A 110,453-nucleotide genomic window follows, 5' to 3' on the forward strand; every position below is an offset into this window, starting at 1 on the left:
TGTCGGAAATATTCTTGGATTAATTAAAAATCTGTAGGAAAATAAAAAATTAGTGACGGATTACCAACTGTTTTTACTGACAGATTACCGACAGAAGCTTTTCCAACTGATATTTTTGACGGCTGAAAAAAAGATTTTCTTTTTTTTCCATATTTCCAGTTCACCGTATATACATATATATAAATATCCAATATACATTTATATATTGTATTTATTTGTATTAACACATGTATTTATAGAAAAAATACAATAAAAATTAGTAATATTATAATTCACAAATTTCATACAAAATATATCAAAACTAAAAAATATACCTATAAATTCAATAAAATTCAACAAATAACAAAATTTACATTAGAAAAAAAAAATAAAAATCAGACAATTATCGTAAAATTCCAAATGTAAATCAAATCAAAAATCTATAAACCTACATATAGGTCTTCGATATTCATTTTTTGTTTTTTCCTTTTCCATCCTTCACATGCTTTATTCTTTTAAATTTGAAAATAACAAGATATGAAACCAAATAACCACTAAATATACCTAATTTATATAAACAAAATGCAAAAACAAGATCTAAACATAATCTTGTTTCTATCTTAGCAAACAAGCCGCATAACAAATGTTTTCCATTTAATCTAGAAAAATAACATCTTTTAATCCCAAGTTAAAATTTCCGGATCTAAGAAAAAAATCAATTAGATACGTAAAGAAAACTTTTATCTAGATCAGAAACGCAAGAAACACCCATATGAACCCTAGATCTATCCGAAAAAACAATCATTTCAAAAACACATATATTTTGTTTTTCGTAAAGATTTAAGTTAAAAACCATTTATTTATAGATATATACAAATATTACATCTAAGTTATGAACACCCAACCACACCTGATTGAGATTCGGCCAGAAGAAAGAAGAGAAGAAAGATTTTCGAGCAAATCCAGTGATATATGACCCAATGATACAAAAACCGAACGGATCTTACCATTTACACGCGCGATCTAGTGATTTTACATATACATGTTTCGGTTTCTTCTCAGATTCGTGAAAAGCATCTTGGGTTTCATATGTTTCGACAGATCTGTGTACATACATACACATATATTGTGTTTTTTTTAAAAAAACTTTGTTTAAAAATCGTTTATTTGTATAGATCTTGAAGAAATTGAAGAGAGAGAGAGAGTAAAGAGAGGAAGGGAGGGAGGCCGGTTCTAGAGAGAGAGGGGAGAGAAAGTGTGAGTTGAGGAAGTGATGGGGAAATAGTAGTAGGCTAGGGTTTTGTATAACTTATTTAGGGAAAATTTCATATATGTCATTGATAAGTCACATAATATCGTATTTGCCCAATTTAATTTTGAAATATCACATATGCCACTCTAATACACTTAAATATCATATATGTCATTTTTAAGTAAAAGAATAATATGTGCCCAAATACATTATTAAATATTATATATGTCATCATTACTTCGAAATATAGCTAACATGTCATTGAAATTATATCAAATGCTTTAAGTTTATCATTAAAATTTAAATTTGAAGTTTTCCTCTCTTTTGTTAATTCATGAGTTTTTATTGCATCAAATGTCGTGAAGACTAATTACTAAGCAAAAATAAAAGTATCACATATAGTTGAGTCACTTACAAACCATGATCGCAACACTTATTATATACTATGAATTGAATTGAATCGAATAACGGATTTAAAAATATCAATCAAATTAATATTTACAAACTATGGATTGAACTATAAAAACAAGAGAAAAAACGTGTGTAACTATTAATTTCAAATTTTTCATTGATGATTTTTTAAAAAAGTATTATGTTTTATTTTGACTAAACTAATTTAATAGCGCAAATTTGATATATTTCATTGACATATTTGATGTATTTCAAATTTAACGATAAAATATATGATATTTAAAACTTTATTTGGATGATATTTAATATTTTTGTTTAACAATGACACATTTGATAATTGGTAGATTGGGAATAACATGTATGATACTTTGTTATTCAACAATGACATATTCGATATATTGATAAGTTAAAAATGGCATATATGATATTTTAAAAATTAATTGGGCAAATATGATATTTTGTAACTTAATAGTGGCATATATAAAATTTTTCCACTTATGGGATTTAACCTTAACTAATCTAACCCTAAGTGCCTTTGACTGTGTTTGACCGCCCAAAAACGAGAGACCCGAGATTAATTAAAATGTTTCGTCAACACATTTGATTGTATTTATTAATACCTTTCAAACGACTATAAATATGACAATGTTAGTTAATTAATAAATCATTTTGTCAAATTTTAAGGATTTTACAGTTTCGTTTGCATTTCTATCGAACACTCATTACTTTTCGTTCTTGAATCATCATTGCTTTCTCATTAACCGACAACCTCTCATAATCATTAAAACACGCTCGGATACTTAAACTCGAATCTCATTCTCATAATATAACACTTGTTACACGTTTATAACTGCTAATTACAAGATAAACAGTAGGGCCTAATAAGCCCAATATCTTAATTGCACATTCTCAATTTCATTTTATAGTGTTCGTCTAATATACGCCCTAACTTAAAAATTGACCTAAGCACACATTGAGATATAAATCGATACTCCTACTAATATTGAGTGTTTCTTACTAATCTATCTTTTATAAATCGATACTCCTACTAATATTGAGAAATAAACACATTGTAGCATAAGAATGATATAGTCTTATTTGTGTAAGTAAATTTTGTTATATAAGAGAAAAGATTTTGGTTTAAGGCCCAATAGGCCCATTAGAATGAAATTCAAATACACACCACCCAATAGGTCCAAATAGGCGAGTTATATGCATAAGTGTCCCGTTAGGCCTAGACCAATGATAGAAGAACATATTGGGTCCATTATGAAAGTTAGAAGAGACATACATACATACATACATACATACATACATACATACATACATACATACACACATGAGATAACAATGATGCTTAAGGCCCAACAGACCCATTCGAGTAAAAGACAAACACACGGCCCAATAGGTCCAAATACGCGAATTATATGCATACTAGTCACGTTAGGCCCAGACGAAAGAAAGAAAAACATATTGGGCCCAGTAGGCCCAATGATGAGACAAACACTAGAAATGAAGCTAACGAAGATTAAAGAGACATACACAGATACATATATACACATGAGACAAAAATAGAGATAAACATAAAGATTAAAATAAGATTGTTACACGTTGTAATTAAAAATAAAATTAAACATAAAAACGTGGAAAAAAAAAGGGTTGTAGAGTTTTAAATGGACTGGATTTTTAATTTTGGTATAAAGAAAGAAAAGCTTGAACTACCCAATTATATGCATTTGTTGCTTCAATAATAACATGATTGTGAAACGTGTATAAAAAACAATAAACGTGATGGAAATTTAAATTTATGATAACATTTATAATATGATTTTTAATATGAGAATTCTAATTATGTTAGAAATTTAAATCAAATATATATATATATATATTTATATTAAATTAAAAATTAAATATATATTATTTATAAGATTTCTAGCTATATTAGGAATTTATATCAATAGGCCGTTCTCATTTTGATCTTATAGCTTTTCAAGTTTATATCATGAAACTTGTCGAACATAATTGAAAGCGAACTATCCTATATAAATAGAAACGTTATGATTAAGTTGAAAATCTATGATAGCAAAACATGGTAAATGTGCAAATTTGATGAAAAATGTCCAAGGATAATGATAAAATTTAAAATTTTAAAAACTATAATATTTCCGACGGAGTATAAGAATTCTGTCGGTATTACCGACAGATTCCCGACGGATTAAACAATAAAACATTATTTTGTAGAATAATAATATTTCCGACGGATTTCTGATGGAGTATCAAAGTTCGTCGGTATTCCGTAGGTAATTTCCGACAGAAGTAATAATTAAACTTAATTTTTAAATATTTATTATTTTACCGACGGATTTCCGACATAACTTTAGGCGTCCGTCGGTATTCTGTCGCTAAATTGCGACAGATTTCCGACGGATATGCTTTGCCGTCGGTAATCTGTCGGAACTCTGTCGTAACTTTTTCAATAAGTAAATTAATTGCCGTTCTGTGGGAAGTTCGTGGGTAATCCGTCGGAAACTTCCGACAGATATTTTCCGTCGGTATTCTGCAATTTTGTAGTATTTTATCATCTAAATAGAATTTACTAAAAGGGTTTTAACAGCAATCTCCACTACTAGAAAAAATGTCTTTAATGACACCGATTGCGTGTCATAAAAGAGGTTAGATGATCGACACGCTTTTTGGTGTCATAAATTGACCCGTCATAAAGCTTTATGACACGCATTTCGCACGTCATGAATTTATGACACGCTTTTATGACACCCTTTTATGACACTATTTTATGACACATTTTTTGCGTGTCATGGTTCAAATTTTTAAAAAAAAAATATTTTTTATAAAATTACTAATATCCACACATTAAATAACAGTTAATCTCATAATACAAATAAATACAAAAATAGCAAAAGAGCGAATTTCATATATATCAACACAATGTGTTTTTTACAACCACAAGTTAGTAACAGGTAACCTAATTGTATCTAGCTTGACATTGTTTCAGTAAGTTAGATGCACATCACAGGCTTCCCTTGAGTTTCTTGGTGACGGTAGCAATGTGTTTACCCTGATGGAAAGCTTGTTGCAACTCGAGCTCAGATGGTTGTCTTGACCCATCCCCTGCATACGTACACAATTGCCTTCCTTTAAAAATAAATAATAATACGTATAATAAAATATATAGATATAGCTATAAATTGTGTATATGTATAGGTAGTGGCGGTAATGAACACAAGTGAGGAAACGAAACCCTAATTTTATTGATCTGATAAAAAACAAATCAATAAAACATAGATGATTATCAATACACACCTCCTAACCCTAATTTTTATTAACTCAAATTGTTTATGTAGAAAACTATTTGTGAGGTTTGTGTGGGGATGATGGGGGGATGTGATTAGGGTCAGAAGAATATGGGGATGGTGATATTGGGGATGAATGGAGGTAAAGGAAGGATAGGATGGTTTTGGGGGAAAGAGTTAAATTTTTGGAGATTTGATTTGAAATTTTTGGGAGCAAAGCTTGCCGCTGAATATTCTAGAGATGAAAGTGTCGTCTGTTTTAGGGATGACACTCAAATGTAAGTGTAGTCCGCGTTAGAGGACGTTTTTTTATGACACTAAAAATTGCCTGTGATCTAGTCTTTAGATTGTACAATATAAGTTTTTTTATGACACACTTTTTTGCGTGTCATTATTATGCGTGTGTCATAATTTATGTGTCATTAAAGGCTATTTTTTTAGTAGTGTTCATTCACAAGTACGTAACTAGATTTCATATATAACTTTTGAAACCCATTTTTAAACATGCAGAGTAACGAGATTTATCCTAGCATGGCAACGATAGATATATAAGATGGTAAATGAATTAATGAAATAGGTCGCTCAATATACCTCTAACGGATGATTAGAGACTTTGGTTACGAACTCGAAACTAGACTCGTAATTTATCTTAAAGCAACTCTCGAACAAACCCGATACAATTTAGGTAAGATCTTAGAATTAACTCGAAACAAACTCAGACAAACTAACGACCCTTATGTTGTCATTCTTCCCTTGAAACGTGTTTGTTATTATTAATGCTGGTGTGTTGAGAATGAGAGGTAGAATTGATGTTGGTGTGATTTGGAAATGAGTTTATAAGTCCCTATTTATAGTACAATAAAAGAAGGTGATTTGATTTAAAGCTGTTAGCAAGAAGGAAGGGAAAAAGATGTATCACAATCTTATTTGTCTTACTTGTGAAGAAAGTTGCAGTGATGAAGTAGGAAGCTATAGAATGGCAAGTCTATGAGTATGAAGATAATTCTTTTAGAACTAAACATAGAGTGATGATTGAGCAGCTTTCTTTCTTTCCCTCTTGTTTTGTACGGGAACAATGAAACCAAAATGAGGGCCACCTTTGACTTTTTATTTTAATAGTTTGTCATGCTTATTTTGAGGTTTCAAATATTACAGCATATAATATTATGGTACATACAAGCTTTTAGATGTAACAATTCCTCCATATCTAATTTAACTAAATAGTTATAGTAACTATTAAATTCTTAGTTTTCTTGTTGTGTTAAATACGCAAGGGAGATTGGATCATGTATATTTTTACCACAATATTACAATTAAGATTTATTTAAGTTTATTATGGCAAGACATAATACTAAATACAAAAGAATATTTGACCATTTAATTACATTATTAGTTTAACTAAGCTAAAAATAAAAATTTGCACATAGCATACATTGATTTGGTTAATATTTAAGCAAATTAATAAGAGTATCTTTGAGGGTTATTATAGTTATCGTTTCTATTATCATTAATCACCGTCCCCTTGTTCATCCCCAAATATGTATACATTATATCAATTACAAAAATGGACCACCAATAAAATACGATCCATAATAATGCATACCTACAATACATGTACAACGTGATTAATTAAGTCTATGCCAGCTATAACACCCAGTTTCTTGGAGCTTTTTGTCAGTCATCTTAGCGTCACAATCAACTAGAACCCCCGTTGCCAATATGAAAAGCTTCTTGAAACTTCTTCGTTACATCATTAAATATTTAATTATTTCATATTATCTAAAAACAAAATTAAATAAAACTTTTCTTGATATAAAAATCATTACATTAAAAATTATATGCATTACCATAGTTATATATAAAAAAAACATTAAATCCTAATTATATATAAAAAAAACATTACGATCTATTTAAAATTAACATTATAATACTAACTAAAAAAATACGTCCTTGATGCGTGAAGTTGTAAAGATTTATAAATTTACAAGGATGGTTACTTTCTCTACTAAAAAACTCACTTACGAGCACTAGACTCGTCCATTTATAGAATATAGGTAAGTTCAGGATCATTCATAGGGACATGTGCTAGTAATAATAGTAGCTAATGTAGTTTAAAGACGATTAGAGGTTGTCATGATTTTTAATTTTACTAAAGAACATAATGAATAATTAATTAAAAGCCTAAGACATTGGTCTCTAGAAGTTCCGCCTAGTAATCAGTTTAATTAAAACGGAATTTACGAAAACAATAATAATAATAAAAACATACTGGCATGGATATGTGATCGACGTATCTTCAAGGAAACCATATGTAGTTAATCAAACAAGGTTACAAATCAATTTTGATGAAGTCACACAAATATCATTACGAAAGTAATCTATGTTTCAACATCAACGGTGCATAGAAGAATAAAAAAAGATGAACTTCGACCACACATGAATGTTATTAAAACGAGTTTGACAAACAAGAATAAAAAAGCAAGGTTAGAATTTTGTTTATCTATGACTGTTTCATCTTTGTCAACTCCTTTTTATGATATGTTTAATGTTGTTCACATTGATGAAAAATGGTTTTACATCTCAAAACCATCAAAACGTTACTACCTTGTACCTGGTAAAGACGAGCCATTAAGAACATGCAAATCCAAAAACTTTATCACAAAGGTCATGTTTCTAGTTACCGTTGCACGACCAAGGTTTGATACATTGGGTAGTGAAATTTTTTTGGGAAAGATTGGTATCTTTCCTTTCACGAAATTAGAACCCGCATAACGTTCAAGCAAGAATCGTGTAACTTCAGAGACTAAGCCTATCTTATCGATGACTAAAGAAGTAACGAGGTCATGGTTAATTGATAAAGTACTACCGGCTATCAGGGGAAAATGGCCACAAGATCATACGGGTCCAATTTTTATTCAACAAGACAATGCGAAACCACATTTATGATAAACAATTTATGCAAGAAGCTGTTGGTATGTGATCCCGTTATAATAAATGCATGTCCGGTAATAATTTAAGCCTACGGGGTTACACGAAATGACACGGTAACTCTATATTATTAATTAATATATTAAAGTAATATATTAATTAATATAATCATGAAATAATTAATTAAACTAAATTAAGGGTTTAATAGTGTTTAATTAATTAAAGAGGAGGTGTTGGAGTGAAATTAGGAATTAGGGTTGTTTCCTAATTCAACTCCATAGGGCCGAAAATCTCATGCCATGAGATTACTTGGTCACCAAGTTTAAAACCTTATAATTAAGCCTATAAATAGAGGGCTTAGGTTTAAGGGTTTTACACACATTCACAATACATCTAACTGTGAAAAACTCTCTCCTTTCCTCTCTCTTGTTTCGACTTTCGATCGGCCAAAGGAAGAAAAAGGGTTTTCGGGTTTTGGATCCAAGGGTATTAGACAAAGGGTTGTTGGTTCGTGATTGGATACTAGCATACGGTATAGGGATATCTAGTGTGCAATCGTAGAGGGGTTTTACTTTAAACCCTAAATAATAATAATATCATTATTATTAATATTATTGGAAGCTTTGCGCAAAGGTACACGTTTCAATCCTTTACTTTGTTAATTAATGTGATTGCATATATGTTCTTATTCGTTGCGTGCTCGTGATTTGTTATATGTTTATGTGTTTATATTTTAACAATGGTATCACGAGCCACATATGTGATCTATTAGTTACAAAGATCAAAACTTGAAGGGGGTTTAGGGTTGGTTAAATTTTAATTAATTGTTAAATATTAAAATTGTTTTATATATTTATTTTTAATTATAATTTTTTGTAATTAATTAAATAAAATTAGGGTTTTGTTTAATTAAATAAAACCTAAATTTAATGGTTAATTGAAACCCTCTAAGCAAGTTTTGATAATATGGATTGACATGTTTATTAGATATAAATTGCATGTTGTGTACTTTATTTATTTAAAGTTATTAAATAAAGGGCAAAATCCATAAAAAGGTATTATATTTCCTCAAAGTTCCTAATTAAGGGAACCTATTTAGTTTTCATTTATTAAAATGATTTCATTTCTAAAAATTTATCAATAAAGGTAATATTGTTAAAAACTAACGTTAGACCTTCGTTAAATGTTTTGTCAACTTGCCATGTCGTTAAAAAAGCATAAGGGTACATTTGATCTGGCTTTACGTAACAAAAACAACCCTGTTTATTTCTCTTCCTGGTTCGGTTGGCCACTACTGCACCTCCTAACCACCACCGTCCGGCCACCAGAAAAATAACCAAACGCCCCTACAGTCGTTTACAACACCATATACAACCACCCAACACCTTCTTTCACCTCCAACCCAGCTCGACACCACTCCACCAGACCACCACCACTACACCGCCTCGCCGTAGCTGTTAGTACACCACCGACGAGCCACCACCGCCACTGCTACTTTTCCTTTGTCTTTTTTCTGTCATGTAGGGCTTTTTAAAGCGAGATCTATGTTGTACCATACATCTATTTAACATAAATTGAATATTGTTACTTTTCGTTTCATGAAGTCATCGAAAACTTCATCTGTAGTTCCTCACGTGGTTAAGGCGGCGATTGATCTAGAGTTCTGGTGGCTGCAGATTTGCAAGAAAGAAGAAGTAGGTGATGTTCGCCGGAAGAAAAAAGCAAGGATAGAGAAGAGGAAGAAGGTAGTGCTCGCCGACAAGGAGATCGACGGTTATTCCTGTTAGATTTCGGCTAATCTAGCCGCCCTTTTTATATCTCTGTCAATCACCTGATTTGCTTTTTCTTTTTAGTGAATTAGATGATGAATCTGGTCAATCTAATGCATCCATGGAACAATCGAGTTCTGATTTATGAAATAATTTTGTAAAAATCATAATAGAAGATATGGATGGTATTGGTTGGTAATGGAAATGGATGGTATTGGTTGATATGAATTCAGACAGGATATGTCAACTGTTCTACGTCAGTTTCTTTTTAATGACATAAGAAGCCGATCTAGCATTTAACGAGGTCTATTGTTAAAAATTAACGATATTACCTTAATTGATAAATTTTTAAAAATGAAATCCTTCTAATAGGCGAAAACTAAATAGATTCCCCTTATTAGGAATTTTGAATAAATATGTTATCTTTTTATGTATTTTTCCCTTAAAGAAAAGTAAAAATCATCAAGAATTCATGCAAAATTCTTTGTAATTATTACTAAGATATAGAGATATATATAGCTTAGCATAATGATCCAATAATTAGGGTTAATTATTTGATAATTGTGTGACTATGTGAATTTTTTGTGTGATTTTTCTGCTTTGCTACAGTTCATTAAAAAATTCATATAAAATCAACCGTAATGAGTTAGGACTTGTGCTTCCGACTGTATATGTTTAACACATAGGGCTAAAACTTTGTAGTTCTGGTCGAAATCTGAATCAAACCAGAAACAGGTCTAAATAGGTCGTGAAGCTGCTAGAAATTTCCAGTGAACATGTTTATGTGAATTACATGCTAATTAAGTTGTTTAAAGGTTTACGCAATCAAGGTAACTTGATGTATGTGGTCCTCTTCTTTGAAGGGGGAGCCGACTTAGACATATACATGACCATATTGACCATGTTTAGGTGGCCCACTTTAACTTGTTGCATAATTAATAGTTAATAAGTTAGTAAGTTTATTATTTTGCACATTTATTGAGGTATAAATGGTGATGCAAAATTGTTTCTTGGAAAAAATTAACTTGACTAAAAATTATCGAAATAGAGATTTTTTAATAAAATTGGAGTCTTACAACCTTGAGATACACCGGCTCACCCATTTGAACAAACTCTAAGAGGGGTATAAGCCGGAGTGCGCTAGCCTTCTAAAAGGGCGGGTTTTTAATTGTGTCTATCGCAAACCTTTGCCCTTGCACTTCTTTGTGCATTCAAATGGAGCTACCGAGCTCTCTTGTGTTGTTAAGGCTATACAAATGATTTTATTAAACATTATGTTATGAAGATTTGCATGAGTCTTCATACATAAACTTTTGATTCACATCAAATGCATTACCCATTCAAAGTTAAGTCATTGCCACCCACTTTGCTAAGAACACTTGCCAGTGCTTTTCGCTCCTACGTGAGACCGTAGGCGAATTGTATCTCTTCAAGGTAGATTACCACTCCACTATGAGACCGGTGGTGGACTATTTACATGTTCTTAATTAGGCGACTTAAAGCGAGTTAAGAGGTGAGATCATTTACCTGTGGCATAAGATGGAACAAAACATGTTTACAAAACACTTAACACCCCTTTAAAGTGTTGTTGTAAGTTCCATAACTCTAGGAGTTGCATTAGATATGCAATTACTAATCGTTACTTACCTTATGAATGCATCATTTCTAGCTGATCAACAGATGAAATGATGGTATGTCAAGTATGAGCCTTAAAGAAATTAATTGTTAAATAAATTTAACATGGGTAAATTACATTTCTTAAGGATTATTATCAAAGATACCGATAATTGAAGTTTTGTCTGTTTTGTAGATGGCAACAACAAATCCTTCTCAAGACATACACCAATCGGCTTTCAGGTCGATGCTAGAAAGATAAAGACTTTCTGGACCTAACTTCAATGACTGGTTTCGTCAGCTGAGAATAGTTCTAAGAGCTGAGAAGAAATATGAAGTCCTTGATGAGCAGACACCCGTTGTTCTGGGAGCCAATGATACAACTGAAGAGTTGGCTGCATACAATGTTGCATATAATAGACATAATGAGGTTGCTTGTTTGATGTTAGATAGTATGGTTCCCGAACTTCAAAAGTAATTTGAGAATTATTTCCCATGTGATATGATCAAAGAACTCAAGTCTTTGTACGAAAAGCAAGCTGGAGTGGAATTGTTTGAACTAGTTGATTCACTTCATGACTTGAGACACGAGCAAGGAACACTAGTTAGCCCTCATGTGCTTAAAATGAAGAGGTATTTTGAGCAATTGGAAATGTTGAACTATGGTTATCCTCAGCCTTTTGCTATTGGCATGATTCTCAAGTCTTTGTCAAAGGACTTTGAGGAATTCATGCGCAATTACAATATGCATAGCATGAGTAAAACCATTGCTGAACTTCATGCCATGGTAAATAAGTATGAGAAGAAGTTTCCAAAGAAGTCTGCTACACCCCAAGTTCTCACGATCAAGGGGGGAAGGATCCAGAAAGGGAAACAACCGAAAGCTAAGGGCAAGAACGAGGGCAAGGGAAAGCAAAGTGCTTCAGTTTCGAAACCTAAGAAGACCCCTCCAGTGAGACAGGAACATCCGACTAAGGACCAGGCTTGTTATCACTGCAATGAAGTGGGACACTGTAAGAGGAATTGTCCTAAATATCTAGCTGAGTTGAATGCGAAGAAGAAGCAAACTGGTTCGGCCAGTACTTCAGGTATCTTCACAATTTAATTATATTCCTTTTCTAAACGAAATTCGTGGGTTTATGACACCGGGTGTGGAACTCATATCTGTAATTCTTTACAGGGGCTTAGAAGGAAAAAGAAACTTAAGTCAGGATTTTTACAACTCTTCATGGACAATGGTCTACCAGCGACTGTAGAAGAAATAGATGACTATCATTTAGTTTTACAAACTGGTTTAGTTATTGTTTTAGACAATTGTCATTATGCACCATCTATTACTAGAGGTGTCATTTTAATGCTATTGCTTGTGATGATATTTATGAAATTGATATGCATGGTTGTGATTCAAATGATAATTCAATGTATAATGTTAGCAAAATAGTCAAGCCTAATTTGGACTCGACTTATCTTTGGCATTGTTGTCTTGCTCATGTAGGCAATAAACGCATTGCAAAGCTTCAAAGTCAAGGGATCTTACAACCAAATGATGAATCATTTGACAAATGCGTATCTTGAGTTTCCGGCAAAATGACAAGAAAACCTTTTCCAAATAAACCGGAAAGGGCTAAAGAACTACTTGGACTAATATATACCGATGTATGTGGCCTATTTAGGCATGTGTCAAGGAAAGGTGCTAGCTACTTTGTCACTTTTATGGATGATTTCAATCGTTATGGTTATGTTTACTTGCTTAAGCATAAACATGAAGTCTTCGAAACATTCAAGGTGTTTAAAAGTGAAGTAGAGAATCAACTAGGTAGAACCATCAAGATTCTTCATTCGGATCGAGGTGGTGAATACTTAATGTAACACCCCACCGTTGACAGAAACATGAGGTGTCATTAAAAGTACAGCACGACATGGAATTACATAGATACTGCTAAAGATAAATAAATATACTCTCAAAAATATGAGTTCAAAGTCATCACAATGCTAGAACAACTTATTACCAAAGGTCCATAAATTGAAATTCTTAAAGTCTAATAAAAGAAAGAGGAGCATAAATCTCCGATGTCCAGTTCTAGCATGCAAGTCATTATCCCTGATTTGCTTGAGTACCTGAAAAGTATGCTAAAATGTGTCAACACAAAGGTTGGTGAGTTCGTAGGTTTTAGTCAAAAAACACAGTAATGAAATAGATTTTATGTCGATTCTTTAAGTACAAAAGAAGTAGTTGTTCAATATATACAGAGCAGAGTTACGCCATAAGTTAAGGTACACAAGTCTCAAAGCACGTAAAGTCCAAAGTACTCAAAGTGTGGCCTTATGGTTCAACAACCAGCCTTTAGTAATGATATGTGGACTTACGGTTAAACAACCTGCCTTAAGTCTCAAAGTCTGGTCTTACGGTTCCCTCTTTTGGTCTATATCGGCGGCTGGGGCCGGTGCTCTGCCTTCTATCTAGGTTCCGGTACCTGCCTTATTACAAGCACATAATAAGCACGACAAAGTCTCAAAGTCTGGTCTTACGGTACCTGCCTCAGTCCAAGTCTCCAATGCATACAAAAAGCACGTCAATAAGTACAATCATCAAGCACATTATCACACACATACAATCAAGAACAAGCACGTAAAATGGCACAAGCAACTCTATATACACAGGCTCAATATTGAATATAAAACAGAAATCGACAAATCTGTTTGAAAAATAAGTATACTTTCCACCCCAAAACTTGTAAAAAAAGGGGGCTACGAAACTCACCTGAAAGCAGCACAAGTATAAGTATCCTAGATCAATGTCAAGAACACGAGCAGTCAGATACACCTGAAATAAGCTCACTATCTGTCCAACAGTCCTACATTGTCCACAAGTCATCCAATAAGTACTTACTTAATAGCACACGTCCAAATCCTATACGAGTGTCTTAGGAAATGCCATTATGTCTTGTGTAATGTCGTATTATATATGTAATAACTTAACTGTACTTGAAACACTTTGAAATATTGATGACTTAAAGTTTAGTCTTCGACCATTGAAATAAAGGACTTGTACATATTTTTATATACATTGGAGAGTTAAACTTCAAAGGAGTTTAATCAAAAAGTTTATGTAACACCCCAAGCTAGGCTCGAAATGCACCGAAAAGCATGACACAAGGTGGAATTACCGTAGAACGAAACTATATGAAATTAAAAGGATTCCGTGAACCCAACAATTTAGTTATAATGTCACAAAAGCATAAGGAGCATTCAACCATCAAAGTTTACAAAATAACATTCAAAAGATGGCTCATGATCCTTAGCAAATCCCATCAACGGATAATGAATCACGGATCCATGGTCAAGTCCAACTTCTAGCACTGAAATCAAGCTTTTGGATTCTCTTGGTTACCTGAAAAGTGTACTAAACAATGTCAACACTAGGCTGGTGAGTTCGTAGGGAAGAATGAACAAGAACACATACCAATGTAATCCAATACATAATTAACATCAAAACATGATCTAAGATTTGCACACTTGTACCCAATGTCCTTCAATGTCCACCTATCATTAGCAATTGTCATCAAGTACTAAAAGTACCCGTAAAATGTCATCAATTACATATCGTACCCGTATAATGTCATCAAGTACTAAAAGTACCCGTTTGTAATGTCATCATGCACCCCATTATGCTCATTGCAGGTAACTTGATCGTCACTGTCTACACAAAATCAAACACCTTGTGTATATACTTTGTACAATACTACTTTTGAAAGGCCTTTGATGTTTATATATAGGGTCACCCTCAGCCTTCCCACCACATCTCCAACCTTTCAAAGGCATTAACGTCTTCCATATATACACAACTATTCTAAAAACATCTCAACTTACACATACAATATCCATACAATGAAACACATACTTGCACGTCTACACAATCATCACACAACATGTAAATCACAAATGTCATCAATGCACGAAGTACACTTTTCAGCCCGACTCTTAAAAGAGTAAGGGAAACTACGAAAAACTCACCTTGATTGGCAAAAGGAGTGAATATCTAGTTAAAGTTGTCCAACAATCGTCAAATGCTCACAACCTAACAATATGTGTCACGATACAACTCATGGTCAACACTAGTTATAGAATACCACAACCCCCTCCAAGGTGTTTTAGAAGTGAGTTTGGAACATTTGGATAACAAAGGAAGAGTTTTGGTCAAATACGTTTTAATGACTTAACACCAAAATCGACATGAAAAATCAATTTTGTTGACCTTAGAATGATGTTATAAGACTTCCCTTGAAGTTACAAGTTCATTCAATGTAGCACGAAGCGGGAAGTGAAAAAGTACCGACGAGGTCAGTGGAGCACGGCTCTTGTGCAGAGCAAAGGCCGTGCTCAGCCTCTCAGAGGCCGTGCTCCCACTGACGGACATAAACCCCATTTTTCAACCAAAACCTCATTTTAACCTCAAAATCGACTAGGAGGAGCTTCAAGACTTGAACTTAAGCATAAATGGACATAACCCACATCATAAACTTCAGTCATAATATCAAATCTTGTCCAAAATCATTTTGACCAAATCAAAACCCTTAATGAAACCCTAATTGACCCAAATCGGTTTTTGGCACTTAAATTGACCATGCACACTTAGATTTAATTATGAAATACCCTTAACAACATAAAATGATGAATTTGAGTTGAATTTGACTTACCAAAACTCTCACAATGCGATGAAATCCGAATTTGAACTAGATGGAGAGATTTCTTGCACTTTGAAGTTCCAATCTTTGATATGTTGCTAGAATGATAATTAAGAGGATGATTTTGTTATTATTCCACTTGAAACAACATTTAATGAACTAGAGTTTAGAGAGGGGGAGAACTAAATGTTCTTGCATTTGGTAGATAGAGAGAGTGAATGAGAGAATTGAATGAATGGATGAAGAATGAGTGAAAGAGAGAAGGATAGGGTTGGGTTGACTTGAATGGGTCATGGGTTGGGCTGAACCCATGGGTAGGATCCACATTCCTTTCCACTAGAAATTCTTAAATGTCATCTAACGAAAGTCTATTTGCACTAACTAATGACCTCAACTAGCACATAATTTCAAGTTAAATCAAAAAATTGACCCATATCAACACATTGAAATTTAATAGCTAACTAAATTGTTAGTCAAATTGTACACGTAGTCAAAAAGGTCAAAATGCACGATTGTTACAGTTTAAGTTTAAGAGAATTTAGTCTTTCAGAGAGTTTAATGAACTTCAAAGAGTTTAATTTAGGGAACTTAATTTTAGAGAACTTAATTCCATTGAACTTACTTCAGAGAACTTGTCCAAAGAACTTAATCCAGAGAACTTATCCAGAGAACTTGTTTAAAGAGTTTATTTAAAGAACTTGTTTAGAGAGTTTATTTGAAGAACTTAGACAAAGAACTTATTTTGAAGAGTTTAGGTAGAGAAATTATCTGGAGAGTTTATTTAGAGAGTTTAATTTGAGAAGAGTTTATCCAGAGAGTTTACTTCACAGACTAGAATTTAAGTACAAAAGTTAAGTAGAGAATTTAGCCAAAAACCCTAGCATGAACGATTCAAGAAGGAAAAAAAATCAAGAAAGAGACTTTGTTTGGAGAACTTATCCATAGAATTAAGAAACCCTAACCCCAATCTGGACGAATTCAAAGAAGAACGTGACAATTTGTTTTTAAGATTCATAACACAACACCACTTGGATCTAGTTAAGATCATTATCATTTTCCTAAAAATCAATATATATGTATACATATATATAGATCGATATGTATATATATTTTAGATATTATTTTCGAAAAGCATATATATATAACGTAAGATTTATATGCATATAAGATGAAATTTATGTACGATAAACAATTTAGAATCAAAACCCTTTGATTACCTTAACAACAATTGAGAAAGATGTGTTGATTATTGATGTTAATGATGATCACATATTTCAAAGAAAAATAGGAGGAACGAGGCGGTAGCATGGAGGAAGAAAAAGAGGAGAAAATTTGTGAGTAAAGAGTTTATTTTGGAGAACTTGGGGCTTTTATAGTCCCCTCGAGGCCTTGACCCAAATTTTGACTTCTATGACATTTAAGAAAACTCATTTGACCCGAAAATTAACGAAAACCCGAGACTCATTAATTTACTTTGACAACATAGTTATTTGTACCCTTTAAATAGCTTTCAAACGACTATAAACACAACCATACTTGATAATAAAATCTTTAACAATTTTATATTTAAGTGTTTCACTTAACTTGGCATTTCCACAAGACAACTAGTATTTCTTTGGTTCACAAGTCCACACACATTCTTTCCAAAGTCTAAATGCTCATGAAGCCCGAATATAACATACGTTCACTAATTCCATTAGTATAGCCTTAAAGACTAACGACGTTCACTCCCTTAATGTACATATTCTAGTTATAAAGTCGCATACATGAACGGAATGAACTAAATAAAATCGGAAAAGTACGTCTAAAAAATACGCTAAGATGATGGTTGTTACACTTAAGCCAAGAGTTTAAAGATTATCTAAAAGCTTGTGGAATTATTCAACAACTTACTCCTCCATATACTTCACAACACTCCTCCATATACTTCACAGCATAATGGTGTATCGGAAAAGAGGAATCGAACATTGCTTGAAATGGTTCGATCCATGATGAATCTTACAACTCTTCCAGTTTCATTTTGGGATGATGCCCTAGAGACTGTTGTTCGCATTCTCAATATGGTTCCAACAAAGAAGGTTGACAAGACACCACATGAATTGTGGCATGGGAGTGTTCCCAATTTATCTTACTTACAGGTCTAGGGATGTGAGGCTCTTGTGAAGAGGGATACGCCTGACAAACTTGAATCTAGATCTATTAAGTGCATCTTTGTAGGATACCCAAAGGAAACAATGGGTTACTACTTCTACTTTCCTGCTGACAACACTGTTAAAGTATATCGATATGTTGAGTTCCTTGAAAGGAAACTCATATCTCAAGAAGACAGTGGGAGGATTGTAGAGCTTGATGAAACTAAAGAAGAAGATGTGTCAACTTCTGAAAATACTAGCAATCATCAACTTGGGGGGGGGGGGTGTTCAAAGAGATGAATCTCATGAACTACAAGTTGAAGATGATGCGATTCCACTTCGTAGGTCCTCAAGGACAATACGTGCTCATGAAAGATTAAATCTTATGGTTGAGTCTGAAGAACACGTATTAGGAGACTTAAATGAACCTCCAAATTTCAAAGCTGCATTATCAGATCCAGAATATGAAAAATGGCCTGAAGCTGCGAATGTGGAAATGAAATCCATGAAAGATAATCAAGTCTAGAGCTTGGTTGATCTTCCACCAAATGGTAGAACCGTTGGGTGTAAATGGATCTTCAAGAAGAAGACCGACATGGATGGAAAATGTACACACCTATAAAGATCATCTTGTGGCAAAAGGTTATACTCAACTTTATGGAGTTGACTATGAGGAAACCTTTTCTCCCGTTGTAGACATTAGAGCTATTAGGATCATCTTAGCCATAGCAGCATACTATGACTATGAGATATGGCAAATGGATGTCAAAACCGCGTTCTTAAATGGTTTTCTAGACGAGGAAGTCTATATGGTACAACCAGAAGGTATGATCCCAAACATCCTGACAAAGTGTGCAAACTTCAAAGGTCCATTTATGGATTGAAGCAAACATCAAGAAGTTGGAATAAAAGGTTTGATGAGGAGATCAAAAAGTGCTCAAAATCCTGATGAGCCATGTGTATATCGCAAAGCTAGTGAGAGTAATGTTACTTTCCTTGTCTTATATGTAGATAACATATTGATAATAGGAAATCACATTCCAATGTTGAAAGACGTTAAATCTTATCTTGGAAATGTTTCGCTATGAAAGACTTGGGAGAAGCGGCATTTATTCTTGGAATCAAGATCTATAGAGATAGAAGTAAACGGTTGATTGGATTAAGTCAAAGTGCTTATATAGATAAGATCTTGAAGCGATTCAAGATGGAGAGTTCTAAGCGTGGTTTTATACCGATGCAAGAATGACTTAATTTATCTAGCAAGAATGGTGCTTCTACACCTGAAGAGGTGGAGCGTATGCAAAGAATTCCTTATACTTCGGCTGTGAGATCTATCATGTATGCGGTGAGATTCACTAGACCTGACATTGCGTTTACGCAAAATATCAGCAAAATCCTGGAGAAGATCATTGAACTGTTGTGAAGAATATTCTTAAGTAAATGTGTGCTACTAAAGGTTTGTTCTTGGTGTATGGAGGAAATCCAGATACAGAACTCAAAGTGACTGGATACTGTGATGCTGGATTTCAGACTGATAAAGATGATACAAAATCTCAGTCGGGATATGTCTTCGTTCTAAATGGAGGCGCGGTGGATTGGAAGAGCAAGAAATAATCTACAGTTGCTATGTCTGCTACAGAGTTTGAGTATATTGCCGCCTCAAGAAGCCGCCATGAAACTTGTCTGGATTACAAAGTTTATTTTTGGATTCTAACATGATGATCCTCAAATAACACACCTTTAGATACGTTTTGCGAAAACACTTGTGCAATCTTTATTGCCAATGAACCCGGAGTTCAGAAAGGTGCTAGACATTATCCTAGACAATATCACTTTGTGATCGACGTCGAAGTACCAATCAAAAATAAAACATAAATACCTTATACTAGATAGGGTAAGTGGGTATCGTTCCCACGAGGAGCGTCTGTGGTTATAGTCAAGTTTTAACAATTTTCATTTGATGTTAAAAATAAAAATAAAAAATAATTTTAATTAACTAAGTTACTAGACTTAAAGATAATAAAACAAGACAAAATTAAAAATAGAAGTTGTAAACAATAATGAAAAGTGCATCCTCCCGAATCCCAAAAGTTTCGTTAATTTACTTAATAACTTTACCGAGTATTTGTTCTAAATTACATAGCATAATTTTATTACTTGACAAGAACAATTTTGGGCACAACCTATGTTAATTATATGACCTATCTTAATCCCTAAACTAGGTGGACTCCGCACAAATCATTAACTCGCAATAAGTTGTCTTACGAAAATTCAAATCAAATAATAGTGAATAAAAATACTCAATTAGTCATATGAATTATAATATAAAAAGAACAATGTTTACGCGAGTGAAAGTAAAAGTTCATCAAATAAATTAACTAACAATTGTTCATCGGGAGAGATTGTAGAAACCTTAGTCGGACATCGGTATCTTTAAATCACCAACTATTGATAAATAAAATCTTTGTTGTATCGTTCGAATGTTGGTGATGTTGCTCGTCGTCCTTCTGTTCGTACAGAGCCTCCAAAGAATGTGTCAAATTATTAATGATGAGAGGCTGCCGAATAATATTGTTGTTGAACTTTAAAACCCCTCTGGGAATTAATTCCCATCGGCCCCCCCAAAAAATATTGCATCCATAAAATATATATATAATCTGTCTTTCTTGATTGATCCCCAAGTAATGAGTTTTAGCCGACATACTCATTGATGGGCTTTTCTCAATTCCATCCTTTTTCTGATGTAGTCCATTCCAAATAAAAGCAAATCAAGGTGTTGGGCTGGTGGAGTATTACGGCCCAAATAAAAGAAAAGACCACTTGAATTCTTTGTTGTCTACTCCCACCACGTGCACAAATAAATAAAAATTTTCCTCACACGATATAACTAGTAGAAGATGTTACTGTGAGGTAAAACTACCAAAACTAACTTCGTTCCATGTATTTTATTTGGAACAATGTAACTTCATTCAATCATCATTTTAAACCATAATTTATCTTTTTAGCTCAAACCTGAAATTCATAGAACATATATTAAAGTAGGCTTATTTAAATAGAAAGTTAAATTAATACAAACATTTAGACCATTTAATATATATCAAAATATGACTTATCAAACCTCCCCAACTTAAACTTTGTTTGCCCTCAAGCAAATTCATCTTTTAAAATCAATTATCCTTTAGGTACACAAGTACGAAAAACATGACAATTAACAAAAAGAAGTTAAACCATTAAGTTGAAAAATATTTTTGAATGGTTAGGCAGTTTTAGTTTTAAATGAAAACTGAAATGTTTGTCAATACTCAAATGATTCTTAAGCCTTGATAGAACACGACTAAGCACCGCTCAAATGAAACGAAACATATCTCACTATCACACTCCAACTAACAAACTATTGGTTGTAATTTGTATAATCACTCAACGCCTAGTCGTGATGCATACTATTTTACCATAGGCTTGTTCTAGAATCAAATCTCCCCCGACGTGGCGTAAGCACCGGGTGTAACCATCAGAAGAGGACTTTTAAAGGGTTGTAATGCTGTGAAAGGGTCATTAAAAATAAAAGGTATGGAATATTTGGGAAAATTGTTGTAAAATGTAAAATAAAATAGAAATCAAAACTTAAAAACATAGTCTAGTCCAACACAACCCGTGTCATTAGTTGCCATCTTCCCAACTAACCCAATAAGACGTTATCCTGACAATACAACTCAATAAACCAATAAAAACCGACACCATTATGGTGTATTACATTCAAGATGACTTAAACAACTATAACATACCATTGTTGGCTTTAACTAACATACCAACTTACAATAATTTGACTTAAATGTAAGAAATACCAATTGACAATCCAAGTTCATTTTTTCTCATTTTTTTACTTTTTTTTCTTCTGTTTTTCTGTTTTATTCCTCTTTTTTTTTCTTGTGAACTATTTTTACCCTGTCTAATTGGTATTTCATTTGAACTTTACAATGCATTAACAAATCATACTTCTACTAGTTTGATTAATCTAGACTTCACAAAACCTTATGACAACTCAAATTATTCTCAAAAACGAGAATATATCAAACTAACACAACTTAACAAACCCAAACTGCGGTCTCGAAATGATCAACTAGGACAAGTTCTAGAATCAATGCGATCACCGGCACACTCATATCAAAGAAGAAAGCCGGAAAATGGAAAAACCAACCTCAAACTTGCACATCATAGTTCAAAGTTCTAAGTAGAACCCTTACTCTTAAATAAATTCAAAAGCCTATGAGAGGGACAAATTTACAAGGCCAATCAATCTAAATCCGTAAACACCTAGCATATCTATAATCGATCAAGAATCTCACATAATTGGTGTTTTGGGATATAAGTGTGCTAGTCATGTTATCAATCCAGAAGGGATCGCCCTATCAATCATTTGAGATTTACATTTCCCGATTAAAAATTTTGTACCAAAAGGAATTAGCTCAATTACTTGCTAGATATTATTTAACCTATGTTGCAAAAAGTAATTAAACTATGAGGACAAACATTACAAAAGTTCAAAATTACCCCGGTTTTTCCTATTTACTTCCCCCCGACAACCAAGTTGTGTAACACCCCACCGTTGGCGGAAACATGAGGTGTCATGAAAAGTACAGCACGACATGGAATTACATAGATACTGCTAAATGAAATAGAATATGATAAATATATTCCCAAAAGTATGAGTTTAAGTCATGACAGTGCTAAAATAGTTTATTACAACCAAGCTCAAAAAGAAATAATCTAAGGCATGTAGCCTTAAAGTCTGACAATTAATAAGGAGCACTAATCTCCGAAGTCCAGCCTAGTATAGCAGTCTTTATCCCTGATTAGCCTGAGCACCTGAAAAGTATACTAAAACGTGTCAACACAAAGGTTGGTGAGTTCGTAGGTTTTAGTCAAAAAGTCTAGTCATAGATAAAAGTTATTTTTTGATTCTTGTAAGTCTAAACAAGCATTTGTTCAATATAAACGAGCAGAGTTACGCCATATTATGTCCCAAGTCTCAATGACTCATGTCTCAATGCATCAAAGTCTCAATGTCTCAAAGTCTTAAGACTTAAAGTCTCAAAGTCCGGCCTTACGGTACCTGCCTTAGTCCAAGTCTCCAACACACACAATAAGCACATCCAATAAACACGTCATAAAGCATGGCAAATAAACACATTATCACACACATATAAGCAAGATTCAAGAACGTCAAATGACACATGTAACTCTATACGCATAGGCTCAATATTGAACATAAACAGAAATCGACAAAACTGTTTGAAAATAAGTATACTTTCCACCCCAAAACTTGTAAAAAGAGGGGCTACGAAACTCACCTGAAAAGTGTTATGAAAGTATAACGGACGAGCACGACAAGCACAATCAAAGTCCACGACAATCAACACCTAACAATAATACATGACAAGTCACAATGACAGTCTTTGGTCTTAAGTCTTAGCCTGTTAGAAATGCCTTTGAGTGCACATGTCTTTATTTAACTTCTAAAACGATGTTTGACAAATTTCGAATAAACCGAACAAGAGTCTGGATTTGACAACAAAGTCCTTTATTAAGTTCAAACACATTATTATATCAATACAACCTCATTTGAAATCATTTTATAGTTCAAAATAAGTTTTACTCGAATTTACTGAAAACTAGACAAAACCGGAGATTTTAACCGAAAAGCTTACGAAACCGAAACGAGTTGAGGTTGAGCTCAACCTAATGGTTGAACTCAACCAACTAAAGCCCAAATATGTTATTTTAAAATCTTTTATTCATATGTTAGCCAATTGGACCAAAACTACACCTTTTGAGAAAACTAGTCAAGTTTAAGAACCGAATAAGCGCGTATGGACACGAAAGGCCAAAGAAATCGATTATATGAGTAGGGAAGTGGTTGAACTCGACCATGGCAGGTCTAGTTCGATCTGGACAGAGGTCAAAATGATTCTTGTCCAAGTCTTAAAGGTCCGAGAGTTAAAACAAGTCATTTCGGGTCAAACTAGGAACCTTACGAGCCGTTTAAGCGACAAAAGTCAACAGAGGGTCAACCTAGACCACCAGAGGTCGAGCTAGACCAGGTAGAGGTCGAGCTTGACCTGCCTAGGTCGAGCTAGACCTGGCCGGGGTCGGATTCATACGCGATTGAGCAAAAATGAACGATTTTGACACAATTTTGTTAAAATAACGAGATCTAAGGCTAGCCAATTCATACCCATGAGTCTTGATTGCACAAAAGTGTCACAAATCAGTACCAAAAAGGGTGAAGTTCGACCGATTTCATACATCATGTGATCGACAATTGCACAACCTTAATATTGGATACGGAATCGACTAGTTTTATAGTCTTTTAGCCAAGTAAAGGATATATTCAATTCTTGTAGTTGCACAAAATCCAAATTACTTGAGTGCATAATGTATCAAATCAAAGCCTTAATCAAGGTTCAATTCGTTTCTTACACACAATTGTAACCGAAATTGCACAATCAACAATCAAAGACATGATTCGCTTAGCTTTTGATAAGGACCGAAAGAGTAAACATATATATACATATAAAAACGAATTGGAGAGATTAAGAACAAAACTTACACAAGTTTTTGATGAAGAGCATGATAACAAACACTAGTTTCTTGATCGAAGATTGAAGCCTTGATTGATTTGCAAGCGTTTAGAGCCGAAATCGAGAGAATGATTTAAGAGAAGATTTGAAAGACAAACTCTTTTCTCTTCTTGTCTATGAAATCTGAATTTTTGTGTGAAGAAAGGGTGTTTTTCAAAGAAAACTTAGAGAGAAATCTTATGTGTGTAAACCCTTTTGATGGAATGAAAGATCAAGTTTATATAGGCATGTATATGGTTGAATTCAACCATGGTCGAACTCAACCAGGTCGACCTCGACCAAGTCGACCTCAACCAGGTCAAGCTCGACCAACATCTGGAAAATAGACTCTTTTACGAAAACGTGGCCGCTTGAATCGTCAAAAACGGAGTTACGGTTTGAAAGTTATGACCAAAACAAAATCAATACGTTTTTCTGTTGTCGACTCGTTTAATTAATTAAAACGACGCCATATACGGCAAGGGTAAATGATATCCGTTGATTCGCTTAACGTTTTGAAAGTTCATTTTAACTTTATTTAGCATTTCTATGAGGCAACTAGTCTTCCTCAATCATTTGCTCCAAGTCTTAAAAAGTTAAAGGCACTAGTACTCAATAAACATGTCTTGTCTTATTCATACTCTAATCCATATAGCCACACGTCTAAAGACTTAAATTGATAGTTAATGACCTTCTACAAATGGAAAAGTATAGTCAGACGAACGCTCAGGTGATGGTTGTCACAAGTTGTATAGTGAACTAAATTAAAACTATGGGAAAATAGGGAAAAAAAAGTAAAAAGTATAAGAAAAACGAAACTTCCCGGGTTTAGATGATGCGCTCTGATGCTTGGTTAACTTAGAAATCTTCAAAATGCATAGCAACCATCATTGTGTTTCTTCTATTGCACCATCCTTCTTCTCTTCTTGAACCTACTAACAAACAAGTAAACTAACAACAAAACAATAAGTTTGACTCCCCTCCCCAACTTTGAGCCGAGCATTGCCCTCAATGCTCAAAACTAGAGATCAGTCCATTAGTCCAAAAATTCACATCTTTCACTCTCCCGGGGTTGACACAAAAAACAAATTAATACAAACCCCTCCCCAACTTTGACCCTTTCAAAGTTGGTCAAAGTTGATGAACAATTGTATTATTGGTGACATAACTAAAAAAACAATTAAAATAAAAAGACTCAAAATTAACTAAATTAATGGGTTGCCTCCTATTCAGCGCTTAGTTTAACGTCCTCAACCTGACTCAAACCCAAGAGATAGATCATGAAAAGGTTGCTAACGACCCTACACCTAAATGGTTGGGTGGTCTACACCAATAAGATGAAAAATAGATGAATTTAATTTTAATCATTACCCAATCAGTAAATTTCTTCTTTTCAAATTTTCCTTTCATCAAACAAAAATCATTTATCTTCTCTTTAAAACTCATGGAGAAAATCCATCCTTTCATCCGAACAAATAAAATTTTAAAAACTCCGTTGTGACGCGGAATCTTCAAATGATTAATTTTAAAGCTTATGTTCATGAGTTTGAAAGGATTGGGAGCAAAGGGATCCGGTGCTAGTTTTAGGAATAAGAAATATGGCATAAAAGTATTACTAGCCCGTGGATTGACTAATTCATCAAATTGGAAATTAACTAAAGTACAAGGAATTAGAGAGCTCCCTTGATAACAAGACTTGGTTAGAAAATGTTCTTCCCATGTATCTGCATATTCAGCCTTTGTAAAAGCTACAATCTCCTTGTGTGGCTCTTTCTTCTTTTCCATCAACATTAAGTTCTTGAAAGATTTGTCAAGTTTTAGCATACCTGAAAACAAAACAAAAAACGGCACAGTAATTTTAGAAAAATTGATCATGTTCGGATACTTACCAATCTTTCCTTGAGTCTTTTCTTCTTCCGTATGTTCTGGGACAGTGATTAGAGCTTGATCGGCATTAAATTCAGAAACTTTAACTGACTTCAATGGATCAATGTCAGCCTGATAGACACAGTGTGGCGCACCATCAAGAATAGGTTCGACGCTGTGAGCAATGTTTGGCTCCTCAAAATCTCCTTGATCACAATGCGATGTACCATTGGAAATTGGTAGCTCATCTTCTTGAAATCCCATCCAGTACGGTGCATGAATAGGATCTGGTGTGGCACACTTGGTTGATAGATCATATTCCAAGCTTTCTTCCTCGATCTCAATTTCCCCATGTTCGACCTCTGGTATCTGCACGTATTTTTGTATTAAATGGGAAATCATAAACTAAGTCAGAAGACTCACTCGAATCAATGAATCCGTCGTTCACTGTTACGTTCCTCGTTGATTCATACACATCTATGTAGCTTGAAAATGCCTCATCTTCCCTCCTTAATCGCTCGGTATGTTCCTTATTTGACTCTCTCAACTCTTCCAGAATCCTGTCCAGCTTTGACTCAAAGCTAGATGACTGATTATAATCTTGATTCTGATTTTGGCATTGGAAAGATCCTTGACTTTGGCTCTCATACTGATATTGATTTTGATACTGATTTTGAAATGATCCTTGGTATTAGTTCTCATATTGGTTCCCATACTGATACTGGCATTGGTATGTATCTTGTTGGTACCCATAATCTTGACATTCCATGTAATAGTTGCCTTGACTTTGATAATTCTGTTGAGGCCACTGTTGGTAAGATCTTTGTGGGTGGTTGAACCGTTGGTATGCTTGATTTCGATTCAGTGTATTACCACAATTCCATCCAAAGTTTGGTTGATTCATCCATCTTGAGTTACAAGTATTTGCATATTGATTATATCTCCTACCTTGCACTTCATTCCTCTACAAAACATTGGCACTACCATTCCCGAATTTTTGGAGTAAAAGATCACATTTCTTATGAAGTGCATTCATATCAGCTCGAATTGTATTTTCAAAATTTCCTGATTTAGAGACAGCATTTGAATTGTAGTAATCCATCGCACTATAACTAACTGAAAAAAAAAAACAACAAACACAAAAACACACGTGTAAAATAGAAAAAAAAAAAATAAATGCAGAAAATAAACTAAAATAAAAAGGGGAAATCTTTTTGTATTTTTGGGTTTTATAAATTTTTTTGGTTTTTTCAAATTTAAAGAGTAAAGAAAAATAACTAACTAGAAAAGATAAATATAGAAAAATAAAACTTGAACTACAAGCGCACTCGCTCCCCGGCAGCGGCGCCAAAATTTGATCGACGTCGAAGTATCAATCAAAAATAAAACCTAAATACCTTATACTAGATAGGGTAAGTGGGTATCGTTCCCACGAAGAGCGTCTGTGGTTATAGTCAAGTTTTAACAATTTTCGTTTGGTGTTAAAAATAAAAATAAAAACTAATTTTAATTAACTAAGTTACTAGACTTAAAGATAATAAAACAAGACAAAACTAAAAATAGAAGTTGTAAACAATAATGAAAAGTGCATCCTCCCGAATCCCAAAAGTTTCGTTAATTTACTTAATAAACTTTACCAAGTATTTGTTCTAAATTACATAGACATAATTTTATTACTTGACAAGAACAGTTTTGGGCACAACCTATGTTAATTATATGACCTATCTTAATCCCTATACTAGGTGGACTCGGCACAAATCATTAACTCGCAATAAGTTGTCTTACGAAAATTCAAATCAAATAATAGTGAATAAAAATACTCAATCAGTCATATAAATTATAAAATAAAAAGAACAATGTTTACGCGACTGAAAGTAAAAGTTCATCAAATAAATTAACTAACAATTGTTCATCGGGAGAGATTGTAAAATCCTTAGCCGGACATCGGTATCTTCAATTCACCAACTATTGATAAATAAAATCTTTGTTGCATCGTTCGAATATTTGTGATGTTGCTCGCCGTCCTTCTGTTCGTACAGAGCCTCCAAAGAATGTGTCAAATTATTAATGATGAGAGGCTGCCGAATAATATTGTTGTCGAACTTTAAAACCCCTCTGGGAATTAATTCTCATCGCCCCCTCCCCCCACACCCAAAAAAAATATTGCATCCATAAAATATATATAATCTGCCTTTCTTGATTGATCCCCACGTAATGAGTTTTAGCCGACATACTCATTGATGAGCTTTTCTCAATTCCTTCCTTTTTCTGATATAGTCCATTCCAAATAAAAGCAAATCAAGGTGTTGGGCTGGTGGAGTATTACGGCCCAAATAAAAGAAAAGACCACTTGAATTCTTTGTTGTGTGCTCCCACCACGTGCACAAATAAATAAAAATTTTCCTCACACAATATAACTAGTAGAAGATGTTACTGTGAGGTAAAACTGCCAAAACTAACTTCGTTCCATGTATTTTATTTGGAACAATGTAACTTCATTCGATCATCATTTTAAACCATAATTTATCTTTTTAGCTCAAACCTGAAATTCATAGAACATATATTAAAGTAGGCTTATTTAAATAGAAAATTAAATTAATACAAACATTTAGACCATTTAATATATATCCAAATATGACTTATCACTTTGCACGTGAACAAATCGAACTAGGAGAAATTAAGATACTCAAAATTCACACAGATTATAACTTAGCTGATCTTTTTACAAAGGCATTGTTAAAAGGAAAGCTCAATAAGCATGTCGAGGGCATAGGTCTTAAATTAGCTAATTACATCATGTAAATCTATTGATTGGTATTTAGATAAAGGGATGTTAAACAATTGTTATTTCAATAAATGGATTATATACTTGGTACGAGTATTTTCATTTCATAATGATTGTATCCTATATTTGCATGTTTAAATCCATGAATATTTTTAAATATTCTAAATGTTCATTGTCGATTAACTATATGGGAATATAGTTAAACTAAGACAGATTTAAGATATTGGTAAATATTAAGGGAATATTTGAAGATGGTCTTGCCAAACTCACATGGTATCCATAGAGTTGCATATGGGACTACCCTACTTAACGAATTGTCATTTTATGGATCGACGTCATTAAGTGAAATTCGTGAAATGGTTACTTTATTTATCCTTAGACTTGAGATACAAGTAGGTTATGCATGTGTGGATCGCATTTTCTTGATATAGTTCTAACTGTCCCGAACAAGGTAGTAATAAAGGGCTATTTTCAGAAATGTTAAAAAACGACATGACTAGACACTTGTAGTCAATATAGGATTTGTTCCTTCATTTTGCAACTGAAGTATGATACCATTTGGGCCCCTCATTGATTAATTAAGATGTTTGTATGCGCATACCCAAATAAACTCCAGAGGTTGTCTGGATTAATTTGGTAATCTTAATTAGTCGCAGAAATGAGAAACAGAATCGTTAAATTATGAAATGACATTGATCCATATTCATAATTAACAAGGTTATCCGAAACAAAGGGATAATAAAGATTAAATCATTTCAAATGATACTTTAAGAAACTATACTTAAATATTTCCCGGAGCATTGGCGTGTTGCTAGACGCTAACCAATGTTATTACCTTTTTATAACATGTTCAACTGGGAGTTATTGGTATGTGATCACGTTATAATAAACGCATGTCCGGTAATAATTTAAGCCTACGGGGTCACACGAAATGACACCGTAACTCTATATTATTAAGTAGTATATTAAAGTAATATATTAATTAATATAATCATGAAATAATTAATTAAACTAAATTAAGGGTTTAATAGTGTTTAATTAATTAAAGAGGAGGTGTTGGAGTGAAATTAGGAATTAGAGTTGTTTCCTAATTCTACTCCATAGGGCCGAAAATCTCATGCCATGAGATTACTTGGTCACCAAGTTTAAAACCCTTACAATTAAGCTTATAAATAGAGGGCTTAAGCTTAAGGGTTTTACACACATTCACAATACATCTAATTGTGAAAGACTCTCTCCTTTCCTCTCTCTTGTTTCGATCGGCCAAAGGAAGAAAAAGGGTTTTCGGGTTTAAGGGTTTTCGATCCAAGGGTATTAGACAAAGGGTTGTTGGTTCGTGATTGGGTCTTAACATACGGTATAGGGGTGTCTAGTGTCCAATCGTAAAGGGTTTTTCCTTTAAACCCTACTAAATAATATCATTATTATTAATATTATTGGAAGCTTTGCGCAAAGGTACACGTTTCAATCCTTTACTTTGTTAATTAATGTGATTGCATATACGTTCTTATCCGCTGCGTACTCCTGATTTATTATTTGTTTATGTGCTTATATTTTAACAGAAGCATCTCAAGATGGGTTTGATATTCGACTTCGTTTACAACCTCCAAATAGCCTGATTTTAAATGTGTTAGATCTCGGATTTTTTCACGCGATTCAGTCACTTAAAGAACAAGAGGTTTTGGGATCAGTAGATAAATTAGTCGATGCGATCCAAAGTTCTTTAAAAAGATGTCATTACGTGAGCTTAACGATGTCTTTTTGGCTCTACAAACATGCATGAAAGAAATCATGAAAGTTCATGATAGTAACCACTATCAAACACCACATATCGGTAAAGGTAATTTGGAATGTCAAGGACAATTATCGTTGCAAATCGACTGTGATAGCAGTTACACTTATAATAGGACGGGGGGAGTATTACAAAATGACTCATTATAAAAATATGGGCGACATATCAAGAGCACATGTACAAGAGACAACTTGTAATATAACTATAAAACGGTACAAGTTTCTACTTTTCTAAAAACTTTACTTCTTCAACTGAAATCCTTGTATATGTACCTTTCAAATATAAAAAGAAAAATAAACAACTAACGAGTAACCGAAACGCTTAGTGATTACAATCATCATACATTTATAACATCATACCATATGCTACACAAAGGTTTGAACGTGCTTTTCCAACCCTTTGAAACCTTTCATTAATTTATTCATCCATTCATTCATCCATTGTTCATTCATTCATTATTCATTCGTTCATCATTTATGCATTCATATATTTATATATTGATTCATTCATCATTTATATATTCGTTCACTCGTTCGCTCATCATTCATTCATCGTAAAGAGTATAGACATGTGTAAATTATACTAACCTTGTTGACAACAAAGTTGTTTCATCTCCACTAAGCCTCTTGCAATCTAAAACATTAAACGCACAATATGATCATTACGTCTTTAATATAGAAGTATATCTAGAACTGCTGCTACTCCTAGATTGCTCCAAATCACCCCAAACCGGCAATGACAATGTGGGATTGGGTTCACTTTTGACGCGTTGCTTCGCATTCACTTCGATCTGGCAATCAAGATTCCAACATTAATGAACCCGACAATATCAATGCCGGATTGGCTGTGCGTATTATTTATTATATATTTGTTACCAAGATTAATAATAACATGAGTGAAAACACAAAGTTTAGTATGCTCTCGAAACATGCCCTCTATTTCAAATGACTATTTAGTTCCATCCTGATTATATAATCAAAACAAGAATAATATTAAATTTTAACTAGTTCGTATTTATCGTGTGTTGCTTACTTACAGAAATACTGTTACACCTATAGTACTATGGAAATACTGTTGGTACATAAGTTGATGAGTAATAAAGAGCCTCATGGTCACTCTCACCGGTTAAGCCTAATAATTCAAGTCTAACCGCATAAGAGTGCATTCTCGAGTTTTTTTTTTAAAGAATAGAAAAAGAAAGGATTGAAAAACTTCTCTATTTTGCATTCTTGAGTTTTTTTTTTAAAAGAAAGGAAAGGGGAAAAAAAGAAAACATGGATGTTTTTGAAGTAAAAACTTTCCTCCCATTTTTGGGAGGATTTAGATAGAAAACTTTTAAGTTATGTGTATAATTACTAATTTACCTCTATTAATTAATAAAAACTTTATAGAAAAAAGGACATAATTGTAAAATTATAACTTTTTTCCCTTTCTTTTCTTTTCTTTCTATCTCAAGAACACTATTAATTTTGTGTTTTCTTTTCTTTTCTTTAGTTTTTCATGTAACTCGAGAATGCCTTTTTGATATATAAATTTTTTTCTTTTCTTTCCTTATCCAATCTTTTCCTTTCCTATCATTTAAAAAAAAACACGAGAATACAGTGTAAGTGTCCTGGTTGTCTTGAAAGTTTAATAAGAATCATGCCGGTGTAAAAATCGACAAGATATATTTGAACTTTACAATCTAAATCTGAGTTTGAGAACTCACTCTTTCACTTGTGTACATTTAGCTAGCATGAAATCCCAACCCAATATGACATTGGCATTGCAGGTTTCGGGTAATATCGACCAATTCGGCACTAGCAGTGCCAACAATACTTGATTTTGACCAATCCAACACTTAGCAGTACCAACAATACTTGGTTTCATAAAAAAAAGTATCTTATGGAAAAAGAAATTAAAAAAACCAAATGTAGGGGGAGTTTTTGAATAAATATGTACATCAAGTTGCAATTATCCATCCCATAACATGACCTCCTCTCTCCCTTCCACTCTTGACCGGCTATCAAATCCCATCCCAGCTACTAAATAATTCCACACACTCTTTTCTTTCTTTCTCATGTATTAATTAATTAATATTTATAAAAAAAAAATAAAAAAACCTCTGAAAATCAAGGCTTTTGAATTGGGGCTGAGTTGAATGACGATAATGGGTTGTTGCGTTCCCTCACGTGACACATCAGATCGTTTTTCCGACCGATGTTTTGCCATCTTTCCTTGCCTCTCCGATCCGGGTAATACAATATACTCATTTTTATATCTATTTTATTATCTGTATTTATTTATTTATTTCTATATCTATATCTGTACTCATCTTCATCTCATTACTTTTAAATGTCAACCATTTATATAACACACCTATGTTATTCCTTATATATATATATGTGTGTCTGTATCTAGTAGCACCTAACTTAGGTGTTAGTAACTCAAATTTATAATCGCTTATTTATTTTTGGAAGCACGGCTGCCACCCATCATTTTCCCTATAATTATTCATTTGAACAAATATATCTATAAGTTTAATCTTTTAACGAAAACAAGTTAGCAACCGTAGCAAGATGTTTCATGATCGTAAAATGCTAAAATGTTTGATCCCACTGCATTGTGCGGGTCATTGCTAGTTTATATATATAGAAGAGTATCCATTGATGTGGCGGCGGCGGCGGCGAGGGGTGTTGGTGGTGGTGGCAGCGGCAGTGGCGATTGGTGGTGGCGGCGGCGGCGAGTAGTGTAGGTTATTGATGCAAAATGGAGTGTAGTTATTTTATGAGTTAAGGGTAGATGTTCTAATATAATTTCATTAAGGGTGTTATCGGTATTTCAAGTAGATATTCTAGGTATTTCAAGTGGAAATGTTTAAAATCGTGAATAGAAGGGAGGGATATTTTGGGGTTATCAACTATTTAGTTGAAAAAGATAGAGGGAACAAATGCTTTATAATGTAGTATAGATATGGATAGATATAGATATAGATATATTGTGTGTGTGTGTGTGTATATGAATTTGATATATTAATTGGATTTGCAGTTAGAAGATCTACGTTGTGTTTAAGGTTGGCTTTGGTGATGTTGCATATAGTCTTTGTTGGCTTCTTAGTTATTTTTGATGACGAACTCATATCAAAATCAAAGCAACAACCTTGGTAAGCTCATACACTCTTATTAACTGATATATGCTTGTATAATATAACCTAGTTAGAACCATCTGGGCCGTATGAAATTAGAATGTTTTGTATAGCTTATATTAATGGTAGAGCTGTTAATGAACCCAACGGGGCTTGCTGAAGTGCTGAACAATTGACTGAACACTTAAACAAACAGACATTCGCGTTCTTGTTCTTTCGTATACGTCTAATGAACGGACAAGAACATTATACAAATAAATAATATTGTATTGTGAAGAAAGAATACTTCCTTATCTTGGGATGACTACTTTACTGCTCATTTCAATGGAAATATGGAAATTTTGCTAAATTCAAAGAGTTTCATGTTTCCTGTTCATTTCAGTTCTCTACTTGTGTTACGATTTTGCATTTACCATTTAGTTAGTTACGCTAGGCATGTTTTTTACAGGCACTCATTGATTTATATGCTGTTGGTTGTTGCTACATTGGTGCAGTATTTTTATACTTCAGGTTCTTCCCCAGGGTATGTGATGCTGCTGCTTATGCTATTTGTTAAAAGTTATATAATATATAATGTATAATTTGTCATCTTGTGAGAATGGACTAGTGTTCTGTTTATAAGTTGTATACCTGGTTAGGTACGTGCTTGATGCAATGAGAGAATTTGCCAAGACAGAAGCCTCGTTAAGGGCATCCGTAGTCTCAAAGTAAGCACTTCTTCCGATCTTTACTTTTGTCTCTATCTTTTACAAAAGGGTGTTTTGGATTGCTTATTTAAGAGCTTATTTGCTTATTCTTATTTTATAGCTGATAAGCCATCCCTACCACTTTTCCGATAACTGCTTATCTTCTTATTTAGAAGTAATAAGCGCTTAAAAATGAGGAGATTATTACCCGCTTATTTTTTTAAGCAGATAAGTCTTTTTAGATAAGGACTTTTAACCACCACCTACAGTTAAATAGTTTCATATAAGCCACAACAAAAGTTAATATATAGGGTAGAGTAAGTTTCTTATTTAGAACATTTTCTTATCTAGCTAAGTTCTGTTGCAATTTCACAAAGTTTATCTCTTTCGATATGCCTAAAAAGTGTCAACATAGTCATTGTATTTATTAACTTCTTAAATAATCAGAATTTGGTAAGCACACAAACATTCGTTTGTTACAAATTTAAGACGAAGCAACAAGTTTCAGTCTTTTTATTCCATCAATTTAGCTAAAGCTTAGAAAAATATTAATTCAGTTTAGCTTAAAATTTCAATTTTTTTATGATCCAGAAAATTTATTCATCAAATTAGCTCGAATTTAGTGAATTTGCAATTGTTTTGTGTTAATATTATCTTGATTAATTTCATTATATAGTTTAGTTTTTTTTCTTTTCTTTTGAGATTATTAAATTTTAAACTTTAAGTTGTAGTTAAGACTTAAGAAATGAATATAAGTAATGACGCTGCAGTTGATCGGTTTTCAATCGGGCGTTTCAAGTGGTATCCAAACACTATCTTCTACCTCCTGTTGTTTATCTGATTTTAATTATTTTATATCACATTGTCACTTTCATAATGACCGTCCTAAGACCGCATGCTATTCTATGTATCTAAGTACCAAGGAGATACACTCGATGTTTGTGTTCCGCAATGCATTATAATATCTAATTGTGGTGTTTCTTTTTGTTTATTGATGTGAATGATCAAGCAAAGACAACCTGCTTCAAGCAAAAATGGGAGTGTAGTTGTGACTTTAGACAAAAACCAGTTAGGAGAAAATCTTTTAGGTAATAACCCAATGAACTGGACGAAGCTGGTTATGGAGATGTACCCACCTGGAACATCTGTGAGGTATAATAACTTGTTATCTTGATTCATTTTGTCATCCATTTACTTTTATGCATTTGTTATATATAGGTATTTTTGTTCCATTACTATGTAGCCTCTGAAATCCAGAGGTTATCTAGATTTAGATAATTGATATTGGCAGCATGAAATGTTTTGTATATGTATTGTTTTCTAGAACTTACATTAATTTAATAATACTCAATCCCGCCAGGTGCGAATTATTAGGGAGGTGGGATATAAGTCATACCTCTACCCGAGGGTAGAGAGTCTGTGTCTAGAAAGACCTCCGACAAGAGTGTGTAGCATTATATGTGTCTAATACCGGGGGTGTAGACAGTCGCTATCTGTGGGTAGGGAGACTGCTAACAGAAAGACTCCCAACATAGTAATGGAAGTGTTAGTGCACAAGTTTATATTAATTTAGTTATTTTTATTGGTCTTTACTTGTATTATTTTGGTCCTATAGATTACCTTTCGTTTTTTGTGATGTTCTCCATATTGTCATAATTGGAATAAATTCACTTTGTTCTTCCTAAGCCCCCCAACCCCACCCACCCACCCACCCACCTACACACACACACACCACAACCAATATAAGACATAATGAATAATACCTGGAAATTGGTCTAAAAATTCTATCTAGTGCTTCAACAAAAGAGTGCTTTAAAGTAATAATGAATCAAGTTGGATTTTGGTTGAATATGACTGATATTTCTATACACATTGAGTTGAAGAACTAAATTTGATATTTAAAGAAATTGTTTTTTTTTTTTACATCTTTAACTCCTTAATTGTTTATGCAATTTGTGTTTAAGATTTATTTTACATATGTTCCATAAACTTGTTATAATTGATACTATCATCAAATGATTCAGCTGGCAAGACATGTAGCGATAACAATGCTCACACTCCATCGCCAGGGATGTCAGACAATATGACATACTCTAGCATTTGTTAAATGTTATGGATCTTATGCTGTACACTTATGGCAAATACTTCACTGACAATTTCTTATTGTTTCAGGACTTATACCTGCTCTTACTGTAATGTAGTGCAGGTAGTGATTCAAATTTTCTGTTGGTTTAAAAGGTTACCAAGCAATGTCCTATATTGGTACCAAGCAATGTCCTATACTGATCCAATTCATTCTGTTTTTGAAAATTTTATCGCAGCCTCCGAGAACGAAGCATTGCCATGATTGTGACAGATGTGTTCTTCAGTTTGATCACCACTGTGTCTGGCTAGGAACATGCATAGGCCAGGGCAACCACTGTCGATTTTGGTCTGTACATCTTTAATCTTTTCAATTTGCAATTCACATTTCAGCAAACAACATCAGCATGTCATTTCTAGTTTCATTACTTTTTCTAAGTTAAGATATGTTTTTCTTTGGTCAAATGATTGACAGGTGGTACATTCTTGAGGAAACAGCCTTAAGTATTTGGACTGGTATTTTGTATATTAACTACCTGCAAACTTCTTTTGGAAAGGCATGGTATGTTATCTCCTCAATGTCCTCGTAACTCGAAAGAAGTAACAATAAACTTCTAGAAATTATATAGCTTTTTGTTTGCTAGTGTTTTGTATTCGTGTTCCAATTGCTTTTGAGCTTTTCCAAATTCCAATCATATTCAAATTCAAAGAAAGATCATGAGATATGCTCATTTCATTCAGGTTGGTGGATGCAATCATGATTATTCTTCTATCTATTTTAGCAATTGGATTGATATTTCTTCTCCTCCTGCTCTTATTCCATAGGTAAGTTTTTAATTATAAAACGTTTCACATGTATCATTTGTTTTATGTGTAGACAATTATTGTTCCTCAGAAGTGGTCACGGGATCTCCGTTTAGGCCCGCTAACATCTGAGTCAAGGAGACTTGCCTTCCTTGGGTAATCGAACAGGGAAAACCTTGTCTGTTTTGCCGTTTTACAATTGTTGTTGTAGCCATGAAGTCTATATGTATGCTAAATCTCTAAGCTATCAAGTTTAAAATTTCTGTATTGTAATTTAGTTTTATAATACTTGCAGCCCATCATGCAATGAAGACAATAACAATTATATAATAATGTTCTGTGACCATGTTAGGGTTAGAAAGTTACTAATCTTTCAGAAATTTATCATTAGCGAAGCTGTCAGTTATTGTGACATGAGGATACTATAAGTTGTTAGTGTTTGGATACAGTGTTTCTGCTTATGATTATTTAATTAGTAAAGGAAAAATAATGGATAAGTAATTTCATATTAGCCGCCACAACTATTTATTTTTTATACAAGAGATAATGTCATGTAATAGCAGGGTACTATAAACGTGCCTGGTAATTGAACTTGTAAAATGTGTTCTTTTGTAGAAACTAAGTTTGCCTTTTTGCACGCCCCATGTCAATGGTATATTCATATATTTGATATTACATGGTTATTCACTTATTCACCCCCCCCCCCCCCCCCCCCCCTTCTTTATTTTAAAAGGAAACTAAAATTTACTCATCTCCCTTTCTTTTTTATACTAATCTAGAGTAGTTTTCACCTATTTGTTATTGATTCTGTTATGAAATATGATTTTTGGAGTTATAGATTCAAAGTAAGTACAAATAGGGTATTTAATAAATGATTAAATGTTATCCTAGCTGATGAAAAATATATAAGCCATATTTTAAGTTTAGTTACTCCAATAATATGTCGTGTCTTTTTTGTCATTTTATCGGTTACTTTCTGAATTAGTAAAAATTTGGCAAACGCTCAAGCCGCTGGTTATATTATATGATTAGTACAACTTCAAACATAAGATGCACATTCAAACATCATCTCATGCAGCAAGTTTTATTAGACTGATGATCTGATTATGATTATTCAATATTGCATAATTAATTCAAGACATGTTGAAACACCTTCGGTAGTTCACCTGAATTTGCTATTTTATATTTTCCAGTTATCTGATTCTGACAAATCAAACCACCTATGAGCTGGTGAGACGACGCCGTATCCCTTATCTGAGGTTAGCTGACTTATCATATACTTTCTTTGCATAGTATCATCTATATTTCGTAGCATCCAGTGGTTAGGTAAAAGAGTATGGTATTAGAGATATAGCGGCTTACTTGTATGCAATACATAAAAGTATTACGGAAAATGACTATCCTACTATCTCCATTATAGTCGTGATCACTAAATAGAATACACATACACTAACCAAATAATTATACATTTGTTGATATTTACCTGAAAATGATCTATTTGCTCTGTGGCAATTCCCTTTAAGGAGTTCACATTTAATTTTCGAGTGACAAGTGATTGACTTTAATTTGGAAACTGTATACGAGTGACAAATGATTTAACATTTATAAAACAATTACGTTTTAAGTTGGTCAGTTATAGGTAAATGGGTGGAGATTGCACCTTCATAACTTATGTATAGATAGTGTGTATGGACCAATAACTGAAATACAACATGAAATAGAAAGTCTACTTACCTGTACGACAGATATAGCTACTGTATATACACAACGTACCACTAATAGAGCAAAGAGTACAAAATTATAACTAGTCTTTCATTTTGAGTTTAGATCATTACGATCCCACCTAGATGGTCCCTGCAAATATTTTAGGGTTACAAAATAACACCCGAAATAAATATGCAGAGCGATCCCAGAAAGAGTGTATCCATTCAGTAAAGGTGCATGTAGGAACTTGTACAACTTTTGCTTTGCGAGGACAAGCATATATGCAATGGAACCACTGCCTAGTGCAGCTGAGCTAGAACAGATGTCGGTACCGTATACATGTTTTGATGTAATATCGTGTAGATGTTGCTGCTGAACTTTTTGTTTATGTGCATATAGTTTGATTTTTTTTTTCCAAACAAAAGTTTGTTGTGCTAATATTAGCTTCTGACCATATTATTGTTTGTGTCAGACTTTGTTTTCTGTTTGCTATTTCATTGAGAAAAAAGTGCAATTTATCGGCATTTTAATAGTGTTTGATCATATTTCTGTAAACATGATATATTAATTGTTATAAATGATCTGAATTTATTCTTCCAAGCTTGAAATAGCATACCAGGTTTGTGGATCATTCACCTTAGTATGGATTGCAAATAATTAGTTAAATGATCCTCCTGGATATTGAATATCACAAATATCTTCGAGGGCACCATATATGTCAAATGCTAAATTTGAAGACTGTGTAGCTCTAGCAATTTCTTTATTTTCTAGAACAGAGGTCTAGCATATTTTGACTATGCATGTACTTTTAAACAACTCAACAGTGGAACAAGAATTTCATGGAAGATGATTTAGCATCTAAGATACGAATAAGGCTCAATATGTAAATGATTCATTAGATTGACAATTTGACATGGGTGATGCACTAAAACTTTATTAGCTATCTTTTATGTGGCTCTCCAGAATCTTGTATTTTGATTAATTGAGAATAATGATGCGAATGCAATTGAAGATAGTTTTGTCTTGGACAAGATGTGCTATATTGGTCTTGGGGGTTTGGATCTTGAAAGGGATGTCATACACATGGCCTGCCATGGGACGCTTTGAGAAGTTCATGAACATGAAGTGAACCGAGATATTGAATTAGACACTCCATCTCTTCGTTTTAGCCTTCAAAAGGAGGTGTGCTTAACCATACTGGCCGGCCAACTATGTCATGTGAAACAGTAAATACTAATCAAACATCACACAAGTCTCATCCAAAAGATACGTTTCGGCATATTTAACTATTATTATGAACAGTAACTTGAGTGATGATGGATTACATGCAATTAAACAAATTACACTTGGTTATAGGGATCATAATTTAAGGAATATCTTGCAACTTCACTCTGAGTCTCTTGTTCATAATGAAAGTGGGGGTGTGACACTTAGATTGGGTTCGTGCAACTAAAGAATGAATAACTTGACTCTGCCTCCTTGGCACTTCCAAGAGGGTAATGGTTCATAATAGATTTTACGTGGTTGAAGGTGCACCAAAACTGAATTGATCTTACCAACGAGCCCCAAGAACCTAGAAACGACATTGATAAGGAACAACTTGAGGAGCTAAGTGACTTCCTCTCTACCATAGGCCCTTTAATTGGGATAGCCGGATATACCCTTGGAGCTTCATTGATGGCCCTTCTAAACATTTTATCCTAAATAAGTCAATGTCATTAGAAACACACCATTGAAAACAGCCTTGGTATCACCTTGACAATCTCATTCCTGAAAAAGTCAACTTTCCCTTTTGTGTGTGCTTCTTCAAAGGCTCTCAACTAAACATAACTTGGGCACAAGATATGTTGATCCCACGCCATATTATGTTTGGTTTGTGACAATGATCTTATAACCGAATTATCATCTATTTAATTATGGCAAATAGTTAAATGTCTTTGGAACCTTGTCTTAAATTGGTACGATTTTTTGCACCAACTCTCACTTGCCTGTCGAATTTATATTGTGCCCAAATTTACATTGATGTCCAAAAGTTCTTCAATACTCAAAGTCATCCATGTGGGTGGGTAAAATAATAGTTAAGTACTTAATCATTTATTTAAATTTCATGTTTTTTATTTTTACTTAATAAACAAAAATAACTGTCAATTACTTATATTTTTTACTTCATACATACAAACATTGTTAATTCATTCAGTCACTTAATACACTCAACACTTAGTAAGTAAAAAAAATTCAGGTCCTAAGTTTTGTTTTTCAAATCAATAGATGATATGGATTTTTTATTGAAGGATTTAGACTAAGGATCAAGCTATCTAACACGGTTCAATAGAAACAATGTATATTAGAACTTCTATCATTCACAAGTTTTTCACACACATTAGGTTGAATAAGGAAAAAGAGGTATCTAACAGTTAGAGTAATGATCAACCTAACAAAGTTACGTTTTCTTGCGTACACATACACCCATCATGAGATTGTATTGAGGGAATCAATTTGAAAGAATGAATGACTTGTTTAAGTTTTTTGTTTTTTTTTTTTATTTTGGAAAGGCAAAGACTTGTTGAGTTATTAGCCAAAAACCCAACTTCCTAAACCGCCCAAATCAAATGTTACTAGGAATTGGGACCAAGATCAAACACTTTTCTTCCTTGATCCGCACTTTGTCCACCCACAACCACCATAAACCGCCGCCAGCACCACCACAAGACCCACATGCTCTTCTAAAACAAGACCCATTTGAAATCCTTTCTGATTTATGGGTCAAAACCTTTTCAACCCGAACCCATTTCTCAAACCTAACCGGCTTTCTTTCCAAACTTGACTTATGGGTCTTAGCCTATCAACGCACCTGTGCCCATTTCACTGGTTCTTTTCCTGCCAAACAATCCATTCAAACCCATGTCTTAAATGACCTTTTATCCCTCAAAAACGCTGTCGTTTTGGGTCAGTTTCAGTGGAATGTTAAAACCCTTAAACCCTATGTGAAAAACCCTAATGAAAAAAATGAGCTTTCGGGTCGAAAGATTCGAGCTTTTTCGAGTTCTGATGAAACCCCATTTCAAGATTCTGTGGTTCAAGAATTGTTGTTGATGATTCTTGAACCGGTTTTTGAACCGAGGTTTTCGTGTAAGTCACATGGGTTTCGGCCTAAACGGAATGCGCATACGGTTGTCAGGACTATTAGGAGTAACTTTGCTGGGTATGTTTGGTTTTTGAAAGGCGATTTGACCCGAGTTTTTGATGGGTTAGATGTTGATTTGATGATTAAGTTTGTTGAAAAAGGGGTCAAGGATGAGAAAGTATTGTGTTTGATTAAATCGGGACTAAAAGGAGTATCGAAATCGGGACATGGTTTGAATGAAAAGGTGTTTAGAAGAAAGAAAAAGAAAAAGGGTTTGAAGAGTAAGAAAGTTCTTGATAAAAATGAGGCGAAACCGGATCCTTATTGGTTAAGGATATTTTATGATTTTGCACCTTTGGAAGCTGCTAAGGTACCTAATTATGGTTATTGTGGAATTTTAAGTCCTTTATTTTCTAATATATGTCTTAATGAATTAGACCATATGATGGAAGAGAAAATCCTTGAATTTTCTCGTACGTTAGATGATAATTTGGTCATGAATGACGTTAATGGTATGAGTACTCCTTCGTGGCCTGAGTTTGTTCGTGGGGGTGGGAAGGATAAAACTAAAAAAATGGATTATATTCGGTATGGTGGTCATTTTTTAATTGGAGTTAGAGGGTCAAGAAAGGATGTAGTTGAGATTAGGAATTTGATTAAAGAGTTTTGCTTAGACAAATACGGAATTGATTTAGACGACTCAAAGATGGAGATTGAACATGTAAGTAGAGGGATTCAATTTTTGGATCATGTAATTTCTCAAAGAGTAATTTATCCGACTATTCGTTTTGCATCAAATGGTGGTCATATTGTAACTCAAAAGAGTGTTGGGATTTTGCTTTCTATTACTGCAAGTTTACAACAATGCATACGACAGTTTCGAAAGCTTAAGCTTGTTAGAGGTGATAAAGACCCTGACCCGTTACCATGTACACCTATGCTTTATTGTGGTCAAGCACAAACAAACGCACAAATGAATAAGTTTTTAGAAACAATGGCTGATTGGTATCAGTATGCAGATAATAGAAAGAAAATTGTTGGTTTCTGTGCATATGTGATTCGAAGCTCTGTGGCTAAATTATATGCTGCAAGGTATAAAATGAAATCACGGGCAAAGGTTTTCAAGAAGGCATCGCGTGATCTCAGCCGTCCACTTAGGCAGAGTATGGACAATAGGACTCCAGAATATGCAGATCTGCTAAGATTAGGACTTGCTGATGCCATTGAAGGAGTTAGATTTTCTCATATGTCTATGATTCCATCTTGTGATTATAGCCCATTTCCACGGAACTGGATCCCTGATCATGAGCGGGTGTTGCTTGATTATATCAAATTGCAGGATTTGAGGTTCTTTAGCGAGTTACAGAGATCGGTGAAAGATCGAAGGCTATGTTTGCCTCAAGATATGCTTGGTGTGATTGTGTGGGACTACAAAACTCTTGGGGCACGAAAGCTGGGGTTTCACAGAGGGACAAGAGTTTCTTCTGAATCTGGGTCTTAAGTTTGGTATGCTGGAAATAGAGAGAGTAGTGAATATTTGGATAGAAATTGAGAGAACCTAATATTTTTTGTTCTCGTGATTTTGTAGTATTGAAGCAAAATTCTGGGTATACTGTTTGCTAGAACTTTACTTCTATAGTTCTATGTATGAGAAAGCTTTGGAGATAAAGAATCTGGGAGGTTTCATATTAAGTTATTAATGATATGAAACTACCCTTGACAAAGATTAAATTATTTAGGGGAAGATCGTAACAAATATTGTATAGTTGTAAAACTGACAGAACTTTTAAACCTCTCTTTTCAACTTGAAAACATGTAAAATCATTGTTTTCGAGAATAAAGCATGAAGGATAGGCGGGGATGGTTCATGGTTGACTAAATATGAGTTCGAAAGTTACAAGCATAAATTATCCCTATATAAGGTATGATCTTATGAAGCATCTCTTTTTTTTTTTAATATAAACTTGTCAGTATTCACAAATAACGATATTAAGCTGTTAGTTTCGTATTCTTTATAATTCATGGTTAAACAGTCTTATTATTTACATTCAACACAACACGTGTGATCATGCTTATGCGAGTTGAGTTATTTATACCTATAAACTTCATTTTGGATATAATTGTGTATACTTTTTCAAAATTTTGAAATACCCTTTTAATTAAATGATAAAAAAACGATTACTTTTACTGATATACTTGATTTTCAACTAGTTGTGAACATGTTTTTGACCTGGCTTTGGAGATGACAAAAGTACTTCCACAGAAGTTAGGCAAAAAGTGTTATTGATGAGGCTGTGACATTTGCGTATGGCGTTGGTGACCAATCTGTAAAACCATCCCTCTAGAAAAACAATGGAACTTGACAAGACCTTGTAGGAAAACCATGTCTTTCTTTCTTACAATGTTGTGGACTATAATAAAGTACAACATATATTGTAGGCGCTTTTTCTCAACATCTATTAAGTTCAATTTCTAGATCAATAACTGCCATGTTTTATCATTTTATATGCCGTAATTAATCTATAATAATTACTTCTACTGTTCATCTCAGTGGTGTAAAAGTGTAACATGCTAAAAGTTTTTCATGTTGCAGAAATATGGTGAAACTGAAGCACATTAGAGTCTGGCGATGTTGCTACAGGGACATATTAGCCTAAGCTACCTGGTACATGGTGATAAGTGAACTTTATTTGAGTAGTTAGTCTGAGTAAATGAAAATATCCCATATTGATTACGTTATATAAAAGCGTTTTTTTAATGCTTTGTACATACAGAATAACCATATTGTACGTGTTTGTTTCAGTAAATTGGTGACTTTGACATGCCGGGAGGATTCTAATAGCCAAAAGCCTCATAAACTAAAGATAGGGGGCTCCCAGGTTCAAATTCAAAACTTGTGAAAAGAAAGTTATATCTATTTGAATTTGTGAATTGGTAGTAAGGAATACCTATTCCGTCTCTTCATTCTACTAAGTATAGATTGTATAGTATGATTATGCTTGGGGCTATACATACCTGGAAAATTTTTTTATCATGACAACACTATATTAAATCACCTTTCTGCTTGGTATGGTTACACTGATACTTCTAATAACTAAAGTAAATAGATACAATACATGCACAACCCAACATTGGTAAACATCACAGTGATTCTACTATGTTGGTCATAACGGTTAGAATGGAGTGGTAACCACTGCATTCTTCCTAGCATGCCTGTTGTAATGACCTGCCAAAATGATCCCATCTTTACATCGAGCAATGATGGAAGAGTGTATCATAACCATTAATCCAACTGGAGTTGAAGAATATATAGAATTTATCACAAGAACTAGCCTATTACCTGTGCGTTGTGGCGGGATTGTTATAAAGGAGTCATTCAGTGTCTCGGTATGTATGTTTTTTGTTGTGTAAATTTACAAACAAAAGACACGATAAAAGCAAATTGTCATAACACCAACATAATATTAAAGTTTATTGGACTTAAACAATACATACGATAGTCTTTATTTAAAACTCCTAACATTTTATAGTTGAGTATAACCAAACATCATACAAAAGGATATGATGTAAGACATTACTTATAGTAGATATTACAAAAGAATATGATGTAACACATTACTTATAGTAGATATTATCCATAACATCTTTCAAAGTACTCAAAGTAAGAATGTCTTTAATAGTATTATTGAGTTCCTTCATATGTTGTTCAACCACTCTGATTTGCTCATTCATTTCTTCCATAAGTTCTTGAAACATCCCTTCACGCCTTCTTTTAAGATCATTCACGTCGATAGTCTTAGCTGTAACAATATACACATACACTGATGATAATGTATGATACACTCAAAGAATAACATTAGGCTCCTAAACTACCACGTTCTAAAATATCAAGGGAATGTAATTGAAATTAAAATACAATAGCAAAAACACACTTCTAACTCTAAAGGTCCATATGAAAGAGTTCGAACTAAAAATTTCACTGAGATTACTCACGTACGCCTTTTTCATTGATACCCATGATCTTGACTTGCCCTTATTTGTTGTTTTTTGTTTTTCTCGTGGCCTGTGTGTACAAGATACTCACATACAGAAAAGGGTGTAAAAAAAAAAAGAAAAGAAAATTTCAACATATAAACATTTCTAATACTTACATTTTAGTTATTTTTCATCGCTACTACTTACAGATTAGTTATCTTCATCGCCACTATTATCAAGTTCATTGCGGTCTCTTTTGACATATTTCATTGCTAACTCATTCTAATGCATTAGTGTAAGATATGACCTGAATATAGCGCTTTGCCACATGTATGGTTATAAATTGAAAAAAATATATCTAATTACCCGTCTTTTTGTCTCTAAGAACCACTACACTCGGAATTCCATGTCGTTATAAAGAAGATCGGGCTAAAAAATAGGTGTAAAAATCTTCATCCTAAAGGAAACATAAATGAATTGTTGCAGCAGTGATAATTTTATGATCAACTGTTATATACATATCTTAGTCAAACAATAGGCTTTGAAATTCCTATGTTTGATTGGCTGATTTATACCTTAAGTGATAGTCAACCAAGAACGAAGAAAGAGTTGCCATGATGACATTTGGCAATGAACGAACCCAAAAGGGATCTACTAGATCCTTTTCTGATATCTAAGCTTTAAGCTTTGAGCTTTGCTGCTCCATCTTGGATACAACATTGAAATATAACCTAAACTGATGAGCCTTATGATAATAGCGTATAATGAATGTGTCTACACAAAAATCATCTAAAATGTGCTGCTAAACGCTACATAGATACTTCAAACAATTCATAGACAATTCCAGAGCTTTATAATAACGATAACGAATAATAGAAAAAGCAAGTACCTCTTCATTTCGAAGTTCATGGAAGACAAAATATTAGCAGTATCATAGCCACCTGACTTAGCGATAATTCCAAGATAACATTATCAATCATAGCAACATAATATTATCATGTTTCAACTATCTCAAGATCTGCGAAAAGCGGCATCATAATCAAACCATAAATTAAAACAAAATCGAAAGAAATTCTACTGATTATCCAATATCATATAATCACCTTCCATAGCAATTAGAGATTTACATCCGAAATCATGACTCTCTCACATATCCATATATAAGCGCTAAAAAGTAAACAATAAAATCAAACAACAATGAGATCAGTTATTATTAAATCGCAACAAAATGGAGCAAAACTGTAAGTGTAATCTAGAGGGGTGAATAGATTATACCAATTATTTAACTTCTTTTTGAAATGTTAAGATTAAAAACAATGTTTGAGACTTAATTTGTGCAAGACAAGTACTTTGTAACTAATACCATACACAAACATATAAATGTAAAAGTATAAGGAAAGAAATACTTCACTACACAAGAACACAACGATGTATAGTGGTTGGGGCGAATGTTAACGAATTCGCCTTAATCTACTCCTCGATTCACTAATCGAGATTTGTAGCACTATGAACTCCAAATCCGGTGGAGAGTCCGATTATACAACTTGACACTTCAAGATATCAACAACTCATAGTCACTAGGATGAAACCCAATTCTTGACACTTCAAGAATCACCCAACTCTAACCACTAGAGTTTGTTTACACCCAATAATCACACTCACTAGTATGATTGCACAATTACAAATTGTAGGCTCTCACTATTTCACTAAATAGTTTCCTCACTACAAATTTGCTCTCTTGCTAAGAATAGATTTGAACAATGAATAATAATATGATAAGTATGTGTATTCAGTAGTTGTGATGCCAGAGGTGAGTTCCCAAAACAACCCAAGTGTTGTTTATAAAGAGAAACTTCAAAATAGATCCGTTTGGTAATATGGACTCTGCAGAGGCCGTGCGCAGGTGAACCATCCGTGCCAAATTTCGAACTTCACAAAAGCCATGAATCACTCCATAGATATCTTCACAATATAAGGGAATAATCCCATCTTCATGTTTTCTTAAAAGTGAGACTTAGAAAGGGTAGATGATGCTTGCCAAATATGAAGGGTTTTGGGAGAATGGGAAGTCACAAGGGGGTATATGGAAATGAAAAGATAAGATCCCCACTCAAACTTAAATATGCATTTTAAAGTTATTCACACCCAAAATGTTGACTAATTTTGACTTTTGAGAAATATTGACCAACTTTGACTTTTGTACTTAGAAAAATCTTGGCCTCAAAAATTGCCGGAAAATCAAAGTGTTAGAAAATGGAATTTTTTGATTTGGATCATCATTATATGATGGTATAAGACTTCCATGAAAGTTACAAGTCGATTTGAAAAAGAACGAAGCGGGAAAAAATCGGATGTGTCGAGACCAGTGGCGCACGGCTCTTGCACAGGGCAAAAGCCGAGCTATGCTTCAGTGAGGCCGTGCTAGCTTCAGAGAGGTCGTGCTCCTGTGCTACACCAAGATGTCCTTTATTGACATTTTTGGTCCGGAAATAGCGTATGAATGCTTAAGTTTGTATTTTTGACATTTTTAAACAAGTGTGTACGTTGTTGTCATATATCAAAACAAGCGGAGACGTTAATTATAATTAATGTGCCTAAAATGCACTAACAAAAACAATAAATGGAAATCGAAAGATTACCAGGAATAAAAGTAGATCAGAGAAACATGAAGATGATTGGAAGCCAATATCGGTTGCCTTTCTGGTTGGTGCGGTGGTGGCTGGCGTCAGATGGCGGCGTTCGGAGGCATGGAGGAAACGGAACAGTAAGAGCGAGAGAGAGTGTGTGTGTTAGAGAGAGAGAGAGAAGAGGCAGCGCGAGAGGCAGTGGGTGGGGGTGGGTTAGGTTTGAGTTTGACGTGTTTTAATATGTGGTATTTTAGATATTTCCCCTTGAGTAACTTTCCACGGGGTTCTATCTTTTTTAAGGAGTATAGATAATCAATAATGTGTGACACTTGAAAAGATCACTGATTATTTCCAACATGAAAGTCTACCTAGGAACCTTTTGAGCACTCTTATTGAACTTCCATTTCTCTCCCTCTTGTGTTTTTTTTACAGCAAAAACCTATGGCTATCCAAAAGATACTCATGATTCAACTTATTCTTATTTTATACAAAGAGAAAGAAAAAAAAAAAGAGATGAGGCTGTTGGAATAATAATGATTCGTATTTAATAATATAATGAAAAATATGATAGAAAACATACCCGTTGATCCTGAGGAACCTGTAAGATGATTAAGCATACTTGCTAGTTGTGTCGGGTTCCCAAAACGATATGATTGATTAATGATGGGATTAGAAGAGAAAACACACGCACAAGAAAGGTGGAAGATTAGGTTAAAATGGTTGCAAATGGCTCTCTATTTATAGAGAGAGCATTTACAACTTTAGCCCCTGGTGTTTAGTATGTGCAATATAAGTCCCTGTAGTTCCAATCATCTAATGGGAAATCCTATAGTATGTCTTTAAGAGTAAATACGCCCATCGTATATTTACTAAACATAGGGATTTCAGTTATCGTCAATTATCATATCACGAATAATAAATGATCAGCGATGGTCACATTTAACGTGGTTCCAACATTCTCCCATTTGACCAAGCGATCATTTATCTATGAGTATTCAATAAGTCCGGCCGGGATACTACTCATTTTGTTTTAAAATGAAATCATAGTCAATAAGTACAGTGTAGAGAAGAACATCAACTCAGGACCCCTACTAGTTAAACTATGACTCAAATTTAAAATTAATAAGCAATGATCAATTGACTAAGACAAATTTTGTTATAATAATGTCTATAGACCGTTATGAGTACTTAAAGTGTAATTAATAGACAAACAAAATCTGAATATGGAGGAAAATTTTTATTAAGATAATAATAATGACCGATAAGTACAACATGCTATTATAATAGTCATTTAGTAAGCCTTATCTTCGACACGTGTTTTACGAATGTTTTAGGAGGAAGACCTTTGGTCATTGGATCTACTAGCATATTATGTGTACTTATGTACTCAATACAAAAAACATTTTCCTCAATCCGTTCGCGTACAAACAGAAACTTTGTATCGAGATACACCTCAGCGCTAATTGAACTGTTACTATTCAGGAAAGTTATGGTAGCTGAGTTATCACGGTAAAGCTTCAATGGTCTAGTAATAAAGTTGACGATTTTCGAGTCCACTTACTAGGTTCTTTAACAACATCCCATGACATGATATTATAGATGACAATGCATTCCACCATCATGATGGATATTGTAGTCAGTTTCTGTTTGTGACTCCGCCAAGAGTTAGGTCTGCCAGCTAATCATAAAATATTTAGAAGTAGATTTCTTACCGGAATCAGAACATCCTACTACTTCTAAGTTGTCACCTCTTCTACAAGTTAATGTATAGTCTTTGGTCCTTTGCAGATATCGTAGAACCTTTTTTAGCCGCTTTCCAATATGCTAATTCGGGATTAAATAGTTAACTTCCAAGCATACTGACAAAATAAGCGATATCTAGACGAATACAAACCTGAGCGTATATAATGTTCTTAACTACTTATAAGCAAGGTATCATCCTCATTTGTTCCTTTTAATCTCAATGTTTGAACTTCGGAAACAATTACATACGTCTTCTTTTACTACTAGATCTATATAGTGGGTGTGTAGTGCTGCATGTTATGGCGTTCTAAGATGTGTTCAATATAAGCCTTTTGAGAAAGACTCCGAACATCATTACGCCTATCTCGATGTATTTTGATACCTATGACATAAGAGGTATCACCGAGATCTTTCATGTCGACAGTATGTGAAAGTATACACTTCAACTCATGCAATATATCCAAGTTGTTACTTGCAAGTAGAATATCATCTACATACAATACAAGGATTATAAGTTTACTCCCACTGATCTTGAAATAGGTGCATTGATCCACTTGATTCTTTAGGAAGTCTTGTCCTTTTATGACTTCATCAAATTTAAGGTACCATTGTCATGATGCTTGCTTTAACCCATATATGGACTTATTCAACTTGTAGACCATGTGCTATTTACCTTCTGGAATGAATCCTTCAGGTTGCCGCATGTATACGTCTTAATGCAAGTTTTGATTCAGGAAAGTAGTCTTGACATCCATCTGATGTAACCCAAAATCATAATGAGCTACAAATGCCATGACGATCCTTAAGGAATCTTTATGAGAGAAAAGAGAAAAGGTCTCTTCATAATCGATTCCTTCATTTTGATTAAAGCCTTTCACAACCAGTTTTTGCCTTATAGCGTTTGACGTTTCCATTCAGGTCTAATTTGGTTTTGGAGATCATTTACAACCTACAAGTTTGGATGCTTCAGGAAATTCAATCAACTCCCAAACGTCATTATGCTACATGGAATTAAGCCCTTAAATCATGGCTTTATTCCACTAAGTGGCCTAATCGCTATTAATGGCTTCTCAATAGAGGTAGGATCAGTAAGTTTTCCAATGTTCTCAACTTCAGTGAAATAAGTTATGAAATCATCAAAGTTTGTGGCCCTGCATAACCTGGATGATCTCCTGAGTTGATTTTCAGGTTAAGGAAAATGCTTCAGTATTAATAATATCGTAATTAGGAGAATTTTGATTAGGCGATAGTGGATCAGTGATACTAGGAGCAACGTTGGGTACAAGAGGAATTATTGGAGGAGTAATTATAACCGACGAGTGGTTCCCCCCGCTTCTTGTACTTCTTGAAAATATTAAGTTATGATTTGTCGTGCTCCCACTAATCTCTTAGTTCTCGAGAAACATGACATGTTGTGCGTCAATAATGCTAATAGTGTGGAAAGGACAATAAAACTGATAACCGATAAAGAAACATATACGAGTTTTAGGATACAGTTTTTTTAAGTTAGGGTTATAGACTTATGCTTTGGCAGGACAACCTCATACTTTCATATATTTTAGACTCAGTTTCCTACTTGTCCAGATTACGGACAGATTTTGATGAAACCTATTGAGTATATGAACGGTTGTTTTTAAGGCCTCGGTCCAAAGGAAAGTAGGTAAGTTAGTGTTGGCAAGCATACTTCACACTATGTCCATTAAGGTTCTATTTCTCCTTTTAGCAACACAATTTTGTTGAGGAGAACCAGACATGGTGTATTGGATAATTATGCCATGTTCCTTTCAAAAGTTATGGAAAAGACCAGGAGCTTGACCAATATTAGTATGTCTACCATAATACTTACGTCCTAAATCTGATCTCACAACTTTTATTTTACGATCATATTGATTTTGAAGCAAAGTTTTAAAGATCAGTAAAAGTTTGTAAGGATTAAGATCATTTATAGGTGCATATAACGAGAATAAGTGTCAATGAATATAATAAATGATGTATGTCCTGTGATGGATGCAGGATATGAACCACTAAAATGAATTATTTCCAACAAGTTGGAAGTTCTTGTGGCTCCTTTAGCCATTTTGCTTTTAAGGCATTGAATATATGTTTCAAAATCACGAAAGTCAAGAGAAGGTATAGTTTCATCCTTTACGAGCAGTATCATGCACACTCGTGAAATGTAGCCAATACATTTATGCCACAACATGGAGGAATTCTCTAGTTGCTTTGATGATTTTGTCTTTGTTTTAGTTATGTCATCAATATTAGGAGACAACAAAGACTGTGAGAAATTATGACCCATAGTCACCTCACCATGTATTTATTGGAACATCAATAGTAAGGAATCAAATATTACATTAAGTAAGTTACCATTCTTAGCTAGCCATCTTTTGATATTAGGGCAATCTTTCTGACTGTGCCATTTGACACAACAAAATTTACAGTTAGGATTGCTCATCAAGAACTTAGAGCTAGAGGCAACTGCACCATGATAAGCCTTTGAACTTTATTTGCAGTCTTATTACTTTTATTACCCTTCCTCTTATTGGAATTAGCAGTGATAGTTAGGTGAACAACTTCATGGTTGGCCCAACTTCATGCAACCCTTTTCTCGCACACACACATTGAAATTAGTTCACTCATCGACGATTTGTCCCTCATAGGGTTATAGTTAATTTTGAAGGTGTCGAAACGAGTAAGCAATGAGGTCATTATAAAGTGCACAAGAAAACTGTCAGAGACTTCCATTTTTAAGACTCTTAAGCTTATGAGTCATGTCAGTCATATACTGCTATTTCCTTTTAGACGTTTACTTGAAGTGATAGCTTCTCGGATACTAAGATTAATGGAGTTCTTGACCATCGTTAGTGACAAACTATTCACCCTATCCCACTTTTAAAAAATTCGCTTTTTGAGCTGCAAAAGAGTTTGTAGTAATAGCAGTGGGTTCATTATGCGAATGGCATAGTCAAGGTCTAGAATCTACAAAGTTAGAGATAATTAATCTTTGCATGAAGCAAAGTTTGCACCGGTAAGTGACTTAATGCCTAAGTTAGGTACTATAGTGGAGATAAGGAGGATATAAATTAATGATACAATTGATAGAAGATTATTATAGTAATGCCTATAATAAGTTATAATAAGTAGGCCTAATAGTAATGTTCTTATAGTGACATAATTAGCTATCTAAGGCAGACTAAGTAATGTCTCTTTATAGTAATGGAACTAAAGTATTGCCTAAAATAAGTAGGCCTAATAGTAATGTTCCTTAGAGTAATGAGACTATGACCATTATTATAGTAATAAAGCTAGTGATAGATAAGCCTACTGTAATCACCAAAACAATAAGCTAAAATAAGGCTGTACTTATATATTATATCACCTTTGGGCAGAAATAACTAATATCTAAGTATAAATGAGTATTAAGGTCATGCAACACAATGCTTATCTTTTGACCTTTGGTTACAAAATTAAGAATCGTGTACATTCTGCATGCAAATAGTCCTTTTGGCACACAAAGTATATTAAATCACCTTTGGGCAGAATTAATATACTTGGTGTTCATTATGCAAAAGGAAAAATAAGCTCAACACGAGAATTACATTTGACCTTTGGGCACAAATGATAAGACCATGTACATTAGTGCGAAGCCCCTAAGTTACGGGGTCCGGGGTAACGCCCTTGAAAGCGGGGTCCAAGGGGCGGCAACCCATGGAGACTAAATCAAATTTCATTATTGAATTATTTATTTATTTATTTTACTTTCCCTTTATGTGTTATGGCAAAAATGTCATAGAAATAAATTATTTTTCAAAATTTGAGTGACAAATTTTGCCATAAAACTTTTAGGTGATATTGTATTCGACAATTAAGGAGAAATCAACAAGTAATGATCGATTTTGATAAGTTAAAGTCAAACTAAACAAGATTAGGTTTAACTTGACTTTGAAACATTAAGGTTGAACTCGATAAGATGTTAGGGTTGAATTCGACAATAGTTTAGGTCGAACTCAACTTAGAAAAATTAGGTTGAACTCAACCTTTAGGTTGAAATCGACATATAATGAAGAAAAATGTCATGGTTTATATGACATTTATATGTAATATTCACATAAGTGGTCGAGTAATTTAGCTCAACATCGAGTAATTTAGTTCAACGTGTTTTACATAACGACATTATATGTAATAAAGTAATGTCGAATTTAATAAAGACTAATTCAAATTCAACTTGAAATAACGTCATATTCAATCAAGACTAAATCAAAATCTTAAGATAAGGTCCAATTCAATAATGAAATAAGGTCGAATTCAATAAAGACTAAATCAAAAAATGACTTGAAATAAGGTCGAATTCAATAAAGGCTAAATCAAAATCGACTTAAAATAACGTCGAATTCAATAAAGACTAAATCAAAAAACGACTTGAAATAAGGTCGAATTCAATAAAGACTAAATCAAAATCGACTTAAACTAACGTCGAATTCAATAAAGACTAAATCAAAAACAACTTATTTCATCGAATTCAATAAAGTCTAAATCAAAATCTTAATATAAGGTCTTATACAATAATGCAATAAGGTTGAATTCAATAAAGACTAAATCAAAAAACGACTTAAAAATAAGGTCGAATTCAATAAAGACTAAATCAAAAAACAACTTATTTCGTCGAATTCAATAAAGTCTAAATCAAAATCAACAATTAAAATAAGATTAAGTTCTAAACCCGATTGAGGTCGACATAAAGTAAGGTCAGCAAAGAGTAATAAGATCACATATAGTTTGTAATAAATTTGTTGAGTATGAAATATGCCATCCGTTTGTTTTTGATTTTAAGTCTATAATAAGAGACTAAATAATAATAATATAGTTTCTTTATGTTTGTGTTGTGAGAATGGGAACATAAGAACCAAAATTGTAAGGTTCTCGTATATTCAGCCGACATACATATATCTGATTATTACTTTGTTTTTCCTTCTTTTGTTTTAGTTTTTTAAGGTGGCACAGATCTGATCCATTAATGTACAAAAATAAGGTACATATTGTTTTGGTTCGTGAGATCAGCCGCAAAAAAAAAAAAAAAAAAAAAATCATATATCATGCGTTCGATAATTATGTTCCAAATAGTTTACGAACAAAACAAAAGATACAACAACGAATCAAAATAGATCAAATGAATCAATGGTTCATGATACCACATGTTGGAATAATTATGATTCGTATTGTAAACATAATGAAAACATGATAATAATAATGTATACCTGACGATCCAGAGGACCTTGTGAGAGCAAAAATGATTGCCATTGATGTTGGGTTCCCAAAACGAGATGATTGATTAAAGATGGGATGAGAAGAGAAAACACACACACAAGAAAGGTGGAAAATTAGGTTAAAATGGTTGCAAATGGCTCTTTATTTATAAAGAGAGCATTTACAACTTTAGCCCCTGGTGTTTAGTATGTGTAATATAAGTCCCCGTAGTTCCAATCATCTAATGGGAAACCCTGTAGTATGTCTTTAAGAGTAAATACGTCCATCGTATATTTACTAGACATAGGGATTTCAGTTATCGTTATTTATCATATCATGAATAATAAATGATCAATGATGGTCACATTTAACGTAGTTCCAATAGAGGCAACAATTAATCAAATTTTACTGTGTAAAGTCATTGAGTGTGACAGTGTAAACTAGTTTATGATCTGTTTAGCTACCATCTAATAGTTAGAGGGTTCAAAGTTTAACATTGGTAGAATAAGTCGGTTAGTCTATTGGATATATACACAAGATACAGATCAAGAAGCAGTTATGTTGATGATGAAATAATCTCCTCTCCTCTGATTCTTCCAAATTCTCTGTAATCCCATTTCTATCGTATCATTGAGATTGAGAAAAAGAAACAAAAACAATAGAGCTATTTCTACAAGATTGCAAAAATCTAAAAGATTAAAAAGAAAAAAAATCCACAAATAAACGATGCTAAATTACGATCTCAAAAGTACTGTAACCTTGACGCTCAATGTACAGGACATTCAAATCAAACATCAAATTTATACAGAACTTTGCCCTAAGCTTACATGCCCTATTATAATGCTGCCCATGAGCTTCAGCTAATTGATTATGAAGAGAACTCCAAACCTAATCACACAACACAATGAATATTTAGGATTAATGGAGAAGATATGCTAATGTAGATATAGAATCTTAGATGGTTATATGTGGGAATGCCAATGACAATGCTGAAACATTTGATATGAAAATGGGTTGAATTGACATCTTGGGTAATGGTCAAATCGAGGCATGATTATATTTGGGTCATAATGGGTTGGATTGACCTGCCAATATTTCTTTGTCCATTTTTTTGAATTTATATACAATCAATGACTTAGATACACTTATTAAAACTTAGAAAACAATCATTTCTATTTAAATAAAGATCTGCACAACTTCGACCAATTTAACCCGTCTGGATCATTTGACCTGCTAGCAAGCTATGTTTTTTTACTTTATCCATTTGACCCGTCATCAGTAGATAAAAGCCCGAATTGATCGATTTTAAAACAAATGACAAATAGCTAACTTGGCTGCCTCTTGGGCCGCAGTCTCAGGTTTCTGAGTATAAAACTCTTTTTGGATACTAACCACACCAAAAGTTCCTTTACATGGAAAAACATCTTCTAAATACTCGTATGAAGCCCCAAAATTTCAAATGCTTTCTAATTGGGCTGACATTATCAAATTTGCGCCCTTCTGTTCTTTGGAAAAAATTAAAGCTAGAATGACCTAGTTGCCAGCTTTAATCATTAAAAAGAAATTACTGATGCTATTGACTCTTATCCATAGGATTCCCTCTCTTGGTCTAAGGGCATTTGAGATATCAGTAGTCAAATATTATGAAAACACTATGTATACAAGCAACAATATTTCTTTAAATCACATGTATATGTAGTGTCCAAATCGGGTAGTTGCTACATATGATAACGGGCATTTAGCATTCTGATTCAGTATTATACTATAACAAGGACTATATATGTAAAAAAATCTAATTATTCTAAATGCTCAAACAACTGGTATCTGATTATTTCAGCTTCAAACAACAAAAGCACATCCAAATGAAACAGTATCTCTTACACCCTTTTTATACAACAAAAACAAATTCCACATGCGTATTAAAGAGAAGACAAACCTATTAGATTCTCTATCCATTCCATATAAGCAGTCAAACTTAACCTTTTCCGATATTTTCATTATTCAAACCCTCGTAGAAAATCTTTTGCGTTTCCAACAAAAAGTTTTCACATTCACCTTGGTATGCATCATGAATACCGTCATATTCTCATTACACACTATTTTTTGAACTGTCTTTCACTGTTGTCTCCTTTATTTTTCTAAATTCATCGGATACAATGTCATGAAAAGTTGATTTAATCAAGTCCTGCAGTCCTGCACTAAAAATGATTATGAAGATAACCTCCAGCAACAATATCTTTCCAAAGGATATGATACCAATACGGGTAGTTGATACACATGATAACGATTCAGTATTCCGATTCAGTATACAATATAACAAGGACTATAGACTATAGTATGTAAATAATCTTAACTTTATAAGCACTCAAACATCATATTGCTAGCACAACTTCAAACAACTAAAGCACATCCAAACAAAATAGTATCTTTATACCTCCTTTTTTCTTGACCAATAAAAATAAAACTGCACACGAGTATATTAGTTTAGTGAGAGTGAGAAGACAAAGCTCGTGTACAGGAGCCTGGCCTGGCGAATCTAGATAACCTCACAACAGCTGAGTGCGTTCAGCTAGAACCCTCTTGTAACAATTCTCCCTTAGCTATAACACAAGAGTAAATAAATAGATATAGGGGATGGTAATATAAGGCTGGTAGGTTCCTAAGCTTAGGTGTGGTACACTCACATATTGTTTTTTAATCTATAAAATTCATGAGGGTCCAAACATTTATTCATTAATAAAAAAATATTTAAAAATTTATATGTGAGGGGTTGTACACTTAAGCTTACATGTCGAATAACCTTATATTCACTTTTTCCATATATATACACATATATATAATACAGCCACCTGGTAGATTCTCTATCCATTCCATATAAGAAGTCCATTTTCAAACTTTAGAATCAAATGAGTAATTGCTCTTAATAACCACATTGTTCAAAAAAGAAGCTCTTAAAAAAGAACTTGATCTACCCAAATTACCCTGCTTTTTTATCCATTAGTTTGAATACCATCTCCTAAGATATCTATAATACCCTTAAATCTTAATCACTCATTTTCCCCTCTCTCCTTAAATCTCAACCACTCATTTTTTTTTTGCACTCTCCTCCATAAATCATTTTATTCCTCTAATTCATAAAAATCTTTTATCTCAATAACCGTATATCAATAAATTATAAAAATTATATGGGTGTTCTTAAAATTTCATGCTCTTTCATTAGAGATGTCATTCGATATTCTTTCGACGAATTTTTAAATCCGAGGACGGAGACGATTTTTAAATCCGAGGTCGGAGCCCGTCCAGGTAAATCACCTCATCACCGATCATCCTATGACCTATCACCCCCTATAATCGATCACCTCCAATGACATATCACTGTTTATGACCTATCACTCCCACCATCTCACCGCCGCACCGCGCGAGCATTTGGCTAGTATACTTAATACACATACAAGTTGAATATCATTAGCTATACATCTTAACGAAAAACGCTCTTTCCGATTACTTAATTCCACACAAAGTACAAAAGTTGTCATTTCGGCTAAGTACATGAAATTGTGTCCAACTTATCGAGTATTGTTATTGTATGTAGCATTCAACTGTTACTTTATGTAAAAACATCACCACATCATCCTAACTGGTGCCATGTGATCAGTTGAGATTTGAGAAGTTATATAAGGTCAGAAACAAACACGGGTAACTTTAACATTCGATATTTGTGAAATTTTTTGATAATGTGGCAGACCTATATGCCATCATATCATCCTAACCAAGGCCTATCATCACCTTACAAGTTATTTAAAGCCAGATACATCACTAGTAATTTATCAATTTTGTAGCTATTTAATCAGTTTGCAGGTTATACGAGGTCAGCCACGGCCCTAAGCAATTGATAACTCTCTAACTTTGGTAATATTTTGTTAGCTGATAGCAGTCGTACAAGCGGTAACATCGCCCTAAGTGGCCCAAGTTACAAAAAAACAGGCTTTCAGAGACTGAAATATAGAGACTGATTTTCATATTTTATATAGGATGGTACTTTCTACGACTAAGCTGTAGTAACTGATTAATTAACAGCGACTGATTTTTCAGTATCTGAAGACATCTTTTTTTGTAGTTACATTAAACAGCAAACTTTCAATTATCGCAAATTTCTCAGACTTGGCAGTCACACACGCCGACATGTCCTCACAAGTGTCACGTCATCAGTTTACATGTTACTAAAGGTCATATATGTGAAGAAGTAACCGGTAACTTAAGAGTTGTACTCGTATTAGTTATGCTGACGTGGCAAAGGCAGGCTACGCAATCGGTTTATATGTTATAAGAGGTCAGATATAACAAAAAATAAAACCCAAAAGACCTAAAAATAATACTGAAATAAAGAAATGAGGGCTAATTAAGAGTTTAAAAAATATATACAAAGAATATGGACATGAATATTTTTGCATATATGCCATGTAACAACAAAGTAACTTTTTATTTGGGCAGTTCATGAAACATATTCTGTTCAAATTTAGGTACTCAATACTCAGATAGTCCAATGCATAAAAATTTCATTCTTCTTTTCCAGAAATTCAAATTCAATAATATAAAACAATAGCCCTATCAAATAATCAATCACCTTTGTCTTGAACATCTCTTTGTCTATTCATTATCATCATCATCATCATCTCATCTACCTGATTAATTAAAAATATAAACAAGTCAATAAAAATCAGAGATATGAGAAATGTATCAAATCTTGCACTTAGTTAATTACAGAGTAGTTATTTTTACCGAGTATTCTTTTCTGTTTTTCGAGGGGCTGACCTTTAAAAAAATCCAGTCCATGGTGCGCTTGACACAGCTTCATTTATGGCACAAGGTCCATCCAGTGTTAGACTAAAATATTCAAGATATCCTTCTTCACCCGTTGCCTGGAAACAACTTGCGTCCAATCTCTCAAGTTTGGGTGTTTCATGGATTCCAAGTCCCCATATCTCCATACTGAAACAATCATATATTCCAACTGTCACCAAAGATGGATATTTGATTCTCCAATTCCCAGCTGCGTTGAAGAACCTTTTGAATTCCCGTGATGCTTCAATTTCGATAATGGCAAGAAAAGGGAATACAATAACATTTTCAGATTCATCATCTCCACCTCCACCACCCCCGTAAATCACTTCCTTTAAATCAAAACACTCTTTAATTTCCAATTTCTTGAGATTGCCAAGGCCATGTGTTACATTCACTGGGAATACTCTTTCTAACTTGTGACAATTGTCAATGCTAAGAGTGACTAGGTTAGTAAGACTTACATATTCATAGGGGCATTTCCATAACACCTCCAAATTCCTTAGATAAGACAATGAAAGGTGTTTTAGTTCCTTGAAAAGTTTTTCCTCTGTTTTCCCTTCATCGTTATGATACCTCTTACCATTGTCGACTAACCATGACACATTATCGCAATATTTTAACTCAATATGCTCTAACTCAATGAAACCTTCATCATACAGGGCTGACATAATACTATTTGAGCTATTAATTCTAGATAAAAATATATGTGGACGACTTATCTCAATTAGTTTCTTTAACCATTTCAATAATGGAATGCTAAGATGTATTGTTGAGAGAAATAGATAACAATTTGACCTTGAGATGTTCCATTCAGAAGTATATTGAATGTATTCTCCTATTTGAATCACAAAACCTTTCAAATTCTCAGATGTGAATTGAGGAGGAATATCATCAATATTTGGAACTGCAACGTCCAAGTATGTGAGCTTTGACAAGCTCATTACCTCAACAATACAATCATAAGCTCCTTTGAACTTCAATTTGAAATGAATGCTTAACTCTTCCAATCTCCAGAGTGCTGATATAACACCCTGTGTTATGCGAGACAGATTCACACATTCTCTAACTTGAAGCACCCTTAAGTTTAGTAACTGGGAAATCACTTCAGGAATTTCAGTGATTCCAGTTTTATTTAGAATTAGAATCTCGAGGTCTTTTAACTCCCCAAGTATCGAAATATCATGGAAAGATGTATTTCCGTGAAGATCCAGCATATGAAGTTTTGTGAGGAGTAGAAATGATTGTGGCAAGGATGAGAAATCATTCCAGGAGATATCTAAAACTTTTACTTTTTTCATGCACCTAATGAATTCATCAGAAATTATTGACAGATGACAATTGCCAAATACAAGGAACAACTCAAGCTGTTGTATGTTTACGTTATAATCAGGAAGCTTGTTGATGTCATTATACATTAGTGAAATTCCTTTGTAGGTTTCTAAGCCAGTGTGTCTTGGCAGCCATTCAGTTAAACCTTGTCGAGCTTTCACAAGAAATTTGTTATTCACTTCAGATGCAATTAACAATGCCACATCACGAACAACGTCATGCATTTTGGTAAAGCCTTCTTCATTTGCTTTCAATAGCAATCCAGAAGAAGTGAGGCTATTCACGGTATTTTGAACCCTGCCTCTTGCATCCTCTATGCTATCCAAGTCATCAAACTTTTCTAATCCCACTCCATACAAAACCAATTTTTCCAATGGAATATCATAGTCTTCAGGGAACATGCTACAAAGCAAGAAGCATGACTTGGCTTCTTCACTTCTAAGATAGTCATAGCTTAGCTTCAAATGAGTAAATGCTTTACTTATCCCCTCATCGATATCCAAGGGCGCATGTTTCTGCAGTTGAGTAAGAGCCCAATTCCACGATTTGATGCTTTCATTTTTCAAGGCATTTCCTACCGCTTGAAGAAGCAATGGCAATCCACCGCATTCTTCAACAACCTTCAATGCAACTTGTTTCAAATTGGACTCTGTCTCCAATCTTTCACCGACCACGCGTTTGAAAAGAATCCATGCTTCTTTTAACAAAGAGTTTACACATATTTTACTTTGAGCATTCATTTTTTGGCACACTTTTTCACTTCTAGACGTCAATAAGATCTTACAATTCATGTAATTATTCCCACATGGAATACACAGATTTTCCAAATTTAGCTCATCCCAGACGTCGTCTAATATGATTAGAATCTTATCTCCTTTACGGATGGATATATCTACCAGTTCTTGAACCTCCCCCTCATAACTTTGAGTTTTTCAACTTCATGTCTGAACTTTTCAACATTTTCTGAGCAGTTCCACATGTAACCAATCTCTTTTTTCGCCACAACAAACAATGAGTCCACCACTTTCCCAGCCACCGCAGTACCGATCTCTGCCATTTCAGATTCTCTTTACTTTCAGTGGGTTGGATAAACAAGTGACAGATGATGATAGAAAGATGAAAAGCCACAAAATGGTGAAAAGAGGATTAAACAGAAGAGTAATGAATTGATAATTAAGCTGCAAAGATTGTGTATTGCTTATATATGATAATATAATATGCATAATGACCAGTACTGCCAGCATATAAACACATCTCAAAGTTGTTAAGAGTCGAGTGTAATATTGTTTTTTTCTTATAAACTATTGACACTAAAGTGTTTCCCCCGAGGAGAGATCTTAACTTTCGTTGATTTTGTCGGGCCATTGGATACTAAATGATTAAAAATAGATAATGGCTAAACCTCTGTACTTCTCTAAGAATACATATATCAGGGGAAGGCTTACTCTTTTTATTTGATAATATGAAAACTTTGATTAAATATTTTTGATGTAATGGTTTAATATTTTCATTTAACAAAAACTCATTCCAAAAAAAAGTTTTAAAAAATAAAAAAGAATTTAAAAATCATATGTTACGTGTTAAGAAAACCTATGGATACGGTACGGGCGTTGCGCTACATCCGTTCTAAAGGGGTTGTCACCGGACGCATATGGGAATGGTATGGATTTGATGGGCGGTGATCCAAGTGAGAACCACATATATGGTGAGAACCGTGAGAACCACATATATGGTAAGAACTGTGAAAACCATTGGAAAATCATCTCTAAGGGCTTTGCCCTTAGCATTAAGGGCTACGCCCGTACCGTAACAACCGTCACCATCTCTTGGATCTCCGACCATCAAATTCATACCATTCTCATATGCGTCCGTTGACAACCCCTTTAAAACGGATGTAGAGCAACGGCCGTACCGTATCCATACGTTTTCTTAACGCGTAACCCATATGATTTTATTAAAAAAAAAAATTTTTTTTTTTTTTTGGAATGGGTTTTTGTTAAAAAAATAAAAAACAAAAAAATTTTGAAAAAGTGAAAAACAAAAATTAAAAACCACAAAAAAAAAGGAGGGAAACTAGTGGTTCTCACGGTTCTCTCCATATATGTGGTTCTCACGTTAACCCTACCTATATATATATATATTTATATATATATTTATAACACCTTATAAAGCATATTGAATTTTCCTATTTTAGGAAATTCAGCACTTTTTTATACCTAAATTGCCCTTATTTCTTAATCTTAATTCTCTTATACATCTAATCTATACTTTTATATAAATAAAACAACTCTCTTTAAAATTATGGAAAAATTATTTAAATACTATTAATGATCGATTAAATTACAATATCAATTATTTATCCAAAATATCTCCATTAATCTTTTAATCAATTATCTTTACATCAATTATCTAGATTACTTGACGGCGCCTCCACCACCAACAGATGCCCCTACCACCATACCGTTGTCACTACAACCACCGCTACATTGTGCGGGTACCGTGCTAGTATATATATATATATATATAATGAGAGGATTAAGACTTTTAATAGAAGGAAGATGAGAGATTAAAATGAGATGCTACAAGTTTACCAATATTACATATTGAGTCAGTATGTCCGTAGCTCTCTTACTAGTGTAGGTCAAGTTAAAGACATCTCCATGTAGACCGAACAAAAAACTTTCATCCTTTACCAATTACTTTACTCCGACCAGTGATGATGAAATCGAAAATTATCAGAAGTACTGATATTGCATTGGCAAAATTGGAATTAAGATCTCCATAACCAGAGTGAACATATAAGGAGGTAGTCACCCTGCCTCAAACCCTTCTTTCCAACAAACAAACCATGTAAAGAACCATTGATACAAATGAAAAAAGAAGTTGTCGAACACTCCACAATCCAATGTATCATTTTAGCATTCTCGCATACCTACATAGCACTGCTATGTATTTTTTTTTATACGAGATATCTGGTTAAGAATGTTGAGATGAAGTTAAGTTATTTGTTAGCATTGCTATGAATTTTATTTTATTTTGTTTTGGCCATAGCTATTTTTCTTTGCGTTACACAAGATGTGATCACAAGGAATTCATGTAAAAACCTCATTGGCTTGCCACTCATAAGAGTCGAACCCAAGACGTAAAGGCAGGATGCCTAACTTTCATTTTGATATAAACATAATACAATCTCACTCTCACGATACATCATGATGGATAATTCTTAGATATTTATAATTCAAGTTTAATTAAGTTTTAAAAAACAAACTGTTTTTTTTAGAAGAGATGGATCATGTGATAATTCATATATTCCATTTATAATATTGTGCTATATTGTTAGAACCAAATAATATATCACGTCAATGTAAAGGGTGAGATAATGTAAGTATTTTAAGAGATAATGGATATATGGTGTAAATATGTAAGAAGAATAATATAGACCTTTTCAAATCTTTTATGAGTAACTATAGATAACAGGCACTACACCACTACACCGATGAATAGATTGGCAGCTACAAAATTCTGCTATTTGTTATGATCATAAGATAGCGATTTTAGATACTCAGTTAGGAAACCAAAAAGAAAAGAAACCTTTTTCGAATCAGGGCCTTCAATCTCTGTACATTGGCTGAAAATTGAGATTTCCGAATCTAATGCTCCTCATTTACTACCGCCAGTCTTCCACTTCTTGATGGGAAAGATGGTGACTTTCCGTCTGGGAGTATCTCCGGTGGGCTTCTTAGGTGGCTTCAACGGTGGTCTTTTAATTTGATCCTCATCTCTATGATCCTTAAAATCTGCCAGTGGCTTTAGCTCAAATGCACCCCTATTGAAACCTCTTGCAACCTGATATATCTATATGATTAGACAAGCCTAGTTGGTCTAATTTTTTTATAGTAAAAATTCTGTTAAAAAAACTATTTACACATTAAGTCACTTTATTCAAAACAAGACCATGACTCGAGTAATACAATCTTCAAAAATGGTCTATAAAACAGATGCACTTGGATAAAAATCTTAGGGAAACCAAACCTCACCCACACAAAATCACCTTCTATGACCTGTTAACCTGGGCAATTTTGGCGTCAGTAATGCTTTTGTTATTGATACTGTTCTGCATTCATTGAGATGTATATAACACTCAACCGTACCTTTAGCAAAATCCATACTCTAAGAGAACTACTCAGGATTGCTAGTCTTGTCCTTTTTCCAGAGGTCAAGTAACTACCCATGTATCGGTCAGCCATTAGAACAAATTTTGGCCATGTTTCGGGCCTTCCAGGATCTGGCCTTTCCATCCGTGCCTAACACAAACCAAACCGATAATAATTCATAGGTGATAAGTTATACACTGATATGAATACAGATTCTTCAATGACATAAACAAGGAAATTGATCTTTCAACTTTCTTAAAAGATATAGACAGAAATCTAGCAGTTCCAGTTAACCATTTGAAACTATGAATTTCTTTACCATGTTCTGGCACCTTTAAAGCAGCTAATAGATCAGATTGGTATTTAAAACAGTATTTGCAGAGTATTACTCACCAGCAATCGACAAATCTCACGCTCGATTTTAGAAAATGAGGTTTCCAAAGCTTCCACTCTCCCAGTTGCTTGACAACAGGAACATGGTTCACTTATCATAAATGTCACACTAGGTCGTACCTGCCAAGAATTCATAGCATTATTATGCAACAAGAAGGTTATTTCATCTCTGATAATATAACGTATTGATTTGTAATCTTTCATATTCATGAACCAAGAAAAGATCAAAAGCTACATTCAACAGTCTAGCCAAATAAATTCATACCCTTTTTCTCGTGATCTCCATTAGCCCATGCCTAGAAAGTTCAGAGACTTTGACTAAAGAGCGGTCCCTCTCAACTGCTTTTCTAACTTCTTCATAGACCAATCTCTTATTAGCTGAAGAAAGATATTGGCAAAAATAATAGGAAGAAGCGTCACTGTAAGGTAATGTTGATGAGCATATCAAACATAGACACGGTAAAGCAAATCACACACACGCGGACTTACAATCATCCGACATATCAATGAAATCGACTACGATTATTCCACCAATATCTCTCAATCGTAATTCCCTAGCAATCTGAAGTCATAGCAATTGAAGATTAAGCATTAATATTGAGACAAGAAAAACAAATTTCGGTTGATAAGCTTATTCGAAATAATTGCTAAAGCTAGTTTAAATTCTTTCATCACCAGCATTTTCAGCTGTTTTAGAGAGAAAGAAAAGACATAAAATTTGATTCAAATATTGCAATTTAGAAGCACGGGGTCTTAAAGCTGCTAATTTGTCATGGTTATTTAATTAATTATACAGAGAAATTAAAAGAAATTAAGTTCGTACGGCTCAAATCATTTTCGGGTTCCCTAAGAGGCATCCTAAAATAGCCATTTTGGGGATCACACATACTTGTTTAGCAGCTGCAAGATTGACATCAAGGATGGCTTTCTCCTGTGAAGTCCCATGACCAAGCATACACTGCCCTCCGTTAACATCAATGGAGACTAAAGCCTCGGTCTGTTCAATTACTAGATAACCACCATTGGATAATGGTACCCTACAAAACCCAATAACATGTGCTTATTTCCAACATTTTTTGCAGAAAATTAACAATGGTATTCAAATTAAGTAGATATAATAATCCTCAAAGTATATATTATAACGGCACTTTGGTTTTCCAATTTATTACTTATTCACTAATGTTATCCTTACTCCAAAAATTTTGAGCTTATAGTTACGTATTTAAGACTAACTTACAGCAATTTTCTGATAATCTTGGTTTGTCAACAAATACTATTAGATAAGCACAACATGGTGTGACCTAAACTTATGATGAGAGTCAGAGTAATAGTTACTATAAGTGCTTCTCACCTTTTACTTAGCATGTTGTTGAGTTCTTCCTCAATGTTGTACTCGTCAAAAAGAGGATTCTTTTTGTTGTATAACTCTACACGATTACAGAGATCAGGAGCTATATCCTGAAGATAATTTGTAACCTGGATGTAATACATAGAGACACGATAATTAGACTGTTAAGTAAGCGAAGGATAAAAAAAACCAAAAAAAGAGCATCATGAGGAAACTTATAAAGATAACTAGTAACCAACGAGGAGTTAGCCTAGTGGTAAGGAAAACACTTGGTGACCTTAAGGTCTCAAGTTCGATCCAGCTTGGCTCAAAAAATAATTCCTTTAACATACCCGTTACCAGTGAAGCCTAGACCCACATGTGAAGTTTAAATACGCGGGTACGATCTTTCGGGATGCCCAGATCATGTGGAGATTAGGATAGAGGTCTTGTACCGGCATCATATGACTCATACGGGGTGAGTCGATGGGTATCCAATTGTCGTACCCAGGCTAGGGTTCCCTCCATTACCCTTTTATTTTAAAGATAACTAGTAGCTACTTATTATGCAAGTAGTTCCATTGTGTTTACATGGATGTTGATAATAGGAACAGAAGAGCAGCAGACAAAGGTATTCTATAGACTTCCTTCGAGAAAGATAATAGAAGAAAACTATAAAGTTATTTTGCAGCTTCAATTTAAACAAAAAACAAAAAAACTAAGCAAATATAGGAACACTTGTTTTCCTACTTTCTGCTGGCAACTCATACCTCATGATATATCCTTGGAGAATCGACCACCATTTTCTTCACCTGAAGGCAGTCCAATGAATCATTAATGCTTAATAAATGTAATCTAAGTAATCTATATTAACCAGTTAACTTCCAGTTCTACCTTGTCATTAAAATAATCCTGGACAACACAGAGTGTTTGGCCCATTGCTCTATGTAACATAGCAGGAATGGAGCCTTCCACACCTTCATCTGCTGCAAGGGCTGCAGATGTTGCTTGTTCGGTAATACCTTTCCACATTAAAAGCAAGCCATGCAGGTCCTTTTGCAGTTCTTCCACAGTATGACCAGCAGCAACGGTCCTTACAGTAAGACCAAACCCTGGAGGCTGCAAAGTCTTTGCTATGACTCGTAACCGTGTCCTCTCCACTCCAGATATTTTCTTCGAAATTCCAATTCTGTTGCAACGAGTCATTAAAACCTACACACATATACATTCATATTTTAGATGATGAAACTAACATCTTGATCACCAGGCATGCAAATGAGCATGAGTAAAGATTCTGACGTTGGCTGGGTGGAGTAACATGTTAAAACAAGGTCAAAATGAATGGATACCTTTTGGATTTGGCTCGAGTCAGGTTGGTTGACCCTCGATATCTTTTAGTTTCTTTGTTCTTAAAGTTTATAAACTACTTACTGATTTTGGTGCACTTCAATAACTATATCATTAAGATATTACTCTAACTGTTTTACATAAAGAAATTTAGAAGGTTGTGAATTTAAATACACTTTAGGTCACCTTTAACCCATTCGCCTCATTTGACACATTCCCCCTTTAGAAAAATTAACCTATTTGACCCATCGGATATAAAATCAACTCATTATGGGTCAAAACTGCCAATTCTAAGCATGAGCATACTCATAATAGGACATTAGGACATACCCAAAATCGGCTCCTTAACTTTGGATAAGCCGTTAATGTTGGGCCTTTGGTACCCAATCCTTCTTTGACAACCTGTACAATTATCTTAGTGCCTTTCTGAACATGAGCCCACTTACTTTCATTTTTTCTATTTTCCGTATCTTGGAGTTGATAATCTGTACCGCTTGAGTTTTTCATGCCGACCATGATGTCAGCCATGGTTTGATTCTGTGAATTACAAAAACTTTCAGTTGGCTGAAAGATATTCCTTTTGCCATTAATATACAACACCGGACTAACTACACTGCCATTATCATTTCCTGTTAAATCTTCTGACACGTCAAACTCATCATCTATATCATGGTCCTCAAAATCATCATGCGTATTTTGATCTCCATCACTAGTATCAATCAATTCTTCTTCTTCTGATTTCTGCTTCTTGTCATTAATCCTTGGATTCTCTAAAAGCTCGACAAGCAAAGAGCCATTAACTGATCTTGGCTCTCTGTGATGCGAAAATGGAGGAAATATAAATGGCTGTAGATGATTCTTTATTTCCACAAGCGAAGCTCTGGGGTTCCCGATGTTCACAAATGCACCACCCATGTGGGGAACTAGTTTTGTGACAACACCTATATATACACTATCACATTGCACATTGTTCTTTATAGGTTCCAGCAATATCTCGACCAGTTTTTCATCTTCGATTACGGCAACCCTTTGCATTGTACATAAAGATGAATTTATCAATATAACCGTATCAACAGATAGCTCCTGCATACCTACCCCCACCCTAGCATCATCATCAAGAAACAAGTTTTTTGGAATTGGCTCAAGCTCGGTAAGCGTTCTCTGATTTTCCTTTTCGTCAAGAAAGAGCATGCCTGCAATCTGTGGTTGCTCATTTTTCTTGGAAACCTCAACAGAGAGCCACGGCTCCTCAACAGGATACCATCCTTCCGAAATATGTTGCGTTACGCGCTCAAAACTTAAAAAACTTACTTCATCGTCTTCACACGTTAAACCATCTAAAGAATCTATTTCATTTGCAAAAAGAGAAAGATCAGAAGATTCTACAAGCCAGGGTTCCTCTATAGGCTGGTAACTACTGCTGAATGATCCACGGGTATCCTCAGAACCAAAATCGTCTTCGAAGTCCAGATCCCCCAATAGATGTTTCGAGACTAAAAAGTCACTTCCTTCATTTTCAAAATTTTTTACTTCATCTGTCAAATTACTGGAACCATTTGAGTTTTCAGAGTCATATTAGCCACTAATTTGTATTTAATGGGAACATTTTTACATAAAATGATACCTCTAGATTGAGCAGAAACTAATGCTTGTCCAGGAAGCCATGTGTCCACAATCCACGACCCGAAAAAATTCGGTGACGGGGTTCTGCTGCAAGATCTAGTCAACGACCTCTGCAGCAATACCCTTCTGCTCTTTCTATTATTAGCTAGTAAATGTAGTGAAGCAGAAACTTCGGGCTTGAACATCCAAAAAGTTTCACATAACGCTAGCATACCTCCCTTGATAAAATAGTTACACAAAAAACATCCTTGACCATGTATCTGCTGGAAATCAAACCGGTCATCACATCATGCTTTATATTCAAAACCAATATATTCATGTGTTATGAGAGAAAGAAAAACCACATAACGACACGCAGTCTCTTAGGGTCCGTTTGGTTGTAGAAAATGTTTTATGGTTTTTCATTTTAAATTTTCTAGAAAATGAGAAGGGTTTTTATTTTCTAGAAAACAAATAAAAATTTTGAAAACGCATTCTAATTAGAAAACTAGAAAACATGTTAGGGATGTGAGAGGAAGGGAGGGGGGAAATGGAAAATTGAAAACAAGGAAAAGATGTTTTCAAGTTTTCCATTGAAAAGTGGAAAACATTGTTTTTTATTTTCTTGTAAATATTTTTAGAAAACTATGATTAGAACGCGTTTTCTGTTTTCTATGTTTTCTTGTAAAACAAAAATGTAAAACAAGGATTGTTTTCCACAACAACCCTTAGGATCTTTTATTACAGAAACATTTATTTCCATTATAAATTTAAAACTGTGCAGGCTTTCTGAATCAATCATACGGAGTAATTGAACGCGTATTCTATGCCTGCATTTTTTACCACATACTATGCCCTTATTATATCTAATAAAACCGAACCTACGAATTTAAGTGATGCGCTTATAATATGGTTTGGTTAGACAAATATTTTTACAAACAGTTGGTGCGCAATCACAATGGAATGGGATGGAATCCAATTATTCATCCTTTCTATCTACTAATATCTTATATATATATAGATGCATATAAGAAAAACATAAACATAAACAGAATAAATATTTTCATCAAATAAGAAAAAACATTTACTAATTCAAAGAAGATTGCAATTATATTATTATTATATATAGAGAGAGTAACAAAGAAAAAAAAAATTCAAACTGAGAGGGAGGGAGGGAGGGGAGAGGAGCGTACGGATATGGAAGTAGTGAAGAACGGGCTGCAAAGTAAGCTGTGTGTGCCTCCGCCCGGATAAGGAATTAAGGAAGGTGCGGGTCAAATTTTAGTCAATGTTCTTTTGTTTTGGGGATTTGGCCCTCCTTCCTTGATAATTTATTTTTTATATTTTTTTAATAACGAATAAATGGGTAACATTTCGATAAAGATGTTTCCATGTCGGTTTGACTTTTGGCAATGCTCTAAGGGGTTTGTTACTCATGTGTTAGATGGGTGTATTATTGTTAAGGTCTTTCACACATTTACATTTGTCAAGATTCAAACCTTAAACCCCAAAAAAAAACATAAAAAATCTCCTGATCACTAGACTAACGCCTCAATGGCTCCTTGATAATTTACTTGAAGCATAGTGGTGAATTTTCAAATTTAAAATTTGAAATTTTTTTTCTCACCATTTTTTTCTCGAAAATTTCATGACATTAGATGTATTGATTTTAAATTTAAATTTTGTATTATAAACTCTTTTTTTAAAATTAATATTAATGTAATTATTTATCATATTTTTTCGATTACTCAATGATTATATATCGTTATGTTAACCATAATTAAAAATGCTCTCTATAAAGTTTAAGTTTTGTTTATTTATTAATTTATCGTTTTATATTTTCAATTTGTACTATTCCATTCTAAATATCATGATACACAAGTTCGAGATATTACTTATCTACAAGCAGGGGTGGAGCTAGTAGGGGGACTAGGGGGTGCTTAGCCCCCGCCAATCATTTATGTTTTCCATTGCAAAGTTTGTTTATAGCCAACTAATACAAAGGTTTTTTTGAAGTCAGCCACCTCCAATCTATAAATATATGATTTCTAGCCATGACAGTTTAAGTAAAACATTTACATTTAATCCATAAAAGTAAACCATCGCAAAAAAATTCTATTTTACTAACATTTTATGAAATGATTATGTCTTTCACATTATATTGTATACAACGATCGGGAAAAAATACGATTGAGTCCCCCTCAACGTGAAATCATGACTCCGTCTCTGTTTACAAGCTTTAAAATAACACATGTCTACATATCAGAATGATAGTAGAATGGCTTTTATGTAGTTACTATCATACCCGAATCTGACCTGAGATGAGTTACAATATGTAATATACAAAATATAATTAAGGGTGATGATAAATGTATAACGGTTTTATCCATTTACAAAAGAATATATGTATATTAATGACTAATGTATAACTTTTAAAATAATAATTGTTATATATGGATAAAAGGTGCTAAATATGTCACTCTCTATTTTGGTAATGACTATAAAAAAAGCCTAACTATTTTCCATCAAAATTATTTTTAAAATAATTATGATACTATGTTTAACCAATTATTAATACTCCTAAACATCTCTTATATAACTAATAATAGACCGAAGGTTTTTTTTTAAAAAGTTTGTGATAAACTCACAATCTTTCTTATATATATTTTTATAAATCATGACATCATATTTAAATTTAAAATTTTAGGAAAAGAATTGATCAGAAACTCTATGAATTTTTTTATATATAGTATTATAAATTCTATTTAGGTATTATTGAAATTTTTATAAATATAAATCCATGACATCTTATATATCTATTTCCAAGTAAAATGAACATTATAAAGTTATACACAAGGTTGTAGAACTCGGGGATCGGGATCGGATCGGCAAGGTAGGGAGACGAGAGATTTTAAAAAATCGGGGAGATATCGGATTGGGTGAATAGTGAATAATAATACTCGTAATAATTTATGGAAATATATGTAATAAAAGTTTAAATATATATTAAAAACTCATAAATCTTTTTTTTTTAAATGACAAATATAAATAGATATAAATATAAATATATGATATATTCTGATTAAAAAAAAACTGTTTTTGACTTTGACCCGATATTTGACCAATATTCCGATATTTGACCCGATCCAACGAGTTTTCCAACGTTGACCAACATTGACTCGATATTTGACCGATCCTAGCCATCCCGTCTCCTGGACTGGCCGATTCCGATATTTGATCCGATTTCTTGGCTGAGATTTACAACACTGGTTATACATATTATTTCTTCATACATACAAAAGATCAAATAGAAGGTAACTTATCATAAAATATATTTATGTTTGTTGTTTGCATATCAGATACATTTGATACAAAAATTTTGAAAATAGCAATATGTAATATGTTTATCAAAACTAAATATCTTTTTAGTAAATTACCACATAGATATTTGGTAAAAAGTTCAATCCATTTCATCAAAACCTCAAGGACGAAAATACGTGTTTATCAAACTTTTATTTATATAACCGGGTTACACTCAGGTTTATTAACTAGTAAGCGTAGAATAAATTATTTTTCATTAGTTTTTGTTCGATGTCCATTTCGAAGTGGAAGGCATTAAAATCACAATAGTAAAACCATTTAAAATCAAAAAAAAAAGAAAAAAAATCATCTCTCTTTCTTCTTTAGGTTTAGTGCGCCGAAACGCAACTAACTATGACCAAAAAGTTATAGTGTGCACGAACTAACATTTTTTTTTATTGTATGTATAAACTTAATAAAAAAAGTTACACGTGGCCTGATAAAAAAGAAATTTCACGTGGCAGCTCATATGGGCTGCCACGTATACATTTTGCATGATTTGAACATTTTTGCTAAGTTTATGCATACTATAAATAAAAAAATTAATTCGTGCACACTATAACTTTTTGGGCATAGTTTGTTTAATTCTGGCACACTAAACCTTCTTCTTTCAACAACCAAACCACCCAGAGTTCTGCATATTTCATTTCTCAAGAACATTAGAACTCAAAAACACCACCCAAATTTAAGAACATTAAACTCATGAATATATATCCTGATTATCTTCTTTTCCGACATAAAAAGGAAAAAAAAAAAACCATTTTGTGATGGGAAGGGATCTACCAACAAAAAAAAACTTCCTTGTTTCATTTGTATCAAACAGCTAAAGGATTGTTTTTCTTCTTGTTTCCATTGAACAAGACAACAAAAAATGAAAACAAAAAGAGGTCGGCTCTGGTGAGCAGAGTTATGGTGGTTTGACCGGTGAAGTTCGTTCCAGTAGCCGACGGTATTGGTTGTTCCGTATGTGGTGATAAAATTAGCTGGAGGTGCGAAAATGCGAATCGCCAGAACCACGAAGGCACTAATGAAATTAACTCAAATATATATATACAAGTCGTCTAGGTTTTCATTTGCAGTTATTCGTTGATTTTCTGGATCGGTTATCCTGACTTTTTTTTTTCTCTGTAAGGGGCAAGGGTGTAGTGCCAAAAGATTGACAAATTGGCTAAATTGGCAAACTATCGACGAATCACAAGCCACCACGTATCGTTACCAAAAACTAGCCAAAAGTGGTGGTGTAGTGCCAAAAGACTTGCCAATTTAACCAATTTTATAACATAGCAAAGGTAACCGGAATAATAATCAAACTTGCAGGAAAACTAAAAAAGTGACCGTTTTTTATAAATAAAACTTGGGGTCAGAATTTAGGGGTCGGGAATTTCGGAAGTCGGAGATGCCATGGCTGCTAATCCGAAGGTTTACCCCGCCAAGATATGCCCCGGATCATTTGAGTCCCATTTTTACGAACATTTGTATCATCATCGCTCATTTAACCGGCAACCTAAAAAAGTGTTCAACGATATCATCATCGGCTAAAAACTACTTTTTCCGACTACCTATTGCTTTAATGGAACAAAATCCGGCAACGCTGCCAAGGAAAAATCCGGCAATGCTACCACTAACACTACCAAGCTAATCACAAACAAGCAATTAATGAGAATGTAAAAAGATAAATATACATAAATATACAGCAGCAGTCTCACCAGAAAACCCAAGAAAGGGCTCGCCGGGAAACCACCAGCCACATGCAGCAGCAGTTCACCTGAAAACCCAACAAAGGGCTTCGCCAGAAAACCGAATCAACCAACAAGCAATAGTGCATCAATTAAACCGGGAACCCCAAAAAAGGGGTCGTCGGAAAACCGAACCAACCAAGTACTCTATAGCCAACTACACCCTTGCACAAGCCAAAATAAGTTTTGGCCGGAATGAAAGTGAACGTTTTTGGCCGGTAACGACCGGAAACCCCAAAAAAGGGGTTTCAGATCTCACCGGAAGGGGTGATATATCACGTTAGGAGCATCGACAAGTTTTATCGGAACGTATTCTGGCAATAGAAGCCAAGAAAAACGTAGATCAAGCCTCACAATCGAAAACCCCCAAATTGATTTTTTAGGTTTCCGGCGAGTGGCACAAGAACAAAAAAAAAAACGATCACAAAGTACACGCTCCCAACGTTCACTACCATCGGCCAAAACATGCCGATATATACCAAAACTTGCCGATTGTGCTTGCCGAAATTAGCCGATACACGTGCTATAGAGTAGCCGATTAGCCGATGGTTTTTGCCGATAAAAGAAAGCCTACTACGCCCTAGCCCTAAGCTATCTTATTATTTTCCTTTATAACTATAATTCTCACTGTTTTAGTTCTTGTATGATGATTATTGGTGATTAATTGATCTGCAGGCACCTTACCCACCTTTACGAATCATCATCGTCTTCATGGCAGATGCCGAGATCAAACTAAAAAAAGATCCCGAGGTATCTATATGTGTTCAACTCCTTTTTTGATTTATTTTGCCAATAATATTAATATGATGATATATACATACATATTTCAGCATATAATTATCTATTTCGACAATTCTAAAGTGGTTCCCTATGGCTCTGCCAAATTTCGAGATCAATGTGAGGCTACTGAATTTTATTGCAAACTTAAATTTGCGGTGAGTTGCCCATTTGTAATTTTGTTCATTCATTACTAATGGGAATAATAATATGAAATAATATACAATATATGTTTTGTTTTGTTACAGGAAAATGAAAATACTCTTGTGAACTTATATACAATGAGTACACATTATTCCAGACATGTGATTCATCCTCCCACCGGCTCTATTGATGAAATCGTTGATAAGCTCAAACTTAGGGCTTCTTTTTAATTCTTTGTTAGCGATATATTACATGTATGATATTTTTTTTCTATTCAATTACTAAACAGGACCATGCTTGTTTCCGCAGATCTATATGCCTGCGGTGGCTAGGTGGACCTTATAAGCGCGCTCTCATTTGGCGCGATTCCTTTTTTAGAAAAAAATAGGAAACAACGGATGGTTGTTTTTGTTGGAGGGTATGCCATTCTTTTTATTTAATTCGTGTGCATATATATATACACATTCCAAATTCTGATAATATACTACACCTTCAAATTCTTTCAAGATAATGTCATGACACTTGAAAAAAAGGGTGACCATAGGCACACACTGAAAACCAAAACAGGTTAGGATTGAGGACCGTATATCGAACCATGATGTTTCGATTTGGTTTGACTCGAAGTCGGGCTACTTTTGGTCCGTTTTTCTGAGTTTCACTGGTTATATAAAAAAAAAAACGAGGAGCAATTTACATATGTAACTTTAATGTGTTATTAAGTGTACTAATTTGTTAAAGTTTTGGGATGAATTATTATTTTTCACTAAAAACAAATAAAAATTAAGTTTAAAACTTAATGTTGGAGACTGAGTGCAAGTTAGGTTCTATAGTAGTGCTTAACTTTTGTATACCAACTTGAATCTTTTATTGTAATCTATAGGCATAATGGCATACGAATGTAACCACCTATGACAAAATAGTTATGTAATGTAGTGATCTACTCGGGTGGCTATGTAATGTATGTACCTATGTTTTTTTGGCTATAATATGTAAAATATGTACGAACCTTACATAGCATAGCAAAAAAATAAAAAATTAAATAGGTCCTTACATTAATTGACCAAAATAAAAAGGTTCTTACATAGTATAGCCAAAAAAACATAGGTGCATACATTACACAGCCACCTGAGTAGGTTATTACATTACATAAACATTTTATCATATGTGGTTATATTCGTATGACATTATCCATAATTTATATGTCAAAGAAGGTATCTTCCCCACAGTTCATCACATATACCAACCGTAGGTTTCTCTTGTACTATAATGATTTGTTTAAAGTATATATTATAGAGTGTATTACGTGTTATCCCAAAAAAGGTTCAATAAAAAAAAAAAAATCAAATTTGGTATTTATTAAAGAAACATCTCTTTTTTGTTCCTATTTATTCATGTAATTTTATTTTAATGAATAAAGAATAATTTTTTACTAATTCTATTTTATATATGTGTATATATATAAATGTAAACTTAAATTATGTGTTTGTTTGCTCCCAGAGATACAAATATGGGTAGTTTATTCGCGATGAAAATTGGAAAGCATTATAGAGAAAAGGGTATAGCTATTGATGTTGTTGGTATATGGAGAAGGGTATAGCTATTGGTGAAGAAACCTCCATACGTAACACAGCTACATACAAATATTATGGAAGAAGCGAGCTTCAATTGCTCGTGAAATTAAGTCTGCAATGGTGATAACAATTTGAATAAGCACTTTGTAGACGTTGGACCTACACGTTCTATTCATGCTGTCCTATCCGATTTCATGAAAAAACTCTCAGAGGATGAGAATGTTGAATCAAGTGCTGCACGCCAGCACACCGCCGTTTGGAAGGTGGGGCTTGTCCTAAATTACATGCAAAAACTCTTGGAAAATATGAATGTTGATGGTATATGGAGAGTTTAGAGGAGAATATGGTCAGCACACAACCCTTTGGAGAAGGGGAAGACTGGTCAGCACACCACCCTTAGGAGAAGGGGAAGGCTGGAGAGGCCTCATACATGCTGCCTGATTGCTACCCTTTTTTTGGTTGAAATGCATTGTTAATGATGGGTACGCTGCTGAGTTGTTTATGTTTGTGTGTACGCTGCTGAGTTATTTATGTTTGTCTGTTCAACAGATCATCATGAATCAGATCATAACATGAATCAATCGCTCAGTTTTGTTTGTCATCCCAACCCTTATCGTGTCCCTCCGTGAATTTGTTAACTTGCCATAGGTGTTTTTATTACATGTTCTTGACTTCTAGTCCCTAAGCCCCATGTTGGATTCTCTGTTGTTTAGTTATTCACCAGATATCTTCAGGCAATCTTTCGGTTTCTTAACAAAGAATTTATTGGCATTATTGGATGTTTTTTTTTTTGATAAACACCAAAACAGGATTCTTCATGCATCTTTATTTTTTGTTTGGTGTTTTTTTTCTTTTACTAATCTAGTAATCTATTAGCATATGAGGCTTGCTTTTGATATTATTAGTTTTTCTGGGGATTATATCAAGCTCTGAAGTAAAAAACTTCATTGATCTTTATTGTATCAACTAATTTGACTCACAGCATGAATTAATTTGGGTTTTTTTTGTTTTTTATTTTTTTTTAGCGGCATGTTAATCTACATCTACACCTAATTACACGCATGCCTAGAAACTAAGGACTTTTAAAGAATCTCCTATTAATCGACGCTCACAAATATGGAAAGGAACACTCGAATCTAAATGTAACCTCCCAAGATCAAAGACCTTACCAATGAGTTGTTAACCTTCAACACTAATTTGGTATTTTAACTATGATGATGGTAGGTCCACCTTTTTTTCACAGCTTCTCTATCTACTACGACTTCAGCAATCCGTCTGTAAGTAATTACTTCAGCTTTTAAATTTGCATTTTAGATTACTGTTTGACACTGTCTGCATCAATGGATAATATGTTAGTTGTAATATATTCAGAAGCCTCATATAAGTCGATCCAATCTACTGTAGTAGATAAGGTTGAAAGTTTGGGTGATATTAGCTGATTTCTGTTTCCATTTTTCCTATCCTTATTTATTTTGTTTGACTATTTATTGTCATCTGATCATAGATACACGATTCCTTTAAAAACATTCACGTCACAATCATGAAGTGCCAGATCGCCAAACTTGATGGGGTCAATTCATATATATTGTAATAATATTGCTAATCTAGAAAGCTTATCTATATCTATAAATCATATCAAATAAAACAATCAAACCAAAATCAATGTCTGCCCACAACCTTCCCCCTGAAATCATTGAATCAATTCTCCGTGTGCTGCCTGCAAAATCTTTGGGCCGGTTCAAGTCGGTTTCGAAACCATGGTGCTCTTTAATCTCTACTCCCAAATTCATAAAATCCCATCTCGTCCATCAAAACCATAACACCACTAAACTGATTCTTCTAATTTCTGATTCCAATTCTCTCTACTCACTTGACATAAACAGCCACAACCTATCTGCAACTGCAAAACAACTCAATTTCGGCCCAAATACGATCGAGTTCGAAGAGATATTAGGGTCCTGCAATGGGATTGTGTTAGCCAAAGACAAAGATGACACCATTTTGTTAATAAATCCAACTACAAAAGAGATCTTTAGAATTCTGGTTTCCCCTTTCGCACTCCCTGTTAGAGAGAGTTTTGTCATGTATGGATTCGGCCACAATTCGAGCAATGATGATTATGTAGTAATATCGATTTCCTTTTGGGACACTGATAATGAGTATAACCCGGATTGTACGGATATGTATGTAAGCATGTATAGTTTACGTAACGGTTTATGGAGGAGGTTAGATTGTTCTCCATATGATCATGCAGTTGGGCATTTGGTTAGTGGGGTTTTAGTCAATGAGAAGCTTCATTGGTTAACTAGCGTGCCACGGCGTGGGTATTCGTCGATTATTGCTGCATTTAGTTTAGAAAGCGAAGAGTTTGAAGAGATCGAATTGCCTGACATGGTAGATAAAAATAAAGGTGTGTTTAATGAGCTGGTTGATCTTGGTGGGAAGCTTTGTATGTTTGGAAGTCAAGAAAGTAATGATTTTTGGGTGATGGAAGAGTATGGGGTCGGTGAATCGTGGAGGAAGATATATATCCATGGAGTAGAGATAGATCCTGTTAAGCCCGTGTGTGGTAAGAATGGGGATATTGTATTCGGTGATGAAGACGGCGTTTTAGTATATGATATAGATGAGAAAAGATGCAGCAATGTGAGGATTGAAGGCGGCCCGAATGGGTTTGTTGTTGGTGGCAGTTATTTTGAAAGCCTTGAATCACTTAAAAGAAGGCTATAAATATGCAGGTTCTTTTTTAATAATAATGTATGAGTTGTTTGTTTAATGGGATAAGAAACGGTATGAGAAGAAAACTTATGTTTTTGTATTCTTGAGTTTTTTATTAAAAGAAAGGAAAGTGATGGAAAGGAAAAGTGAGACGTTTTGGAGCTAAAAACTTTCCTTCCATATTTGACATGATTTAGAAGGATAAGTTATAAATTTATCAATATACCTTTCAACCATTATATGAACTATAATAATTATGAGGTTATAAATGTAAAATTACATATTTTTATCCTTTCTTATCCTTCTCTTTTAACTCAAGAATGCCTTTACATCATTTTATTCACTTTTTTTTCTTTTAAATGATAAAACTCAAGAATGCATTTTATAAATATAATTTTTTATCCAATCTTCTCCTATCCAATCTTCTCCTTTCTTTTTCTTTAATAAAAACTCAAAAATACAATCATCTAATATGGCAAGTAATTATAATATCTTAAGGAAGTTGTTTGTTTATTAATTTGATATTTAGTATGTTTTGGATTATGTCATCTGACCATCTGTACTACTTGATATCTTCTGCTGTATATATGTCCTACATTAGTTAAACTCTGATATTCCGACCCATTTAGTTAACGATGGATAATACGGTGTGTGCTTTATGGTAAAACGTTGAAACAACAAATTTACTTTGCTGTTGATATCCTCAGTGAACAGAGATAAATAATTGTATTTGAAATATGTTACCATCTCTTACAACAAATTTAAGATTTTATCTTTAACTTGTTAAATTAGGATAACATTCCGGTAAGAACACTATTAAAAGTCCATAATATCAACATAGTGCATAATTAATTATCATTATTTAAGTGATTAACAACACATTCATCCGTTAGAACCGAAATAATCATGTTTTTTTTGTTTTGTGCATCCATCTTGGATGCATATTCATCAAAATGATGCATCCAACAAAAAAAGTGATTTTTTCGATTTTGATGAATCAATGTGTTGTTAAACACTTAAATAATGATAATTAGTTATGCACTATCTCAGTTTTATGGACTTTTAATGCATCAAAATGATAATTTTAAGGTGTTCTCACCGTTATTATTTTAAAATTGTTCTTATTTGATTGTCCCCCGTTAAATTAAATCATAAATGTGCCGATCTTGCTGGAATTCGATTATACTACCTTTCCGTTCATTTTATTTGACTTCTATGTTATTGTGAACTTATGATATAGCTTTTGTGATCAAGTTTTTAGGCATAAAATATGTTAAGAATGGCCGGAAATTTGTTATTTGATTGTTACGATCGATCAAACATGTTTATGCTCATACCAAAAAATTTACTTGTTTGCTCATTGCTCAACCTTTTTATCCTTTTATTCTTTGGATTTTAATCCAATTGATTTAACATAAACATGATCCTTAAAAACAGCTTGATGCCATACTATCTAATAGGCCCAAGGTTGGCAAGGTTTGTTTGGGCTTTGGGGCCCACAACACCCAAACTATTTTTTTATTTTTTTTTTAATATTTGGATGGTCAGAGTCTATTCATCTCATTCTTTTTAAATGTTTAAATGGTTAGAGTCTTTTCATCTCTCTTATTGACACCTACGTCTATGTCATTCGAATTTTCACAAAAGAATTTAAAAACAAAAACTATAATATACTAAATGAGTTCATCATATAAGTAAGAAGTTTGACTAAATTAAATAGGTATTGATTAAGATATAATTTGTAGAAGTATATTGAAAGGGAACTCATATTCGTATCATCATTTTTTATGGATGTACTACAGTGTATAAATTATATAGTTGACTTTACAAACCAATAATGCATAGTTTTAATACATCAATCAAAACAAATGATACGAATATCATAATTGAAATGAGATATTTTACTTTAAGAATTTAATAACTTCTCTTGAGCACATGTACTTTTGAGAAATAGGTTAATTAAAGGTGGCACGATTCCTACTTCCCCAGTTGTTACGGTTAGGCTACCAGTAACTAGCGCGTGGTTCCTCGATTGCCTTCAGGCCTCGATGACCCAACTTCAGAGTCTTAACAGTTTTTAGTTTCTACAATGGAGTATAAATAGAAACAAAATACGAAAATGTCGTGTCACAAATTAAGTTGAAGTGTAATAAAAAGCCTATATATATGTCCCTAATCAATTAACATTTTGTATACATAATTTACTACAAAACTTTTTTTCACGAACGGCTAATTATATCTAATAGTTGGAAACAATGTTTAACAGGGAGACCCTTGTTCTAATTAATCTCCTACATATACAATCTAAATTATCCTCGATTCTTTCTATTTGAACTTCCATCCTCTCCAATCTACACGCATCATATTTAATACATTCATTTCGTGACATAATTACATCTAGACCTTCAAAATCATTTTCTGGTTGATAACAAAGATGTTCTTCACATGTCACTTTAGTCTTTCGGGACAATTTTGATACCACCATAAACCACTTACTAATCTTTGGTGTTTCTTTCAATGGCATAACAATAAACATCAATAGCCACTCGAAGAGTGAAACCGTCACTTCCATTGCCATACCAATCACCACCTCGTGTTCGTGGTGCCGATCATTTGATGATGTCACTAACTTGGATTTACTTATACATGCCATCAATTTTTTCACATCTTTCTTGACTTTTTTCCTAACACAATTGTATTTGGCAACATTGTTTTCTAAATTACTTGAATTTCCCTTTTGTCTTCGTAAAGTATATTGAAGGTCAATAACTTGTTCCTTAGTTTGTGACAAGATATCTTTCAAGATGCCACAAATATCCAAGAAACCAACCAATTTGTCCATGAACTCCACGACCCATTTCTCCGCTTGGATTGAAGATAACAACCCGATAAGCTCGTGGATGCCTTCATACATTGTGGATAACTTCATTAAACCATTGCAAATTGTGGATGGCTTACATGGTGATAGCATCCATTTCTTGATATCATTAATCTCTTTCTCGAGTATATGAGTCGACGGTGGATGCGATGTTGTTGGAAGACTAATGGATCGGACTTCATAATTGGTATTGTAAGGTTTGTAAGAAGTTGTCATTTTAAGCCTAGAAATGCAATTAGATATGTGAGGTGGATGATGAGATGGTAGCTCTTGTACTTGCTATTTATATTTACTTGTTTGTAATACGGAGGATCTATGTCATTATTGGCTTCCAAGATTGCGCCAATCTTGTATTTTAACACTATGTTTATTCCAACTAAAGTTTTTGGTATCCCAACCAAAATAGTGTGGGCCCCCATGTATGTAATGACAAATATGGTAGAGTAAAAACGGGCTCCCTGTCATTAATAATCTGGTCGGGTTATCAAAATCATGGTCGGGATAACAAGCGTCTATTTTAATGTCATCGAAGCATATAATATGTCCGCATGATTAATTGTACAAATCTGGAAAATGAACAAACTTAACATTTAGCCCTCATACTTTGCTGTAACCACCCCCAACTCTTAAACATAAATGACCAACTACATCATTAATCATTTCACAACTTTTTAGATCTCCCTCAACGGAGCATATCGGTTGCTCGACGCTTTGTGTCACAAAAGAGACACCAATGGCACTTGCTTGTCACTTTTAGCCAAGTCGATTAACCACAAAATCAGTGGCTCGTCATCTTTTAGGCAAGGTGATATATATATGCGCACGTAAAATAAAGAGATAAAGAAAGTGATAACTAAATTGTTGGTTGGAGTATGTTAGCTTCAAAGTTAGTTTAAAAGTGACGACATAAAGCTTATATACAAAACTAATAAATAGTGACGTAATGTCACCATTCAAAGGGGTCTTATATTTGTGAGTGGATGGGGAAAAACCCCATCTCACTATTACTTTTACTATCATGTCTTTCCCTGTCTCAACTATCACAAAATCTTCATTTCATCCACACTGTCGTGCATTACATCACCAATCTTCACTATGAAACATCTCTTACCATAGATACCCCATCCGCACCACACATCATCAAGTCATCCATAAAATTTGATTGGTTGATAAACATCATATTTCCCACCCAAACGCCACCACAATTTGCTCCCTTCGTTCTCCCCGAGTCTAAAACTCAATGACTCTCCCATGATGAGTTGAGAATGTGTGATTGTGATAGACCTTACTCTCTTGTGTTTGGTTTCTATTTATTATTTGAACATTTTGTCCACTTAAAAAATGTCACAATGCCTCATTCATTATTAATTCATGACTAGTCTTGTCAACGACACATCATAAAAATCGCCTCTACCACGAATCAATAATTAATCCCTTCCAATATTTAATACTGGTACATAACTAATTCGTCGCTAGTCTAATTATGATCCACCGAATAAAAATTCCTTTATCTTTACTCGTTATCAAAATAATGAATGACATCATAATGAGTCAGCACAATAACAAACAGATGATGAATGGATAATTATGGTATTATATTTTGTAAGTGCTTAATGTTTAACATAAAGGACTTCATCAAAACTGACAGGCTACAAATACGGTTAATCTATATTTATATGTATACTTTACTATAAAACAAACTATCTTTTCATCTTTTCAACTTTCTACCTTTAAAATACTAAAAATATACTTAATTTTCAACACATTTATAACTCACACACTAAATCTACCCAATATATCTCTAAAATATTTTCCAACCATATTTATGCAAACTATCTATCTCCTTTATTCATTAATTTAAATATTTTCACCTGATATCTCTATAATATTCATAATAAAATTATTATAAAAGATACATCTCTTAACCATAAAACAACTATACTACCATTTACATCAATTACTTTTAGATTAATAACCACATCGTTACCACCACCCATTGCCGTTACCACCGCTACATTACGCGAGTACCCATCTCGTTAGTACTAAAAATGTATAGTGGTTCAAGATTGCAAAATCCAAATTTATGAATGATACGAATATAGTACGGAGTAATACATTTCAATGCATGATAGAACAAATGCATGGACGTATCTGAAAATTAATAAGTGAAGGTGTGTGCTGGCTTTTTCCTCTGGAGCTCAATTATTACGGACACAAATATATCTTCGAATCTAAATCAATCTAAAAAATATTGCATTTGTTAATGTATCATGTATGCACTACATATACAAAAATACAAATGAATCACCTCTCTCGAGTGACAACTCGGTGAATTTTTTCCAAGATGCATTTCCGGAGTGATAAATTTGTAAGTTTTCTTTTTTTTTTTTAACTTTAATCAAGTATAGTTTACATCTTGTAATCTAAAATACGTGTAGAGATTCACCATTATATTGCGGGGTGTCATTTGATGTCGAGTACCAATTGCCTATTAAAAGAAAGTACATGTTGTTCAAAAAAAAATACATATAAATATAATTTAAATACTATAATAAGGTCATGGGTTCGAATCCCACAAAAGAACGGTTTTGTTATATTTATTGAGATTCTTTATGAATAGGTGTATTGACATTATTATCTAATAGATATATGACAGAGTGATACCCGAATGGTCAGCTAGTTATCCTTATTATTCAAAATAAAATATGGAATAATCTGTATTGATTGATTAAGCTAATTAACATGTAACACGTACATTTGAACGATTGGGGCGAAATATTTGAGTCTAAAGTTGAGTGGGACGACATATGTCGCCGCTTTCAATCGATCGTGACAATAGAAAAAATAAAAGTTTCAATAATAGACCATTTCATCTGGCTTTTATATAAAGAAATACTTCTACCTATAAAATATAGGAAATATCCATAAAAAAGGTAATATATTTATACAAATTTTCTATTAAAAGGTGACCTATTTTGTTTCGTTTATTTAAAGGACCCTATTTCTAAAAAGTTTCTTAATAAAAGGTATCTTGTTAGTTTATTACAGACGACGTCCGTCAAGTGTCACGTCATCAGGTTTGCTAACGTGGCAGTTGTCTTTGACTAACATATATATATATATATATATATATATATATATATATATATATATGAGAGAAGTGAGTATGAGGTTGTCCCCCATCTAAGCTTAGATGGGGAACCGATCACATTTGGTTTTTATAATCATGAAAATCATGGGGGGCCATGTATTTGTTTTAAATTCAAACAAATAATAAAATATTTATATGTGAGAGGTTCTCTATCTAAGTTTAGATGGGGAACAACCCCATACCCACTTTTCCCTATATATATATATATATATATATATATATATATATATATATATATATATATATATAGGGTAACACTCCGGTGAGAACAATTTTAAAATAAGAACGGTGAGAACACTTAAAAACATCATTTTGATGCATTAAAACTTCATAAAACTAACATAGTGCATAACTAATTATCATTATCTAAGTGTTTAACAACACATCGATCCGTCAAAATCGAAAAATCACGTTTTTTGTTGGATGCATCATTTTGATGAATATGCATCCAAGATGGATGCACAAAACAAAAAACATGATTTTCTCGATTATGATAGGCCAATATATTGTTAAACACTTAAATAATGATAATTAGTTATACATTATGTTAGTTTTATGGACTTTTAATGCATCAAAATATAGTTTTTAAGTGTTCTCACCGGATCTTATTTTAAGACTGTTCTTATTTGATTGTCCCCCTATATATATATATATATATCGGTTTTTATAAGTTAGTAAAAGTCAATTGTCACGTCAGCAAATCTGATGACGTGGCACCGGTGCTGTGGCACTTAATGGGTGTCGTCTGTGAAAAACTAACGAAATACCCTTTATTAAGAAGTTTTTAGAATTAAGGTCCTTTAAATAGATGAAATCAAAATAAGTTACGTTTAATAAAAAATTTGAGTAAAAGGATTATCTTTTTATAAATTTTTTCTTAAAATATATTGTAACTGTTTGTCATTGAATTTGGATATTGTTCAGTTATGAACGTGCATATATATGATGGTTCCTCGACCAAGTAAGCCACATTATTGGTAGACTAGTTATTAACATATATCAACCTTAATTATATTCATATAAAACATTTGTTTAACAAAGATTTACGAGATCAAATCAGATTAAAATATTCTTACTTTAGGTACAAAATTTCAGTTCATGCACCTAATAATGCACCGGCATCTTATGCTTATTAATTGAGCATTTCATAAACCAGAAAGCGACATCAAAATCAAAATGTTTATTATAATGGAGCTTTTGAGTTCACCATGCATTAATTTTGTGCAGTAAATACTGATTTACAAAATACTAGCTAATAAATCCGGGACACTTAATTAAAAATTTAAAACCAAAAAATATATAGAAATATGTATTTAATTTGTTGTCAATACATTATAATTTGATACGGAGATAGCAACATACTTGTGAAGATTAACATTAATACATAAAACCGATTAGGGTGATGAAAAATTAAAAAGTAACTGTTATAAATCAATGGTAAATATGAAACTAAAGTTAAAGAGTTATGATATTATCTTTCATATTAATTAAAAATAGTCAAGGTTAAAAAAATAATATGAAAAAAAAAATGGCATATTGCCTAATATAAAAAATAGTTTTTAAAATAAAAAAAAATTATTATATCATATATTTTTAAAAATAGTTTAAGAAAAAATAGTGGCATGCCACATAAGTAAAAAGTTTCTAGAAACAATCTTCTTTTATTTATATAAGAGAAGAGATGCTCATCTTTTTCTTTTTAAATCCAAAATTTTACCTAACTTAATTTAAGCATACAATAACATATTATTAAATATAACTAAAAAAAGGGCTACTTTATCTTTATTAATTTAATTTTATTATAACATGAAATATAAATAGATATTTACTTTCATATATATGTGTCTCTAAAACATTTTATTCATGTCTATATATACAAGGCTATATTGTAATCTCTTATTAGTAAAATTAATCTCTCTTTTCTCTCTCGATTCTTCTTCTCATTATTCTCTCCATCTTATAACAAATTTATTATTTTTTCTGTCATCCAAAAAACATGTATATTCTTTATGTATAGTGGTCAAGCCAAGTCCTATTTAGACAAGGAGTTGACTCGGGAATGGGATTATGAGGGTTCATTTAAGTTAGTTTCTAAGACCATCTACATTCACAACTCAATCCAATCAACTTTTAGTATATTAAACTAACACAGTTGATTTAATAATTAATTAACCAATAAAAACTATCAATTTTTTAAAATTGACTCAAGATTTTAAAAGTAATTTTAAAATTACCCTTATTTGAATTTTTTATAAATTGTGATTACACAATAAGAAAAATAAAACATGTAGAAATATAATTTTAATATGAAACACATATAACATTGTCATATTATAATTGAAATTATTAGTTAATGTTTCATTTAAAAATGATATGTTATTTCTAATCTCTCTCTATATTTAAGGAATCCATCCTTTTTTCCAATAGCTTACGTGGCACTCACCCATTACAATTCAATCTTCCCGTTTTTCTTCTATATGCTAATTCATCCTTCCCATTTTATTATCAGGTCCTTTGTCTCACAAACATTAAAACTTTAATCCCTGCTAACCAAAGATCTAGCTGCCCATTTGTAACACCCCAATATTCTAAGGTAATAGAAAATTAACCCCTATCATAGTTTTGGCATTAATTTAATTTTCTAGTATTTTGTTTTAAGATAAGGGGTTAATTTAGTTAGAACTTTAGTGACTAGCAGATATAATACACACTTAAAAGAGAGTCCAGCCACTTTGTGTTGATGATTCATGCTTTCACCATCTAACTCCCTCTCAAATCTTCTCCTCCACTAAATCTTCCATAACCTTCTTAATTCACAAAATTAACATATGAAATTCACTCCTCAAATTCTCTAATTCAAATTAAAGAACTAAAATTCACTACTCAAAATTAACAATAGCAAACTCAATTTTGACCACTTAACTCGACTTGTAACTTTTCCAACTTAACTCAAATCCAAACTTCATAACACATCATTTCTAAGTTCAAACAGGTATTTGACATGATATTTGATACTGGTGTGTGAAAATCTAGTTAAATTAAAATCCTTAAAAATACTCCGAATCGAATACCACACACAATCGGGCAGTGGACCCGTTCGTATGCAATATAGATTAAAGTAAGTAAAGGTTCGTTCCACGGAGACTACAAAGAGCTAGCGAGTTTTAAGTAGTTAAAAAAAGTTTGGTTTTTTAAAGACACCACGTCATCTTGGTTTTTATTTAAAAGTTAGTTGATTGAAAGAGTTAGAAATTCCTAAGAATTTATCGAAAAGAAAATTGTTTTAAATCAAATAGGATGAGAAGATCATCCACTTCGACTCCATGACACACATTATTTAGGTTGCATTTAATTGAAGAACCAATTCAAATATGTTCATTAATAACCGAGAACTAAACAAAGACTAACCCCGTACCCGTCAAGTTCGTTACTTTATTCAATTCCCTTAATTAACTAGTTCCATTACTAAGACCGGTACCCCAAGACGCCTTTCATAACTTTCCTAGTCAACTAATTGTTTTGGTTATTTAGATAACAATTGTGTCTATTGATTGTACCCAACCATTAACCCGTTAACTCTTATTAACTATTAATTACTTTCTACCGTACCCGTCATAGAAACAATCGCTTCTAACCAAGCAATCAAAATAACTTTTACACAGCCTAGTTACCACTATGATCATGCAAAAACTATCCGCAATTAAGAGTTAAATAGCAAAGAATTAATAAGCTAAGATTACGACACAACGTTAAATCAAATCAACTTGAATTCAAAAGATTATGCAACCATTATTCAATGTATCACTTCATCTCAGTGGATGACGAATTATTTAGCTACTCATAATCATAAACAAAGCACAAAAAGTAAAAATATAGGAGAACATATTGTACCAATGTATAAAAAACAAGTAAACGCTAAGAAAATCGATAAACGAATGCCTTGAAGCTCACGAACAACCCTTGGACCTTGATGGACGAAAAAGTTGCTGAGAATAGCCCCAAAGAACCCTAAAATCGACTAGAGGTGATTGTATATCGAATGAGAGGGTTATGGTCTTGTATTTATAGAGTTTTCAAAAAGTCTTCATAAACCGACCTATAGGTGCGACGCACCAAGCTTCAGGTGCGGTGCACCTGGCCTTGTTTCGAAAAATATTCCTGCCGGATATGCGACGCACCACAGGGTTGGTGCGCCGCACCTCCCTGCTTTCTCACATCTTCCAACTTTCTGAGAAGAAAATGCTCCGCACCAATCTTCCAGGTGCGACGCACCTGCTCTGTTTTCAGCTAAAACTTGTAGTTTTCATTCCGTCTTTACTCGTATGCGTCCATGAGCCAACCTAATGCATCTTCTAGTCATCCGAAAGTTGTTTCTTACCATTTCACTTGTTCTAAGCATGCAACCACTAACAATACCATAAAAGCATTGAATATACATATAATTTGCACATTATTAAGCTTAAAACGACTTAGAAACGATATGGAAATATGCATATAAATGAACATATCAAATCTCCCCATACTTAAGCCTTGCTTGTCCTCAAGCAAATATGCATATAAATGAACATTCCCTTGATTCTTGAATTGCAAAACATGACATTAATCCAAAAAGAAGCAAAACCATAAGAATAGTTAAGCAGTTTTAATCTTAAATGAAAATTTTTAATGTTTGACAATACTTGAATGATCTACAAGCCTAGAAAACACGACTAAGCACTTTTAATCAAATGAAAGAAGAACATCTCAACTAACTTTCTCCAACTAACAAACTATTGGGTTGAAATATTGTATCAATCACTCGAAGTCTAGTCGTGATGCATATATTTTAACCATAGGCTTGTAATAGAATCGTCCCTATGTCGCCATGGCGCAAGCACCATATAACGTCTATCAAAAGAGGTAATAAACACGATTGAAATGTACAAAGGCTTACAAGGGTCATTAACAATGTGTATGGAAATTTAAGGATATAATTGGTGTTAAAAGGAAATAACACAACAATTAACAAAGTTTTTACATTATAGTCTAGTCCAACACAACCCATATCACTAGTTGCCATATATCCAAAACCCAAAAGACGTTCTCCCGACTCTACTCCCCCAATACACCGGTAAATACCGACACCATTGTGGTGTATCACCTTCAAACGACTTCAAACCATCGAATCTTACCCATAATGGCTTTAACAAACATTGCCAACTTCAAATGAAGATTATAATTAATCAAAGAACACTTTGTTGGTTTAAACTTATGTACCAACTCTACATTGATTTGCCAAAGATTAGGGAAATACCAAATGACAGTCCAAGTTCTTCTTTTTCTTTATTATTATTTTTTTTTTGTTTTTCATTCTCTTTTTTTTTTAATGAACTACTTTTACCCTATCTATTGGTATCCCCTTTTTACAACTTTGAATTTTGTTGACAAATCATAAACAATCATGCTAGTTCGAATAATCTAGACTTAATCAATAATTATGACGACATCAATCTACCCCCAATAGAGAATACACCAACCCGACACAATCAAGACAAACCCAAACCATCCAACTAGCATAGACAACTAATGATCAACCAAGGATTTCAACTAAAAATGAGTGCAACAATGGTTTAACAAGGGAAATTCACTAACCAATGTGATTAGCTACTAAAACACATGCATACAAACATGGTTAAACAATGATAAACATAACAAAGGGTGAATAAACAAAGAATACGGGTTTGAATCCTAAATTTACCTCTTTATCATCTAGCAAACTACGGGACGATTAACTAAGACAAGATCTAGAATCAATGCAATCACCGGCACACTCATATCAAAGAAAGAAATACGGAAATGGAATAAATTAACCTCAAACTTGCACATCATAGTTCAATGCTCTAAAAGAGACTTTTACTTCCGGATAAATCCAAAAGCCTATGAGAGGGACAAATTTACAAGGCAACTAAACCAAAACCGTAACACCTATCAAATCTCTAAATGAATCAAGATCTCACATATTTGGGTGTTTTGTGGTAGAGTGTGCTAGTCATGTAATCAATCCATAAGGGATTTGCCTTAACGATCATTCAAAACACATTTCACAATTTAAAACAGTTTTACCAAAGGGAATATAGCTCAATTACTTACTAATATGATTAAATCTTAAATGACAAAGTAATTAAACTATAGGACAAGCAATCAAAAGTTAAAAATTTACTCAAAAATCATCAAAATGTCTCAATTTCACCCGGCTTTTTCCTATTTACCTACCCCCCCATCCTTGAGTTGTACAATGCCCTCATTGTATAATGAACTAAAAACAAACTAACGGGAAATAGGTTAAAGCAAAAATAAAAGAAAAGAAGAAAAAAGAATCTCGAAAACTTGCCGGATGTTGATAAATGTTTGTATGCTTGATGAAATCGTCAAAATGAATGGGCGCTGAACTTACTGCCAGCATATGCACATGAATTGCTCCTCTCCAAAAGCATAAAACACAACCAAAACAAACTTAAACATGATGAGCATTAGAATATTAGTCGAATGAAATAAACAACCACCCCCCATACTTAGTGTTCACCCTACATAACCAAATAAACTACCCTAAATACGGAAAAAGTAAAATGTTAAGGGTGCCAACAAAGGCATTACAACCAAATTGAAAATAAATGTGCAATGTTCCAATAATCTAACTACCAAATTGAATCACATATAACCATGATGACTTAATGCCCACGGAATCCGGCACCGCCATCTCATCACCAACACATCATCAAAATCAAGGAGAAGGGAACACAGAGGGAACACTATCAGCACCATCAGGATTACACTCAGCAGCAAACCAATCATCACCCGGAGCAACATGGGGAGTACCCATACCTGTATGACCTCTAGTCTCATCTCCACCCGGTGTGGAATAACTAAAGAAATCTCCCCCATATCTAGGAGCACCGATTTACATCCCATACCCCGTAGTCTGAGTAGCCGAATCAAACTCGGGAGGCCTATACGAATATGTCTCCTGCTGATAGCCCTGCGAAGGAAAGAGATAATCAAAAGTACCTTGACTAAGAGGCACTATCTCATGAGAAGTATAAGTAGGGATCTCTGGGCTCTCATCCTCATCCACTTGACTATATTGCTGCTGATGATATTGCTCATATTGCCTCTCCCACATTGGACGGAAGTGCTCTTGTTGGCCGAGCACTCGATGAAGCATACTATTCGCCGTCCGGGCATTATCAAGCAACATATCCGTAGATCCCTGTAAACCAAAAACAACCCCCTGTAAAGAAGATAAGTCAAAAGAAGATGAAGAATAACCGGCTGCAAACTGGGGAGCACTAGAGCCATCCTCCCTACGCCTCTTTCCTACCGGCCTCTGCTCCTCGGGTAAGTCTCCTACAAACACATCTCTATCATCCACCTCAAAAATCAATCCAAAACTAATCAAATCATTTATTCCAAAACGACTACATGGAACCTTCACCAAACTCCTTGTATTCCTATTTGTGTCAAACCCCAACATCACAAAAATATTACAAATGAAATTCCCACAAACAAGCACACGATCCTTATGTGTAGCAAGATACTTAGCTAACACATACGGTACACAAGCAAAAGTAGTAGGGGAACCTTCATAAAACAACCTCATTAACCAAGCATCAATGGGAGAAACCTTCTCATTATGATCATTTCGAACCAAAAAGCAATGGGTGATCATACGGTGGATAACCTTCAAAATAGGTACCTGAATTTCCGATACCTTACTCACCGTCATAGATAACTTACCACTACCACCAATCTCAAACCAAAAATCCTTTGTTGTTTTATCATCATCAAAACCAGTCACATCTTTGTCATACACTCCCTTTCTTAAAAACTCATAAGTGTCCCAATGATTCAACTCAGTTCCCGTAACCATCCCAGTCAAGTATGCAAACTCGGGCACCGTACAATGCCTTTGAACCCCCCCTGCCCGAAAATGAATAACTTTCCTTGTATAGAACTCCTCCCTTTTTAAATTCGTGTCAACCCGAATGGTGCTCAAAAACTCAAGACACCATTCACGAACCGGTGTCATATCACAACTAAAAACATTTTCCCACATCCTATATGTTTTTATCTCACCATTTGCATTTCTACTCTTACAAGTTATCATTTTCATCACAGGGTCTCTTAGGTCTTAAAGTTTGTACCTTAGGTCTTAAAGTCGGTTCATGTAATGAATGCGCTCATTCCCGGTCACTCCTAGAAAGCGCAACCACTCATGTGGTTCAGCGGGATGAGTCTTGGCACTCAAAGTGAGCGCTCCATCTCTATAGCGGTGGTTGTCATTTGGGTCTGGTTCACTAAAGTCATACCCACGCCTAATCCCGGGAACGAATTCCTCACTGCTACTTGAACCCTAAACTTGCTTCCCTTTCGGCAAAAATAAACAAAAACAACAAAGCAAGCAAACATAAGTCACGGAAAACAAAAACGAACAAAAACAAAATTTCAGACACCCAGGTGCGGCGCACCCCCATACTGGTGAGTCGCACCTCCTGAAGTTTTAGAATCTTGCACCCCCCGATAGGCGTCGCACCCCCTTAATGGTGCGGCGCACCTGCCTCAGAAAATTTTTTCATTTCTTTTCAAATTGATTCCAGAATTTTCATGAACAAACAAACATTTTTCCCTCTTCATTTCAAATATATGTCACTTTCAAAAACCCTAATCACAATCTAAACAATCAACACGAAATTAATCAAAATTGAAACGATTACACATTAATTCAAGCATCAACATACCATCCAAAACTATCTACAATCAAAACCCCCAAATTATTTCCAAATTTCTCAAGAACCCTAATCCGAATTTCCAAAAATACTCCCTACTAAACGTTTACATTACCATATACAATCCAAATAACCAAAAGCTTGACATTATCACAGGTTGTATACCAAAATAGACGTGTTTAATCAAAAAGAACACGTATCAAGAGCCAAAATGTACCAAGGGATTGTCTACACCATTATCCAAGTTGCTAGACTTCAAAGATGGCCAAAATACCTTTGATAACAACTTCCACTTCAAATCTATTACTTGATTAAATCTTTACCTTGGCTACTAACAACTCATATATAAAGTTATACAACTAAAACATAAGCAATTGCTTAGTGAATGCATATACATATGATCATATTCAAGTTGCCAAATACATCAAACATCATTTATAGCCTATCTTTTGAGCTATTTCATTCATCACAATCATAAACATAAAACAACACAAATTATTTTCTACATGGTCATGGATTATGCTAGTAGGACTTTACCCACCTACTAGCTCTCATAATCAAAATCACATTATGCTAATATTAAATTGATAGCTTATTCAAACTATACGAGAGATCACCATCAATGGATCATGCAGAGATGACACGATCATAAATTGGAAAAAAGGCTCGGACTTTTTCACCACCAAATTTTTTTAAATTGGATACCATTTCTATGATTACCTTACTTCTATCACAACATAAGTGTTAGAGCTTGCATCAGGGATGTTGATTACGGAAACGGTTTGATGTTTATTTCTTTTAATTGACATTGTTAGCTTTAACGTCGTTGATAAGTTCCCTATTGATATATATATATATATATATATATATATATTATTTTCTAACTAAATACATTGGATATATTTTTATAGCGTGACGTATGACCAACAAAACTATAAATGTGGTCTACAAAGAGGTCTTACAAAATTTATGATTTTTTGGTTCCCATTTTTCGTTTTCTCTACATTCTAAAAACCGGTTTTTTCTTCAACTTCTGTTACTGTTTTGCATATACTATTTGCTAATGTCAAAGCATTTATGAAATTGAATTCTAAATTTATTCGTAATAATTTTGAGTGCAGATATTTCTTGCTGAAATGCGAGCTATACAATACTAGCCACAAATCTGCCGATTATATTGATCTTTAGGTTCAGGTAGGCCTTTAGGTGACTCATATGGTGTTAGAGACCCAGACCCACTTCTTTCGGGGGTCACAAATTTTATAAATATGTTTATATATATATATATCATTTAGTACGAAATCCCTGTATTAGTGCCTAAATAGATACGTGGGCTATGGTAACCATTGGAATAAATAAAAGCTCTCATGTTTTGGACTTTTAACTTGACATCTTTTATGTCTCTTTGTTTTCAGTGGCGAAAACGTATATCGTCGTAATATTATGCTATTATATTTTACAGTAAAACCTCCATAAATTAATAATGTCGGGACCAGGGTATTTTATCAATTTAACGAGATATTATTATATCGATAAATTAATAAATGATCAATTTAAAGAGACATGTATGACGAGGTTGAGAATGATTCGGTAGCTTTGAAGCGGTCACTTGAAAAGAAGCAATGCAAGCGGCAACAACACTTCATAATTTTTTGTTGCAATACGAGTAGATAATGCCTTAACTCTTAAGTGCAATACGGAGATTTAAAGTTCAAAAAAAACTAATTGTAGATTTTAAGTTAAAAAAGAAAACAAATGACTATAAATTTATTTTTACTAGATAAAATTTTATTATTATAGATTTAAAGTTAAAAAAAGAAAACAAATGACTATAAATTTATTATTAAAAGTTGGGACCGGACAAATTATTAATTTTATCGAGGTTATTAATTTTATTTAGTATTATTTTATAGAGGTTCTATTGTACTAATGAATTACTATATTAGAGGCTCACTTTTTTTTCGATCCAGACCCTCAAAATTTTTACATCCTCGAAGACGACACTATTTATGTTTATTGGTTTGTTACTTTCTGGTAGAATAAAAAACAAATGATTTTCTTTGTTTTTTTGTTACAAACAGTAACAGCTAAACAATAGCAAAAAGTAGTGTTAATCGGTCAGTAGGTGTTTGGGTTTCTTTATTTGAGTTAGAATAATAGTTGTAAAAAGAGATATTGGTTTGTGAATATAATAAAGGAACGATTTTGAAAATTGTATTTGTATAAAAGTTAATAAACCTATTGATATTGGTTTCCACTATTCTTTTTTGAACAACACTGGTGATTGGACTCAGCAGCATTGCTTCTTCATCGTCCGGTAGAAATCGACCGGTATTACTTTGCAAATTGAACAGTAAAAGTCAACATGTACATCATTCATAGTTTATCTACACATATATAATACCTTATGTACCGTGTGTTAACACGGGCCAACATCTAGTAGTGTTAAATAAGAATGTAGTACATCAATTTGTGAGCTTTTTTTAGTTATTGTATGTGATTTTATCCGTTCTCACTATATAACTAAGAGATGATATGAAAAACTTATCTAACACTTCTTTTTAACTGACATGTAAGAATTTTTTTTACTTGTCAAATTGTTATAATTGTTGCTTATCTTTTATATTTTAAATTTTAAAATTTAATTTAATATTTAATATCTAATACTAATTATATATCTACATTTAATTTATAGTTTTTAACTTTTCTACATGTATGGTACAATTGTTTTTATATTTTATTATTTATTAATAATATTAATTATAGTTCTTTATTAAGTTATAGTTTTCACTTTTTTTACATCTACTGTATAATATCTTTATATATATATTATTACCATTAGTATTAATATACGATATAATAGTTGTAAGTGGAATGAAATAGAGATGAATATACAAATGAAGCAGTTCAATTGGCAGATGCATCCCTGATTTTTCCCACAAGTTTTGGGTTCGACTCTCATGAATGACAAGTCTATGAGATTTTTCCCTGAATCACCTGTAACGGCCCATGGTCTACATTTCATAATTTAGAGTATATGCATGGCTTCACCATTATACGGTGAGGTGTTCCCTAATGATGAATACCAACTAACTTTTCAAAAAAAAAAGATGAATCTTGCTATATTTTACTTTTTTTTTTTATCTCTTTATATTATTTTCTATCCTAATTTGATTTTAATCCGATGGTTGAGATCCCTCCAACTTTACCTATGAAGTTATTATAACTTTAGAAAATCCTTATCCTTAATTTTGTTTTCAAAATTTAAAAGAAACTTATCTGTAAGAATATCTTGTTAAATATTTTGAAATTGTTCCTATCTATAATCACGTATATCTCCAGACTAGCCTTGTACCTACGCGATGCGGCGGAGCATAGGAAAAAATGCTGGTTAATTAGCGATACCTGCGCGATTACCGGGTCACCGTACCTATGGCTATGTGTGTTTTAGACGACGGAGACGACGACGGTTTTGGGGGGCGGTGACTATGTGTGTTTTAAAGGGAGGTGGTTCTGAGGGGATGTATGGGCGTGTTTTTTGGTATAATATGTGAGCAGCTTCAGGGGAAGGGAAGAAAGACAAATTAGGCGTAAGGTTTTTTTAAGGGTATTTTCGATATTTCAGGATTAAAGTGATTGGTGGTAGTGTAAATTAAAAGGGTAAAATTAAAAATTTAAAGGTAGAGTGTTTAATTTGGAGAGGGGTAGTTTGTTTATATAGGGAGTATAGATCACGTATATCTCCAGATAAGTAATCACATAAGAATTTTTCTCAGAATTACAAAGAATAGGTAGAAAAATATCTACCATTAATCTCAATACGAAATTTAATGATATTTAAATAAATACAAAAATTTAAAGGTATAAACTAAAATTTACCATTATTACTATATCCATCCTAACAACCCAAATATGATTTGAAATTATTTTTTAATTGTTTTTGTTTTAAAAATATTTTTTTAAATTTGTGATGCTTTGAAATGGATAAATTTAAATTTTCTCTTATCATCTGATCATTTGATTTTATTTCTTAACAATTTGTATTTTACCCGTGTATCGCTCGGGTTTAATCTAGTTGATCTATATATGGTGTTTGATGAAACGTATTAATATAGCATATGTAAATTTTCTCTTTTTTGCTTTGTTCTCATAATCGAAGTTTATCAATTCATTCAGTTTGTGATGTGACTAATTTATACCCATTACCCACATCCTTATTGGCCTATTTCTTATGCTTTTTAAGTATATTTTGTATGCATTTGGGGCATTTATGGTGTTTGCTAGTATTTACAGGCTCTAAACAGGTTACGCGTTCATTTGGTGCAATTACGAAGGGTTATTGGCCTAGAAGTTGATTAGAATGATTGAGAGTTGATAAAGTTTGGAAGATTGAAGAGTTCAGCAAGCTTGAAGATCGAAAGACAAATCTTGTCACCAAGCTTGTGACTGCGCCGCAGTGGAGGTAGCCATGCCCACTTTTCATATTTACCTTATACCTTGTACTATTTCCTTTCACTTTTAACCTATATAGTTCCCATATCCTATTGTACATATCCCTTATACATAGCTTTAGTTTAACTAAGCAACAACCCTTAATGCCTATTTTGACGATGTAGTTGATCCTTGCGCCTTAATGGTGGTGTGACGATCCTGGTTCAACCCTATGGTAAAAGAGTATATATCACGACTGAGCTATGAGTGATTCTTCATATATTCAACCCCGAAAGTAAGTTTGTTGGAGTAGAATAATATTGTTAGGATCGTTTGCTTTCATTTATGCTTAGTTGATTATCGTGGCTTGCGGATTGTTCAGGTATTGTCAAACATTTCGAGTTTTCATTTAAGATTAAAACTGCTTCACCCGCTTTCTGTCATTTGACATGCTTGGTGTTGCTTCTTTTTGATACTTGTCACTTGTTTGATAGTTTGATTGTCAAGGAATGCTTTACTTAAATTTTGGATTTGCTTGAGGACAAGCAATGCTCAAGTGTGGGGAGATTTGATGTGACTAATTTATACCCATTACACACATCCTTATTGGCCTATTTCTTATGCTTTTTAAGTATATTTTGTATGCATTTGGCGTGTTTATGGTGTTTGCTAGTATTTACAGGCTCTAAACAGGTTACGCGTTCATTTGGTGCAATTATGAAGGGTTATTGGCCTAGAAGTTGATCTGAATGATTGAGAGTTGATAAAGTTTGGAAGATTGAAGAGTTCAGCAAGCTTGAAGATCGAAAGACAAATCTTGTCACCAAGCTTGAGACTGCGCCGCAGTGGAGGTAGCCATGCCCACTTCGCCGCAGTCTTTATCCATGGAAAAAAATGGAAAACACCCCACTGCGCCGCAGTCAGGAACGGAGAAAAGAAGGCCGAGGAAAATCACTCCGGTGTAGTGGTGGTCACACAAGCTACTGCGCCGCAGTCAGCGGGAAGTCAAAGTCAAACCAAGATCACTGCGTCGCAGTTAGGAGAAGTCAAGACTCACTGCGCCGCAGTGAGTACACGGGGTCTGAAGGAATAGGTCGGTTCTGCATCAGATTTTCAGGAGGTATATAAGCAAAACCCTAGGTTGAAAATAGGGCATAAAAACTCTTTCTAGGAGCTGTTCTACAAGGTTTCTTCACCCTCCAATAAAGATAATTACTTAGGCGGATTCGTTGAAGATTCACGAGCACCCATCTAGATCGTATCTACTTACTGTCTTGCAATTTATTTTTCATCAAACTATTGGTACATCATGTTTCTCTTCTTTTTTTATTTATTATTGTGGATTGATCATGAATGGCTAAACATTTTATCATCCATCTTGATGAAAGGAGACGGATAATGTGATTGCAACATTTTTAATTCAAAAGAGTTTATTCAATTATCGTTGTTCTGTGATCTTGATGATGTTAATTCTTTTTATTAATTAATTTTTATATTGGTTGCATATAATTCTTCGTTGGTGGTACCAGTTGAATGTGTATGTGATTTTAAAACGGTTACTTGTCTATAAGTAATTATCACTAGTTCATGGTATGATAGTGAATATCATTTTAAGAAAAGATTAATTTTGTCAACGTGATTGATATCGGTTGGTGGTACCACGCTATTGTCACATAGGATCAGTTGATAACTTGATAGTCAATAAAACTGATTGTTGGAAGAATTGCCTTAGTTTTGGTGGTACCGGCTTGGGTAAATTAACTAGCAGTTAGGTGATTCGGTATTTTGTTCACGATTGGTGGTACCACGTGAGCACCTTAATCTTGTCACGATTATCTTTAAACTCTAGAGAATTTGTTCTTAATTAAATGCAATCACATTTGAAGTCGAGGGAAGTCAAGGTGGATGACTTTTAATTATATTGACTGAAGTACCTTTTAAATTTATTCAATTATTTTGCAAACCATATTTACTTTAATTGTCAAGAGGATTTTCAAAGCAACACCCGTTTTCCAAACCATTTCATAAGCAACTAATCATTTCCAATCCCTGAGAACGAACTCAGGCTTATCTCTTAACTATATTACAAACGATCGGGTTCGTTGCTCGTGAGTGCGTAGTAGTGAGTTTTTAGGTAGTTTTAGTTTTATAAATTTAAAGCTCGATTTTGCACATCAAGTTTTTGGCGTGGCAAATAGGTTTAAGCTACCGGGTTTATCATTTTTGTTGTTTCGCCATTGAGATTTTTATCAGTTTTGTTGATGTGTCCCTCTCGTAGGCCTTTGGATTCTATCTAGGGGTATAAGTTTCTATTTTGAACTCTTAATTGTGATGTGCATGTTTAAAACTGGTGATATCAATTTGGCAGAATAATAGAAGTTGATATGATTTTTAAAACTTGAGTTGAACTTGTCCTTGTGGTAAATTGCTTTTGACACTTAATTGATTACTTATTAAGCAATTTTACTACAAAATGTTTCCTTGACAAAAATTTTAATTGGCGAAGTGTGTCATGAACGGTTATTTGGCTAGTCCTTCGGGATTGATAACATTACTTGCATACTCATATATATCCAAAACACCCAATTGTGAGAATTCATCATTTCATATATAGTATGTTAGGTGACGGTTTCGGTTTGTTTGCCTCGTAAATACGTCCCTCTCTTAGGCTCTTGGAGTTATTCAAGAGTAAGAGTTTTCATTTTGATGCCCTGCACTTAGATGTGCGTGTTTGAGGTATTTTTAAGCCATTTCCGGGTTCTTTTCTTGATAAGAGTATACCGGTGATGTGTTGATTCTAGAACTTGGTCTGGTGATCGTGACGAGTACATTGGATGACGAATTGGCATTTAGGTTTGACCATACTTTTTTTTTCTTTCTTTTCATTTTTCTTTTGTATATCCATTTCCCTAGTATACAACCTTATACATATACTTGTCTATATTCACACAATTTTCTTTTCTTTTATACCTTAGCAATATATACACATATGCATCGCTGTAACTTACCTTTCCATTGTATAAATCCACCTATTCATTTGAACTTCACGTAATTATACCGTTAGTCTAATCTGGGGGGCCATTGATTGTCATTGGTTTGTTTGGATGGTTTGGGAGAGTTTCAGTGGGTTGATTTGTGAAATATTCTTGTCTATTAGTAGAGTAAAAATGGTTCAAAAAGAATAAAAAGAATTGAAAAACAGAAAAATTAAAAAAAAAAAGAGAGAAAAGAAAGAACTTGGGCTACTAGTAGGTATTTCTCATTTTTAAAATGTCTAGAAAGTTGTTGTATCATTAATTTTGGAAGATTTGGTTGATTGTAAGTTGTTTGAAGTTGATACACCACAATGGTGTCGGGCTTGCTTGGTACTTTGGAGGTGTCTGCGAAATTGCATCTTATGGGATAGTGGTTTGTTGGCAATCAATGGTGTGGGTTTGATTAGACTATTTTGTACACTTTTCATATTTACCTTATACCTTGTACTATTTCCTTTCACTTTTAACCTATATAGTTCCCATATCCTATTGTACATATCCCTTATACATAGCTTTAGTTTAACTAAACAACCACCCTTAATTAATGCCTATTTTGACGATGTACTTGATCCTTGCGCCTTAATGGTGGTGTGACGATCCTGGTTCAAGCCTATGGTAAAAGAGTATACATCACGACTGAGTTATGAGTGATTCTTCATATATTCAACCTCGAAAGTAAGTTTGTTGGAGCAGAATAATATTGATAGGATCGTTTGTTTTCATTGATGCTTAGTTGATTATCTTGGCTTGCGGATTGTTCAGGTATTGTCAAACATTTCAAGTTTTCATTTAAGATTAAAACTGCTTCACCCGCTTTCTGTCATTTGACATGCTTGGTGTTGCTTCTTTTTGATACTTGTCACTTGTTTGATAGTTTGATTGTCAAGGAATGCTTTACTTAAATTTTGGATTTGTTTGAGGACAAGCAATGCTCAAGTGTAGGGGGATTTGATGTGATAACTCAAGGTTTTGATTGGACTTCGTATGAGAAGAATGGAGTGATCGGTAGGTATACTTATGCTGATATGCCGATTGAAGAACGTAAAAGATACGCAATTGAAGGAAAGGCCTTGTCTACTCTTACTATGGCCTTGCCTCAAGATAGTGTACATTTGTTCAAAAAGTACACTACTTCAAAGGATTTATGGGACGCTCTTGAAAGATATTGTGAGGGCTTTGTAACCTTGAAGAAGAATCGTATCAAACTCTTGAAGCGCCAGTATGAAGCCTTTAATGGACTGAAAGGAGAATCTCTTGACGAGATTATTATTCGATTCAGTCATTTAACCACTGAGTTATCGTATTTTGAGGTTTTTTATCCTCAAACTGAGCTAGTTGATAAGTTTTTGGACTCATTGCCTAAGACATGGACTGATTATGTTCATCAACTTCAAGATGATCAGGAATACAGTACATGGGACTTTGAAATGGTAGTTTCCAAGCTGAAGAACAGAGACATGAAGAGAAGAATTAAAGATACTCACTCGGATTTCACACAAGATCCATCTTTATATCATGCTAAGTCTGTTCATTTAGCAAGTTCTAGCTCGGGAAACAATGCATTTCTAAGTGGTGCAGAAGGAAGAATGAGTGTTTACTCAGCATTTTGTAATGCTCATGAAGCATTTATCGGAGGAAAGATTACTGATCCTGCAGTAATTGATGAGGATTACAATCAGATAGATCCTGATAATTTGAAAGAAATGGATCTACAATGGCAGCTAGCTATGCTCACTATTAAGGTCAAAAGATTCACTCAGAGAACTGGGAGACCTATAGGTAATGGCACTAAAGGCTTTGATAAATCCAAGGTGAAATGTTATAACTGCGATGGATTTGGTCATTTTGCAAGAGAGTGTCAACGACCTAAGAGGATTGATAATACCGTTGCTGGTCGTCAAAATTACAATCAAGGCGGTATTACTCCGAGTAATCATAAAACGCAAGCAATGATTACATATCCTGCTACTCCACAACAGCCAGTTTCATCACAATTTTCGGAGTCAAAGGCTGTTGTTGTTCAGAATCCAGATGGTACATATCAATGGGATACACAATCTGATACCTCGAATCATGCCTACATGGTAAAATTATATGATGAGGTAGCTGCAACAATTGATTATGCTGTATACTCAAGTGAAGAAAGTGCATCTGAGATAGTTCAGAAGAATGTATGTAATGTTGCTGAGATCGTAAGATCTGAGAGTGAACAAATGACAGCAGTGAAAGCATCTGAAGAAAAGGAAGAGTCATCGAGTCCTGTTGATGACATTTCTATGAAGAGCATTGAAGAACAAATGAAGAACTTTGTGATACCTGAAGGTATGACAACTGAAGTTTTGTTGCATACATGGCAGATAAGATTTTGGATTGGTAAAACAAGAAAACGACTCTTTGTTAGTCTAAACAACATGTTTAAAAAAGAAAACGACTCTTTGTTTGTCAAAAATTCTGGATTGGTAAAACAAGAAAGTCTTTATCAAGATAAGATTCGTGCATCTGATAAGGATATTCTTGCATTAAAAGAAAAACTAAAAGAGTCAGTTCTGATGGAAAAAGTGGGAAATGAACAATACGCTCAACTAACTGAAGACTTTTCTAAAAAGGAGAAATAATTGGTTGACGCAAAGTTGGAGATAGTTAAGCTTAATACAAGACTAGATCAAATTAGGGGATCTGATTTAATAAGATCAATGCAGATGCAAAAACCTGTACCACGGGATTCAAAAGATAAAAGTGGTTTGGGTATGAGTTATAATGAAGTTAGAGGTCCATTCAATGATAATTATACTGAGTCTCTAACACAGCTTACCAAAAAAATTGATATTGGTGAAATTGGTCCAATCGTTTCAGAAAAACAAAATGTTGATCCTAAGACCCCTAAAAGCTCTAAAAGCTCAATTGATAAAATTAAGGAGCTTAACAAGAAACATAAGCTTGAAAGTTCATTTGTTAAACCAGTGGATCCTAAGAATGGAGTTTATGATGCTAGTGCTTCTAAAGGATCTAGTCAAGTGAATTCAACTTGTCCTGTCGATAAGAACATTAAATGTTTTACAATGAAAGGATGTGATACTGTTTTTACATCCAATGAAATTGATTTTGAAAAGATAGATCATGACAAGATTGATAAAGCATGGAATAAGGATGAATCTACGTCTAGTGGAGTCCTCTTTACTCCATATAAGACTCATAAGAATTCTCAAAAGAAGATACATTTTTCGGATAAAAATGAGTCAACTGGTTTATCAATAGAAGAGTCAGCCACAATTGAACTTAAGGAATGTTTAGGCATGACTTCAGCTAAGTTTGATGTTAAAGCTAAGAAAGCAAGAGCTAAAAAAATCTTGTTTCTATTGTTATGAAGTAGGACATGTTTACAGTTGCTGTCCAAATAGGAAACGAAGATGTCCAGAAAAGGGTATGTCTTCTGGAGGATCTAGTGACTCAGATATTGTTGCCCATAATAATAGATCTAAGACTCCAAAATGACAGGGACCTTCACAGAATACTACTTCTAGTAGTGTAACTCCGAGTCGTTCTGGTACACCTCAAAGGAGTAATTCACTTAGGAAGATGGCTCAACAAAATCGATCTCCTCCTTCTAGAATTAATAGTTCGTCTAAATTCTATGATCGATTAGGGAGTCAACCTAGATTTGGTACTCACTCACAAAGGAATTCACCTCCTAAGACTAGTTTCACTTCACCTAAGAAACAGTCTGTGACACCATCTTCATCCAAGGCTCCATTACAGAACGATGGATATTGGACCGAATTGATCATTCGAGATGAATTCGGAAAACCTAAACCTCAAAAGGTTTGGGTTCCCTTCAGAAACTAACCATCTTATTGTCTGATGTGCAGGGAGAACCAAGGAAGCCTATCAGTCTTTGGTATGTTGACAGTGGATGCTCTCGGCACATGACATGGGACAAGAATGTTTTGTTCAATTATGAAGATGTAAATGGTTCGTATGTTAGTTTCGCAGGTCCTAAGGGCGGCAACATCTCGGGCCAAGGTGATGTTGTCAATGGGAAGATTACGCTGGAGAAAGTCAATTATGTGGAACAGTTAGCACATAATTGATTAAGTGTTTCTCAGAATTGTGACAAGGGAAACAATGTCCATTTTACTGAGAAAGAAGCACTTATATTGAAACCAGGATATGTTATTCCTGAAGACTGGATCCTGCTGAAAGCTCCTAGGAAGAGAGACATCTATGGCCTTGTGTTAGGTGTTGATGATCCAAAGGAGTCTGTTTGCTTGTTATCGAAAGCAAACGAATCTGAATCTTTACTTGGCATAGAAGAATCGGACATATCAATTTCCGAAAGATGAATGACATTGTCAAACATGGTTTGGTTGAAGGCGTTCCCATGAAACGGTTTGGAATGGAAGACAAATGTGTACCTTGTCTGAAAGGTAAACAGCAAAAGTCTGCAAACCGAAAGAAGAAAATTCTATTGCCAATCCTTTCGAGTTACTTCACATGGATTTGTTTGGTCCAGTGAATGTAAGAAGTATCGGTGGAATGTATTACTGTTTGGTGGTTACTGATGACTACTCGAGATTCTCATGGGTATTCTTTCTTAAATCGAAAGATGAAACTCCGCAGATTTTGATAAATTTCTTTGTTGAAACTGAAAATATTTATGGAGTTCGTTTTAAGAGAATCAGGAGTGACAATGGAACTGAATTCAAGAATAATGTGATGGATGTCTTTTGTTTGTCAAAGGGAATCCAACATCAATACAGTTCTCCGTATGAACCACAACAGAATGAAGTTGCTGAAAGAAAGAATAGGACTCTAATCGAGACAGCCAGAACTATGCTTGCAGATTCAGGGCTTCCTACTATGTTTTGGGGGGAGGCGGTGAATACAGCTTGTCATATTTTAAATAGGGTTACTGTAGTTAAGCGTCATAATAAGACATGTTATGAGCTTCTACATAAGAAGAAACCGAATTTACAGAATGTTGAACCATTTGGTGTACCGTGTACTTTCTTGAAGTATCTACCTCAGTCAAAGTTTGATTCAAAGGTTGAAGAGGGATTTCTCATGGGTTATAAACCGGGAACATCAATTCGATGGGTTTACAACAAACAGACCGGCAAAGTTGATTTGGGAACAAATGTCAAGATTGTCAGTCATAAGCCCGCTATTCATTCTGGAAGTGGCAAAAACTTTGATTACGATATTGTGTTTAGTTCACTACATGGTCCTGATTCTTATTCAGATCCTGAGACAGTTGATGATGTGATTATTTTAAGAGATCACATGGATAATACTCCTATATCTCCGCCTACTCGAAATGTCGATACTACTCCAACCAACGTTTAGACTACTACTGATGTTGATTAAAGTGGTAAGGACAAGAATAAGACACCAGATTTAGATAATAGTGAACCCGAGAACACCACACCACCTACTCCATCGAAGGTTACACTGCCTGATGATGATCCTATTTCTGAAGAATCGGAAGATGATTTTAGCTCTCCTGAGTTTCAGATTAGAAAAAATTTAGGAGAAAGTCTGAATGTTGATTCGGTTCCTCAATATCGAATTAATAAGGATCATCTAGTTGAAAATATTCTTGGTAATGCCACAGAACCTGTTCGAACTAGAAATCAGTTAAATAAGGACCTGACTAGAAATCAGTATGCCCCATACGACGTAGAGAACCATCACAAAATTCCTCTGAAAAGTCAGTCGGACCTTGTTCTATCTCGACATCACCTAAGTGTAATATCGTCCGTAAGTCTCCAGCCGAAAACGAGAAAGAACATCCTCCAACAGTAGTGCGAATATACATATGATCACCCATCTGCACTGATCGAGCTGAGTTCCAAAACTCTCGAATGAGACTTATCACCAACGGAGGGTTCTTTGTCACTACAAAATGTACACGAGAACGTGCAAGAAACTGTAGGACACCATGAAACTCTGGTGTGCACCCCGTCTGAGTAATACTGAGATCGAGTGCAACATTGTGCTCCTTGACGAACACACGAGCATTATTACCTTGTCCTGCCATACTTGCACAAAAACAGACAAAAACGACAAGAAAACGAAAAGTTAGAATAAAAATAAACAAAAATTAGGGTTTTGGCTCGTCTGCTTCGTGATGACGTCATCACGAGGAAGATCTTCTTCGTCGTGATGTCAGCACGAGCTTCAAACGAAACCCAGAAACACGAAGCATAAACATATCCATTCGATGAATAAATGAATTTAAATCATCAACTTGGACTTGTTTTGCTTGAAAATCATGCCCAGAAATCAAAATCGAAACTAATTCGATGAACACAAAGTTGGTTCGTGTTCTACGTGTGAATAGTGACCGAAACACAAATCTCTTCGATTAATCTTGATTTAACACTTGTTTACTTAAAGTTTTGTTAGATTTAACATCTTTAAACATCAATTAATCTAATTTTAAGTCCAATTTAAGTCCAAATCATCAAAAATCAAAGATCTAATTTGTGGTTCGTCCGAGTTACTGTTCACACGAGGTAAAATCGAAAATCAGGCATTATAATGACTTGTAATAGATGAATTTCGAAGTTAAAAACATCAATAAACTATCCTAGATCATGAATGTACCAACAAATTTGGATAAGAAACGGAAAAGGGGAATGA

General features: G+C 33.8%; 6 protein-coding genes and 2 long non-coding RNA genes across 8 annotated transcripts; 4 read left to right on the forward strand and 4 right to left on the reverse strand.

The window, feature by feature from the left end:
• The first annotated feature begins 33,107 nt into the window (after positions 1-33,107).
• Positions 33,108-40,141, forward strand: LOC122590123 (protein S-acyltransferase 10). Its single transcript, XM_043762459.1, has 11 exons — positions 33,108-33,375; positions 34,169-34,283; positions 34,714-34,788; positions 34,904-34,972; positions 35,966-36,103; positions 37,124-37,157; positions 37,273-37,382; positions 37,509-37,595; positions 37,775-37,858; positions 39,031-39,096; positions 39,740-40,141. The coding sequence occupies exons 1-11, from the start codon at positions 33,282-33,284 to the stop codon at positions 39,915-39,917; spliced, it is 1,050 nt and encodes a 349-aa protein (XP_043618394.1). The 5' UTR covers positions 33,108-33,281; the 3' UTR covers positions 39,918-40,141.
• Positions 40,142-42,039: 1,898 nt separating this feature from the next.
• Positions 42,040-45,699, forward strand: LOC122589217 (nuclear intron maturase 1, mitochondrial). The gene is made up of 3 exons (XM_043761468.1): positions 42,040-44,587; positions 45,259-45,330; positions 45,469-45,699. Exon 1 carries the CDS (start codon positions 42,151-42,153, stop codon positions 44,164-44,166), a length of 2,016 nt encoding a protein of 671 aa, XP_043617403.1. The 5' UTR covers positions 42,040-42,150; the 3' UTR covers positions 44,167-44,587; positions 45,259-45,330; positions 45,469-45,699.
• A 579-nt stretch (positions 45,700-46,278) lies between these two features.
• LOC122590229 lies at positions 46,279-48,707 on the reverse strand. Its single transcript, XR_006322424.1, has 3 exons — positions 47,744-48,707; positions 47,530-47,658; positions 46,279-46,465 (listed from the first exon to the last, which is right to left on the reverse strand). It is a non-coding gene; the product is annotated as an uncharacterized LOC122590229 (long non-coding RNA).
• Positions 48,708-61,068: 12,361 nt separating this feature from the next.
• Positions 61,069-63,482, reverse strand: LOC122587681 (probable disease resistance protein At4g27220). The gene is made up of 2 exons (XM_043759849.1): positions 63,436-63,482; positions 61,069-63,346 (listed from the first exon to the last, which is right to left on the reverse strand). Exons 1-2 carry the CDS (start codon positions 63,480-63,482, stop codon positions 61,069-61,071), a joined length of 2,325 nt encoding a protein of 774 aa, XP_043615784.1.
• Positions 63,483-65,839: 2,357 nt separating this feature from the next.
• On the reverse strand, positions 65,840-72,501 carry LOC122588748 (ribonuclease E/G-like protein, chloroplastic). Its single transcript, XM_043760930.1, has 12 exons — positions 72,442-72,501; positions 71,271-71,529; positions 69,977-71,181; positions 69,194-69,511; positions 69,070-69,111; positions 68,324-68,448; positions 67,862-68,009; positions 67,462-67,534; positions 67,238-67,350; positions 66,973-67,092; positions 66,577-66,729; positions 65,840-66,271 (listed from the first exon to the last, which is right to left on the reverse strand). Exons 2-12 carry the CDS (start codon positions 71,479-71,481, stop codon positions 66,086-66,088), a joined length of 2,694 nt encoding a protein of 897 aa, XP_043616865.1. The 5' UTR covers positions 71,482-71,529; positions 72,442-72,501; the 3' UTR covers positions 65,840-66,085.
• Positions 72,502-76,965: 4,464 nt separating this feature from the next.
• LOC122589359 lies at positions 76,966-79,437 on the forward strand. Its single transcript, XR_006322253.1, has 4 exons — positions 76,966-77,094; positions 77,175-77,279; positions 77,370-77,683; positions 78,763-79,437. It is a non-coding gene; the product is annotated as an uncharacterized LOC122589359 (long non-coding RNA).
• Positions 79,438-80,408: 971 nt separating this feature from the next.
• On the forward strand, positions 80,409-82,126 carry LOC122588837 (F-box/kelch-repeat protein At3g06240-like). The gene has a single exon (XM_043761047.1). The coding sequence runs from the start codon at positions 80,499-80,501 to the stop codon at positions 81,564-81,566; it is 1,068 nt and encodes a 355-aa protein (XP_043616982.1). The 5' UTR covers positions 80,409-80,498; the 3' UTR covers positions 81,567-82,126.
• A 1,667-nt stretch (positions 82,127-83,793) lies between these two features.
• On the reverse strand, positions 83,794-84,648 carry LOC122587682. The gene has a single exon (XM_043759850.1). The coding sequence runs from the start codon at positions 84,646-84,648 to the stop codon at positions 83,794-83,796; it is 855 nt and encodes a 284-aa protein (XP_043615785.1).
• Positions 84,649-110,453: the final 25,805 nt, after the last annotated feature.

This window comes from Erigeron canadensis, chromosome 2 (genome assembly GCF_010389155.1).
Source record: "Erigeron canadensis isolate Cc75 chromosome 2, C_canadensis_v1, whole genome shotgun sequence".
Lineage (NCBI taxonomy): Eukaryota > Viridiplantae > Streptophyta > Magnoliopsida > Asterales > Asteraceae > Erigeron > Erigeron canadensis.

Coding starts and splice junctions, on each gene's coding strand:
- LOC122590123 (XM_043762459.1), top strand. CDS start 33,282: ATGACGATAATGGGTTGTTGCGTTCCCTCACGTGACACATCAGATCGT. Junction 37,158..37,272: donor CTTACTGTAATGTAGTGCAG/GTAGTGATTCAA, acceptor ATTTTATCGCAG/CCTCCGAGAACGAAGCATTG. Junction 37,859..39,030: donor CTCCTGCTCTTATTCCATAG/GTAAGTTTTTAA, acceptor TATATTTTCCAG/TTATCTGATTCTGACAAATC.
- LOC122589217 (XM_043761468.1), top strand. CDS start 42,151: ATGTTACTAGGAATTGGGACCAAGATCAAACACTTTTCTTCCTTGATC.
- LOC122587681 (XM_043759849.1), bottom strand. CDS start 63,482: ATGGCAGAGATCGGTACTGCGGTGGCTGGGAAAGTGGTGGACTCATT. Junction 63,347..63,435: donor GGGAAAGTGGTGGACTCATT/GTTTGTTGTGGC, acceptor AAAAACTCAAAG/TTATGAGGGGGAGGTTCAAG.
- LOC122588748 (XM_043760930.1), bottom strand. CDS start 71,481: ATGCTAGCGTTATGTGAAACTTTTTGGATGTTCAAGCCCGAAGTTTCT. Junction 69,112..69,193: donor AGGATTATTTTAATGACAAG/GTAGAACTGGAA, acceptor GACTGCCTTCAG/GTGAAGAAAATGGTGGTCGA. Junction 66,272..66,576: donor GAGTATGGATTTTGCTAAAG/GTACGGTTGAGT, acceptor TAGATATATCAG/GTTGCAAGAGGTTTCAATAG.
- LOC122588837 (XM_043761047.1), top strand. CDS start 80,499: ATGTCTGCCCACAACCTTCCCCCTGAAATCATTGAATCAATTCTCCGT.
- LOC122587682 (XM_043759850.1), bottom strand. CDS start 84,648: ATGACAACTTCTTACAAACCTTACAATACCAATTATGAAGTCCGATCC.